The following is a 144,179-nucleotide window of genomic DNA, read 5'->3' as shown; positions in this document are numbered from 1 at the left end:
CTTTGATCATCCCAGGCAGAAGAAATAACATGTCCTAGAATACAAACAAGGAGTGAAAGTCATTGTGTGTTCAGTGAATAGCTTGGGGCTGTGTGTGTGTGTGTGTGTGTGTGTTCAGCATCAGAACACTTTTTCCCAACTAAATTTTCCTCTAAATCTGAATATTTAAAATAGACAGAAGTGATGAATCAATTAAATATTTTGGCAAAAATATGCATGGTTTGCAGAACTCTGGAACACCCTACCCTGTGGGTCTCTATGGAACCCAGTTAAAAACGGGCTGGAGCAGAACTTTATCTGCTCGAGTCTGAAGCACTGAGCTGGGCTAGAAGTGGACGGTCAGACCACTTAAAGAGACATTACATGAGTGCCTGAGACAGGTCGGGTGTTCCCTGAAGCTATGCTGTGTGCCATCTACTACCTAAAGCACTTCAAAGAGATTTATTTAACCCCTGTAGTTAAGGAGACTCTAGGAAACCAGGTAAATCAGTAACTTTATTTGTGGTTCTCATCCTCCCTTTCCTGTACTGAGTTCTTTTGTCCAAAGGGCCAATAATATTTCTGCAACCACCCCACTCTGTACCAGTCTTCTGCACTTGAGTCTAAATATAAGTAAATGATTCCGTTGTCTCAAGGACATGAGCAAGGCATGCATGTGAAGTTCTAGATTGAGTATATGAGTTTGGGGGAGCCCCTATTGCAATGACTCAACACTGACTCTTTTAAAAATCATATTATAGTGTCCTGATGGGGTCAGTAGGGATACTGTCTTCCTCCTTACTCCAGTCCTCTGCTCTTCACATTATTCTGTACTAGGGGTCAGTGTTGTTCCAACTGGATGCACATACTCTTAGGGTACATGAAGACTTTAAAGAGTTCTGTAGGCAGGTTTTGTTTGTGTGTCTGTTTGTAGCCAATTTCCAGAGTTTTAACTTCCATGTGTACTCTTCCCTGAACTTGATCTGTATGAGAACATACCTGACGGTCCTCCTTTCCCACCTTCCCTTCTCCTACTTTGCAAAAGAAAAAACATGTCTCTAACTCATGTCAAGGCTGACTTTGGTGCCTGGCCCCAAGGTATAGAAACCTCCTGGATACCAAAGAGATCATTGAAAATATTGGTGCTGATATTGATAAAATGGATTATTTCGATGATGAGATAACAAATACTTTTGTAAAGCAAGGACAGTTGGCTCTCCCTTTCCATGGACACAGAGCCTACAGGACATGGAGGGCTGACGGTCGTTTTTAATGCCTTGCTTTCAGCAAAATCAGAGGAGGGCCTAACCACACTGTCATTTGATAGGTCATTACATATAATTTTGATGATAGATCATTGTGTAACTTTTTGAGATATTATTCAGAAAGTGCTCAATTGAATGATATTGTTTTAACTAAACTCCATTCATTTCCAGCCACTTATTTATGTAAACCAGATTTGTCAACACTTAACTGTATTAAAAACACTGAACTTGGTCTCATTCTAACAATAAGTAACATTCATCCACGGAGAAAAGAACTACTTTTAAAAAAAAACCTCCTTCCATCAAATTAAGAGATATATTTCCAATAATACTCTATTTAATGTTTATTCATTATAAAGTTTTACAATATATTTGTGGATTTTAATCAATTGTGTACTAATGATTTATAATGAAAACAGCGCCAAAGGCTCAGAGCCTTACAGTCACAGGAAATAAGCATTTTTTTACAATGTAAGTTTGCATATGTTTCTATGGCACGGATTAAAATGTGATCATCAAAGACTTTCAAGAATAAAAACATACTCCATCAGGATACAATTCTGTGGAATGAGTAGAATGAAAATAAGAATTCAAGAGAAAAAAGGTGACTATTCAGAAAAAATTGCTGACTATTCAAAAGGAGTTTGTTCATGTATCTTTTAAAGGGACAATTGTGGATCTTAAACTGCTACGGAATTTGGTTCCACTTAAAAGGAGGAGGCCACAGTGTTCTTTTTAAATATCAATATTTGCAGTATGCCAGAAATCACTTCATTTGCAATATTTAAACTTTCATAAATCCCTGCATAAAAAGTTGTTAGGTGTCAGCTTTAAGGTCTGTTACGGGGCATATCATTTTTTCCAAAATTCTTGTAGAGGCTATGCAAGTAAAAGCGTTGGAAGCTGACTGTCATAGCTGAAGAATTAAATAGGGGCAGTTTAAACCCACTGCAGCGTGAGGTGGGGGGGGGATCTTTGTTCGCAAGAGCTGCCAAGAATGAAGCAAACTGGAGCCATTGTGTCACAAATCTATTTCCTTTACAAGGCAAAGACAGGGAGTCTTCCCAGGCGAGAGGCAGGACCATATTTCCCACTTACTTTTCCAGTGTCTTGACCTTGAACCTCCTGCCCTCTCCAGCCCAACTTGCACCTTCACTCCCATTTATCCCTTTATTAGCTACCCCAGCTTCCCTCTCCTACCTCAGACTTCCACCAGGGCCTCTCTCCTCCCATTGCCTGAATACAAATACTCCTATAATTGAGAGGATAAATTCAAAAGAGATACAAGTCAATTTGTACAGAAGTCAAAAGAGAGAGGTTTAAGGTTGCCATCGATGGAAACATTGACAAGCAGCTGCTATGGGTGTCAGCTGCTGAGGGCTCCCAGTTGCCCATCTTCTCTGGAGAATTGCCCTGGGCTGACAGGAGCTGCCCACCAAGAAGGTGACACCCTAGTCTGGAAGCGGCAGAGAGCCCGAGATTGATGGATTAGAGCTTCAAAAGGCTGGTCACCGGAGAGCATCACCACTGTGTGGTTTAGGCTCAAGAACCTTCTGCCATCAATCAATCAATGTGGGGCCATCCTTCCCAGCTCTAAAACCAAGCACACCCGTCTCCTTGTAGATCTGTTCTGTTAAGTATCTTTCCTGCAAACAGACCAGATCTGAATATACTGCAAATCTGTTGTAGTTAATACTGCCTCCCAATGCCAGCCCCTGTGATCTTACACAGTAGCTGGTATGTTAGAGAAGTCTGTAGCAACTGTTAACCTTTCACCACCTGATCTCACTTTCCTGTGTAGATTCAAATGGGCTTGAACTTGGGGAATGTAGAGCAGAGAGAAAAAGCTTGTGAAGCATTCATTCATCTCTTCATTCGCTGAAAGATATGTCTTGAGTACTTAGTATGTGTCAGAGACTGCTCTAGGCGCTCAGGATAGGTACATCAGTGAACAAAATAAAGGTCCTTGCCCTCGTGGAGCTTACATTCTAGCAGGGGTGAAACAGACAATAAACATAGTAAATAGGTAAATTACATAGTGGAAGGAAATAACCGCTGTAGACAAAGAAAAGCTAGAGCATGGTAAGAGAGTGGGGGGAGGAGGCTGCAGTAGTAAATTAAAAGGGTCATTGGATTAAATTAATGCAAAATAATGAAATCTTCATTCACAGTATTTTTACCGGGCTTAGCTATTGAGTTTTTGAACTTCTCCTGAATTAATATTACACTAATAGGCATAGGACAGTGATACTGGGCCCTCAGTCTCACATTCAAAAGCTTTCCATTTCCTCAATGGATTTCTATTGTCTTTCCCTGATTATAGTATAGTGGATTGCAAAGGCACAGAACTGTTTTATATGTCATCATTGGCTCTTGCTCATTCATAATTGTTTCTATCATAGAAGGAGTCATCCCATCAAATACTGACAGTTCCTCATCAATTTTCATTTTGTTTATTCTCTACTTTTATTTTTGTCAGGAATATACTGATCTCGTGACACAATACTTTCCGTACATTTATATGTCGACTGAAATAAATGCACAACCTAGAAGTTGAGAGTTATGTTTTATTCGGTGGACGTTTCTGAGGACTCGAACCCCTTCGACCCTGGGATGATGGCCTCCCAGATTGCTCTGAGGGACTGCTCTGAAGAGGTAGGGGAGGAGCCAGGATCTATAGGAGCTTTACAACAAAGACCAGGTAGTTGAAACATTAAAAGATTACTTGTTAACTAAAGAAAACCAGACATTTCAAGTTAAGTAATTTAGCGCTTTTCTATGTATGGGGAGAAGCAAACATTTGGGCTCACTGAATTCATTCCTTTGACAAGCACCTAGCCATCCAGGGCCAGTATCCTGTCCTTTCTTATTCGGGGTCCCCTCAGGGCGCACTGCTGTGAGTGGCTGCAGAGGCCGGGCTGCAGGCTTGTCTTCCCTGGGGGTTGGCGGCAGCCCCCGATGACTTGATGGTTTCAGCGTTGTTTACTGATATGGTTTGCAGTATTTTTCATTCACAGTACTCATGATGATGTAGGACTAGAGTTGCCAGCTTGACCGAATACATTTAAATGTAAGCGGAAATTTCAGAGAAACAATTTTTTCAATTTTTGTATAAGTATGTCCCATGCAATATTGGAGATACATGTATACTTTGTAGTCATATTTATATTACATATAAATATATATTTGTATATGTATATATATGAGAGAGAGAACAGTTGTAGTTATACTAAAAATGATCTATTGTTCATATGAAATTCAAAGTTAACCAAGCATCCTATATTTTATCTGGCAATCTTATGCAGAATTCAATTAAATTCATCAAGGTTGAGTGAATGTCTATTATGAGCTGTTATTCTATCTAAAGCACTGGTTCTCAAAGTCTGATCCTGAGACCAGCAGCATCAGCATTACCTGGGAACTTGTTATGAATGCAAATTCCTGGGTTCACCTCAGGCAAACGAAATGAATCAGAAACTCTGGGCTTGGGGCCCAGCAATCTGTTTGAACAAGCCCACCAGGTGATCCTGATAGATACTAAAATGTGAAAACAACTGATACAGACAGCTCCGTTAGTGTCCCGCCCAGATCTCACCCGTGCACCCACCGTGCAGCTGTTAGAGTCTCACAGTGGCCCCCCTTTTTCTGGGAAATTGCCCTCAGCTGTCAGTGCTGCCTCTCCCAGGCAGCTGTGCCCCAGGTTGGGGGTGGCCCACTACTTCTGAACCACTGATAGAGGTATGAAAGCTGACTTCTTCACAAAAATGGGAACAATGCTGCAGTGGGGTTTATGCTCCAGAGCCCTAATACCATGGATCAGACCGAGGCTATAGACTTTCATCCGAGACCACAGCTTTTCCTGGTTCTTTTCCCTTCCGTCCTGCTTCTTACAGGTGTTTCTTCAAGAGCAATCCCTCAACGCATTGTTTGTAAGAAAATTCCTGCTTCTGCAGAATCTGACACAAGATGGATGGGGCTGACAATGTGCATAAAATACGGCAATGTTCAGCCCAAACAGCAAATTCAGCAACTGGACTAAATAACAAGACTAAAATGATCACAGATAACTACTGATGCTCTTTGAAGACAAGGGAAAACTGTTGCAATTCTCTAAGCATCAGATTTTAGGAGCCAGGATTTAGTAAAAAGGACAAAAGAGGATGAATTTAACACACTTTAAAAAACAACATTGGCAATATTAAAATAATAGCAGCCAACATGTATTGTTTTCTATATGTCATCATGTAAATCAGGTAACAGTTCAACTCAGTTAAAAATCTGAAAATAGAATTCCTTGAGAGCTGACACCATATCCCCAGCATTTTGCAAAATACCTGGCTCATCATAGATGCTCAATAAACATCTGTTAATGGAGGAAAGGTGCATGTCCAAGGTGACACCAGCATTTCTAGGTTAGAAGCATAGATAAATACCATCAAGAGAAACAGAAAGCTGGGAAGATGATGAGTTTAGTTTTAAACAAAGGGTTGGAGGTGACTCAAATTGAGAATCCTAAATGAAGATAACTATAGATAGCTGAAAACATAAGTGTGGCCAAAAAGAAAAAGGTGAAAGGTCAGGGCCAAACATGTATATTAGAGAGTAGGTTTCTATGTCACAATGTCATTCATATAAGTTCAGTCTTCATAATTTAGCATGAAGCCTAGGCATCTGATCACAGTTTTAAAAATCTCAAAAGAAAATTGCTAAACACAAGTGTGTAGTTGCTCTTTCTTCTGAATGATCTTTCAGAAAATTTTTTTAAAAATTTTGAGGGGGAGGTAATTGGGTTTCTATTTATTTTTCAATGGAGGTACTGGGGATTGAACCCAGGACCTCGTTCATGCTAAGCATGTGCTCTACCACTGAGCCATAGCTACCCGCCTGTTAGAAATTTTATTTAAAGGAAACTTTTTGGTAAAGGACTTAACAATTTAACAAAAGATGCTTCTCTGTAACAAGCAATTATGGATAAAAAGTTATTTTCACCAGGCAGCAACTTTAGGAAGACTGGAACCATCAAGATAAGATGCTGTTGGCATTCAACTTTTCCCTTGGGAGAACTTTGTTTGTGCTTAAATTGGCTTATGGATTTTCACATATTTTTTGACAACTTACGTTCCCCCAGAGAGATTTGAATTGATACTTTATGAATCAGCCATTCCCGGATCTTTGCACTGAAAAATAAGATCTTCGATTCACTGCTTGAGATTTTTTTTTTAAATGCTGCATTTAAGGCTGAGTTAAAAACAGACATTTCCTATAAACGTCCCTCCTCTCCTCTCCAAGTTTTGATACGCATATCATGGTCCACAGCTCGGAGGCGTGTTTCTTTGATATTATGCACCAACTACATTATGTACTGAAGATGCGATGATTCATGCCTCCCAAGAACCATCTGTATTGTCTATGTAGCTCCATTTTAAGAAAAACAGTTTTACGTATGTTAAAGAAAATGCAGGCAATATAGCTGTTCACTCAAGAGAGAGAAAACACAAATGTGCAGACATCCTAGAATATAAGATAACTCTGAGTCAAGTGTAAACCACGCGACAACAAGAAGAGAAAGGACGGAAGTGACAAGAAGAACGACTAGAGAAAAAGTAAGATAGAGAAACTGTGTGATCAACTCAGGAATGTCTCATGTAACCTGACCTAGGTCAAGTGTCCAGGCTAAGGTTTTATTCAGGGGATTTGAAAGAGAGCAAATTTGCTATCAAGGCCATTGCTAGTTTATCATTATTCTCAATTCTTACGTTGATGCCTGAAGTCCAGTCACAAAGACCTATTTTTCTGTAGTCACCATGGGCTTAATAGTTGTCCTAGTTGGCTTAAAGGTGAAGGAGGTTGAAACTAAGAAGTTAAACTTAAGCTTAGCTCCAGACTTATCTAGGCAATTATCATTGTTTTCCTGGGTACGGTTTGGAACTTGAGGTTTTCACTTTGTGGCTATGCATGCATTCTTTACGGTTCTAAAGGTCAATTCTGAGGAGGGGTACTGACGTCCAAAAAGAAAATCTTCATCCTCTGAGGAGTGAGCATGAGAAATCGATGACAAAAATGTATAATATTATGTTATTTGAGTAGCCCTGGCATTTTTGGCCAAATAAAGTGTGTTAAAAGTCTCAAACACCCTCCTAGTGAACATCTCCAACACTCTGCTCTTTAAAGCTGTGAAGAGCTCACGTTTTATGAAAGGAATTGAAAAAGAATGATTAAAATAAATTTGTTCTTCAAAGAAGTTTCTTGAAGTAATCAAAAGTGCATCCTGAAGAAAGGGAAAAGAATTGCAAACCCTACATCATTTGGTATCAACTGATCCTTTTTTTTTCACATTTTTAGATACCATTTTTAATGATAGATTTTTATCATTTGTATTTCTTTTTTAAATGAGTCCTTTTACAGTTGTTTGGCATCATACCAGGCATTTGATTTCATGTATTAGGCTAACTTGCTATAAATAATGATGAGACTCAAAAATACAGTGGCTGAAACGAAATAGAAATTAGTGTTGTCCCACCTAACAGTCTGGAGATAGATGGGCTGTAAGGGGCTTTGCTCCACAAGGTCATCCAAGTCCTTGGGGGTTTTCCATCTTTGTTTTCCTTGTTCACCATGATTGACACTCATGAGAAAAGGAACAAGAAAGTGAAGGGCAAGAAGTTTCCTTTCAAGAATGTGACTTGCATTGGTTTTTCATGTATGGGTAATTCTCTGGGTGTATTATGGAGCAGCTGAGAAACTTACACATGCCTTTACACATTTTCTTTCATTTATCACAATGTGCTGGGAGGGGTAATTTTATGAACTTAAGAATAATTTTGTTACTTTTTATGAGTCTTTTAATTTTCAGCAAATTATGCCTCGTGGCTTTTTTAAAAAATTAGTTTTGGGGAGGGTGGCTATAGCTCAGTGGTACAGCACGTGCTTAGCATGCACAACGTCCTGGGTTCAATCCCCAGGACCTCCATTTAAAAAAATTAATTTTTATAATTTGTCTGTGATTCTATAGTCAGTTGGTCAAAAATAAATTTTCTAATCACAAAAACAAACAAGCAAACAAAGAATGTGACCTGGAATCTGCACTTGCCACTTATACATCATTGCCCAGATGGTCGCATGGCCAAACCTAGCTGCAAAGTAGATTGAGATCTATAGTCTTTGGCTGAGTCTAAACTCAGGCAGTTCTATTACTAAGACAAAGACGGGAAGAATGCATATTGAGGGACGAGCAGTAATCACAGATAGCCCTCATTTTAAGTATCCAGCATAAATGGACACAAACATATTGTTCCAGTTTGACTCTTCCCTTTTGATTTTTTTATGTAACTCGAGAAATCTTAGTAGTCTTTGAAAACACTCCAACTGGCCACCTATGCATCATCATTATCATCGTCATCACAAAAGTAATAGCTAACTCTTATTCATTGCTTACAGTGGGGTGGGCAATCGGTATAAGTGTGATGTTAAGGGCATTTAAGTATTCTGTGATTCCCCACCAAAGTATTGGGGGTTTATAGTCTTAGTTGACCCAAAATGTTAAAATTTTACTGCCTACTTTCTATGCAATCTCCTTTTCTGTTAAACAAACCACTTCATCCCAAAATGTGTCACCCTTCCTCCTTAGTGGATGTCTAAGATCTATACTAATTCTGAGTACTTGATCTACTGAACCTGGAGTTGGGTGAAGACTCAAGTTATAAGACATCTAGTAAGGAACTAAAGAGGGAAGACAAGTCATCCAAGATAAACGAATGTGAGGTAAACCAGAACTGACACAGTGGCAAGATGAAAGGAAAGGTTTTTAACTTTCTTGTACGAGCATTTTTCAGAATATCCACTTCGAAGCAAGAGTAGAGACATTCATTCTCTGTTCTCCACATAGCCTATCCATTCTGGCAACAAAATATCAATAAAGTGGCAGACTGGATGGCCGACCGCTCTGTCTTCATGTGTCCCCAAGTCTCTAAAGTGCCTTAGAGAGTCTTTGAAAGCTGGCATTGGTGACAGTGTATAACTTCTCACTAGAGTTCTATGCTGGGAATGTAATTATCAACTGATGCTTTTAAATGAGCCTCCAAGAGATAAGGAAGTACAGTTAATTACCATAAATAACCCAAAGAGACAAAAAAGACTGTATTACTATGGTCTGCAAAGAAATACTCATGGAGTATTCAGCTGAACATATGGATTTATCAGCTTATTTTTCGTGCTCAAATCCATATTCCAGAGGCTACCCACTTGTTACATATGCATGTTTTCAATTAGCAAAATTATTCAAAGGGGGAGGCAGTAGATACAGTAGTGATAATCATAAACTTTGAAGTCCAGGGTGCAAATTCCAGTTGTCACTTCCTGGTTGTGTTACCCTGGGCAAGTCTCTGAACATCTCTGAGCCTCCACCTTCACATAGCACACAGTGCATAGGGCTATAGTGAGAGGTGAATAAGGTCATGCATGTAAAGGGATTAATTGGCAGAGTGCTTGGTATCTAGTAAGTACCCTCAAATGACACGTGCTGTGATCCAGCTATTATTTCATTCTCGTGAAATCAATTGAAAAAAATATCATTTGTTAAAGTCCTGCAAAGAGCACCATGACTCCCAAGTACTCTGACACTTGAGCAAGTCTGAGAATTACTTCCCTAGGACAGCATCGCCTGTGCGTGAATCTAAGCTATTACTCCTTAGAAGAAAATTGGAGTTAAAGTGAACCTTTGGATGAACAAAAGACATAAAGAGGAGCCTTCAGGGAGGAAAACCACAAAAGGAAAGATACTGCTGGAGGGAAAACCCACATGCAAAGGTGGGAGCGTTATGAAATACAGGATCTTCAGGGAGAGTAAATATTACCACTTCGCACCTGGGTTTCCGTGATCATGCTAGTTTTGTGGGAAAGGAGAAAATCACAAGTCACTGTTTTTCTGGCTCCACTGCCAATGCCTCTCCAGGAACTTCACTCCCTATTCCATACTCATACATTCCCACACGTCTTCTCTCCCACCCTTCCCCACTGCCCCCGCGACCCCTGAAAAAGAAAAAAAATCTCTGGAAAACCAAGAAAATACCTCACAAGTTCTCTTGGATCTGGTACTCATGGCCACCACAGAGCTCCCATTTCTCTTCTTTTCTTCTAGGGCTTTCCCTGGATGTGTATATTGTCCTGGCCAGTGGCCATCAAAAGCAAAACCTCTACTGGTGCCTGCCAAGGGCAAGACTGGTGGCCAGCAGTACCCATGCCCAGGCTGACAGTTCCCAATAAGGAAGGTGCTGTCTTCCAGTGCCGCAATCTCCCAGGATGGTACCAAAGCTGCCGGCACTGCGGTGGCTGACATGTTACAATAAAGTTCTTTTCCGTTTCTTTTGTTCTTTCGTTAGAGATCCTTTGCTGTAAGATTCAGGCCCAGGTTCAAGAGGACTGGGCCAGATGATATCTGTGACAGACAGTGAGCTGGGCTCATAAACTAGCCAAGCCACTTACATGAGCCCAACTGTCCTGGAAGCAAGTTAATGGACACTCTTTTAACTTTGGATGACTTATTTCCCAGAAGACTTCTTTTTTTTTCTTTTCTTTTTATTTGAAGTATAGTTGATTTATAATGTTGTGTTAGTTTCTGGTGATGCAGCATAGTGATCCAGTTATACATATATATGTATATATATACATATTCTTTTTCATGTTCTTTTTCATTATAGGCTATTACAAGATATTGAATATAGTTCCCTGTGCTATACAGTAGGACCTTGTTGTTTATCTATTATATATATATAGTAGTTAGTATCTGCTAATCCCAAACTCCCAATTTACCCCTTCCCCCTACTTCCTCCTTTGGTAACCATAAGTTTGTTTTCTATGTCTGTGAGTCTGTTTTTGTTTTGTAAATAAGTTTATTTATGTCTTTCTTTTTAAGATTCCACATATGAGTGATATCATATGGTACTCCTGTATATTTTAAATCATCTCTAGATTATTTATAATACCTAATACAATGTCAATGCTCTGTACATACTTGTACACACAGTGTATATGCTATCTAATTAGTTGCCTATGCACAACAAGTTCAAGTTTTGCTTTTTGGAACTTTCTGGAATTTTTTTGAAATATTTTTTATTTGTGGTTGGTTGAATCCAAGGATGCAGAACCTATGGATACGGAGGGCCGACTATATCTGTAGCCTTATTCTCCCCACCCACCTTGCTTTCTGCAATCCTCTTCATCATTTGAGTTGCTTTTCTCTGCATTTTCTCCAACTCTGTTATTCCTGTCTTGTACACAGACCACAACTACAAAACAAACAAACAAAGAAAAACAGCCCAGCTGCAGACACCCAAGGAATTACGGAAAAGTGGGATGCCTGGTTACTGTTTTTTCTCCTATTTTTCTTAATGATATGCAACATTTTCCTGATTATTTTAGCCAAAGCAACATTTGAGCAGCTGTCTTCAGGGAACAGTCTATAAGGACTTTTGGCTCCCTTTCCCAGGATGTAACAGCTCAGAACTCATCATTCTAAAATATGCTTGAAGAGATGGAAAAGTTAGGAAATTGGAGAGGTGGAAATATAGATGTAATTTGAAAAAACAAGTTTGAATAGAGATAAGTTGTCGGGAACATTAATTAGGGTGGCTACTTGGCAATCACACTTCATATTTGCTTAGTGCTTTATGGTTTAAAAGAGTCATTCACATATATTTCCATTTAGCTCTCACAATAACTCTGCTGAGAAAGGTAAGTAGACTTTTCCAATACTACGCAGTAATTGTGCCAAGCAGCTGGTATAAGAATCAAAGTCTGGCTCCTTATTTCATGCTAGACTGCTTTGTTATTTGTTAGGATCTCCTGGACAATCCTGACATCACAAAACAAATGGTATATTTAGAAACATTTTTATTTGAAAAGAAATGTCTAAAAGCTTGTGTGGTAAATTTGTCAAGAATTTTACGAGATGGAAGGTAATTAATCATGTTTCAGGCTCTAAACCTTAGTGGTCAAAGATAACACAGGGAGAATTTTATCTAAAATTGTCAACTGTCTAAAGCAGCTACAGCTGGAGGACTTCTAAAATTCTACTTCATTCTTGGTGAAAGATAGTTTCATTTCATGCTGGGAGCTGTTCTTTCTCCATCACTCAGATTACTTTATGAGCCATTTGCTTTGTGAGTATTTTTTTTTCTTTTAATGGAATGAAATGGTACACAGTTAAGGCTCATTATCAAGTTGGAATGCAGAAACAACATTGGCTCATAGTTTAAATTTACCACTGTAGAAATTGTAAAGAAGAAAAAAATTTCTACTATATACAATGAAGTTTGTTACCCACTGAAAAACTCTGAAAAGACCTTGATATATTCAAATCACACAAAATATGCAAATGAAGCAAGATATTTCATATATTTTGAAATTTTAACTGTCCAAAAGGTTTTGAACTCTCAGAATAAAGATAGCAGAACACTCTCCCTATCTATAGATGACTATGAGTATGAAATCACTTAGCAAACTAAATAAATATAAAGAAAACTTTACTACTGGATATGAGTAGGTAAATGGAACCAATGAACTGATATGAGTGAAAGGGAAAAGAAGCTAGTTCTAAAGAAGGGGAAAAAGGACAATTGTGTAGCACAATGCCAATTCTAAGGTTCATATTCTATATAGAACAGTGCATTCTACATCACTTTTTGTTCTTTTGAAAAACTATAAAGGTATTCAAAGAAAAAGTAAGAGATTCATGATTTTAGACTATAACATCTGAATGTGCTAAAGAAAACACTGTAGGGAAATAAAAATAACATTGTTGGTAAGACATGTAAATTGATAACCTGACTATATACTTGGCTGAGTATAACGTTTTATGTGGCCTCCAAACAGGCCCAAATAGTTAGCTTAAGAATCAAACTGCTGGCACTTTCTTAAAAATGCTACTTTAACGCATTTGCAATTGTCTGTAGTCTGCCCTGTGAATGCCTTGAAAGTCTAAATCAGAACACCATGAAAAACTAGTTCTTTCTTTGCTTACTCCTAATCATCTGATTTGGGAAAGTACAAAATTCTGGGGATTGTATTTGATTTTTTTTAATATTACTAACACACCATGGATAGATCTATAATGTCAATTGATAAGGCAATTATCTGAAATGATCCAGACAAAAAGCTCACTCTCACCTGCATTTACAAAGCATTTCACTCTGCTCTTCATTGCTCAAGGTGCAGCTGTGAAGGCAATGTCTTAAATTTTTGATGATAATAAATTTGATGTTAAATTCACTATTTCTTAGATAATAAGTATTAGAAGCAGTGAAGGAGTAAGGATCTATCAACCACCTGATTTCACAAGAGGCGAACCCAAGTCCCTAGAGGTGAAATGACGTGCCCAATATCACAAAACTAAATGCTGGCGCAGTGGGACGACAAAGTCTCCAGTTTTCCAGTGTACTGTACTTCTATTTTTTTTAATTTTTTTCTGAGAGTTTTTTTTTTCAGTGTGGTGTACTCCTGACTTCAAGAGACTGTCTCCAGTTTTAATTGGTTACTGCCAAATGTACATAATGATTTCTGTTTTATAGAACGTTCTGATTTTAAAGTAATAACAATAGTAACAATTTACTGACTGCCTGGTAGGTACCCCCTCTTGGTGCTGGCTACCTTATGTTATTTGTAAGAATAGACACCATGGCAATATTGTGTCCCCTGACCTATGAACACTGTATCTCTCTCCATTTTTTGTTTTAGACAATATTTAACTTCTTTTGCCAGCTAAGTAAAATCAGTTCTCTCTGATAACACTGTTTTCTTGGCCTCAAATTATTCCAATTTTCAGAACAGTTGAGAGACCATTCTGCTCTCATTTTTAAGATGAAATGATAACCAGTAAGAATTAAGGGAAAGTACAATGTGTTCATTCAGGGGAGGCCTGTTATTTAGCTCTAAATTAATGTAGAAATTCCAGCAAGACAGTTTTATGACATTCACTATGAAAGCTTTTCAGGAAAAAATATGTTTATCTGATATTTAATTTTTAACATCTTTATTAGGATATTATTTGACAGTCCATAAACTGAATACATTTAAATTGTACAATGTGTTAAGTTCTGACATATGTGTATTCACATGAAATTATCACCACAATCAACACAGTAAACAAATCTACCAGCCCCAGAAAGTTCCCTTGGTGCCCCTTTGTAATCCTTTATTCCCACTCAATTCCCACCTCCCAATTTCCCAGGTGACCACTGATATGCTTTTAGGCACTACATACTTATTTGCATATTCTAATACTTCATATATACTTGGAATCATATCATCTGAGCTCTTTTTTTGGCCAGCTTATTTCACTCAGCACAATTATTTTGAGTTTCATTCAAGTTTTTGCATGTATCAAAAGTTCATTTCTTTTTGGTACTGAGTAGCATTCCATTGTATAAATATATCACTTTGTTTATCCCTTCACTTGTTAAAGGATATTTGGAAAGTTTCCTGTTTGGGGTATTTTACAAATAAAGATGCTATGAACATTTTGTGTAATAGAATTTGTATGGACATATGCTTTAATTTTTCTTGAATAATTGCTTAGGCATTGAATGGGCATATCATATGGTATGTGTATGTTTAACATTTTAGGAAGCTGCCAAACTGTTTTCCAAAATGATGGTGCCATTTTACATTCCCACAAGCAGTATACAAGCATTCCTCCACTTTCTTGTCAGCACTTGGTATAGTCAGCCATTTTCATTTTAGCGGTTCTAATACAGGCATACCTCAGAGATACTGTGGGTTCAGTTCCAGCCCACAGCAATAAAGTGAATATTATAATAAAGCAAGTCACATGAAGTTTTTGGTTTCCCAGTGCATATAAAAGTTATGTTTACACTATACTGTAGCTTACTAAGTATACAACAGCATTATGTCTAAAAAAATAATGCACAAAACTTAATTAAAATACTTTACTGTAAAAAAAAATTCTAACCATCATCTGAGCCTTCCGGGAGTCATAATATTTTTGCTGGGGGAGATTCTTGCCTCAGTGTTGATGGCTGCTGACTGAAGAGGATAGTAGTTGCTGAAGGTTGGGGTGGCTGTGGCAGTTTGTTTAAAAAAGATTACAGTGAAGTTTGCTAAATCAACTGACTTTCATTTGAACACTTAGAGACCACTGTAGAGTTATTAATTGGCCTAGTTTCAATATTGTTGTGTTTCAGGGAATAGGGAGCCTGAGGAGAGGGAGAGAAATGGGGGAATGGCCAGTCAGTGGAGCAGTCAGAACACACACAACATTTATTAAGTCCATCACCCAAAAATTAAAGTAGTAACATCAAAGATCACTGATCACAGATCATCATAGCAAATATAATAATAGTAAAGTTTGAAATATTTTGAGAATTACCAAAATAAAACACAGAGACATGAACTGACCATATGCTATTGGAAAAATGGTGCCAATAGAGTCGATAGATCCAGGGTTACCACAAACCTTCAATTTTTAACAAGACCACTATTTGTACAGTCAACTAATCTTTGACAAAGGAGGCAAGAGTATACAATGGAGAAAAGACAGTCTCTTCAGCAAGTGGTGTTGGGAAAGCTGGACAGCAGCATGTAAAGCAATGAAGTTAGAACACTCCCTCACACTATACACAAAAATTAATTCAAAATGGCTTAAAGACAAACATAAGACAAGATACCATAAACCTCCTAGAAAAAAACACGCAAAACATTCTCTGACATAAATCTCAGCAATGTTCTCCTGGGGCAGTCTACCCAAGCAATAGAAATAAAATCAAAAGTAAACAAATGGGACCTAATTAAACTTAGAAGCTTTTGCACAGCTAAGGAGACCATAAAACAAAAGGAGAGCCATTATGGAAAACAGTATGGAGATTCCTCAAAAAGCTGAAACTAGACTTACCATATGATCCAGCAATCCTACTCCTGGGCATGTATCTGGAGAAAACTACAATTTGAAAAGACACATGCACCCCAATATTCATAGCAGCACTATATACAATAGCCAAGACATGGAAGCAACCTAAATGTCCATCAACAGATGACTGGATAAAGAAGCTGTGGTATATTTATACAATGGAAAACTACTCAGCCATAAAAAAGAATAAAATAATGCCATTTGCAGCAACATGAATGGACCTGGAAATCATCATTTTAAGTGAAGTAAGCCAGAAAGAGAAAGAAAAATACCATATGATATCACTTGTATGTGGAATCTAAAATAAAAGACACAAATGAACTTATTTACAAAACAGAAACAGACTCACAGATATAGAAAACAAACTTATGGTTCCCAGGGGAGAAAGGGGCAGGAAGGGAGTTTGAAATTTGCAGATACTAACTACTATATATAAGATAGATAAATAAGTTCATACTGTATAGCATGGGGAACTATATTCAATATCTTTTAGTAGCTTATAATGGAAAATATGAAAAGGAATATATGTATGTATATGTATGACTGAAATATTATACTGTGCACCAGAAATTGACACATTGTAAACTGACTATACTTTAATTTAAAAAAAATACTATCTGCAAAGTGCAAAAAATGAAGCACAATAAAATGAGGTGTGCCCATAGATGTGTAGTGGTACTTTATTATGGTTTTAATTTTCATTTCTTTGATGACTAATGATGAATATATTTTCATGTGTCTATTTACCATTCATATTTTTTTTTGGTGAAGTGTCTATTCAAGTCTTTTTGCTTGTTATTCTGCATGCAAGTCTTTATCACCTACATACAAAATTTTCACCCAGTCAGTGGCTTGTCTTTACAGTCTTTTAACAGTGTCTTTCAAAGAGAAGAATTTTTTAATTTTGATGAAGTCTATTCTATCAGTTTTTTGCTTTTATGATTATACTTTTGGTGTTGTATCTAAGAAATCTTTACCTAATTCCAGGATGCAATATTTTTCTCCAGTATTTTCTTCTTGAAGTTTTATATATTTAGGTTTTACATTTAGGTCTATGATCCATTTGGGGTTAATTTTCACATATGACAAAGATGTGGACCTGAATTCATGTTTTTGCATATATATACATGTCTAATTGTTCCAGCACTATTTGTGGAAAAGACTATTCTTTCACCACTGAATTACATTTGATCTATTGTTGAAAATCAGCAGTCTATATATGTGTGGGCTTATTTCTGAACTCTCTGTTCTGTTCCATTGATCTACATGTTTATAAAGATAAACTAGTATAAAGACACTAGTACTGTAAGTTTTTGATAACTGTAGATTTATAATAAGTTTTGAAAACAGATAACCCTTACTCCTCCAACTTTGTACTTTTTTTCAAAATTATTTTAGCTAGTCTAGATCCTTTGTATTTCCAGATGAATTTGAATATATATGAGTCTATGCATCAATTTGTAAAAAATTGACAAAACAACCAAAATGAGTCTTCTGATAAATCAATATCATATATCTCTCTATTTATTTATAATTTCTTTAACTTCTCTCAGCAGTGTTTTATAATTTCTAGCATACTGGTCTTGAACTTCTTTTGTTAGATTTACACCTACTTATTACATTTTTTAATGCTCTTGTCAATGGTATTATTTTACTTAATACAATTTCCAATTGTTAGTTGCTAGTGTATAGAAAGAACATTGATGTTTTCTTCTGTTTTTATCTTGTATCCTGCAAACTTGTTAATTGATTTTTTCTATCTAGTAGCTTGTTGGTAAATTTAAGATCATCTATATAAATGATCTTGTCATGTGTGTGAAAAAGGACGATCTTACTGCTTTCCTTCCAATATAAATACCTTCCATTTCTTGCCTTATTACACTTACTAGAACATCCAGTACAATGCTGACTAGAAGTGGAAGGAACAAACCTCAACCTCTTGTTCCTAATCTTAAGAGTAGAGCATTCAGTTCTGTGATGTTATCTACAGAGTTTTCATAGATGAGAAAGTTTTCAAATTGAGAAAGTTTCTACTGCTAGTATTCTGAGAGTTTTACAAGAAATGAACCTTTTTGTTGTTGAGTTGTAAGACATCTTTAAAATTTCTGAATTTTGCAGCCTTATCAGAAATATGATTGCAATTATTTCCTCCCATTCTGTGGCTTGTCTTTTCACTCTCTTCATGGTGTCCTTTGATGCACAAAAGATTTTAGTTTTGAGGAAGTCCAATTTATATACTTTTTCTTTTGTTTCTTGTGATTTTGGTGTCATAGTTAAGAAGCCATCGCCAATCCAAGGCCATGAAGATTTGGCTTATTTGTTTTCTTCTAAAAGTTTTATAGTTTTATCTTTTATATATAGTTCTTTGGTCTATTTTGAGGTAATTTTTTTAATATGATATGAGGTAAGGGTCCAATTTCATTCTTTTATATGTGGATATCTAGTTGCCCCAGCACCATTTGTTCAAAAGCCTGTCTTTCCCCACTGAATGTTCTTGGCACCCTTATAGAAAAATCAGTTGACCATAAATGTGAGCATTTATTTCTAGACTCTATTCTATACCATTGATGTCTGTGTCTACCCTTATGTCAGTACCACACTCTTTTGATTAATGTAGTTTTGTAGTAAGTTTTAAAATCTGGAAATGTGAGTCCTTCAACATTGTTCTTTTTCAAGATTGTTTTGGTTATTTAGAACCCCTTGCAAATCCATATGAATTTGAAAACTGGTTTTTACATTTCTGCAAAAGAGGCCACTGAGATTTTGGTAGGGACTGCATGGAATCTATAGATCATTTTGAGGAGAATTGCTACCTTAACAATATTACTCTTCCAAACCATGAACATAGGCTATCTTTTCACTTATTTAGGGCTTCTTTAATTTCTTTCAGAAAGGTTTTGTAGTTTTCTATGTATAAGAAAACTACACCTCCTTGGTTAAATTTATTCCCAAGTATTTTACTCACTTTGATGCTATTATAAGTGGAATTGTTTTCTTAATTTCCTTTTTGGATTGTTCATTGCTAGTGCATAGAAATACAACTAATTTTGGCATGTTGATGTTGGATCCTGTAAATTGACTAAATTCATTTATTAACTGTAATATTTTTGTGGATTCTTTAAGATTTTCTACATACATGATCACTTCATGAGATATCTTAACTTCTTCCTTTATAATTTGGATACCTTTTATTATTTTTTGTTGTTGTTGTTGCCTGGTTGTTCTGGTTAGAACTTTATGTTAAAATATGAGCTTTTTATGTTTGAGGATATACATTAACTTTAAACAAGCTAATAAAATTTTCATTGCAAAGCTCTGTCAAGACATCCTTATTAAAATAATATTTTACAATTAGTATTTTAATATATATATATATATGAATTTGTGTGCACATACTTGAAAAGTTCTCAGAGTACATATATTAAGGATTGTGGACCTGATTTAATTTGCTTGGCAAATTTTTTTTAATGACAGTGGAACTATATACTTAGGGCTAACCTATTTATCATATATTTTATATTATTGGAATCTTAGTTACTGTGGCTTATAGTATCTACTTATTTAAATGCCAATATTATTGTCAAATATATATGTATGTTTCATGGTGTGGGAAATTTTTTAATTACCCTTAAAATATCTTTCTTTTTTCTTTTTTTACTGAAGTATAGTTGATTTACAACTACGTGTTAGTTTCAGGTGTACAGCAAAGTGATTCAATTATACATATACACATATATATTCTTTTTCAGATTCTCTTCCATTATAGGTTATTATGCGATATTGAACATAGTTTCCTGTGTTATACAGTAGGTCCTTGTTGTTTACCTATTTTATATATAGTAATGTGTTTATGTTCATCCGAAATTCCTAATTTATCCCTCTCTCCTACCCCTTTCCCCTTTGGTAACCATAAGTTTGTTTCCTGTATCTCTGAGTCTCTCTTTTGTAAATAAGTTCATTTGTATCCTTTTTTTAGATTCCACCTATAAGTGATATCATATAATATTTGTCTTTCTCTGCCTAACACTTCACTTAGTATGATAATCTCTAGGTCCATCCATGTTGCTGTAAATGGCATTCTTTCATTCTTTTTTATGGCTAAGTGATATTCCATCACACACCACAACGTCTTTATTCATTCATCTGTCAACGGACATTTAGATTGCTTTCATGTCTTGGCTATTGTATATAGTGCTGTTGTGAACATTGGGGTGCATGTATCTTTTCGAGTTTTAGTTTTATCCGGATGTATGCCCAGGAGTGGGATGCTGGATCATATGGTAAGTCTATTTTTAGTTTTTTAAGGAACCTCCATACTGTTCTCTGTAGTGACTGCACCAATTTACATTCCTACCAACAGTATAGAAGGGTTTAAAATATATTTTTATCTGCATGTAGGCATTTATTTCAATTTAGCTACTATAAGTGAAGCTTCCTTGGACCAAAGACATCCTGTATAATACATATGCTATAAAGTCACTTACGGAAAAATATCTTTTCAATCAACATTGAAGCTTGATCTGAAGTCGTGCTTTTGCTTATGTCAGCATCTTGAGGGCATGATCTTTTTGAGCCTTTGTAGTGTTTTGGGGGCTGAACAAAAGATTTAATAATCATGATAAACAGAAGCACACCCATATTTTTCCATTAAAAGATTTCTGAGAGGGCAATTAGTATGTGTGAATTTGCCTAGAGTTCTTACTAATTTCTAGAGGCAGTTCAGGTACTCATCGCTGTGTGTCCTTCTACAAATCACTTAACCTCTCTAAACCTTAATATTTTTCAGAAGTAAAAGTAGTATTACCTACAAAATTCAATAACTCATGAGGTTTCAACTAAGTACAGTATCCAAAAATATTGTGTTTAAAGTATGTTTTAACAAAACATATAAACAAGACAGGAATGTATAAATCATATTTTTAAATTAAAACTTTAAAGATTTATAAGAAATGTTTGAGAAGTAATTTAAAAAATTGAATATTATATTTCAGGTTATTTCATCATCAAAGTTATCTGCATAATAGAGTTAAAACTTTGATGAGCTGTCTCAAGATTTCATAAAAAGGTTTTCTTATGATACTATAAAGCAACAACTGAAAATTCGTAATATTTCTTTCTTACAAGTTTTTGTTTGCATAATTTGATGCCCCTTCCAAAATTGTTATAAATGTAAGGAATAGCCCATGTTATTGAAGTTTATTTGTACTATTTGTCATACTTAGAATCTGTCTTCAGAGACAGCCCGAGGTGGAGGGAACTAATCTTTTCTTGAGATAAGAAGTAAGTAAGTAATCCTGGAAGCTGATATCAAGCTATTCCAATGTGAAGAGAATATATTTTTCCTTATAAAACTGGTAAGAACTAAATGCAGAATCATCAACTTTTCAGATATTTTTGAAACTTCCGATGGAAGTGTGAATTGAATGTTCATTGAAATGATCAACACAGGTTAAAGCATCTGAGTTTTCATTGAGGAGGTGAGATTTTTAATTAAAGGAAAATTCTATTTGAGGTCTATATTTTGGCTCACTACATATTCATTTTGGGTGCACTCCAAATTCTCATTTAAAACATTTCTTCTTTTTTGACTTAGCATCTCCTCTCCCCTGCCCCACCCCCACCCCACCTCATTCTGGTTGAACCTTCATATCAAGAACAGTAGAGCTGAGACACTTATCTGGATGATTCAACCAAGATCAACAAGCGAAGAGCAACTAGGACAGCATAAAAAGGGGCTTTTTGTTCTGGGTTTTTTTTTTTTTTTTGCAGAGGAATGCAGGGCTTTAAAATAATCCACTTATGAAATGAACAGCCTTCTTCACAGAAGGTCTTTCCATCCATTCAAAGAAATCTTGTATGCTGAAGAGACACGCAGGAATGGGGAAAGATGAAAACCTGAGGACTGAAAGCAAACCAGCCTCCTTAAAATTAACTAGCCCAGTGGAATATTATATATTCAAGCAATGCTCTTTAAGGTTAGGGTTACCAGGTACTGTGTGGGTCATACTTATACTAAAAAACGATTTTGTTGTTTATCTCAAATTCACATTTAACTGGGCATCCTGTAATTTTACTTGCTAAGTCTGGCAGCCCTATTAAGGTGCTACTCCATCACATCTATGGCCTTTAAAATTCATAGTCAGGTTTTATGATTTAACATCCTGTAAAGAACAACCAAAATAGCAAATCACTATGTTGTCCACCTGAAACGAATATAATCGTATATGTCAATTATATCTTAATAAAACTATAGTCCAAAAAAGTTACTCCACTCCATGCTCAGCTATCCTTGAATTGATAATGATTATACAGAATATCAACTATTTATTCAGTGCCTTTGATAATTCTCTACATTTTCTTAGGGCATTGTAGTTTTGGAGAAGGTTGGTTTAATACTTCAGTCAATGGTATTCAATAAATATTTGCTAAATGACTGGAGAAAAAAAGAACAAAGAGTTCTTACACAGCTATGTGGATAAAAAAGAATAAATATTTTTTCCTTGACTGTAAAAAAAAATTGAAATCTAACTATCCCATTACTTTTCTAAATGTTTAAGATGGTAATAATTTTATCTACAGAATTTAGATTTTAAGTTCCTATGCAGCTCAACATCAATGTAAGAATAAGTTCTAGGTTAAGTTTTCTGGCCATCCATGGATTCTCCGCCTTCTCAGTCAGGGCCCTGTAGCTGTTAATACCACACTTTCTGTATCAGTGAGCTGGGGGGAAGGGGGCAAAATTCAGGAGCACTCCTTTGCTATTTGTCCTGGCTTAGTGTGTACAATGTGGGCTCTGTGTCTGCTTCATGCTTGCTGAGCCACAGAGGGTTAAAATCTTTTTCAATATCACCACTCAAATTGCTGTTTACCATCTAAAGTACAGGGTACAGAGTGAGGAGAAAGGCCACAAGGGTCATTATGCTTTGGTGGCAAAAGACCTATCATTATTTTCTTTCTATTCAGTGCCAACAAACCATTTATTAAAGGACAAAATTGGAAATTCTCCACTTTGCTCTTTTTGAGAACTGTTTGATTTTATTTTCACAACCTGACAGGCAGAGCACTGCAACTGTCAGGGTCTTCTGGTGCCCGCAGGCTGCCATCCCCTCCACTGACACTATGCTCATTGTTGAGAAAAATGAGTTTCACTTTTTCCTTATATTAAGTTGCAATATTTTAAAAGCTGGATACTGAAGCTGGTTTCACGAGACTGTCGTATCAGTGGGTCAGTCAGTGAGGGAAACTAGTCACATGAGGTTTTCAGCCTGGAGGAATCTCTCCCTTCTATGAAGATGCATTCTTTTTCATTTGTGGCCCTTGCATGGCATTTATCCCTTTCTTCTGTGTATTAGAGTTGTTTATGGCTTCTCTCCCCTAGTCAATGATAAACTCTGGGAGATCTCAGCAGGGTCCATGTTTACTCATGCAGAACTTTACATTCCATATTACAAGTTCCTGATGAATACTGAATGAATGAATGAATGCGAACTGTTTTTATTTTATACTAACTACAGTGTGGTCATACCCAGAAGTGTGGGACTTTCAAGCAAACATCTCAGAAAGGAGTTTCTTCTCTTTCGTTAATGCAAAAAAAAAAAAAAAAGACTTTGCCATTCTGTTAGCCACATCTGCTTCGATGCAGAGAGACAGAGGAGAAAGATTTTGGCATTTTCCTCCCTGACAAAGTCTAACATATAAAGAAAGCTCAGCAGTGAGATTTTTGGGCCTCTGTAGGTAAATAGAGAGGTTTAGCTGAGGTTAGGACTGACTGAGTGCTGTGTATTCTAGAGTCTTAAAACAGGCCTCTTATCCTACTCTTAAAGCCAAGTGGTGAAAATTCCAGGCTGGTTGAGATCTTACCCAGAATTAGTTGGATTTTAGGTCAGTGTGTTTTTGCAGATCTGTAGGAAGACTTGAATGTGGCCAGAAGAGAATGACAGACACTGAAGGGCTACAAAAGTTACTCTGGAATATGTGGAGGAGGAAGATTTTTTTAAAGTCTTTGAAAAAAATAATAAAAAGATTTATTTACTAAATAAGTAAATGAACAAAAATTTAAAGGATAGTTTAAATATTTTTAATAGTTTAAAAATAGTTTAAACAGCAGGAAAAATAACGCAAAATAAAATTTTAAAAAGGACCACGAAAAAAGTGGGAAGCTAATTTAGAGACTCCCCCGAATAGAAGACCATTGGAATATGTTTGACATTTAAGAGGCTAAGGACAGAATTTTTCATCTAGAGAGAAGTGGTCTTAGATTCCAGAACAAATGAACCTGAATCCTTAGAAATAAAGGTGGGAGGGAGGGAGAAAACATAAAAGAGAAAGAGAACGAAGAGATGGACCAAGCAAAAATAGCTAAAACTGGGGAGGAACAATCATGGATTCCACAGGATCAGGACTAAAGTAATGAGGTTAGGCACTCTATTAGAAAAGCAGATAAGAATTTTTTTTTTTTTTGAGCAGAGAAGGGTTTATTGCAGGGCCAAGCAAGGAGAACGGGTGGTTTGTGCTCAAAAAATGTGAACTCTCGATAAGAATTATTGAAATTTAATGAATCAATTTAAAAATTACCAGATACCAGATACTTACTGTGTACCAGTCATTGTGCCATGTTCTTTTACTATTACATCTGATTTAATCTTCAAATAACTATTCAGGTAGAAAATTTTATCTCCATTTTCCAACTTCAAAAAACAGTGGCTCGTATACAGTCATATTCCAGATCGCACAGAAGGTAAGAAATTGAGAGGGAATTCCAACTCAGGGGTAATTCAGGTGGTTCCTGACAGACTGAAGCCCATGCTCTTTTCACTAGACTTAATGAATAGTTTGCATCAGGCTGGTTTAAATAGCTGTATATCTATATGTCCTGCTGCATAGTCTGTTTGTTATCCCCCTAATATTTTATCATCATTGGAATATATTTAATTCTGCAATACATAAAGGTGACCGAAATCCTTCAGAGGAGAGAAATCAAAAGGGAAATTGGATCGTTCAGAAGGCATATTTCCCATTTCCTGAAGTTACAACAACAGGAAAAGTACATACTTGGAATCCTTCCACCTCCCCCCAACCCCCATAGCCTTCAATCCTCCAATTCAAGGAACCAATTTAACTTAGTCATCTCTTATAGGTGTGCCCTCTCTTCACACCCTGGCCCAATCCTGATTCTCAATGAGTAGTGTGGGGAGGCACTGTGAAGCCTGATGAAAGAACCAGGTAGCTATTATTCATGTCACTCAGTGAGACCAAGACCACTGAAAGAGCCTTCCAGCTTTGTTCCTTCTCTGATGTAGGTCTGCCAATAACTTGTGCTTCTTCTACTATAGTCCTTCAGATATCCTGCCTTCTCCCTCCCCCCACATCCCTGCCCACACTTCATGTCCTTTCAGGGACTGGATTTCTTTTTTTTTGTTTTTTATTGAAATATAGTAAGTTACAATGTGTCAATTTCTACTGCACAGCACAATGTCCCAGCCATACATTTATATACATACTTTCATTTTCATATTCTTTTTCATTAAAGGTTATTATAAAAAATTGAATATAGGTCCCTGTGCTATACAAGAGAAATTTGATCTTTATCTATTTTATATACACATATATAGTAGTTAATATTTGCAAATCTCTAACTCCCAAATTTATCCCTTCCCACCCTCTTCCCCCCAGCCCCAGTAACCGTAAGATTATTTACTGTGTCTGCAAGTCTGTTTCTGTTTTGTAGATGAGTTGATTAGTGTCTTCTTTTTTCTTTTTTTAGATTCCACATATGAGTGATATAATATGGTATTTTTCTTTCTCTTTCTGGCTTACTTCACTTAGAATAATGATCTCCAGGTCCCTCCATGTGGCTGGAAATGGCATTATTGTATTATTTTTTATGGCGGAGTAGTATTCCATTGTATAAATATACCACAACTTCTTGATCCAATCATCTGTCAATGGACATTTAGGTTGCTTCTATGTATTGACTACTGTATATAGTGCTGCTATGAATATTGGAGTGCATGTATCTTTTTGATTTAGAGTTCCCTCTGGATATATGCCCAGGAGTGAGATTACTAGATCATATGGTAAGTCTATTTTTAGTTCTGTGAGGAATCTCCATACTGTTTTCCATAATGGTTGCACCAAACTACATTCTCACCAACAGTGTAGGAGGGTTCCCATTCTTCTACACCCTCTCCAGCATTTATTGTTCATGGACTTTGTAATGATGGACATTCTGACTTGTGTGAGGTGATACCTCATTGTAGTTTTGACTTGCATTTCTCTGATAATTAGCGATATTGAGCATTTTTTTCATGTGCCTATTGGCCATTTTTATGTCTTCATTGGAGAATTGATTGTTTAGGACCTCTGCCCATTTTTGGATTGAGTTTTTGTTGTTGTTATTAAGTTGTATGAGTTGTTTGTATATTCTGGAAATTAAGCCTTTGTCAGTTGCATCATTTGTTAATATTTTCTCCCATTCCGTAGGTTGTCCTTTTGTTTTGCTTATGGTTTCCTTTGCTGTGCAAATGCTTCTAAGTTTAATTAGGTCCCCTTTGTTTATTTTTGCTTTTATTACTATTGCCTGAGTAGACTGCCTTAGGACAACATTGCTAGGATTTATGTCAGAATATTTTGCCTCTGTTTTTTTCTAGGAGTTTTATAGTGTCTTATCTTATATTTAAATCTTTAAGCCATTTTGAGTTCATTTTTGTGTATGGTGTGAGGGAGTGTTCTAACTTCATTGATTTACATGCTGCTGTCCAGTGGGACTGAATTTCTTGACCTTGAACCCTAATGCTTGTCAACACTGAGTCACTGGTACCTAGTGCCACATCTCCCAGATGCTGACCACCACCAGCACTCCCTTTGATTCTATTATTAACAATAAAACCTATGAACTTTACAAAGCATTGTTACATTTTTTATTTCACTCAATCCTTCCAATCCTGTATGCTTGGTACATGCATTTCTTATCCTCATTCTAAGGATAAGAAGCCTGAAGAGCTGTGACTTGCCCTAGGACACAAGGATATTAAACAGCAGAGCTCCTTTTCCTGATTTTCTGGGCAGTGCTCTTTTAACCTCTGCCCTGTTGCATTCTGACTATCCTTTCTGCCTATTGGCTGATATACTGGTTTCCGAAGTATCTCTGACTTCAAGTTCTCAAATGCTTGCTTTTTTGCTCTTTGCCTCAGTGAGTCCACTTCTTAAACTAATTTTCCTCTCTAGCCCAGAGATTCTCCAACTTTATAGTGCACCAGAATCACCTGGGATGCTTGTTAAACTATGGCTTCTCAACCCCAAGGGATGTGATTTAGTATGTTTGAAGGGAGGATGCAGGAATCTCCATTTTAACAATTACTTTAAGTGATTATGACGGAAGGGAGTCTAAAGACCACCCTTTGAGAAATGCGGTTTTAGCTGTTCTGAAGTAAGGCTACAATCAGATAATCCTCAAAGTGAAAACTGCTGGGGGATTCTTCAGTGTGAGTCTTGTGTTGCCTTGAGTTACAGAGCTCTTATACAATGTGAAGTGAATAATGTGGAACATTCAATCAACACAGTTGTTCACTGCAATAAAATGTCAACACTTCAAGTCTTTTTTTTCAAAAGACTTCTTAAGAATCACTCTCTCTACACACGGTCCTATTTAAAAGGAATTACAGCTGCTCCTACTCTTGTAACTAACACTTCCAAATCTGTCTATAAAATATTTTAAATGAACAGAGTGCAGCTATAGCTATATTTGCAATCATGTAGAACAAATCCATTGCCTTCAAAATTATAAGTCTAACTAATTAAAACTAACAGAAAACTCTACTGAATAAGAATGGAATTTTTCAGCATATTAGCAATGGAAGAAATTGCAAATGGAAAAATCAATATATTTGGACGACACAAAAATGGAAAAACTTGAAGCTCAAAGGCCGTTACTAAATAGCAAAACCTAAAAGACAAGCCACAAGCTGGGAACAATATTTGCAACAAACATTAAAAAAGGATGACTGATTTGAAATATTAAAAAACTCAACAAAAGTCAAAAAGGAAAATGGGTAAAGAATAAGAAAAGAGATAAACACACATAAGACAAGTTCAAGAAACTAATGGGTATATTTTTTAAGATGCTCAATATTAAAAAAAACAGTGATATATACCGTTTTCATCAATCAAATTAAGAAGTTTTAAATGATTATTTGAGGGGAAAGTTTAGTGAAATGGACATGCACACTCAAACACTGCTGGTGGCTGGGTAAATTGGAACAAACTTCCTTAAAACACTTTTTAAATTCTTATCATGTGTGTTTTTTGAAAAAAAAAATCACGCACTTATACCCAATAAGTTCCTTTGTAGGATTCTAGTCTAGTGAAACAATCAGAAATTCAGAGAAAGATTACAGAATTATTTTTAAGATGAAAGAATTGAAATCAAGCTAAATATCCAACAATAAAAGCATATTATTTTTAATAAACAACTCATGGTATACTCCTATGACAAATGTTATATAACAATTTCAGTCGATGTTTTCAAATACTCAATGGTACTTGAAAATGTTTCAGATATAAGGACACTTTGAAAAGCCAAGATATAGCGTTGTATATATAATATCATCCCAATTTTCTTTTAAAATATTTTATATGAACACTAAAAAGCTGTAAATAAATACATCAAAATGCTAACAGCTGTTATCTCCGGGTGTTGAGATTTTTATTCTCCTCTTAGTACTTTTCTGTACTATCAATTCTCTACAATGACCATATGTTACTTTTATAATCAGAAAATGCAACAAATGGTATTTCAAAAGTCCCTCTGGTGGCATAACATAAAGAAGGAAAAGTTGTCAGCTTAATTAATTTATAGTTTGCAAGTGACAGAGAACATTCACCACTTGTTTCTGTGGCAGGCACTGGAATCCATTTACGGAATGCCAGTGACCTTATATTCTCAAGACAACTGCTTATCTGTCTCCCTAATTGAAAGAGGGGGATATGGACTAAAGACAACAGTCTCCGGGAACAGATGCCTGAAGGAAGATAAAAACAATTATCAGGATAAAGCAAAAGGAAATTTTTACTAACAATCCTTGTCTAACTATATTTTAATTTAGGACTCTCAAACCAAAACATTTCTCCTTGTATAGTCCGGTACACCAATGGACCAACATAACACCATTAATATTTATGAATGGTTTTTCTTTTTAGCAGGAAAAAAAACTTTCCTGTAAGAATTTTAAATTGTAATCATAAGAGAAATGTCATATTGCTTCCTTGACAGTTGGATGGTGGGGTAGGAGTTAATGCTGGTAGTTAAAAGACTGAAAAGGAAGATGACACAGGCTGGGATACTTGACCCAAGCCATCAAAGACCAACTTTGCAGGAGAAAGCACTAAAGAATCTTAGGCATCCATATTAATTTTGTATATATCATGCTTGGTAGACTGATGGAACAGAGATATTTCTGGTACACTACTTGCTAGCTGAATACCCAGCTAGAGCTCAAACTTCTTCATATTAAAATCAGCATGGAAAATGGTCCATACTTGGTTGCTGGGCAAGTGAAAACAAAGTTGGGGTCACTTCAGGTAACCTGGAAGGGAGATAGAGCCGAGATTTTTCTCCCAGCTCCATAGGTGGTCACTACTTGAGCATTCCCAAAGTCAAAGCAGGGAATTAGACTTACTGAGTTTAATTCTCCATATTTAAAAGGATAAGTTCAAAACTGAGGGGTTTCAGAGGTTGATGCACTATAACTATCACACCTCTGCCCAGGGCTCAACATGCCAGTTAACACATGGTAGTCCCTGTATACAGTGTAATTTGAAAGGTATCTTAAGGATTGTGCACCCAAATCTTTCCTCCCCTGTCCCCTTGAAACAGGCTCTCCTGAGGCCTGATATACCACCACTCGCCAGGACATTTACACTATAGCTGGACTGAGTCACTGATTGGGAGGGATGGCGAGGAGTTAGCTAATAACACGTTAGCAGAGGTGAGTTTATCTAATTCAAACCTACCCTTTGGTACTTAGTCAAACAAAGCAGAGACTGAGAGCACACAAGGAAAGGCAGATATTGTAGGGATCCTATGAAGTGGGGCAAGAGAGTTACTCAAGTAATGGAAAGGAATGGGTGAAGGAGCCCTAAAGACATTTTCCCCACATCAATTGAACAGACATTTATTGAGCCAGGTACTGTGATGGTGTGGCAAATGCAAAGAAAGGTGCCTTCCCTTAGATGTCACAGTCTAGTGGGGAAGTGGGGACTACGTGAATTCAGTCTAATCTCACATTCTAGTAGACGCTCTGGCAGACAACTCATTCTCTTCATCTTTCATCATTTATTTGCTCTATTATGTTCCTAGGACTTAGAAACTCGGGACACAAAGCCCAGTAAGATAGAATCGCTGCCCTTAAGGAGCTCCCTTTATCTAATGGAGGAAATAGACAATCAACAATGACAACAAGATGCTCTAAGAGCTAAATATAAGATGTGATGAAAATGCAGAGATAGAACCATTAGCTCTACCTTGGAGGGAGGGGCTGGAGGAGTCATCTCCAAAGATATGTCATTTGATGTGGGACTTGAAGGATGGTTAGGGACTTGCTAGGTTAAAAAGAACATGAAAGCAGACCTTACAGAGGGATAGAGGGTAAATGATAGAAGTACTATTTACCGATTCTTTATATATATTACATTTGATCCTTCATTCAATAACAGTTAACTGAGCACATGCTATATACCTGGCACTATGCTGACATGCTAATTCTCTCAATTTTCATATAAGGATACCAAGGCATACAGAGACTAAATGACTTTCCCAAAGCCACAGAGATAGCAAGAGACAGATTCAAACCAAATTCTGACTCTTTCCTAAATACACATGTGTTCTACTCCACCGCCAAAACTGGATTATATAGGTACACAGGCATACTTTGGAACTGATGAAATAGCAGGTTTAGCTCCAATACTAGGGAATAGGTGGGTGGGGTGAGAAGTGGCAGCAGACGATCTGTGGAATGTTTCACTAATTTGCATGTTAAGGTTTACATATCCGATCATTTGCATTCAATTTTAGAAAAGGAGAAATAATTCCTTTTTGTGCCTTTTCAAGAAAATCCTGGAACAGGTACAATAACAACTTCTTAATGTTTTTAGAAACTTATGACCCCACAATGTTGAGGGGGAAAATAAACCAAGAAGGAATTAAAATTGATTCTCAATGCAGCCATTTTTTACTTTACTTTTACAATTACTTTAAAACACCATGAATATTTATCAACCAGTCTTCCAGACAATATGCCTGAACTCAACCAAAGATAAGGGAACAGCCGTCTGAAGCAAATCTGGAGAAGAGTACCAAATAAGAATGACAACCTTTATGTTGCATCATAACTATATTGTGTTTATGTAATTTCATGTTTTTATCTTCCAAAAAAACATTACCAAAATCTGCATACACCTTGAAAACTCATTTCTTATAAAATTAAAAATCATTAAAATGATCTATAAATGTATTAAGTAGTGTTACAAAAGAAAGTGTTTTGCAATAAAGATTGAGTTGTTGAGTGGGGTAAACCAACAGTTTCATGGGATTTCTATTAAGCCTTCAGGGCACTAACTGAAATGACCTATCTTAGTGATCATGGAAAAGAATCGTCCCCTGTACTGAGATTTAAGATGTTGGCTCTAAGTTTGTAGATGTTAACATTTAAGCAAATGTTTAGCTTCCATGAAGTACCAAAGCATTATACTTCATGTAATGGCTCTTAACAGGAATAACTGAAAATACAGAAATTAGCTCTGAGCATGACACTTTCATTTTATATAATTTTAATTGAAAAAACCTCCTAATGGTTATATATTTTGGGGGATTAGATAATACTTTATCCTTTCGTACACAACATACACATTTTAATAATTTATATATCAATTTCCCTTTTAGAAACTGAATTTGTTTTTCTAATTATTTATAAAACACTATGAGACATTTGGAAAAAATTACAGTACTACCGATAAGCATTCAATTAGCCCAATTTTCTGACTTGCACTTTGGAGGCTGAGCTGTTCCAAACCAGCAGAGGATTTTCTTTCCTGTACAAAAAAAATTGGGTTGATATAAATATTAATGGAAGTATTGATTCATTTTTGAAAGATTTATATTTAAGTCAAAATGGAAAATAAGATGGAGGAAAGACCTTAATGTTCTGAATCATTTCTGGTAAAAAGATGATATATATCACTATTTCAACTATTCCAAGATAAATTTTAAAGACGATAGACTCCTGGACAACTGGTTCTAGTCTGGCACATCCATCCGGTCTGTGCATCCAACACATAATTGTATGTCACTGGGAGGTAGGAGAGGCTGGTGTTCATATCTGGGTTCAAAGGAAGTACTGCCAACCCTTTGTAGTCTGTTACCTATTCCTCTCTCCTTGGTGGGTTTTCTGTTCTGTTAAAGTTGAAACTTACACTGATCCAGAATGATCATGTCACTTTGTTGAGCAGCACCTGCTTCAATCAAGGTAACAAACTGGAGAGGATAAATAAGGCTAGAATCTGTTTCTCAGATTTGTTGAAGAGAAAGGGCTTACCCTCCTTTAACATAAGAGAAGGACTTGTGGGGATGGTAAAGCTCAGTGGTAGAGTGGGTGCTTAGCATGTACGAGGTCCTGGGTCGCCTCCATTTAAATAAATAAACCTAATTACCTTCCCCCCCACCCAAAATTTAAAACTTAAAAAAAAAAAAGAAGAAGAGAAGGACTTTTGTATATTTAGCAATATAAGGTAAGGAAGAAATGAGAATTAAGGAGGCAAACTAGATGAAGTCTTTCCATTATGGGGCAGAATGACCTGCCAAGTGACCTCTCTGCAGACATTGAATTGTTCCTCATGTTGTGAATAATTTGCTCCAGCTTCCCCAGGAATAATGGAGAGACTTTCATGCCTCAGAATCAGAGTAATTAATTAGAGAGCAGACTTAAAAAGCAGTCCAAATAAGGGATCTTTGCATCGAGTGAACTGTGGGGGGCACTGTCTCAAAACTAGCAAACCATCTGGCCACTGAGCTGCTGCTCAGGTTTTCCTTGTCTTCCCTTGTCTCCTTGTCAAGCTTCATCTTGGATTAGGTCCTTAAAACTTGAATTTGGCATTTCTTTTGATTGACGGAGTTCCTGATCTTGGTCAGTCCCCGCCCTACTTTTGCTCTGTAAGTGCAAGGCTTTGGAGACCCACTTACACCCCACCTGCTATTTGACCTCAGCCAGCACCTTATTGTTGACTTTCCTTCTCCAGGAAACTGACAGCTGGAAGGGACTCCACCCTACTACATGGCCTGAGTTGAGACAGTGCCTCTGGAATGTATCATTATCTAGCATATTTGCAAATCCACACTTAAAACTGAATTACATAGAAAGATTATAATCCTCAAAGTGCCACTTGGAAAAGTAACTATAAAAGTACTTTGAAAAAGCCAAATGGTTTTGCCCCTTCGGGCCTCTGTTTTACTAATCAGTAAAGTGAGAGGGATAGTCTATAATGTTCCTTCTAATACAAAAATTCTATGATTTTCATGATCAAATTATTTTAGTTTTTAATTTGATGCTTTAGGAGACCCTATATTAAACAAATTAAAGAAAATGTCAGCCATATGCTATGGGTGTTTTGTTATCAACACATTTATTTTAAAATATATTTAATTTGCTTAAAACTACACACCCCCTGCAATGATTTACATGACCCATAATTCATCTGGTAGGACAAGTTGGGTTATATTAGTGTATTTTCTGGAAATTTTGATAAATTAGGCCTCTGTCTATGTCATGCCTAGAGGATAAATTGAAAATCTGTTGTATTGTATTTGTAACAAACAACTAACTAGTTTGACCAAACTTTTCACTGAAATTGTCCTATATTTTAATACCCTGTGGAATATAGCCTGAAAATAAAACACCCTTTGCTTCCAGGCTTCACAGTACTAAAATATCTATGTTATTAATCCTGGACATCACCTAAAATATTATAAAGAGGAAAATAGAATTATATTTTTCCTGCTGCCATTGGTATACATTTCTATTACAAGAATCCATTGACTTACTCTTCAAAGTTGATGGTGCTATTTGGTGGAAGGAAAACACCATGTGTAGAATTATGAAAATAAATACACAGCTAACATTCAATTAGGTATAAGTGTAACAAACATGCCTATTTATTAATGAGATTTACCACTAGTGGGCTAGCCAATTTTCCATGGAATTGATAAGAAAGTTGAAATCATCAGCTGTGTTCCCATGCTTTATTTCTTAGGATAAAGTATAGTGAACATTTCCTGTAAGATCCCATGGTTCCATTCACAGGCTGTTGGGTCAGATATGAGATAGAATATCTCCTCCCCGTGACTCCTGCACCCCCCAGCTTCTGCATTATAAGCCAAACAATCTTAGGCAAAAGTTACTGATTTCGTAAGTCTTAGTTTTCCCATTCGAAAATGGGGATAATACTGCTTCCATTCATGGATTAGTTGTTAGCCTTAAGTGAGATAATATATATAAAGTTCCTAGTACAAGTCCTGCCACCTAGAAGGAGGGCAATAAGGGGTAATTGTAGTTGTCATTTTTTTTCCCCGTCGGTGGAATTCTGCCATCATGATTACGTTCAAATTCGAAAGGTGAAAACGAAATGAGGGTAGAATACAGCCACCCATCAGTTGCTTGGTATTAAAGACTGTGAAGACTTAAGATTGTAATGAGAGAAGAGTGTTAATTTCTACCTTAATCTGTTTCATATCTTCAGTCATGAACCAACTCTTACGTAAATATGCTCCTTTAAAAACACAGCTCCATCCAGATACCAAGTCCATTTTGGGGCAAGCACAGGAACTGAGACACGGTCAGCAAACTAAGGGCACCAGGCCCAACCTGTTGCCTCTTATTCTTGTAAATAAAGTTTCATCAGCACATCACCAAGGCAATTTGTTGACTTACCGTCCATGGCTGCTTCTGTACTCTAACAGCTAAGTTGAATGGTTGCGACAGAGACTGGATGACCTGTATGCCCAAAATGTTTACTATCTGACTCTTTAAAAACAAAACTTTTGACTCAGAATATTCCTAGGAGTCTGATCTCATTTCATATGATGCCCTTTCCAAAGGTCTCCCAAATATTTGTAAAAATTGTAAAGCTTAGTTAAGCTTAGTTATAGGCCCACTCCATTCCATCCACTAGATGAGATGTATCTTATCGTAACAGTGCCAGTGTGTGAAAGGCAATCCTCTCTGAATGGACAGGTTTACATTGTATTTACACCCTAGTTCAGGTGACTTTACAGCATTGTTAAAGAAACAAACCAGAAGATGCATTCTTTGTTGTGAATTATCGAAGACATGTTTGTTGGTTCAAAATGAAACTTATTGTCCTCAACCCTTCTGTGACACTTTCTAGGAAACCTCTTGGTTACTGAGACCAAATATCCAATGATCTCTCTCAGTGCAGTTAGTTATGAAAACATTGGCATGATTTAATCCTTAAACCAATCTAGTCACACAATTACTTAAACCTTTCCAAAAGTGTCATAGAAAAAATATGTATCTTTTTTGTTTTTGTTTTTGTTTTGCTATCCGGGTTCTGTTTCTGCCTTATTTAATTCATCCAAAATGCTTTTGCAGCACTTAAATCTCTTTTGTGGTAGATTGAAGCACTTTGTCCTTCTTGCAGTGACAGTGGCAAACAAGGGATCCTGCTGAACAAGTGGTAGATGACTTCATTTTCCAAGGCCCTTTTGATTTCTGAGTTTAGTTTGTCTCTTGCAATATAGAACTTTTCTCTACATGTTTCCTGCCATCACATGTCATATCCTCACTAGTGTGGTTTTCCTGTGCTTAAGCAGCCTAATTGTGTCAATCTCTCTTTTTTTTAATAGTAGCTTTATCGAGATATAATTCACAATGCCATACAATTCACCTGCTTAAATGGTACAACTCAATGGTTTTTAGTGTATTTACACAGTTGTGCAACCATCAGTTCATTTTAGAACATTCTTATAGCCCCAAAAGTGAACCCTGTTAGCAGTTAACTCCCCACTTTCCTTCAGATCCGCCCATCCCCAGCCCCAGGCAACCACTAATCTACCTTCTGTCTCTATGGATTTCCCTTTTTGTACATTTCAGATAAATGGAATCGTAACAGTAAGTGGTCTTTTGTAACTGGCTTCTTTCACTTAGTATTCTGTTTTCAAAGCTCATCCATGTTGTAACACTGTCGATCTCTTTTTAAAGTCACATTTTGTATGTTTACTAGACATAGACTCAAGTATTTATAAGCATTTAAAAATCCTATTCTATTCTCTCTCTGCCTTTCACACACACACACATGCATGTGTGTGTTCTCACGCCCATAAACAAGACACTTCTAAATTCACCAAAATCTGGCCTAACATATTCAAGAATCAAACAATCAAAAATAATATGCTAGTTTCGTTAGGAGCCTGATTAGTTGTATGGGAAATTATAAATACTCCTTATCAATTTGGGGATTTACAATTTATTCTGAGCGGGCTCTAGTATATATTTACCAGGCCCCTCTAATAGGAAACCTCCAATATCTGAAATACATTCTGATGAAGGTTTAGGTTAAATATTTCATCCAAAAGAATGCTTTTATAGCCCAAACATACAAAATGGTGACATCAAGAAATGTATGTAAGCTAGTGCTCACCTACCTTGCCCTGTAATTTACAGGTATGTTCATTTTTCCTCTAAAAGCAAAATGTGATGTATGCCAATTCGTTATGTAAACCTCATGGGGGATTAGTATGGCTATATCTAAAGTAACTATCAGAATTGCTGTAACCAAAAGCAGGACCTTTTGTAATCTGCAGTTGAATAATTATGAAACAAGATTTGGAAGTTTGTTCAATCTCTAAAGTAAGTATACGAAATATTTTCTCCCTTAAATTGATTAAGTAGATAAGATCTCAAGCAACCTTCTTTCCGATGACGTTACCTCTGGACATTTAAGACAGGCAAATTAGAACCTCTTGTGTTGCAGATGAGGAAGTAGAAGCCTTGCAAGGAAGCCCAGTCCCAAAAGCTCACAGGAAGCTGTCTGTTCCTTTGCTTTCCCTCCGGGAATGGAATGCCTTTTGTTTCCACCCAGTTTTACCAAGTCTTAAGCATCTTTGAAAGATAAGCTCCCATTGCACAAAAGATGCCTTTTCTGACTGCTTCAGCCCAATCATTCTCATTCTTTTCAGAATTTCTCCAGCATCCCTTATATATTCTATCTTGAATTGTTTTCTCATTATTTCACATTTGTTGCTTTTGCTATTGAATTATTATTAGGCTATTAATCCCATGTGTGTTGAGACTACTTTTTCTGTGTTGTTTGTAATACTTAATGTCATGCTAAGACCATAATAGACACTTAAAAGAATATTATCAACTAATTATATATTTAACAGACAGCCAAATTGCAGGAGGGGGGCATTTTAACTTTCAGCATTTCCAGTGATGGTGGTGATCTTCATTGGATCTACATAATAGAAGGTTAATTTGATCAAATATGTCTTAATCATAGTAAAGACACTTCATTTGATTTTTTGTCTTTTTTTTAAAAAAAGTGAAAATCTGAAAATATCCTTGGATATGTCACAATGATTTCTTTCTGAAAATATTCTTATAAGATAATAGGCATGCTTTATCAGACATTCTGATTGATAGTAACCTCTGAGGCTTGAAAAGTATTTGAAAATGCCTAAGGAGTTAACATTCATGGTTATACATGTGTACACTTTGAGTGGGAAACATCAAAACACCTCTCACTTAGTAAACAATGGAAATAACTTCAAATTTTTATATTCTGGATCAAAAAACTTCAAAAATTTTCCAGGTCTACCAAAATTTCCTCCATGCCTGAATATTTTAAGGACAAAGAAAACTTTTTAAATTGCACTTAATTAAAAAATTCATGTCACTATTTGTTGTGGATATTAATCTGTAACTTTAACAAAATATAACATGTTGAATAAGAAGACGAATTGATCAATCCAAGAACCTAAAATATCATACCATGGAATAGAATTATCAATATAAACCATAAGATGAAAGAATAATAGATTGCTTTCTGGAAATGAAATGCTAAATTAAGAAGCAATTAATTAAGATAGATTGGTACCCAATTGTACATTTAGACATTGAGAAAACAATTAGGTGAATTAGAAGAAATTATTTAGTATTGAATTGATCAAGAGTCTTTATTTTTTATTTCTATTATATAATGGTTGTGTAGCAAAAGCACATTTTAATAAACCAGAAAAAGGATGTTTTAAAAAAAAATGGATACAAAGGAAAAAGATGATTTACCCTAGAAAATTTTCAGGAAAAGAAACCTCAGACTATGTGCACATAATAAATTGTTAACTGGATTGGGGAGAGTGTTGATTAGAGCTATAGGAAAAAGAGCAATGAAAGGGAGGATGTCTGGTGGATAGGAGGAAAAAATGGTAGGTTGGGCGGAGGTAAAACCTCAGGGGGAGATCAGAGCCTTCCATGACATCAAAGGAATACAGGAAGAAGAAACAGTTTTCAAAATTTTGTGATATTGATATTAAGGCATTACAAAGATGCATGGGATTGAAAATTGGAGAAGGAAGGAAAGGGCAAAAACTTTTAGGCTACTGATTCACAGGGTCTGTGAGCGACTTAGATATAGCCTTCTGTTTTTGTTTTTATATGAATAGAACCAGAAAATATCCATTAGTTCAACATTTACTAAACTCCTATGTGCCAGGTGCTATGCACGGTGCTGTTAAGATGAATTAGAACCCATACTATTTTCAGGAAGACAAGAAACAAGTGTTGGTGAAGATGTGGAGAAAAGGGAACTCTTGTGGTGAAAATGTAAACTGGTTTAGCCGCTATGGAAAACACTATGGAGGTGTCTCAAAAAAGTAAAAATAGAACTACCATACAATCCAGCAATTCCACCTCTGTGTAGTTATCCAAAGAAAACAAAAACACTAATTTGAAAATATATATGCACCCCTATGTTCATTGTAGCACTATTTAGAATAGCCAAGATATGGAAGCAACCCAAGTGCCCATTTAATAGATGAATGGATAAAGAAGATATGGTGTATATTCATACAATGGAATGTTACTCAGCCATAAAAAAGAATGAAATCTTGCCATTTGCGGCACCATGGAGGGACCTGGAGGGTATTATGCTAAGTGAAATAAACCAGATAGAGAAAAACAAATCCCATATGATTTCACTTATATGTGGAATCTAAAAAATGGAACAAATGAACGAACAAAATGAAACAGACTCAGAGATACAAACTGGTAGTTGCCAGAGTGGAGAGGGGTGGGGGGGATGAGTGAAATAGGTGAAGGGGAATAAGAGGTACAAACTTCCAGCTATAAAATAAGTCACGGTGGGGGAGGGTATAGGTCAGTGGTGGAGTGCATGCCTAGTATGCATAAGGTCCTGGGCTCAATCCCCAGTACCTCCATAAAAAATAAATAGATAAATAAATAAACAAACCTAATTACTTCCCCACCAACAAAAATAAATAAATAAAAATTTTGAAAAGTCACAGGGATGTAATGCACAGATAGACATTATAGTTAATAATATTACAACAACTTGAATGGTGATGAATGGTAACTGGACTTATTGTGGTGATCATTTTGTAATGTATAAAAACATTAAATCATGTTGTACACCTGAAACTAATATAATATTGTATGCTAACTATAACTCAATTTTTAAAAGATGAATTAGAGCCTATAACCTGCCTCTAAGCTCTGAAAGGGACCCTGAAGATCATCTGTGTCTTTCCTATATAGAAAGGAAAACTACCAACTTTGGGTTATTTTGTGAATGACCCTATATGAGTTAAATTGACAGTGTGAAAGATCAGAAAGAAACGCAGTTTGAATAAAGCTTTGAGTCTGAGTCTCCTTTCTTAGAGCAAAATGTTAACTTCTGAAAAGGCCCTTTAGATTTTGGGCAACACAAAAGTAGCTTAGTTACATCAAAATGGCTATCTTAACAGTATTCATTAAAATGGAATTCTACTTGGATTATATTGTTGAACTTGTTAAATAGGACTCTCAACCAGCATTCAGGTAGGTACTTCTGTGTTTAGGGCATGTTTTATCTGTTGGAAACTACTGAGGCAATGCACGACACTGCCTGGGCACCCTGTGGCTTTGAAAGTACGGACCACTGCACTTCCACTAAAATGACATTTCCTGACAACTAACTCTTGCTGAATTCTGACATCCTCCATGTTAGTAAGTAAAGTAAAGCTTATGTACAGCTTCCATGTAGCCTTTCTTGAATAAAAAACAAGAAAGCATCAATAGCATATGCATAGGATTCTTAAAATTGTGACTCATTCTAAAGCCTAACACTTGAAAAATAAACTAAAATAGAATACTAAGTAATTGCGACAAATACATCCATACTTGAAAATTCAGCTTGCGGAGTCCCTTTGTACAGACATACTAAGTCTGTAATTTTAAGTTTTAAAGCAGGTGGAAGCTCTGCAGTGGTGACTTACAGACACCATAAAATGTAGGAAACTGAAGTACTATATTGAGTGTATCTAGAAATTTTGTGTAAAGAATATCAGAAACCAGACCAAACCTTGGGCCAGTTACTGAAAGCCAGAAATCTCATTTTGAGCCCCTTGTAAATATGTGTGGCGGGGTACTGCCTGGTCCACCCAACACGAACATGCTGAAATCAGTATTTTTGTGCTGACCCAAACCTGACCCAGTACAAAATCTGTCACAACAAAAATTTAATGTTTCTGAAAGCATGATTGCCCTCTCATTTCTTTTTCACCTTTCTGTGCCTTTCATATGTCCTTCCAGTTGGTTAATCATTAATTAATATTTAACGAGGCTTTTTCCCAGTGCCAATTCCCTCTCTGCTAGTCTGGCTTTTTAGGCAGTATATGAACTCCCCTTTCCTGCCCATTTAAGAAGTTCTGGCACTCACTATAGGTTAATTTCTCTAAGGAAATTCGTAACAGCAGATGAAGTGAGGGTTCCTTGACAAGACCATTCAATTTTTCAGGCCACTCTTAATTTAGCATTTTTCCTAGTGCAAATAAAATGAGATGTACTTGAACCAACTTTAAATTCTTTAAAAAAATTTCCAAGCCCACATATCTTGAACAAAATGGTTGTGACTGAAGCAGGAAAGGGCCTCGCCTTCTCTTCTACAGCTGTCCCACAAGCCAGTCTCTTGACCTGACCCTGGAGAATCCGTCAGCATCTGGTCCTCAGGGCTGATTTTGGACCTGGAGCGAGCCAAAGGTTTGGAATGCAGATAAGGAGGGGAAACCTTGCCGATTCAGGAAAGAGGTCAGCTACAACATTGGAGGCCAAGAAGAAGAAAAGGTACTCTGGGAAGCAGGAGCATGTCTCCAAGTTTTCTGTGGTGAAAGGAGACAGATGAGAATTGACATCCATTTCCAGTCAAATGAGTGGAACCATGTTACTTCCACCGCCCCTTCCTACCTCCACCTCTCACTCCTTTTCCAAATGGACAAACGGACCAGACAGGTGATTTAGGTCAACTGTTTACTTGGCATGAAGTCAAATACATGAGAGCTCCGTCCTGTCCCTACATCTGCTTCCTAGACCCGGTAGAAAAGGGAAGATTGCTGAGGTTTTCCCTCTGTGTTGTTCCACACGTGGGCTGACTGGAGCAGAAGAAACTACATCACGTCCCTTCCTATGCCGAGCTTCTCTTCGCGACGCTGGGGAGAAATTGTACCCTCCATAGACTTAAATAGGGGCTTGCTGACGTTCAAACTCTCGCTCCGACATTCTCAACCCTCTCATTGATTCCACACATTTTTTTGGAACGTGGTCCCCCGAGCCAGGCTCCAAGGACTTCTAATTTCAGCCAGGGAGAGGGAGAGGGAGCCAGGGAGAGGGAGAAACAGGAGCAGAGGACGAATCTCTGATCCCTGCCGCAGAGTTACAGTCCCCATCCCTCCAGGGCGCCCATCCCGGTGCCTATTCTCCCAACTCCCCACCCAGTTGATGTGACAGGCTCGTGGCCCAATCCCCTTCCTGGTTCCCAGGCCGACTGCTAGCACCACCCGAGCCAATGGCGGCGGCCGAGGAGCGGAGGGGGTTGGCAGGAGGGGAGGGAGCGGTGGCTTTAGAACCACAGCCGCAAAGATTCCGAGAGGCAGAAGTTGTCTGAGTGCGTCGGTCGGAGGCTGTCGGGCCAGATCTGGTACTCTGCGACTTTCTGTAAGTGCTTTGCAGGCGCGGGAGGGCACGAGGGGAGCGGGGTCCCTGGGCGTGGGAGGGAGTGGGTCCAGGGGAGAGCATCTCCGGGAACCCCGGCAGGAACGTGCCTGGCATGGGGGGCTGGGGGCCCAGAGAGGGAGACTGGAGAAAAATATCAGTCGTAGCCCTTGGGCGCCAAAGCGATCGTTCGCATCAAGGATGGATGGGAGTGAGCGAATGTTCCCCACGACTACCACCCGCCGCAAACACCTTTTCTGCTCTTCACTGGTGAGATAGTGTTTTCTCACTAGTTGCTCTTAACTTCTTGCCAACCTTGGGCTGGAGTCCTTGACGCCAACCCTTGCCCTTCTCTTTTTCCGTGGCGGCGGGGCGGCCCCGAAGTGGAAACCGAACGCCTAACTTCCCTCTGTCGTCCTTCTCCAGCTACTGCCACCCTCCTCCCCCTCCTCCGCCTGCTCCGGACTCAGGAAATCCCGGAGCCGGCTGCCTGCGACGCCTCCAGCCCCCGCTCGCCCGCCTCGGGTGACCTCGCGGGCTCACCCCGGCCCCCGGGGCTCCGCGGGGTGCCGTGGCCCAGGGAAGGAAAGGCTCCCGTTGCCTGCCCTTCCGCCTGCTTCCCTTGCCATTAGCGAGCGGGAGCGTCGCGATCGCACCGCGTCTCCCTATGAGTAAGCACTTTTTTCCTTTCAGTAGCAGAACATCTCCGGGCCATTAGGGCAGTACCTTTACCGTTCTCCTCTCCCCCGACCCCGCGTCGCCTGTCTGCTCCCTTCTCAGCTCCTCTGGCTCAGCAGCCCCGAGCGCGCAGTCGACGCTGTGGCCGCCCGGGACCTCTCCGGGCTCCTTCGGAGGCAGAGCAGAAGGGGAGGTGGAAGGGGGGCAGTATCCCCCTCCCCCGACACAGCTGCACTTGCTGGTGTTTACTTTCCCCCCGTCGCAGCACTTAGGCGCTCTAATGAGAGGCTGGGGGACGCCGACCACCCCCGCCTTGGCCTCTCGCCAGTCCCAAAGTTGCCGCCGCCGCCGCCGCTGCTGCTGTTGCTACTACTTGCTCTAATGTGCTGGCGATCCCGACGGCTCGGCTCCAGGGCAGAAGATCCCAGCCCGGGTGGTGGAGTGGGCTTAATGCTTTCTGACACTTCCCGCCTGCATCGCTTCTTGTTCCGCACCTGATGTGCACAACATCCCGGGTGGTGCACAAGGTTGAGTTTAGAACTAACTGGGTTGGAGAGCCTTGCCATATAGGATCAGATAGACGGGATGCTGGGGGTGCCCGGCCTGTTAGGGGGGATGGGGGGTGGGGAATAGAGCCTGGCTGGCCGCACAGTTGGTAGAAAACCTAGATGAAATTAAAAACTTTGAGAGGTAAGTACATATTCTGCTTTACAGGATGTCATAGTGTATTTGGGAGCCTAAACTTGATCCCGAAGATGCAACTTACAGTGAATTCCAACGTAGTGGCCGAAGCCCCACACATGCCAGTTGGCATCACGTGCCCCAAGTCTCTGATGCCCCTAGGGTAATGGTCACATGACTTCTTTTGACTTAAAACTGGAATGTAATGGCTGAAGTCCATTTTCCCAAAACTGCCGCGACGAAAAAGGGGAGAGGGGTGTGAACTAGCCTGTACTCAAGGGAACTCTACTTAGATTTGGATGAGGGAAACAGGAAGGGAATTTGGCACTCAGATTTTATCCAAAATAAAAACAGGAGCTGTTTTTAAAATAAGGGCTTGAAATATGTTTGTGCTGGGATATATATCTCCCCTGTGGCTCTTCAATCTAGTTTGGCTTTTCTAAATTTTAAAAATATCTTACTAATTATTTCCTAGGCTAATCATCCTTTTATTCACGCCCTATTTCATTCCTAAATGATGGATTTGAAGCTATATCACATAAGTTAGTGTTAAAAAATTAGGCTTTGTCTGTATTCCTGGGTTTGGCCTATATTCCAATTGAACTGTTCTCTATATTAGGCATCTGCTTGAAGGTGGTGGATAATAATCTCTTGGCTAAAATTAACCATCAGTTATTGTGGTTTGGAATTAATTGGATCAGAAATCAGGCACAAAAACTGGACACTAAATTTAAGAAATCGAGCTGGTTGGATTTTGCCTGTCAATAGATTAGTAGAATAATAAGAGGAAATGGGAACAACTCCCATAATGACCAATACCTGCCCCTGTGGCCCAAGTTAAGATTGCTGGTGGAAAAATGTGGCAATTTTGCTTTTGCTATTTAGATTATATATTGCAGGGTATATTAAAGGGCAGAGGGACATATGAGGTTGGGGGTTTAAAAGATTTACTTATTTACAAAAATAGACCCAGTTGATCGGTATTCAGTCTTCAAAACAAGTAGGGCAGCTAAAAATGAAACTGGGAACATTTAAGAGATTTTGGCTTTGTATGCTTTAGCCAAAACCCGTTGTCTACTGCAGCAACCTCTGAATGACTTGAGCGCTCCATTTTCATGCTGTGCATGGGTTTGTAAGCCTAAAAACTAGAACAACATTAAAGCACATAGTTCTGACGGCAAAGCTAGCTTTGCAGCACAATTAGCTGAAAGTGGACTCGAGCTGCACCTGAGTTAATTGGAGTTAACTATACTGGTAGATACACCCCCCTAGTGGAAGTGAGGTGATAATATAATTTTAGACTGAACTCCTAATATTTAACCTTAAAAAAAGAGGAGTACAACTATCCAACTAGGTTAAAATGGTAGGGAGATAAGCTTTTCTTAAAATAGTATATAACTCGTGTCAAAACAGGATCCTCACTAGGCTCTCAGTCCACAGCCTTTCATTGTCTTGGGGCGTCTACTCAGTTACAACCACTGACTTCATTTTTTAGTGATATGATCTAATAAACACACGCTTTCATTAAAATTAGGGGATTGTGAGTCAAATTCTTAATTTCTACCGTTAGATCTAGCAAGTTACCCAACTTTCTTTACCTGGAGTGGGGAGCCAAATAAATTATGTTCTGCCTTGATTTAACACAGACAGTCAACACTGAAGACCAGGGTCTCCAGTCTGTTGCCATCATTTAGAGTCAATTGCTAAAAATGTCTACGCTTAATGCATTTTGGGTGGAAGGATTAATTATAACTAGTGAGCAATATTTGGGTTGAGATTAAGTCTCTTCTACAAATGGTTACAAGCACATTAGACTTGACCGTGACTGTTTATACTGGCAGAATGTCAGTATCCAGGGCACTATCAGGAACCACATGAAATTTTGCTTGTAGGCAAACAGCGTGACTGTTTCTGAAAAGAAGGGGGTAGTAGTTTGGCCAGGGGTAGTAGTTTGGCCAGCTTGGCCAGCTTGGCCTGAGCACGAAAGTGATTCTTTTTGGTGAAACTGATAAGGAAAAGGAGAAAAGTCCACTTCCCATTATTCCATAGCCTGTTTTAGGCATTTCTACTTGCCTTTCTAAGAAATTTACTGACATATTCTTAGCACACATGATAAATTCATGAATTTGCTATTGTGTTTGCTATAATCTGGGTGGAATGTGTATGCCAAATTGTTTTTGCTTTTTAGTACAGATTTCACAAGTAGCTGGTATAAAATTGAAAATGAGCATCTATCAATACATGACACTTTGAGTATCTTTTTGGAATCATTTTGTACTTGCTCGTATTACAACTTTTCTTCTGGTGAAAAGTGATGGGGGAGAGTTTGATCTGTGCAAATAATAAAACTCAGTTTAGAAGAAAATAGCTAGATCATGTTTTGAGTCTGTATAATTATTCTAGAGAGTGATACACCATACAATGTATGTTCAATGTGTTGGAGGTTTCAGAAGCTTTTTGGATACATCATACTGTTGGAAGATCTTTTAGATACCAGTGGTCACTAGCTGTTTTAAGTTTGGGGAGAGCTTTGGTTAAAATTATGGCCTGAAAACATAAAAAACCTATCTAATCATGAAATGTCAGTCTCAGGAGAAGATCTGATAATTCGTGGGCCATTTGTAGTTATGGAGGTGAGACAGCTTCCAAAAATTTAATGTATTTAATAACATAGAATTTGCCTTATTTTTAGCACTTGAAAGACAAATATGAGAGAGTATGAACTGTTACAAGGATGAAAAAGCATTGCTATTAAGTGAAAATTTCAATACTAAGAGGGGGAGGGTCATAGCTCAGTGGTACAGCACATGCTTAGCGTTACAGGAGGTCCTGGGTTCAATCCCCACTACCGCCATTTAAAAAAATTTTTTCCGATACTAAAGGGGAAGTATGTTGAACTTGCTTCAGAAGAACTAGATTCTAGACATGGCTTTGCCACTGACTCATAGTTTGATGTTGAGAAAATCACTTAAGATTATTATATTGATAACTGATGTTGAGTACATACACGTGCCAGATACCATGCATTTTCTCATTTATAAAATGAAGGCATGGCTCAAGGATTTTGGTTTGCAGGGATTTTTCTTCCCAAATAGATATAGTCTGGCTTATTTCAGTTATATTTATCAGTTGATTTTTTTTTCAAATTTTAATGCAACTATACTGAACCAAGCTAAATACCTTCCTAGTTGGCAAATCGGTGATTATCCAGGAAGATGATCACCAGTGGCTTATTCCATGACTCATGTTTAAAATACAGAGACACCATTTATATCATTCCTTATCAAGGAATTTTGGCACATTAAACCTACTGATTTTATATTATGAGATAGCTTAATTTTTTTAACAGTGTAGAAATTTGTTTGATGATAAGAAGGTAGTATTGCTTACTGGAAAAGGCATTGAGTGGAATCCAGGGTCTTTGAGTCCTCTACAATTTGGACAGATAGACCATCTTAAGTAAATCATGGAAGTTCCCGGTGTTCATATCTGGATTTTACTTTGTTTGTAAGCCATCTGTTTCCAATCTATGTATTTCACAGGCAAGCTGAAAGGATAAATGAGCTATGTAAGCCTTGGCTCTTCGGCAAACAGGTGCTCTATAAATTCAAAGTACTGTAGTAGTATATCATATAAACACTAAAGCTTTAACAGGAGTTTACAAAAATGGTAGAATTCTCATCACTTAAGTCTTGCCACATTTTTACTCGTCTGTAAGTGTTCTCCAGCCATCCACTTTTACAAGCAAAGGAGAAATAAAGCCAGACATAATATAATGAAAAATACGAGACATGGTTGATAACAAGAGAGTAAGAACCTATATGTGTAATACTTCCTTATATTTTTTCCCTCCAGTATTGTGCCAAATAGCCTATTAAAGCCATTAATGTGGTGGAATTTTTTTTTAACCCTTCCCAAGTAACTACTGAGCAGTATTTTGGTGTTCATTGGTAATCGTTACAAAATCCTTTGGCTTATTATACTTCATTCTTAGTTTTATGATTGCCTGTAATACGAGGTTTTGTGCAAAGCTGCTCAGGAAAAAATCAAGCGTTTCTCTGTATAATTGCACTCTAAATTGCATATGCAGGTATGGATAATAATGCACATAATCTGTATGTTTAAGTTGTATGCCATCATTAACACAGAAAAGATGTGAAGTTAATGGAGATCTTCATTTGAAAAACAAACATGTTTTGGGCTAGAAGACTTCTGAGGGGTCATGTTCTACCCCCGCCCTCAAAACAATTAACTTGGAATTGATTTTCAATGTCTGTTTTCACCTTGCCAATTACATGATGGTTCTTTGTCACTCTTTGCGTTATCATGCATTTTTATTTTGTAGGCTAAAATTGTTTGATAACATTTGTTTAAGTATCATTCATGTAGTGATAGTACTTAATGAGAATGAAATAAGCAGAAAACCCTGAGTTAAAGGACTTTTGAAATAACCTGGTATCATGACTAGTTCTGAAGAGGGTTCTTTTTGCTAGTAGAAGTCATTTTCTTTTGTAAATTCTGAGCTCTTATTTCTAACATCTCTGGTTTAAAAGATTAAATAGCAAATCATTTTTTTGTAATGTTGTAACCCATTGATTGAGAATACAACTGATTCTCTTAAGCGGTGTTTAACTTATATGTATATATAAAATTTGTTTATATATAAAGTGTATCTATAAAGTTTTTACTTTCTATAAAATAGAATTTGTGAGGGCAGTATAATAGCTGTGAATTTTCATATTATTGCATCCTACATTATATGCTCTAATTACAGTGTTGCACTCAGACTGACATTCTGCTGTTGACACTGAATAATATATTGTCTTTTGTAGACGAATGTAATTTTTAAGGTTTTTACCTGTATTTCTTAACTTGCTTATATATTACCACTTTTGCCATTTCTTACTCTTCTTTTTGATGTTTGGGAGTTGGTATTTCAGGTCAGGGAGAATTACCATTTAAGACTGTCAAGTGTTTTCTCAGAGGTGAAAATGGTAAATGATTCCTAGGGTATATCCTATTGCTATCAGTATATATGATTTAGTTAATCTGCTGGAAAATGTCTTAAGTGGTTGTGTACTTAAGATGGGCCATAGTAAAAATTTTAGAGGAAAACATAAAAGAGTTTATAAAGAAGAAAATAAAAATTACTCATAATTGTACCATTCGTTCATATTTTTTAATCTGTTTCTTGTGCAGAAAGTAAGATATTTTAAAATTGAGATCATACTGTATATACAGTGTGTATCCATTTTTTCATGTTTTTATGTTTACATGTTTTCATGTAATCAGATATTTTTGAAAATGTGTAAATTACTGCATGCTATTCTATATAATGGATATTTCATACTGTATTTCACGAATCCCAGATTGTTGAAAGTTGGCGTTCTCTCCCTATCTTATAGATAATGCTTCAGTGAACATCCTGAGGCAAAAACCATTTTGTGACTCTGATTATTTCTTTGGGATAAACATTTAGAAGAGAAATTGCAAAGATTTTTGTTTTTAAAGATGAATTCCTTTGACAGTCTCTGAGATTTAAACATTGGGTTAAAAAAAATAGCCGTTCTTTATATAGCGTTTCCTATGTGGCTAAACTGGAGCTGGTTTAGGTAAAGTATATGTCTTGGACATATTTTGGTTTCCTCTGATCTAGTTAGCAGGTGCAAGGCAGGATGAAGTAGAATCCGTGGGGTGTACAATCATAGGAAGTTCTATTTTTTGAAACGGAACTGTTAATGGGGGAAGGGAGACAGGTTTGTATTTAAGTAGCCTTTAGATTTCAGGTTGCTATAAAACTCAGTTCAAGTATACAAAGCTTATTTGTGACCACAAACCTTCAGTATCCTAAAGAAACTTTTAATCCTGAAGTTGGTTAGATGGCTGTGTTTGTTGATAGGCTTTTTAATCTCAGGCTATTGGTCTCTTGAAGTACAGCTACACCTCCGAGATATTTCAGTTGGGTTCTGGACCATGGCAATAAAGTGAATCATACCAATTTTTTGGTTTCCCAGTGCATATAAAAGTTATGTTTACACTAGACTGTAGTCTGTTAAGTATGCAATAGCATTATGTTTTAAAAAATGTAGATACCTTAATTTAAAATCCTTTACTGTTGAAAAATGCTTATCATCTGAGCCTTCAGTGAGTCCTGGTAACATCAAAGATCACTGATCACAGAGCACTCTAAGAAATATAATGATAATAAGAAAGTTTGAAATATGGTGAGAATTGCCAAAATATGACACAAGAGACTTGAAGTAAGCAAATGCTATTGGGAAAATGGTGCCAATAGACTCGCTTGACGCAGGGTGGCCACAGACCTCCCAGATGTAAAAAGTGCAATATCTGGAAAGCACAATAAAATGAGGTATGCCTGTTCTTCGACATTCCTCAATAAACTCAAAATTTTATATTTCATTCAGGTTGCTTAAATAATTAAACTCAGATCCATTAGTGGTAAAATTTCTGATGCCGCCAAGTTAGTTTGTGCCCAGTTTAAGTCTATGGTAGATTCCCAAATTACAACACTTGACTTAACAAATATTTTGTATATTTGAAAGGCTCATTGCACACTGCATCTGTCTCTCTAAACTTACCCGTGCTGCCTCACAGACCCTTTCCTGATGTTTGTCTCTTTCCCCCAGTTCACCAGTGGCACTAAGGACCATGTTGCTCTGGGCATCCCATGATGACCCAGAAGTGGTGTGGAAAGTTTTGTCTGACCGACAGCTCATTCTCACCACCTCCTTTTTCTGTTCTTCTCAGAGAGATCATGTACCTGCTAGGTGTCATAGTCAAGATGGATTTTAGCATAAAATATGAGTTCCAATGGTTTTGCTATTTTATATGTCTGTGACACTGGGGAAGTTTCTTAACTCCTCAAAACCTCAGTTTCACTATAAAATCGGGATAATGTCACTTGTTTCCTTAAAACCGAGAACATTTATAAAGAAATTAACGTATAGTAGGTCCTCTATCAATCTTCCCATTTACAGGGCAATTAATGTTGCCTTAGGTGATCTTTGTCAGGTATCTGTATCTACCTCTTCATTTGCCTCTAATTTAAACTTTTTTTCCTGAAGTATCACCATTCAAGATAAAGTAGTTTATTTTTTCTGTTTTATTTAATAGTATTGTGAAAATATGACTTTCTAATGCTTTTTATTACAAATGGGGAGGATTTTAACAATTTTCCAGGTTGAAGAAGCTTCCTGGCATAGCTAAGAAACCTTTTTTACCATTTAATTTATCCTTTTATGAGGATATGCCATCCAGCAGTCTAAATTCACCCTCAAAGGAAAATTGGAAACATGACTCTTTTAATATATATTACAGACACGATTATAAACTAATTGCCACTAACAAATATAGCTTAGATTAGGATGAAAGGTAATAGGTAATGTTGCTGCCTGATTTTTGAGGGAAGAAAAAAAAGCTTCAAGTTCTTCAATGTTTCTACAATGGCAGAAATAGTCTTAACATTAATGTTTAGAAGTTTACCTTTGAAAATATGGGAGAAAAGAGAATAAACTAGTGAAAACTAAAAATGCTGGGGAAGACAGAGAGTTATAAATTAAATCTGACATGTAGCCTTTAAACATGGGTGAATCCAAAACATATTAATCTTAAATTTACAATGCCCATTATTTCCTCTAGTGGAAGTTTTCAAAAGCAAAAACCAGGAAATGATGACGGACATTGACACATTCAGTAAATATTTTGAGCAGTTTGTGGGTCTCGAATTTAAAGCTACAGTTGAATCATTTTTGCAAGTGATTATAAATAATTAAAATTTTATATTTTGTCTTAGTGACAATTAAAAAAACAAATATAGCCAAGTAAGCATTAAGTATAGATAACCAAAAAGTAATATTGATAGATTTACGTGTTTAAAAATATAAGCCAACCCATACATTTGGTGTCTTATCCTAAATCAAAGTGTTCCAGCATTAGCTGGCCCCCTGAGGGAAAAAAAAAGCAAACTAGAATATATTTACAAATGCAAATAGAAGGTGGCACAGTTCCCTAACCAGAGAAGATTTGTGTAGAGATGAAGGGAAGTTTGTTATGTTAAGTCAAGTACCTTTAAATATGTAAGGATTATATAGAAGGCCTACAGGCCATATATAAATAGATGTAAAACTCAGGAAAACTTTAAAATGTGCCCAAATATATATTGAAATAGTACAAACTATAGATGGAGAAATAGTTAGCCAAAGATAATAACATGGACGATGCCTTAATTAGTCTGTTTGTGAAATGGCTTCATCATTCAACTAAAATTAGTTTTTTAATGAAGACTGTTAGGTGCTGACATTACAAAGATGGATAAGACACTCCTTCAGTCTAGTAGAAGAGAAAAGTAATATTGAATTTCATGAAACCTAAAAATATTCCTACATGTAGAAAAGGAACTTAAATACGGCCTTTTTTCTCAACATAAAATAATTTCTAAATTTAATCCTTGTGTGAACAAAGACATTCACGTATAACCCAATATAATCAAATCTAAACTGAGAACAAATCAAATTTAAACATTGTTATTTCTTTGCAATAATTATTGCATCCTAAAAAAAGTGCCCACCATGAGTTAATTTTACTTAAATAGAATATTGCTCAGCCTATAAATGAAGGTCAGCAGACACCAGTGTCTTGGAATAAAATAGCCCTTTGGCAAGAAAATGAGCCACACCCCATTTAGTTTTTACAAAAATAAAATTCTTTCCAGCTTTACTAAATTGTAGATGTGCACAGCATCTACTTCTGCAGTAGTTGGTTCTGCAGCTGGGGAAATGTCTGTGTATGCAGAAGCCCTGAAAAACATGGATTTGCCATTACTGGTACAGGCAGCTCTCATATTTTCTGTAGTAGAGCCTTCTGTTAAATTTTATCTGATGCAAAGGTAATAGCAAGTAACTCCAGGTATAGCTGACACCTTTATTTTCTGCCTTGAACTTCTTGATTATCACAGGCTTTAAAATGAGCAGAAAAACCCAGGATTCCAAATCTGATCATTGTTTCATTTGGTGGGAGAGGATCAGATGGATGGACTGTATCTGGGTGTACTCTGTCCGCTGTATATGGGTTTTTTCAAAGACAGTACTAAATTCCTGCCATGTACCATGGGAAGAACTGTACTTCTAGGGAGAAAGGAAAATAAACCCCTTCTCCTAGTTCTTTCACGGTGCACCTAGCACACAGTTGGTCTCCGAAAATACATCTGAAAGAGTATATAAATGGCCATGAATGGGCCTTGCTGATAAAGAAAGATTAAATTGTGAAAACCTAATGTGCAAGTTGGTAACTTATGAACCACTGAATAAAATACATAATGATATGACCCTATAAGAAGACTAAGCAAATGGCTTCCTTGGATTTCTTTCTCTTTTTTAAAAAAATTATTTGCATTTATTTATTTAGGAGGGGAGGTAATTGGGATTATTCATTTTAACGGAGGTACTGGGGATTGAACCCAGGATCTTGTGCATGCTAAGCACCCACTCTACCACTGAGCTTTACCCTCCCTCTTCTTCCTCTTTTGTTTTCAATGAGTGGTCAGGTGTGAATGTTAAGGATGGCACTTTCATTATGAGAACTGCTTAATTTCAGAATCAAAGAGGGAGGAAAAAAGAATCAAAGAGGAAATTGGAACATATAAATTTTTTCACTTTTTAAAACCATTTTATTAAGGTAGAATTCACATTCTGTACCACTCATGTAAAGCGTGCAGTTCAGTGGATTTTAGTATAGTCATAGATACACACAAACCATCACCAATTTTCCAATATTTTCATCACCTCAGAGGGAAATTCCATACTCTCAAGCTCTCTCTCTCCTCAGCCCCCCAACCTCCCCAACCCTAAGCAATCAGTAATCTACTTTCTGTCTATAGATTTCCCAATTCTGGACTTTAATATGAGTGGAACATACGGTCTTTTGTGACCGACTTCTTTCACTTTGCATGTTGTTTTCAAGGTTCATTCACATTGTAGCATGTATCCGTACTTCATTCCTGTTTATGGCTGAATAATAGTCCATTGCATGGCTATACCACATTTTGTTTATCCATTCTTCCATTGATAGACCTTGGGTTGTTTCCACTTTTGGCTATTATGAATAATGGGACATGTTAATGTTAAATGTCTAACCATGAGTCAGCTAATGAGTTAGAAGTGATACTGACAAAATCACACTTCATTTACCACTACTCTGCTGTTATGTAAATCCTTGCTTTACCTCTGAGCAATACTGATTTCTACATCTAAGTGTAGCTGTTTTTTTCTTGTTTCCTGATGCTTAGTAACTTATTATCATCAACTTGTTTCCAGTACTACCTCTTTCCTTAGTAATATTTTTCCTTAAATAATAGGAAGCCTGAAAAAGTTGTGTAATCAGCTTTTCTAAAACTTGCTGTATAAAAGATTTATACAAAATTCCTTGTTTAGACACATTTATTGAGCACCTACTATAAGGAACAAAGGTAAGCAGTATTAAGTATTGCAGAAGTAAATGATAAAAGCTTTGAAACACAAATGTTTTTCAGTCAATCTAAAGTGTTATCGAGCACATCTAATATATTTATTTTTTAAATTTACTTTTCAAGTATGAAATTATTCACAGAACAAAATTCAAAAGCTATAAAGGGACATAAAAGAAAAGAAAACTCTTGCCCCTGACTCCAGTCCCCCATTTCCCTTCCCAGGAGGTGACCATTAGTACTAGTTTCTTGTGTATCCATCCAGAAATAATATTGAGTACATATAACATGTGACATTTCCAGAAGTGCTTGGTGTTTTACATTTAGAAAGTGCAGCATTGAATTTGAGGGAGTCTTTCTTTACCTTTTGACTTTTTAGGGTTGAGCATGAGAAGGAGGGATTATCCAAGGATGATCACCTTCAGTTACAGATCAGAGTTTTTCTTTCAAGCACCTTTGGCCCCAGATTCACCTACATAGCTTCAGATCAAAAGACCTAATGACATCTAGAACCAATCTCTGCCATTATCTTCTGGATTCCACCAGCAGAGAAATTCCTGGACCCAGTTGCCTTTCTCTTCTGGGCAGCTAGCACCTGGCAGGCCCATTAGGAAGGGATCAGTCTCCCTGAGAGAGAAGGGCTGTAGTCCAGTCAAGAAAAGGTACAATTTCAGGGCGACCCATTTGGAACTTCCTATTTAATTACTTAATTCATTTAACAGGACTTTATTAAATTACCAACAGCATGCTAGGCACTGTTATCACTAAGATAAATAAAATAATGTGACATCGTTTGAAGTGCTCAGAGTCTAACCCAGCCACTGATTTTTACAGATGAGGCAACAGAGGTCTAACTGATTTTGACTTGCCCCAGCATGCAGTGGTCGAGGACACTGGTGGGGAATGGGGTCTCCTGATACCTAATCCATCAACTTATGTCTCGCCGTAAGTTTAAACACCACATCCAGAGTCCAGCTTTGTTTAATAGAAATACCTCTTCCTCCCTGAATCAGTTTATACTAACTGGAGTTTTCTTTCAGATGTTAACAAAGAGGCAGATGCCGTGACATTGAAGTTGGCATGAACTTTCTGAAACTCACTTCACCTATAACGTATGCAGTTTGGTTTAACTCAATCAGTTCTTCCAATCAGCTAATGGAAATTCATTAGCAATAGCTTTAAAGTGGTAAATTATTTTCTAGGTCATATTTTCAATCCAGCATACTCTTATGCTAAGAAAGCTGTAGTCTTAATCACTGATCTTGAAGAGTTTCCTATATTGTATTGCATCCAAAGGATTTTGAAAACTCTAATGCCAATATATTGGATTACATTGTAGGATTTATCACTCTTGATTTCTTCTAAACTGGATTTTAACACTCTCAGAGATGTAGCATTTTCTCCTTTGTACTACTCTTCACCAAGAAAAAAATTCCATTTCATTCATTTATTCATTCGCTTATTCAAATATTTACTGAGCACCTCTATAGATTAGGTATTTTCTAGGCACTAGGGATTATACCTGTGACTGAAACAAACAAACATTACCATCCTTATGAAGCTTACATCCTACTAGGGTAAGACAGAAAATGAACAACCATATATATAGTATATTCGATGGTAATGTATTATGGAGAAAATTAAAGCAGAATTGAGGGCATAGGGAGTGGGAAGAAGGGCATTGCCATTTCAAGTCACATGATCACAGAAGGCTTCACTGAAAGGAGGATATTTGAGGCAAGACATGAAGGAAATCAAGGACTAAGCCACGTGACTATCTGGAGAGAAGTGTTACTTAAGTAAATGTTTCTAATAACAGATATCAAAATTGTCTTGCATTGGTGGGGTTTTGCCCTGAAATTCTTTATATCAGCTTGTTATTTTGGTATTGAACAGAAAAAAATACCTTGTACCCCAGATCAAATGCTCCAGTGGAGACATGAATTGACTGTATATAAAGCTATTATGATGTCAGTAGTTATGTCTATAATGTTTTGGAAAGATTAGTGGGAATAGTGTTTAAAATAGGGTATGAAATTGTCACAAGTAGATATTCTTCCGTTTTCCCTATCAATTTAATTATACTATATTCTGTGTTTAGTTCTGAGTTAGATTTTTAAATTGAACTTTTAAAAAAATTTTTTAAGTTTTTTGGAGAGAGAAGGTAGTTAGATTTATTTATTTGTTGGTTTTTTTTTTTTCCTGCAGGGGGAGGTAATCAGGTTTATTTATTTATTTGTTTGATTTTTCAGTGGAGGTACTGGGGACTGAACCCAGGACCTCAGGCATGCTAGACATGCGTTCTACCACTTGGGCTATACCCTCCCCCTTTATTTGTTTATTTTTAGTGAAGGTACTGGGGATTGAACCCAGGACCTTGTGCATACTAAGCACACACTCTACCACTGAGCTGTACCCTCTGCCCTAGTTGAACTTCTTACTTTGTGGAATTGTAGATTTGTAAGAGATAAAACAGAGGTTCTGTTTTCCCCAGCAGTAACCCCTTGCAAGACCATAGTGAGCTATCAAAGCCAAGATGTTGGGGAAGGGTATAGCTCAGTGGTAAAGTTCATGCTTAGCATGCACAAAGTCCTGGGTTCAATCCCCAGTACCTCCATCGAAAAAATAAATAAATAAATAAACCTAATTACCTCCCCCCTGCCAAAACAAAAAAGTGTAAAAAAAGAAGCCAAGATGTTGATACTGATACAGTCAAGATGCAGAACAGTTCCACCACCACTAGAATCCTTTTCCTTACTCCTTTGTAATAGCCCACACTCCTTCCTCCCTCTCCTGCCCCCACCCACCTGCCCCATCTCTACCCCTGGAAACGACTAATATGTTCTCCATTTCTAATTTTTGTCATTTCAAAAATATATAAATGGAATCAGGGTATGCAACCTTTTGGCTTTTTTCATTCAGCATAATTCTTTGGAGATTCATCCAAGTTGTGTATAGCAATACCGTCTTCCTTTTTATTGCTGAGTAGCATTCCATGGTGTAGAAGTACCACAGTTTATTTAACCATTCACTCATTGAATGACGTCTGTGCTGTTTCTAGTTTTTCCTGTTACAAATACAACTGCTACAAACACTTGTGAATCGGTTTTTCCATGAATGTAAACTTTTATTTCTCTGGGATTAATGCCCAAAGAATTCAATCCCTGGGTCATATGAGAGTTGCATGTTTAATTCTATAAGAAACTGCCAAGATGTTTTTTCCACAGTAACTGTACCATTTAATCTCCCACCAGCAATGTATGAGTGGTCCAGTTTTTCTACATCCTTGTGAGCATTTGATATTGTCACTTTTTTATTTTAGCCATTCGGATAGATGTGTAGTGATACCTCATTTGGGTTTCATTTTGCATTTCTCAGCGGTTAATGATGTTGAGCATCTTTTTATGTGTTTATTTCCTGTCTGTGTATCCTCTTTGGTGAAATAACTGTTCATATCTTTTGCCTATTTTCTAATTGGATTGTTTTTTAATATTGAGTTTTGAGAAGTCTTTATATATTCTAGTTAACAATCCTTTGTCAGATATGTGGTATACAACTATTTTCTTGTGGTCTGTAGCTTGACTTCCCGTGTCTGAACAAGGTCTTTCACAGAACAAAAGTATTTATTTTGACAAGGCCAAATTTCGCAATATTTCCTTTTGGGGATTGTCTTTTTGGTGTCGTGTCTAAGGCCCCTCCACTACACATGGTTCCTGATGAATTTTTCAGATTTTAAAAAAAGTTTCATGGTGATATGTTTCACATTTAAGTCTATGGCCCATTTTGAGTTCATTTTGGTGTAAATCTTTACATAAAACTTACACAAAATGAGGTTTAGGTCCAAGTTTTTTTTTTTTTTTTGATATGGTTGTCCAAATGTTCCAACACCCATCATTCCGCCACTGTTTGCTTTTGCACCCTTGTCAAAAATCAGTTGAACGTATCTGTATGGGTCTGAGTTCTCTGGTCTGCTCCATTGTTCTGCATCTGTTGCTCTGTGACCACACTTCCTTGATTGCTATAGCTACAAGGTATGACTTAAAACCAGGCACAGTGAGTGCACCTACTTTATTTTTCAATATATTTTACCTGTTCTAAGATCTGTTTCTTTCCACATGAAATTTTAGAATAAGCTGGTCTGTGACTACCAAAAAACTATGTTGTCGATGGGAATTGCATGAACAAATTAGAATTTTGAGATTGCACATGTAATGTTAACTGAGTTAAAAATGATAATTCCATAAGGAAGACAATTTAATTTCTTTGATAGTCTCACGCTAGATCTTATTTTTTTTAAGTCTGCCTATTTCATGATTTTTTAAAAATTTTGTGATTTTTATATCATTGAGTATTAATTGGTCATTTCTTTTCAGGAAATAACTTGGATGTCTTTTTTTTTTTTCCATTGCCAAAACTGAAACTTTTTTCAAAGGAATGACACATTCTTGATTTAAGTATACAACTTTCAAGTTCTAAATCATTGTTATGTTTTTGATTTTTAAAATTTTTTGAAGAGTTACTTCTAGAATTTTTTTTATTGAGGTATAGTCAGTTTACAATGTTGTGTCAATTAGAATTTTTAAAGACATCCCCCATTAGATTGCTATTTATAAGACTCCTAAACCTATTGTTCTTCCGTAATGGAAGTATGGTTTACTTCTTCAGTTGTTTCAAACAAATACATTTCCCCAAATAGCAAAATGGAATATGCCACTAAATCATTGGGATTTAGGGTACTGGAGTTTGGGATGCATTTGTTATTTATGAATAGTAAATCAGAAGTTTTTAAATGAAAACTTTTGAGCATTCTCATGCTTTGATCTTTGATTCTGAAAAATAAAATCTTAAAAATTGCAAGAAGAATCTGGTAAACCTCTTAATTCAAAAAGAGCACTTGGAAATGTACAATTAAGGGTAAAAAAAAGATGAGGACTGTTAAACTGATTAGGGCCGAAGAAGAAAGGAAGAGAAAATGTCACCTTGTTGCTTTTGGGTGAAGGAAAAGCGAATGAGATCATGCTTTCGTTTCTCTCTTGCTTTCTCAAGATAAAGCTTTTCCACCCTTCTTTCTGCTTCATGATTCAGGGTGGAAGCACCAAGAAAAAAAAAAAAACCTTTTGGCTCTCTTTCCCATCCTGTTTATATTCTAAATTGGCTTTTATTGTTTTAATAAATGTATCACTGGCAGCCTGTAACATTATGAATATGGTATTAAGTGGTTACATGCTTATAAAGCAGGAATTTTTGAAAATCACAGTCCAGTTATACTACTTTAAACACAATTAACAATTACTTCTCAATAAGGAAACCTTACCTAAGTTATAGCATATGGCTCATAGTTTTAGTATAATTATTACAGTGAAATTTACTACCACCAATGTCAGTGATTTGTTTCTTCCCCACCTACTCCTAACTTTGTTTAGGTAATAGTCACAGCTACAGCAAAACCAATACTACTATGGGGGAAAAAAAGTGTAATTTAAGGAAGAATGCAATATAATGGTATTCATCCTAAACAGATATTCCAACTTCTTTCTTCACATAGAGCTTATCTGCATTTTTTGTGTTTGGTCTAATGAGAGACTTTTAAAAGCTCATTCTCTAAAGCAGGGAATTCTCAGAGCCAGTGAACCTACCATAGTCTACCCCATCAAAAGAACCCTGCTAATGGCTTTAGCCAATTTCTTAGGTAATAGTACCAGGGAGAGGGTAAACTGGGAGACAGAAGAAGTTACTCCTGTGTGGATGACTTTTTGCTAGCAATATGATTTTCAGCAAGTGAAGACCGCAAAAGCCATTTGATTTGTGGCAGAATCAATTATAATGAGAGTATTTAGCTGTACCAGGTTAATAGATTGCCAAATAAAATACTGAGCAAGCAAGACTGGTCAGTTACAATTCAGTTTCTAGAAATCTGAGCCAGCATAGTGTCATGTTTATGGATATAACTCCATCCTCAAAGAAATACAATCAGTGTATCTCAGCAAAAAAAAATAAAAGTGATGGGGTATCTCCCAGACATTTGAATAGTAAGGGCACATAACGCTGTGTGAGACCAGGGTATTTTTGCAGCCAATCTTAAGGATAAATCTACATTGTATTCAGGATGCTGTGTTGAGCCAAACTTAACAATGACCATTATGTGTAGAAAATAGCAACCATTGTTGTTGCATTAAACTCTCTGGAGATTAAAAAAACATTTTAAATTAACCTAATAAAACCTTAATGACAACATAACCAAAGAAATGAACATAACCAGAGAAGAATGGGTAGAAGCACATAACAGTGCAATTGTGGAGTTATACCTGGCAAAGGAACCCTAATATGTGAAGCTGGTGACTGTTTACTTGTCTGAAAAAAGCAATTCCACATTTGCAGCAAATGGATGGACCTAGACATTATCATACTAAGTGAACTAAGCCAGATAAAGACAAATATCATATGATATCACTTATATGTGGAATCCCCCCCCAAAAAATGACACAAATGAATTTATTTACAAAACAGAAACAGACTCACAGGCATAGAAAACAAAATTATGGTTACCAAAGGGGAAAGGGGGGAAGGGATCAATTAGGAGTTTAGGATTTGCAGATAATACTATATACAAAACAGATAAACAACAAGGACCTACTGTATAGCACAGGGAACTATATTCAATATCTTATAATGACCTATAATGAAAAGAATATGGAAAAGAATATATATATATGTATAACTGAATCACTATGTATACACCAGAAACATTCTAAATCGACTATACTTCAATTTTTTAAAAAAGTAAAACAATTCCAAAAGTAAGTACACACACACACACACACACACACACACACACACACACACACACGACGTTTGGATTTTTCAGCTAGGTCTTTAAGCGGGCTATTTCACAATAAGCTCCCAAAGAAATGGAATTAATTTGTGTTGTGTTTTGAAAGTGTATATATATATGTGCTTGAAAGAATTACATGGAAGAATTAGACGGACAGAGTACTTGGTGGTTCTTGAAGTGAATAATGGCAATCTTAAAGGCATTTTGTTAAGACAACGAGGCAGCAGTTTTTCTCTGGGAACACACAGTCTAGCAGAAGACAGAAAATACTCCACACGCAAATATATCTGAACCTCTTCACTGAATGCATTTAACACTTTGAAGTGATGGCAACATCTGGTAATGAGTAGAAACCAGCGTCTTATAAACTATGGCTTCATGTTACCACTTCATCTGAATTAGTCATTTAAGGGGGTTTTATACGTCTTCCTAAGGACTGACAAGGTTAATCTTGTACTGGGCGGGCAGGCAGGAAATGCTGAAGAGGCTTTCTTCTGAAGGTTTCTTGATTTTTTGGTGAGGTCAAAAAGTAGTCGCTTTAAAGTTTAGAAAGCTAGAGCAGTGAGATCTTGACAGATAAATGAGATATTTCTGTCTTTCTGTGTGTGTGTGTGTGTGCGCGCGTGTATGTGTGGCATGTTTAAGGGAAAACTTCATAAAATTCAGAGTTCTTTGTACTTTCCATTCTACTTCTTTTCTCTGAAATTCCATTATTTTCGAAAAGTGGAGAATTTTGAAAAGTGGAGAGTTAAAAACTCACTTCCACTGCCAAATATGATCATGGACTCGGTGCCACTAAAAAGAGGTAACCTACCATTTACTTGCAGATAGTTGTCAGGAGTCATCCTATTTTGTGGAGTTACCCAGTGGGACTAGAGTAGATGCCTTTCGTGTTTATTTACATGATTTGCATTAAAAGTGCTAAAAGTTTGCTCTCAGTTATATAATAAATCACTATAGCAAATGCTGGTGAGTTTAATTCCTTTAGAATGCAGTGTTACTATCATATATTCATGTAATAGATACTTTATAAAATTTGAAAGTAAATATTTATTCCTTAATTTTTTTCTTCCATTTTATTGAGACAGAATTGACATACAGCAGTGTTTAAGTCTAAAGTGTACAGTATAATGATTTGGTCTGCATACATCATGAAATGATTATCACAGGAAGTTTAGTGAACATCCATTATCTTATAGGTACAAAATTAAAGAAATAGAAAAAAATTTTTGTGATGAGGACTCTTAGGATTTGCTCTCTTAACAACTTTCATTTATAACATACAGCAGCATTAATTATATTTCTCATATTGTACATTACATCCCTCATATTTATTTATCTTATAACCAGAAGGTTGTACCTTTTGACTGCCTTCATCCAGTTCCCCCACCCTCCTTAACAGATACTTATTGAGTGTGTGCCAGGCACTGTTTTAGATGCTTGAGATAGATAGGTGAACAAAGACATATCACTGCCCTTCTAGAGCTTAATAAATATTAAAGATTAAAACAGTATAGCAATTTAAAATCTCTTAACTGCTGTCACTTAGCTTTAAAAGACCTACATTGAATGAATTTTGAGAACTGTTTGTTACACATTTTACCTAAAGTTCAAATAGGGAAAAGTTGACAAGTTGTTTTGAATATTATGGCAATAAGCTGGAAGCTGATAATTAAATATTTGATTTTTTGATTCTCACTTTGATTTTTTGTTTATCAGTGTTATAATTAGACCCCTTGAGTAACTAAGGAATGTTATTGGTTTAACTTGTGGGTTTATTCTTTAGAAAGGGCTTAATTTATATGGGAGCGGGGCAGTGAGAATGGACATAGTTGCATTGGAAAGTAAAGTATGGCATTTGTAAATGTTGTTTTCTGCCATTGGAAGAATTATAGAATACTTAATACATTGAATGTTCACCATGGAAAATGAATGTATTGCTCAGTTATTTTTGCATATGTGAGTAGTACAAGAGCTGACTCAAAGGAGATGACATGATGGTTCCCGTCCCAAAGTGAAATAAGATGATGGGGTTGTGGTGGAAAAATAATGTGGTCATGCCCATATTTGCTCACATCTCTTGTTCATTTCCTTTTATAGAGGAAAACCAAAGAGAGTCTCATTTCTTATTTTTTCAGTTTCCTTTTGTATTTTCTCTTCATGCCATTTTCCTTTTTTTTCCCCCTTAAAATTGCATTATCATGATTTGCAATTCAATTGGCTCAAGTTGTGCTTTGTGAAAGCACAGGTACCCCTTAGAATGGTCATAGTGGAGGCATTATACCCATTTTAGGGAATTAATTACATATATGGACACAGACACTCTGAGCTCCTTGGGTGTAAAAAGGCATGTTTCATAAATCTATTTCCTGATGCCATCTAGTACAGTGCCTTTGACAGAGTGGATTTTCATTCACTGTTTGTCTAATTGATGAACATGAGCCAGGAATTTTATTTCTGCTTTCCAAAATACCAAATACTTTCTTAAAAGCTCACGGAATTTTTAAAAACTTATTTTTATGGAAAATTTCAAACCTACAAAGTAAAATAGCATAAGGAACCCCCCAGTTTCAATAGTTACCAATATCTGATGTTCTTATATTTCATCTTTTCTTTCCCCTTCTTTTTTATTTGTTGTTTGGAATTTTGCTTTAAAATAACCCACATTATTTTACACATAAATACTACAGTGCACTTAGTTTTTCATATTTTAAAATAGTAATATTTTCTACATTTCATACAGAGTTTAACTTTCAAACTCCTGTTCTATCTAGTTTAGGTGTCAAAGAAGGAAATTCTTGCTGATTATCAGAAGAAAAATCTGATTTGCTACATATTCTCTGGATAGTTTAAAGTAGTTTTGTAACGAATACATTGCCTTTCTTAATCTTTTAAAAAAGTGTATTAAAAGTTTCTAAAAGCTACACTATCAATGGTAAGTTCTCACCTTGTGGACATGAACCTGATTCTGCAAAGTGTCCTTTGGGGGGGTTAAGCTATAGATTGGTCCCTACAGAATTGATATTAATGAATTAATTTTTCTTTTCACAATTCAACAGCACGGAACTCACATTAAAACCTATTCTGGTAAATTGTATTCTCAGTTTTGAGATTTCTTGTTAAAAACCTATGGACCTTATCTCTCTAAAATTGGGTGACTCCTTCATAAATATTACTAAATAAAGCACCAGTTCTCAAAAAAAAGTATGCCATATAGTCCCTGGGAGATCAGAATTACTTGCATAATAACACTAAGATATTCTTTCCCTTTTCACTGTGTTGACAAAAGCAATGGTGGGTAAAACTGCGGGTGCCTTAGAATGCAAGGCAGCAGCCCCACACTGTATTTATTAGTAGTCTTTGTATTCAACACCATACCCTTCCTGTTAGAAAAAGACCTATAACATGCATTTCATTAATGAATGTCCCTGATGAAGCAGGAAAAATTAATTTTATTACATCTCAACTCTTGGGGATACATCTTTTCAATATTCTGTGTGATGAAATGGGAAGTGCATAAAAAGCATTTCTGCTGCATAGGGATGTATAGGGGTTGTCTTGGGGAAAAGCACTTGTGCAATTGTTTGAGCTGCAAGCTAAACTAGCCGCGTTTTTTAAAAAACAGAAAACCATTTTTACTTGAAAGATCAAATGATGCATTAACTGATTCTTCAGAAGTGAATATTTGGATGCCACACTGATGAGGGATGTTGAAGGTAGGGGAGTATATATGTGTGGATGGGGAGGGCTCTGTGTGAACTCTGTATTCTCTGCTCAATTCTGCTGTGAACCTGAAGCTGCTCTAAAAAATTAAAGTCTATTAGTAAAAAAAAGTGAATATTTGGCAGATATTTTATGAAAAATGAACCAAGTGTGCTTGTCACTGCAAGGACAACAACTGAGAGTATTTGTTGCCAATGATAGTGATTTCAAGCAAAAATTCAGTTCTTGAAAACTTGCATCAGCCACCAAGCCTCGGTACTTTTCTAATGATATTGGTGGTGTTTTTAATGAAAGCAATTTGTTAGATGTTGTAAAATGAAGTTGACAACATTCGGAAGACTTGTATCAAACAATATTGTTCCAAAAGACCAGCACATGATATTACAAAATCAAGCATGGGTAGAAGGTCCACTTAAAGTGCAAGGTAGACCAATGGATTTTAGCGTAACAAGAGTACGAAAAAGTCATTGATCTAGTATCAGATTCCAAAATGCAACAAAAGTTTAAGAAACTACCACTTCTTGTAAACTCGCTATACTTCAATTAAAAAAAAAAAGAAACTACCACTTCTTGAGTTTTCACATAGTATTATAAAGAAGAATATACATAATTATCTGAAAAGGCTCTTAAAATACTTCCTTTTTCAACGTTTCTGTGGGAGGCCATGTTTTCTTCATATACTTGATCTGAAACAACATATTGCAACAGGCTGCATGCAGAAGCAGATATGAAAATTTTACTGAGTTAAACAAAAATGTAAACAATATACTCTTCTCACTTTTTTTCCCTGCAAAAAGCTTTGTTTCCATTTGGTCCAAGGCTTGGGTGAGGGCTCCAGGGTGGTTAAAAAGCTGCCTAGTGGCTGCAGAGAGGCTTCAGGGAGAAGCCCTGACTCCAGAGGGGCTCCTCAAAGGCTGCTGGGTTCCAGAGGCTCCTAGTCTTGCCAGCGAGTGAGCCTTTTCGGGAGCTACTCGCCCAGCACCGCCCGGGGAACCAGCCAGCCCGCCGGCCGAGGTTAGCTGCGTGGTCGCCGTCTTCTGCATGAGTTTCACCTGCTCGTTCCGGAAGCGGCGTTCCCGGAAGTCAGAGATGTGGGCCTGCGCGGTAGAACCCAGGGCACACGGGTGCCAAAGGGCCTGGCTTTGTTATTCTCCATGAGAACAGCAGTTTCCATAGCTTCCAGGGTTTTGCCCCACTCATCACCGGATGGCTTCTGCACATCCTGGAAGAGAGGGCCTGGCCACTCCGCTGGTTTTGCGTTTTCGAAAGAGGCTGGATGCCCTTGTGCTTCGCCTCAGCAGGCTCACGGAAGACGTGACCCACACGCTCCAGAGCCATATCATCACAGGAGAAATAGAAACCCAGAGAGAGGTAGGTGTCGGAGGACCTCAGGTGCCAGTTCACCGGGTGGTTGATGGCGGCTTCCACCTAGATGGAATAATTCTGACAAATCTGGGAGCTCATAGTTGATCAGCAATAAGGAGCTAAGCTCAAAAAATAGTGTTGGTTGGTCTCAGGAGCTGCACATGTTTGAGTGGTTGATTCCCAAGGTTGCGACTGGAAAAGAGGTTGGAGGGTGATCAGAGGCTGGAAGAAGGGGTGCCCCTGGGTCTGTGGGACTGCTGTGCGAACTGCTTCTTCCCACTAGATTTTTTGAAAATATAGTTATTTTTATTTAAGAATGTTATTTATATTAATATACAGTGGGTTTATTGTTATTTTAAAATAAATATCTTTAAAATTTCATAGTTGTAATTTTTTTTTTTAGATTCCACATATGGAGTGATCTCATATGGTATTTTTCTTTCTCTTTCTGGTTTACTTCACTTAGAATGACATTCTCCAGGAATATCCATGTTGCTGCAAATGGCATTATGTTACTGTTTTTATGGCTGAGTAGTATTCCATTGTATAAATATACCACAACTTTATCCAGTCCTCTGTCAGTGGACATGTAGGTTGTTTCCATGTCTTGGCTACTGTAAATAGTGCTGCTGTGAACATTGGGATGCAGGTGTCTTTTTTTTCCTTCTGGATATACGCCCAGGAGTAGGACTGCTGGCCTAGTCGAAATTTCTGATAGTCATTGACAGATCTAACCCACACATCAAAAAGCGCTTTGGGGTCTTTAGGTCCTGAGGCCAGAAAGTTTAGGAACTGCCGAGTTAGTTGGGTTTTTTATTGTTTCCTGTGCTTTCCTATTTCCTTTCCTAGCCTTCTTTTTTGGAATGTCTCAGGACAGAAAGGTGTAGAGCACACGAGTTATTTCTTTGAATTATTTTATTAGCCTGTGAACAGAACACAGATGTCTTTCCCCTGTTTCATTGAGATATAATTGACATACAACATTGTTTTAGTTTAAGATCTACAACATGATTTAATGTATGTATATATTGTGAAGTAATTATTACAAGTCTAGTTAACATCCACCACCCCAGTTACACTTTTTTTTTCTTGCGATGATAACTTTTAAGGTAACTTCTACTCTCTTAGCAATTTTGAAATACGTAATTCAGTATTGTTAACTATATATAGTCACCACAGATGTCTTTTAAATCAGTTACTTACCACATGTGTAGTTCAGTTGATAATTTTTGGAGGACCCACATTTAAATCCTTCAATTTTATTTCAACCTTTTGTGTTAGTGTGCATTAAGGTAACGTATATGATTTAATGTATAATAAGACATCTTATTTTAAAATGTTGATTACTTTGTTATGCAAATATAGAGCTAATATTTATTATTGGGGAGACATCCCATGGAATATTGAAATTAAGATGTTTTTGTGGCCTGTTTTTCCCCCATATCATCACATAAACTGAGTCTACTCGATTCTTAAAAGTGAGACATTCATTCAACAGGAAGTTTGTGTACCTACTACTGTTTCTAGTATAAATTTCCTAAACTTTCCACAATAGCCCAAAATTACAGTAGCAATATCCTGTGTGTTAATTTGGTACTTGTTTTATGTTAGCTCCCCTTTGCTTCGATGCCTCGCTCAGTGTGGGTGTTGTTTGTTTATAAGTCATGAAGATACGTGAAATCCTATTTCATTAAAGGACAATAGATTAGTGTTATTGAGGTGTGGCATGAAGCAGTGTGAGAGGCCGCCATTGTATGTGTCACACCTGGAAAGAATATACCCGGTACTGGGTGTGGTGGGGAGAGCATGACGTTTGAATGAAAGTTGGAGGAGACTTTAAATATAGGACGTCTTGGTCTTGTGTCCTAACTGCATGTCACAGTGATACGTCTATGAAACTCTCATGCAACTTCGGGTGTGCCTCTTTCCTTCCTGTCCACCCTGAGGGATGCGTGTGTCCACAGGTGCTTGTGTGTGAACTTTCAACTTTATGGATTTGTTTGTAACACCTGAGAGTGAGCGAGAAGGAGCTTTTGAACTTTATGGGTACAGATTGGTTACCATTGGCTTTCGTCTGTGTTCATCATGATGAATTTGGAATGCAGTGTAAAAGCTATTTTCATTCTGCAGCCTGCTTATAAAAATGTGAAATGTATTACCCAACCCTTGCCATCATCTTGTATTCCCAAGCCAGTTTTCATTACCCGTAGTAAAAGCAGAGATGCTACTCACACACAGTCACATACACACGTACACAAACACCAACACCCTCCAGCCCCACACACCTGCACCTACTTCACATGATGAGACATTTAGATGATTACAGGATGGGCCACAGACTAAAACTGGTTGAACTACTGACGTGATACAGCAGTCTTTTACGAAATGTCCTGGTATTCACTAAGTAGAAGCTGTCCATTTTTAAAGGGAATATTCATTCCTAGAACTTTCACCACAATATTTTGCAATTGAAATAAATTCCATTCTGTTATGGTGAATAGACTTCAGAATCAACGACTTGGTGTTGACAGATTTCACTGTGATCAAAAATTAGCCTTGGAGTTCAGAAAGCATGAAGGCACATACATTCCAGATGACCAAGAAAGGGAAAGTCAAGGAAGCCGTTTCAAGGTAGCATGGTCACTGAAGAAGTTCAGAACACTTGGGACAGACCCATCTAAGTGTGTTGAAGTGACAAGTGTGGCTGAAGAAAAAGTGAGGCTGGGAAAACCCAACATTTCTGGTCTAACACTGATACTGTCTTCTCACCCGAGGCAATTGCCTGTGCCCCAGTTTTCTCTGGAAATGTGTGATAATACATACATGCATACCCTTTCTTCCAGTTCGCTCAGAGCGCTTGAGCGCTACTTAGCACGTCACACGTCCCTGCCGGGGCACAGGCACGTAGCCCTGCGCTTGTTTCACAAACGGCGAAACCGAGACTCAGGAGAGTTGAAGAGGTTTCACATAGTGAGTCAGCAATGAAGACAGATGGAGAAACACATCCTTTGGCTCCTGCCAGTCTATTCCTTCTGTACCGGATTGTGCTGCCTTTTGATATTTCATGCAATTTTTGCCACTGATGAAATAAATAGAGGTGCTTCCATTAAGGAGACAGAATGTAATCCGGTGTCTGCTAAGGGTGGTTGGTGATGGGGACAGGAGAACACTCTGCCCCCTGACATGGGCTCTCCCGATCCTTCTTACAAGTCACTGCAGTGTGAGTCGCCTCCTTATTCTGGGAATTCAGTATGTTATCATAAAACGCTTCCCTTTATATTATTTATAGAGCACTGGAGGATCTATTATCTCACTTTCATTCTTATTAGGTAGATGGAGCAGATGCTCTTCTGCATGTTACATCCCAGACAGATTATGACCTTGCTGGAGCCAGACCCTCTTATGAACGTATCTCATTTAATCATCATGGCAACCCTGTGAAGTATGTGGAATTAGCTCCACTTTTATAGATATGAACCTAGGACTCAGAGAAGCTAAGTGATTGGTTCAAACTCACACAGTCTGTCAGACTCCTAAGGCCCTGATGCCCTGACTGCGCTCCGTTTCCTTTCAAATGATTGACTTCCCCTCTGTCGGTCTGTATTTGAAGTGGTCTCTTGAGCCTCACATGGTATATTCATAGGAATTTTCTGTTCTCTCCCATAAAGGGTACTCACAACTAACCAGTTGCTTAATTTAGCAATTAACTAATTAGAATTGCTAGGCCAGTTAAAAAACAAGTCTTAAGAATACAGCAATTACCACATAGCTAATGCTTACCACATGCCGGGCTATGATCTAAAATTTGAACACTAAATCTAAATTTAAATCATTTAAGCATCACAACAATGTGCAAAATAGTTATTATTATATGAAGTAGTTATTATTATTCCTGGATGAGATAACAGAGGCACAAGAATTAAGCAGTTTGCCCAGGGACAAGCTAGAAAATTAGGGAGACAGGATTTGAACCCAGTCTGGCTTCAGAGCACTGAACTACTCAGCAGTTTTGCCTCTCAGTAGAAAATTCAGTTCAGCAAGTAGTGGCTTAGTTCCTATGTGCTAAGCTGCTAGCAAATGTATTTCCTACACTTAATAGTTTACATTTTTAACAGAAAACAAGATGTAGATATTCGCAGTAAATGCTCCAGCACCTAGTATTTGGGGTGTAAGTGTCATACAGACATGAAGAAGTATAGATTGGAATGAATAATAGAACTTAAGTGGTCTGAGACGTTAATTTGCCTTTCTGAGTAATGTACTTTCCTCGGGACGAGTGACTTGGCCTCTGGAGAGAATCTGGTTCCATGTGTTCTAAAATAAGCAGGTTACTTGGCTAATGTTCAAATTTTAAATAGGTATGTGGGTTGTAGCAATTTGACTTGAACCAACTTTAAATTCCCTTGTGTTCTTGCATGATTTCGGTGGAGCCGGAATGAAAAAATTCACTTTTCTCTAAATATTGTGAAGTTAGAATTTATTAATACTTGGCAAAATACTGTGAGGCAGACAGGAAGGGGATTCGTAAGCACTGTATCACTCTTCTGTCAGGCTGTTCTTTCTCTAGCAGGAAGTGTTATGACTTGCTCTCCTAAGTTGAAATCGTAAGAAGAATGTTGGGTTTCCAGATTGGCGTTCTGGGCGTGGGAGGTTCCTTCTTTTAGTGCTGGGAGAAAGGAACAGGTTTGCTCTCGTCCCAGAAGGGTAGTGATTTTAATGTTATTTTGTTAGGTTCTAACTTTTAGATTACGGAATATTCAAGCAGAAATTTACTTTAAAACTCTCGAAATCCTTTTTGTGTGTTTGGGTAGTTAAACATTTGGAGACAGTCTAAATCTTACGTGTTCAAGACAAATTTTTGAAGTTTAGAATCTAACCTGTTCTCTCTATACTCTGCTTTTATTTTGGGAATATTTTAGAGACTTTGTACTTTTTGAAAATGGGTTTTGAAATCCTCATTTTATAGCTGTATCCAATTAGATGCTCAAAGGTTTAAATGACAGAAACTAGTACTTTATATTTGGGGTGGGGTGGGATTTCAAATGCCTTTGATCCCTATTAAATGATTTTTCCAAATTCTGGGAAATAGAAGTTGAAGGTAGCTCTCATGACAGAATATGACAAACAGATTGATATTCTACTCTTACAAAATAATGTATGACAAACAGTTGTCCTAGTGTTCATTTCTTTTTTCCAAAATACATGAAAATCATTCATGATGAGCTTTTGGGGATGTTAGTATAGCATGGTAGTGATAGTGATTTCCCATGCTCACAAACTCACCAGGGTTTTCCATCACATGGTGATCATTACCAGTTTTATTTCTTCTTATTTCCATATAGCTAGTTTTTATAAATCTCGACTCTGAGTCAAGGGTAACCTCAAAATTACTTGTTCTTACTACACCCATACAAAGTAAAAAGTGAAGTATGAAACCAAAGAATCTAGTTTTCTCAATTAACGAGTACTGTATTTGGGAATATATAAGCAGGGTATGTAACACTGCAGGAGGCAATTTCAGTAACTCATAGAAAAGCTTTTGGCTTAGCTCAGCTTCTAAGCTGAAATTTTATCTCCAGTGATTTCTGACTTGTACATCATAATATTTTGAGTTAACTAGTCTGATCTTGCCTTGTGAGATTTTACATATATAAGGTTGCCCTTGGCTTCAGTGTTGATTTTCATAGGAAGGAAAATGGAAATACTCCTCAGGTGTGAAAGTTAATTTCATTAGAAGCAGATATATTTTGTCATAAGTTATTCAGATATTTTTGGAAAGTGGATTAGACCCTTTAAAAGAAGACTGCTGTTTCAGTCCAAGGAGTTAAGACACCTTAGCTTTGTAAAGATGGGGAAGGGTTGTCACTGTTGTTTTTTTGGGTTTGATAGGGGGTTCTTCATAACAGGAAAAGGGGCTTTGAGAATATGATGAAGATGTATGTTAAATATCTACTAAACTCTCATCTGGTAAGAATTTAAAGAATATCTTCAATCTGACTTAATCGAATTGAATGTTTCTATTACTGGAAAAATTATTAACTTATTTTTAAATAGCCATTGCTTAAAGATCTTATCTTTTTGTATTAAGAGGAAAAGAAGAAAGGAAACTTTTACTTAAAATGGAAGTATTGGATATTCCTCCAGGAAATGACACAGGATTGGGCACCCTTGGGAGTTTAAGTGACTCATAGATATTGGTACTTGAAAAATAGATTAAATAGAGGTATTACCAGAAAATGAACTTGTTTCTTAATAGCTCCGTAGGGTGAAATCATGAGATGTCTAGGGTTTGCTTTAAAATAATTCGAGAGAGAGAGAGAGGAAGGGAGGGGAGGGAGTGGGGGAAAAGGAGAGAGAACAGGAAGAGAGAATCAATGAAGCAGTTGTGGGGAAATCTTGATAAATGTAGAATCTGGATAACAGGTTTATCAGTGTTTGTTGTGTTATTTTCTTACCTTTGTATCCATTGAAAATTTTCATAATAAATTTAAATATAGCTAAAGTTTGAGATGATTTCATTTATTTCTAAATGATACTTTTATCTGTAAATTGCAGGTTTGTCAAAACATGATTTGTGCATGATGTGTATTATCAATAAAGGTGAAATGTGCACACTCGATCAGTAAAATTGTTGCAAGTAAAAACTGTTTCTGAGAAAGAAAATAAAAACCAAACCTTTCTGTTTGACTTTCAGCTAAATTCAAAGGACAGGTTGCAAACATCTTGAGGAGTTTTGTAGTATCCTGAAGTATTAAACAAGAGTAGATGGTTAAAGCATGCTAACAGGCCAAGTGCCTGTGAAGAATGTGGGAATATTATTGTGTCTTGACTATTTTGTTCCCAACTTTTTCTAGAGTATGCATGTTTAAAACCACACGAGACAACTATTTAGCCTGCATTATGTTTAAGTCTGTTCATTTTCTCTACTCGCCAACATCAGAGCTTATTTATTCAACAAATATTTACAAGGGGCTTATTGTGAGCCAAGATACAAAGCCAAATAAGATATCAGCCCTGGTTTCTAGAAGCTTGCAGACTAGCGGAGGAGATAGAGAAGTAGATGGTCATCGCTCACTGCGAGGGGCTGCTGGAGTTGGGGCAAGGGAGTTACTAGTTAGGAACCAGGACTTTGCAGCTCCTTTAAAACAATACAGGCAGAACATTTGAGGTGGTTTAGTTGGTGGCGGGTATTAGAGAGGTAGGAAGAGGGCTCAGATAGCTTAGTTTAACTCTGTGTGCCACCCCCCACCCCCCCTCCCCCGTCCCCCCCATGCATTACTTTGCAAATAACAGCTGTCTCTGCTCCCTGCCCTTCAGAAGACCTTCCTACCTCTCTCATGCATCCGCAGGCATTGCTGGAGCAGCAAACTTGCAGGAGATAGCCGTCCCTTCTTCACATTAAATCATAAGCTAATGTTTAAGTCCCCCTAACGTTTTTGGATACATCCAAGACAAAATTGCAGTTATAGGTAGGCGGCTACTTGGGGTTGGATAAAAGGGAGAGGTAGCCTTCAGTCACAGATAGAACCTTCCAAAGTTCATTGCTCAATAGATTTGGAATTTGAAACATATTTTGTCTTGGAAATAGTAGGTAAGTTTTTTGGGGTTACTTCACAAATATCCCTAAAATGGTAATGCTCTGTTACTCTAAATGCTATGTTTTAGTGTTCATAATATTTTAATCTAAACGAATTGTTGAAGCAGAGTTGCTAAATGTATCCAGATGTGCGTACTTCATTCTCTAGTCTGAAACCCGGTACAGCCTAACAGCATATATAACAGTGCCTCATGGGGAAATGCTGTCAGTTCTATTTGGGGTTATCTAGCGGTGTCCTCTGTTCAGTTTTACCAATTTGTGGCTGAAATGTCACGTAGAATTACCAGAAGATCTAGGCCTGAAAAACAACCTCGCTGAGTAAAGCATGCTGGACGTGTTGAGTATTGCTTTCATCGTAGGAGTTTGTTCTCCACATTGACCATGATGAACAATTTTTAATAACACTGACGTGCTAGAATAATAAACAGTAAAATCCTTCATCACTTCTCTCTGCTTTTACCTTTCCTCAACTTGCAGGGCTAGGAACCTGTGACACAGGTGAGGGCGTTTAGAGTTTGACTCACTTGCTTTGACTTTGAGAGCAACAAATCATTACATTGAGAAAGAGGCATATAACTTCTTCAGTTACTGCAGTTACTCGGGCCCACTAAAGAGTCCATTAAAGTTTTCGGAAAGGAAGCAAACAAAGCTCCAAGCCTCTTGAGAAAAATCAGCTCTAAGGTTAAAAATTAATCACTAAAAAACCTATGGTTACCGCAGTGATGGCTTATGTATGAACAAAAAATTCTAGTGTTTGGTTATAGTTATACTATGTTATTAGGACTAATAGAGTGGAAATGGTTGTTTACAGTACTTAGCATGAAAGAGGCTGAAATTAAGCGATATTGAATACAGGGGAGCAGGAGGGTGTCTCATAGGAATGAATGTGCCACAAGGGAAGCATTCGTGTCCTTGTTTTTTAAAAGCATGGCCTGTTTTATTGGCAGTAGCCATTTAACACCAATGTTTTGGAGAAACAACTTTTAGAACTCATATATACAGTCTTTACTGAACCTGTTTATTGCCAATGGTCTGTACATTTTGCACAGTTACCGTTTTGGTGATTTCAGTTCAAGGATAAAGTGAATCTCTTCTCCTTTGAGTAATGAAAACGAGTTAACATTAGCTAGAAGGGTGACTATATTTTCTGGCATTCGTTCATATTTCTCAACATCATGGTCATGTTTGTTAGGAGTTTTTAAATTCTCTTCCACAAAGTAGTGTGTAGCCGCTTTGTTTTTATTTTTATGGTAGGAGTGGTAAATTACCTTCTCTCTCACATACTCTTTTCTTAAAAATGTTTACATTTGCTGCACAGCTCTGTGTCTTGGGCAGTCACTTAACTACCCTAGGCTCTTGTTTCTTTCCTAATAAATAATAGTGATCACTGGATATTGGGCATGCTGGGAATTTTCATTGTACTCGAAACGTTGCAGTCAGTTGGAATTTTCTGAGCCATATCTCTGTACCTAGCATCCAGCATTGGATTATTATTGTGGGAGTATCCGAGAGGAAGATGAAGTGTAGACTCTGTTCTTGAGAAGCAAACAATTTTGAAAAATAATTAGACAAGTATTTGTGTGCCGTTGATGAAAGAATGGTTCTCTTTGATTGGGGAAGATTATTCTCTTTGACCAAGTTTGAGGATCCGTGTGGAGGAGGCAGATGAACTGAATCAAGTAGGATGATGGGTGTCCCAGGCAGACTGTCCTGACAACCAGTTGTATAACTATAGGAGGAAGTGTATAATTAAATTGCTAAATTTTGCAGCAAGGTTCTAAATCCCGTGGGAGTTGAAAAGAAAGAGCAGCAGGGGTGTGGAGTCATTGGGAAACATGGTTTGGGAGAGGGTGAGGCTTCTGTTGAACCTTGAATGGTGAGCAGAATTTGGATAAGGAGAGAAGAAGGAAGAGGAGGAAGGCATTATAAGTGTGAGGTAGATACAGAGAGAAGGAGTTCTTTTCAGGAGGGTGGGATCTAAGAGGAAGTGGGGGCAGGATAAAACAAAAGGTACAGATGTCGGAGTTAATAGGACATGTTCTAGAGGATGGTCATGATCAAAAAGCTAATTTTCAGTGTTGTTGAAAGATTGAATTGGTTAGATGTGACTAGTAGAACACTCTAGAGGACCAGGAATATCAAACAAAAATTAGACTAGCTGTTTAAATGTAAGAAATCATAGCTTCCCTGAAATGGGATGGATGTGATCAAAAGGGTGGGTTCTAGATGTGGACCATTTTGGATTCACGATATTTATTGAGAAGGCACTGTGTCCCTGCATTATACTAAGTGCTATGGGGAGTACAGAGATGAGTAAGCCCTGCTTCTACTTTAATAAGTTTATAGTCTTGTTGGGGAAATAAGTTCATTCAATAAGCCGTGGTTGAGGAAGCTATGTAATATAGCGTAATATTTGAGAATACTGACTTTGGTGTCAGGCAGAGTTGGGTTTGAGACCCTGCTCTACCTCTTTCTAGGTGTGTGACTGACAAGTTAGTGAACTTCTCTAAGCCTGCTTGCTTTTCTGTAAAATGGAAATAACAATGTTACATGATTCAGAGAGTTTTTCCGAGAAGTAACTTACATAATGTATATATAAAGCATTTAGCACAGTCCACATAAATAAAAAGTCCTCCATAAATGTTAGCTGCTATAATATAAACTTACAATGATATGTTATTATATTATCCTAATTATTATTATTACCTAATCTGTAGGTACTGTGATAGGGGTTGGGAATATAAGGATGAATGGGATATGGTCCCTTCCATCAAAGAGCTTTTATATAATAGTATTAAACGCTCTCCTTGTGATGACTGTATTTTCCCATTAAAAAATTAGTACATATGGTCTTACAGTAAAACAAGATATTTAAAATTGGAGCTGTCTGAAAGGATCAGACAAAAAGCTTCAATTACTGGCCGTAATAGAAGAAAACACACAGTTCTGTGAGAGTATTGGGAAGAGAGCATTTTTATCTCGTGTGAGGACACTCTGAAGAGACTTTCTCAAAGATCTTTTTGAAATGTGGATAGGAGATGGGTGAAGGGCATTCCACTGAGAGAGCCACAGAGGAGAAGGAATGGAGATAGGCAGACACATGGCCTGTTGGGGAGTAGGGTATCTCTACAGAGTGTGATTCCAGGCTGTGCAGTGCATGTAATGGGAGGTAACATTGGAAAGACAGGCAGGTAGCAATACAGAAGTGTATAGGACTTTGGATGTTGTGCTTAAAAGTTGGGACCTGCCTTTGTAGGGAATATATCTTAGCTCTGCTCTTCAAGAAGTTAGCAGTGTAAAGATTACACTGGGAGAGACAGGACTGTAGCTAGATTAGCTAAAAGGCCTTTGGAAAAGGCCAGACATGAGATGATAAATGGATATGATGGAAGAACCCAGAGGGCATAGTGATTTACTTCCATCTCCTTTGGTTTCCTGTGGCCAAAGTTCAGTCTCAAATTTGTAAACCTGGAGACTGAGGAAAGTAAAGAAGTTGAAAAGGAGACCCAACTTGACAGCAGAGATACTTGAAAAGGGGAGAAATAATATGGCAATAAGTTCAAATGTAGACACTTATACTTTGGTGACTGAAATTTTCCTCACTGACCTTCCTTTTCCCTTGGCCGGAGAGTCAAGTCCAGATTTTGAGTGTAGCCCTTCTAAATTCAGCCCTGACCTTCTGCTCCACTTGTGTCTGTCACAAACCCTAGGCACCGGTGCTCCAACCACATTGTCATTCTCCAGCTCCAGAATATCATCTTCTCTTTATGTCTCTGTGCCTAGAATGCATTTACCAGTGAAATCTGTCTGAGGAATTCTACTTATGTTTTAAGGTAAAGTTCAAAAGTCACCTTCTCTGGAAAACCTTTCCTCGAAGCCCACCACTGTCACCCCACCCCTCAGTGAACATGACTATAGTAGCGTGATGGCAAAAATTTTTCCATTTTCCCCCCACTGGACAGTAAGCTCATTAAGAGGAGACTTTGAGTCCTAATTCTCTGTTATCTGCAGCACACAACACCGTGCCTGGTACATAGTAACCCTTCAATTAAGGCTTGAGTATAAATGAATAAGTGGGTGAATATGATAGACATTCAAGTTGAAATCTTCTAAAGTCGTTTGGAAACACAGCACTGGAGCTTGAGTAATCAGAGTTGAGGGTAGGTGAGCTTTAGCACAGAGGGTTGCGCACCCATCTGACCTGGAGATGTGTGCTTACCTACTGGGGAGGAGCTCTGTTGGTACTGGTAGGTATGTGAAGTGTGGGTGTTAAGAAGCACTGCCTGTTCTGGACAGAAGAAAGTGACAAAGCCACAAACACAAATAATGTATTTGTCCATGTTTTGTCCACCCTCTCTTCTCCATGATACAAATTTACCAGCTTAAGTGTGTGTAGCCAGATCTCCAATTTAAGTCACCAGCCTTGCTTTCCCAGTTCTATTTACCTGGCTTACTAGTAGCTGGATAAAGTCTATGGTGAATATCCCTTGCTTTTATCTTTTAGCTGCCTTTCAATTTCAAGGAAAAAAAAACACAAAGTTCATAATCAACTCTGGATTATCCATGGTTGAGTCTCCCATTGTGCATGCCCTGCCTCCTGACCCACGTGGTTCTGTGTGACACAGATGAGTAAATAGATTAGTCAGCTGCATTCCTAACGTGAATCACCTTAGGGGATGAAAACAGGCATGCCCCCCCCCAATCTCCATCAAATACCTTTCAGAATTTGAGTAATAGTTTCAGGTAGTTAGTTGTAGGTACACCTTTCTCAGCAAAGATTTGTGTTCAGGGTTTAAGTATAGTTAAACGAGCCAGTGGAGTGGTTTCATAATTGCCGTATTGTTAGTCAAACTCTGTAATTAGGGATGACTTCATAGGCATAAGATTCCTCTCTGGGTGACGCCCTGAATTCAGACCCAGTTGTACACCATATCCTTTTATGACAAAACAAACAAACAAGGTTTTGTTTGCTTTTGTTTCATTCCCTTATTTGAAAATCTGTTTTCCTGTGTCTCAGATGTTTAGGGAGAGAGAGGGTTTGCTTTCTTCCTGCTGCTTTCCCTTTATAGAGAAGGCATGGGCGCTAGGAAACTGCATAGGAAACAGAGTTTGGGACAGATCAAAGTGCTGGCAAATGAGAGAATTCAGAAAAAGGCAGAGATCCTGGAAGCTTTTATTAGTATTTCATTTGGCTAAATTTAAATGGAGAGGGAAAGTATCTTTTTTTTTTCTTCCTTTTTTTTTTGGTATCAGCACCTTCTCTTTCTCTTTATGTAAATAACGTTCACTTTTGTGGGAAGACAGGCTGGGGAAAGGACACATTTCAACACATTTCAAAAGTCAGACTTTCTGCCTAGCAATCACATACTGTGAAATTGAGGTTAAACTTGTATTCAGCATGGAGTATTTAGTTTTTACCTCTTCACCTTTTATCTTTCATTGCTCGTGAAAAATAAATGTGCAAAGTAGAAGGAATGTGCCGATATTGAAAGCTGTTAGCTATTTTTTTTAAGGTGGCCCTGATATAAAATTAAAAAAAAATTTTTTTTAAATAGCTCATGGCCACTTTTCAAGTTGTGTTCAGAAACTGGCCTTATGCAGGAACCAAATTGAGTCATGGGTAAAAAGTAGCTGACAGATTTTCGCTAGTCCCATCCTTCTTAAATTACTTTGACTTAAAGGCTCACACTTTTTTATATATGAAGGAGCTCTGTTATATTCTGTAGTCAATAATTATAGGGCAAATGACGTCTAAGTTTTCATATAGTCCATTTAAAAGGTTCTTAGTAGAATTTAGGCCTTATATTTATATAACATTGATTTATTTCCTATTTTCTTCCAGTAAGGATTTGAAGCTGCTGTATAATACTTTATAGTTGAGGGCGTGCCTTCACATGCCATCTTTAATCTTCATGAGGACCCTAGGGAAGTAGGTATTATGGCTATTTTCAGATGAGGAAACTGAGACTTAGAGAGATTAAGTAAACTCGCTCATAGACGCACTGCTAGGAAGTAGCAGAGCCGGGGCTCTAATTGATGTCTTCTGATTCAACGTCTGTCTTCCCATCAGAACATACATCCTTGGGTGGGGAACCACAGTTTGCCGCAGGCAGTAACCGCAGGGCCATGATGAAGTCAAAAGCCCCAGTCTGGGATGTTTTACTTGCTTTGAGAGAAAATGGCCCTAAAGTACAATGAATGCCGCATGAAGAGGGATAGAGCTTTCGTAATTTTAGTTTGTAAGGTTTCTAGAAATCTGCTGTTGCTACCTACCTGGCGGTATTCCCTAAATTATTTAAATGAGATATTTTCTCCCAGGATAGTACTTAATTACTTGATTTTCTTAAAGTTACCATCAAGTACCTTTGAGTAGTCTTAAGGACAAACCTTTCTGTATTCATAATGGGGGAAAAAATCTACATTAAATAGCTAATTTACATATTGTGATTTTTATCAACTGAAGTGTTACATTTGACTTTGTATTTCTTTGTTTTAACTCGGGTACTTCAAGGTTGCATTTATTTATTTACTTTCAAATAATTACCAATTAATGAAATATATTTTATTTAAGTAAGAGACTCCTAAATTAAACTATTTTGTTATCGTGGACCAAACAAATGTTTGGGGAATATACACGTGTTCTAATTCTTTTTATTATTCAATTGTGCCTCTTCATGTCTCCTGTAGATAGAAAAAATCTGAGTTACAGGTGTAAAAGGGGTCACTTTAGGCTTTTATTATGATAATTAGAAATAAGAAATTAGCAAACTTGAGAGTCTTTTGGTTTTTTTTAATGATGCATTGTATTAATATATATTTTTAAGTAAGCAAGTGCCTTGAAATCATATCTATGAGATAAAAGTATTTTCTAATTTTGTAGGAAGAACAGAAGTACTGCTCTCCTGGCCCGCCTGAGAAGGAATTAATCCTTCAAATCTCCAGAGTCTTTCCCCTTCTATACTTTCTATTACAGCCACTAATTCAGTTTGTGTCCAATTATAATCATCTACATCTTTGTCTTCCCCAGGTTGTAAATTCCTTGAGGGCAGGAACTAGGCATATAACACATGCCTAAAATATAGGTAAAATTGTGGGAGGATAAAGGTATATTGTGTTGGGAGAGGGGCATAAAGAAGAAGGAAAGATTTCTACCCTGTTCAGCCCTGCTGCCTGCAAAGGGGAGAAATGAGAGAAGAAGGATTGATTCAGAACCCACTGGTCGCAGGGATTAAAGGGGAGGCGGGGTGGGGCAGGGCTATGTCTAAAGCCATCTTGGTCTAATTTTCTCTTGTAGGAGAATAAAATCGTCTTTTTTTTTAACTCACATCCTTTAGATTATTATTAACTCACAAATTGCCTAAACTGGAAAGGACCTTTAGAAATAAAGTAGAGGCCACATGGTTTGGATTTTCTGAGACAGTCTCACTTTCAAACTTTCTGTGCCGTTGTTCTGCATGGTATAATTCGTGGAGATGGGCAATAATTCGTACTGAAAGCGTGGTTACTTAAAATGTACGTGAAGAACAATTGGAGTAAAGCCTTTATAGTATTTTTGTAATCAGAAGTGTTGGACATCATATTAGTAACATATACAGTACTTTTTAAAAGTACTATCACTAGTTGAAGCTTAATTTATGAAAAGTCACTTTTTACTCTTAATCTTTAAAATGACTGCTTCGTATCTAACTGAAGATCTTTCTTTACCTTATACATCCTGAGACTGTTCTTAAAGGTATTTTTACCCAACTTACCTACTGAGAAGTTGTCTGTCTTTAGTGACATTTTAACATCATAGGTGAGAAAAGTTTATGAACAGACAAGTTCTGCTTTATGTGTTTAAAATGTCTGTGTTTATTTGAGTTTTAAAAATATGAGTCATTATAAATGTGTGTCGCATTATGATGGAAACTTAGCTAATAGTATCATATGATCATTTTAAAATCCCAGGGATTTGAGAAAGCTAAGTTTGAATTCCAGGTCTGTGGTCCTCTGAGCCTATATTATCTAATAAGAAAAAAGAGGATAAGCATCTTTACCATATAAGGCTGTTACGAGGGTTCGGGCAAGTAATAGGAATACAAATTTATATAATGTAGGCTTGGCACACAGCTAAATGGATGAATTTATGAAAGTCCTGTTTTATTGAGTGCCTTACTATGTGCCTGGCACTGTGATAAGCTCTCAGGTGACAACTCTGTGTGTGCGAAAGACAGATGTGGCCCAGCTCTCTTGAGCTTCTCTGGACTGAGTATTAGTTGTAATGGCAAAAAGATGAGTTGGCAAGTAGTCTCTTAACTTTTAAAAAAATGTCTTAGAGGGATAAATATAAGATCTCAAATTTGTGTATTGTATAGTTGGTGAAGTTTAACACATAGAATACTTATTTGGAAAGGCAACAGATTTAGGGCAGTGAAACTATTCTGTATGATACTATCACGGTGGCTATGTGCTATTATATATACTTGGTAAAAAAGGAATAGAGTGTCCAACACCAAGAGTGAGCCTAATGTCAACTATGGACTTTAGGTGACAATGATAAGTTCATCGACTGTGACAAATGCACTGCTCTGGTGGGGATGTTGATATTGGGGGAGACTGCAAGTGTGAGGGCAGGGGGTGCATGGGAACCGAATTCTCTGTACTTTCTGCTCAATTTTGCTGTGAACTGTCTTAAAAAGTAAAGTCCTTAAAAAGATTAAAAGAGAGAGAAAAAAACAAAGCCAAAAATAGAAAGATTTAAAGAGAGAAAAAAAGCCAAAAAAAAACCCAAACCCAACACATAATCGTTTTCATTCCTTCTGTCCAAAAATTGCTAATAGGTTTGTATGCGGGGATTTTCCATTGTGGTGCAGACCTCCCTTCTTGATTGCAGGGCTCAGTCAAGTTTTTCTGTAAAGGTCCAGATCATAACTATTGTGCACCAAGAGGCAGAATCAAGAATATTATATTAATAGCAAAGATTTAAATATTATTTCCACAATTTTTACTGAAAAAATTCAAACTATAATAATAATTAGGTATCTTTGTTGGTAATACAAGTCCACTGATTAGAGGAATGAAGTTCGTTTTTTTTCTGGGGTATTTCACTTAATTGGGATTCAAACATTTGACTGCAAATGTTTATCTGCAAAAACCATACTTAGCTTGGGGGCCATACAGAAGTGAGTAGTGGGCCCAATTTGGCCTACAGGCCGTAGTTTACCAACCCCTGTCTATTGGTTAAATAGGTAAAATAGGGCCAAATCAGAAAGGTTATAAACTCACATCATATTAATAAGTTATATGCACAAAGATGTGTTGATTAGCACACCCTTCTGTGTGTTTCTTTATCAAAGCCAAATGTAATTTGTTTTAGTTGACTACTCCTTTAATGTGAATGATCGATAGGTATTAGTATGCTATTTAAAAATCAGTTTTTCAAAGTGAATGATTTTTCAATGGCTTAATGGGGGAAAAAATGGTAACTGCGTGAGGTGATGGCTGTGTTAACTTACCTTATTGTGGTAATCATTTCACTATGTATGTATATCAAATCATCACAGTGTACACCTGAAACTCACAAAATACTATATGCCACTTACATCTCAATAAATGGAGAAAATGGTAATAGCCAGTAAGATAGATAGATAAATGATAAATGGAAAACTCTTATTTTACATGAATCTTTAGTCACTTACTTTGACTTAGTTTTGACACATATAACCAAGAATTTCTATCATCGCTGGATACCTTGCCCCTTCCTTATACGTTTTGAATGTAATGTAAGATTTTATCCTTGAAAGGAAGATTCGGGAATATCTTTTTCTGAATAACTTTTGGTAAATGATGACTTCTCATTTGTTTGTTTTCTTTATTAGGGCTAGAAATGTGGGAACCTATTCAGATGGTTTTAGTAGTTTGCAATTCTATCCAAATTATCCCTAAAATGAGAGTTCTCAGGAGTGCTAATATATTCATCACACACAAAAAAATTTGTCTTTAAAATTTTTTTATTACAATTTTATTGAGATATAGTTGATAGACAGCACTGTATAAGTTTAAAGTGAATGGCATAATGATTTGATTTACATACATCATGAAGTGATTATCGTAAGTTTAATAAACATCCATCCTCTCATATAGATAGAAAATAAAAGAAATAGAAAAAAAATTTTTCCTTGTGTTGAGAACTCTTAGGATTAACTCTCTTAACTTTCAAATATAACATACGGCAGTGTTAATTATATTTATCATGTTGTACATTACATCCCTAGTACTTACTTATCCTATAACTGGAAGTTTGTACCTTTTGACCGCCTTCATGCAGTCCCCCCACCCCTACCTCTGGTAACCACAAATCTCATCTCTTTTTCTGTGAATTTGTTTGCTTATTTGTTTTTGAAGTATATTGACCTACCACACTATGTTAATTCCTTGCTACTCAACATAGTGATTTGACATTTCTGTACATTTCCGAATTGATCACCATGGTAAGTATAGTTACAATATGTCACACCATACAAAGATGTTACATAGTTATGGACTATATTCCCCATACTGTACATTTCACACCTGTGACTCACTTATTTTGCAACTGGAAGTTTGTACCTCAATCTCCCTCACTATTTCTCCCCCCAACCCCAACCCCTCCCCTCTGGCAGCCACCTGTTTGTTCTCTGTATCTATGACTCTGTTTCTGTTTAAAGTCTTAGACCTTTTTGATTTCTCTTTAGATCGTCTTTAAATGGATGAGATGGCTACCACTCAGATTTCCAAAGATGAGCTTGATGAACTCAAAGAGGCCTTTGCAAAAGTTGGTAAGTATTTTTGGTAGAGTAACTCTAGTAAAGAAATCTTTCTTGGTCCCAATCGAAGTTATTTCTCTAGAGAATTATATGAATGGTTAATCGTGAACCTTAGGGCAAGACAGTTAAAATCAATGGGATAAAGTTTTAGAAGCTACACTTTAAACTGTGTTATTCCTAATTGCATCTAGTATCTAATATGGTCAAAGGTTTTTAGTCCAAGGTCCCAGTCTTTAACTGGGGGCTGCCGTGGCTCCTGAAATTTTTAGACAAATTCTGTGTTATTACCATATTTTATGTATCGTATTTTTCTGAGGAGAGGATTTAGAGCTTTCACCATATTCTCAAAGGGATGCGTGACCCCTGAAAATGTTAAGAACCATTACATGATGTTTCACCTCTGCCTGTTTAACTTGGCTTTGTTGCCTTTTTCATGCATTTTCTGTGCCTTTGGATAATGAAGACTGTTCTACTTTCTCAAATTAAGTTAGCATCAGTATAGGATGGGAAGACATAGCATGCCATTTGATTTATCCTTTAACATCATATAACATGTCTTAGAATTTAGCAACTATGGAAGCAGTTTACAGCATCTACATTCCAAGTTTCAGTGCTCAGGTCAAGTCAGTAGAAGATCATGAGAAAACAGGGTTAAGACCCGATTATTGGTGTGTCAGCATGAGTCAACATGTGCTTAGAGAGGTATCTATTTGGTATCTCCTTGATTAAAGGGTATAAAGTTTAATTATAATGATTTGTTATTTAAATCAGAATCTACCCTTTGACCTACGTTGGAAACCTCATTGGTGAAAAGTGTGGAAGTGTACATCTCTATTCCCATATATTTATAAGCAACATTTTCTGTGAAGGCATTTTGTAGTTACAGCATGCCTTGGGAAAAATAATGACCCCCCAGCCAGAGTGACTATTCAGAATACCATCAGAATTCTAACAAGGAAAAAAAAATCAAAGAGTTCTGAATCTAACACAATTTTGTGTGTGTGTATACAAAGAAAAGGCAGTCAGTTAACTTGCCATAGGTACCACTTACTCTAAGAGCAGTACTCAGTCTAATATTAGATTGGTTATGAAAAAACAGCAGGTGAATTCTTGGCTGCAAGATTTTTAAATCGCATTATTCTGCAGAAGTTTTTATCATAATTGTTTCAGGATTGCATTTCCGTTGAAGCTTCTGTTTTACTTACATTCATCTTTGAGTGTTGGGGACAGCCTAACTTTTTTATGAGTAGAATTTGCGGGTAGGGACCTTATTATTGCTACTGCTCAATGTTCAAGACCTCACCTCCTCAAATAAATGTTTATTGTTGAATACAGGCCTTGGTCTCATGTGCAGCATCTTGGAAATATTTGTATGCTATATTTTTAAAAAACCGAAGTTAATTCAAATATTGTTTACCTGATGAAACATGAATACTTTTATTAGTAAAGGAGCTTAATTGCTCCTTTAAAGCTTAATGATATAAAGAGGGTTGACCAGTCATCTCCAAGGAGGAAACAGGGCTAAATTGCTCTAAGTGAGGGACCTATTAGAACTTGGACTGCAAGAAAGGGTCATTGTGAAACTACTGTCTTACTTTAAATCCTACACCTCGGAGGGTTTAAGGTAGGCAAACACCTTCCCAGCGGCAGGGGATTGGACCATGTGTCTTATTGAAGTCCCTACCAAGCACATGTTCCTATGATATGCAGACTAATTATTCTATATGCTGTAAATAGGAATTCTGGAGTCCAAAATTTCTGCCTGTTCCACATATTATTCTTTTGTATTCCCCCTCAATATCTAGCTCAGTGTTGCACACATGTTAGATTCTCAATAAATAAATAGTTAATTGATTGAATCCCAAGGAATTATACGTAGTCTTTTCGTGTCCTGGGACTTTGTCAACTGTGAACTCAAAGAGTCTTTGTTACAAAGATTTTCATCATGGTGGAATTTATTGCTAAAGGCCTTGGCCATTACAGTGTAACACATAAAATTTATATTTCTCAGCATATTAAAGGACTTGTATGTAGTCTGTCTTTTAGAAAAGTGTTTCAAGACCTAGCTAGATCTTTTGATTTTCCTTTAAAATCTTTGTAGTTTTTAGTTGTTCTTAGTTATGGAGCCCTCAGGCAACTGTCAAAGGTGTTATGGAATCCTTTTCTTTTTCATTCAAAGAAACTTGATTTTTAAAATCAAGCTCTATAACTTATTTTCCTGACAAGGACAGTTCTTTCTTGTGGGAGGGAGGACTACTTTGTCTCAGTTCAATTGTGACAAAATATGGAAATCATTATTCGGTTTTTCCCATCTATTAACATTAATAGCCTTGATTATCTCTTTAGAAATTCTGCAGAATCATAGTGTGTGGAGATAATCTCTGTAATTACCACTAATCATAGGTTTTGTTCAATTAATTAATAGTGCTTGAAACTCTCTTTACTAGCAATAAATTGAGTATTAAGATTTAAAGTTCTCCTTTCACTCACTTTCTGCACCTGCTTAGCGTTAAATTCCAAGCAGTATATTTTCACTTCATTATTTTCATTTTCTAAACATTTGTTTCCAGTATTTCCCACTAGGATAGCAGAAGCCTTGGCTCTCATTTTTCCTGCTTCATAATGTTTGTTTCAATTTAAATGCATTTTTCCTGCTTCATAATGTTTCTGTTTCAATTTAAATGCTGCAGTGCTGCAAAAGTTCCTTCTAAAGAAGAAATAAAACGTTTTAGAACACTTAGGAAGGAAATATTTTACCAAGTAGAAAGTGTCTTTTACATTTTGAGAATTTAATCTTGTTATGGAAGCTAGAGGTCATTTGAATGATTACTTCTCATGAAGATAAATCCATGTAATGTAAATCTTTTCAGATTGTCTGTAGTCCTACAAACACATCTGACTTTTCTCTCTCCTAAGCAATAGATAGCCACTCAGCTTTTTTTCTTTAAATGCAAATTCAACACCTTTAAAACAAAAAAATAATGGAGTTTTATAAATGATTAGTAATACTGCGGGTATATTCTTTTGAGGCTGTGCACCAAACTATGCCAAAAAATTTTGGTTCTGGTGATTGTAGCTGTACCAGATCTTCTCATCTCAGGAAGTTGAGTTGTTTCCGATTACTTGATATTCTCTAGTATGCAACCACATCAGGATGATGCCGCAAAAGCCTGGTGGTTTTATTTAATTTACTTTTAGTATTCAGTAAAACAACACCAGTGCATATTTATTTAATTATGGCTTAAAAAATAAAAACTACAGCCTAACCAAAAAATTAAACAAACCACTACTCTTTCGGTGTGCCATCTGGTTAATTATCGATGGGCTAGTAAAAAGGAAGGTCTCAGGATAGTCTGAAAGCCATGTTTTGATGGTTTGGAAGATGGAAGGAGTACGAATCTGTGGGTGTGTGGGGTAAGAGCAAGAGCACACGTGTGTGAGAATGTGCTCGTGTGAACGTGTGTGTGGGCGTGTATGTGTTTTTAAAGTGGGGAAGTGGCAGCAGGTGGAAAATGATGGCCAAACTGCTGGAAGTTTTGAGTTGGAAACAACATTGTTGGTTGCCTGGTCTCAGCCCTCTAACCTTGTCCAGCCTTCAGCTGTATTTGACCTCCACCCTTGGGGATCCACTATTAGGATGAACTCTGTAAGTAATGACCTCTATTCTACCCTTAACTGGGACTGATTAAACGGCCTCTTATATGTATTTGCTGGAATGAGCTACCTCAAAAGGTATAAGCTGTGAAAGGCAAAACCTGTATTTAGCTAAGCATCTGGAGGTGTTTAGCAGCTGCCTTTTCTAAAGTTTTAATGCCTAATGAAAGCTCGACTTTATTGCTTAGATCTTAGGATGGAATATAATCTAAATTCCTATACACAAGTCTTTTGGCTGAGTCTCTTAAATTAATATTTCATGTACTTTCATAGGAAATCAAGGTTTTGTGTGTGTAAATCCATTATTGTTAGAAATATAGATTCCTTTTGTCATTTTTTAGTGCAAAAATTTGTGCAGTATATTGGTTAAACTAAATGGAATTTTTAAACCCAGCTTCTCTGAAAGGATGTACATCTGCACTTGATTGGTTTTCTTCTTAAAGTCCTAATGAGCACTGTCCGTAGTGGGTTAGTAAAGAGGTTGCATATGTGTTGCAGATGAGGACATGCATATGCGACCTCTTTATAAAGAAAGACACTAGATTGGACAGATTCAAGGATGGATAAGGCAACACACACCACACACAGACACCCTGGGGGTCAAAGGAAATCTCAGTCTTTCTCACTGTCAGATTTATAAGACAAAGTAGCACCCCAAAAGATGCTTTTGAAGTGACAGATTGCACTGCATACCACCTGGACATGGGCAGTGTAAAACAGCAGCCAAAATCAAAACCACTTGAATTCTGGCTCAGCTTTCTCCAGACAAGTACTTAAAATAGCTTAAATAACAGGATGCAAGGGGAGGGAAAACATTTCCTTTTAAGGATATGCATTCTTGGTGTGATTCAAACTTCTGCAGGAACATGGCTGTATAATAAGTTTATTTACTTTAAGGTTACTTGGGGGGAGGGTTTGAGGAGACTTAACTGGCATCTAAAATAAAACTTGGTAAAAGAGCATAATGAGGTTTCTTTTAAAACAGAATGCAGATGTGAACTTACATGTGTCATCACAGAGACAGACAGGGAGAATCTGTTGTTTAAAACATTTGGTTCTTCATTTTCTGATGAATTTAGCAGCCAGTATGAAATGCGGGCCTCTCTGGTACAGCATAGGGAGCGTCTTAGCATCTTTTTTTTTAATTTAAAAAAAATTTTTTTTTACATTTGCTGAACCCTGCTCTCTCTCTCTCTCTCTCTTTTTGGAGGGGGAGGTAATTAGATTTGTTTATTTAGTTATTATTTTTTAATGGAGGTACTAGGGATTGAACCTAGGACCTTCTGCATGCTAAGCATGTGCTCTACCACTTGAGCTATACCCTCCTCCCCTTTTTTTTTAAGTATAGTGATTTTTCTTTAAAAATAGAAGACTTAATAATATCTTGAAATTTCACTCTTGTCTTTGTGCAGGGACTTTGTTCATAGGTAGGTGGAGTTTCTTTTCTCCTGCAGCCCATCAGTGTCCATACTGACCAGATTTTCTGAACCAAGAAGTTGAGACCCATGTTTGGAGAAACATTGAGAATGCTCTAGATAAGACAGGCTTTATGATAACATCTACTTTATAGGTAGTCGAAAATATGTTGCTGGAACAGAAGAGTCTTCGAAATGCAGAACCTGTTCCACCCGACGCCAATGTGTAATGAAGAAAGGGCAAATGAGCCAGAAAGGGCCTCCAGAAAATTGGCAGCTTTAATGAGAAAAGAAAAGACTGCCATTAGGCCAGGAGGTTGTGATTTCCAGTTGTTAAGACTGTTTTCAATCTAGGTCTGTGCTTTTTTGGGTCAGTTTATTATTAAATTCTCATGTTTATGTCAAAACTCAGAATAGGAAAAGTTCATCAAATATAGTCTTGAGCTCCTGGTTAATAATGTCACTGACAAGGTAGAAGCTTTCTAAAATGCCTTTCTGCTATCATATTCTGGCCTTCTGAAGCACAGCACACTAGATCTCTAATCTTGCTTAAGTGTGTGTGTGTGTGTGTGCGTGCGTGTGTGCGTGTGCACTTGCGCGTGCGTGCATGTGTGTTTTGGCTGAGGATTGGAAATAAAATTAGCATAAAACTCTTTAAAAATAATTGTACCCTATTTTGTCTTTCAAGTCGTTTAGCAGCTGGGAGATTTTCTAAAATTAATTGCAAGCTGCCTTTTTAGGCTCCCTCTGCCTTCTTATTGAAATTTAAATTGTTTTCTTCAAAAGATATGATTTAGGAACTCGAAGAAAGCCTGGCTGTAATTGGCTGGTACTCACACTGAAATGCCTTTGATCTCAGGAGGTAGTACAAGCTGGATCTGCTGTTAAAATACCGAGAAATAGCAGAGGAGGTAAAACTTTATAAATACGTAAAAGTAGATGACACATGGTCAGTGGTTCTCTTCCCATATCAGGAAAGATGTAGGAAAGATATTCAAAGTGACTCCAAATTTTTATAAGGATTTTGAAGCCATAGTTTCAAGTAAGACCCAGGAGTTCCGTCTGATCAATTTCTGTGTCTTTGGTGTCTAGCGCAATGCCTGCTACAGAGTGGGTACTCAGTTTGCTCCGGAAGTTGACTCATGGTAAACAAGTGCACAGATATTTCTTAATAAAGTCAAAGCAGATTTCTATGCTTAGAATGAGGGAGAGGCCCTGACCCGTCGGCCATCCCTGGTAGTCTACTTGGATACTGCTTGGTGGGTGTGTTCACTTAGAAAACCAAATTACAGATCTGAAGGCTGCTGGGTGGGGACAGGATTAGAACAAAGGGAATGAGATTGAATGTTATTTAAGGGATATTTCTGTCTTTAGGGTTTCCTGATGAATTGCCATTCAGTCTTTCCATGCTATTTCTGCATTTTTTGGTCACTGCTGTTTGCTTAGTTCTGTATTTAAAATGCTCATTAGATTAGAGCATTCTTTTCCTGCTTTAATACGTAGGAATCAATGATTCTACAAAAATAATTTTTCCCACTGATTATTCTGTGCAAGGTACTGTGCTGCATATTGGGGCTAGTGATAAAAAAATTTAGAAGAATCTTTATCAAGAGATTTACAATCTCATAAGATTGGCAGGTAATGACAAATTCTCATTCCTCCAACCCCTCTTTAAAATGTTCCTGTCCATTACTAAAAGCATCAGTTATTACTACTTTTACTTCAGAATAGTGTTTCCGCATGTGGTTATTTTATGTTAGTTATATTTTAGGGTGGCTAGTTCCTGGCATCTTTTAATCACATCAGTGAGCATCTAATTAATGCTCAAGGGAGGTTATTTCAGAAAGAGGGTGCACACAAGTGGTAGTTCCCCCATTGCCTGCTCCTTTCTTCTATCTAAAGGGAAGAAACTGCCAGATATACTAGACTCTCAGGGCCTTTCTCGGTTTCATGTAGCTTTGACTTTATTATAGTTCTCCAGTATTTACTTTTAAACATCTCTACCTTCCAAGTCTATTGTATTACCGAGAATACAAAAAGAACAACATGCTGGGTCTAAACTAGAGTAAAGAATACAATTAAATTCTGCTCAGATATGTCATTTCAGAAGTCAGGGTAAAGTAAAATACATTTTCAAATATCCTTCTATCAGAAATTGCTGGAGTGGACAGACAATTTGCAAGGAATAAGCTATCTCCTTCTCTAAAGATACCGTAAAATGAACAAACATAGCATTTAGATAATAACGTATAGTAGTCATTAGAATGTTGTTACTCTGTATTTGTTTTTAATGTGTATGATGGTTTTATTTCCAGTTTTTAGAGCCAACAATGGACCTTACAGGTCATTTGATCTACAGCCCTCCTTTTACAGATGAGGAAACTAAGATCTGGAGAAATGACTTGGTCAAATGAGTAGCCAAGATGAAATTAGACCCTGTGTCACATTATTCCCACGTGTTGTGTCCCTTCAGCTATGTTGTATATCTTTCACTCCATCACACTTACTCCCTAGTACTGAGCTCTCTTTTAACTTTTTAAAGAAAATGGGAGGAACAGATTGGTATATACATGGAAGAAGGTATATTCAAACTCAAGAATTTCATTCATTAAAAGTTCCTAAAATCCTGCCACAGTGCCATGTGGATTACTTTGTTCTTTTTAGCAACTGCAGATGTTGTTGCTGGATTGATTTCTGTGTGTAAACACTTTACTAATAAAGTGTTTGATGTATGGCCTTTCATAAGTTCAAAGCAAAGAGTGAAGATGTGCCCTAGGGGGATTAAATGCTTTACCTTGAAGGAAGTATTAGTGATTTTCAAAAGTTGAGTAGTTGGGGGTTGATGCTTTAAAAGTATAGATATTTTAATTGATAGATTTAATATATAGTCATCTATGTTTAAAAATATTTGACTCTAGAATTATATGCTTCATTAAAAGTAAAGATACAGTTTCATCAACCTTCAACATCTTGGGGAAATGGTTTCATACAGGGGATTTAATATTTTAATAATTGACCCAAATTGGCTACTATGAATTATGCTTAGATCACACTTAGAATAAAATCCTAAGTGTGTCCCGTGGCCTCTAAGAGCTTTTATGATAACTCCCTGACCTCATCTCTCGTTTTCTTCTTTGCTCACTCTGCTCAAGTCATGCTGGGTCTCTGCTGTCCCCAAAACACACCAGAACACTCTTCCACATCACAGACTTTGCATTTGCTCTTTCCTCTCCCTAAAATCTCTTCCCCCAGATAGCCACATGATTTGCTTCCTTACCTCACATATATCTTCATTCAAATATAACCTCATCAGAGTGGCCATCTATCTAAATAGCATAGATATAGATAGAGATAGATCTATCTAAATAATTAATAATTAATTAAATAAAACATCTATCTAAATAATATTCTATCTAAATAGCAACCCCACCATTACCCACATCCTTACCTGCACTATTACCCAGGGTTATTCAGTTTCAACACTATTGACATTTTGAGCTGCACAATTCTGTGTTGCAGAGAGCGGGTGAGGGGAGTCACATGCATTGTAGGATTTTTAGCGGCATCCCTGGCTTCTATACACTGGATGCCAGGAGCATCTCCCCCACCCCTGGTTGTATGTGGCAATCAAAAATGTCCCCAGATATTTCTGAATGTTCCCTGGGGAACAAAATAACCCCCAGTCCAATCCCTTACCCCTCTTTTTTTTTATACCACCTAGTATATTATATTTTATAATCACATCTCATGTTATATGTTATTTGTTTATTAGTATGGATGTGAACTTTTGTACAGCAAGATTTTCTTTGATTGGATGCGGTATCCCCAATCCCAGGATCAGTATCTGGTGCAATTTTTAAGTAATGTATCAAGTGAATCGGCCCCAAATCAAGGCCAGCCACTTGCTGAAGCTGTTGGTTTTAAGCAGAAGCCTAAAGAAAAGTCTTTTTATGGTCTGTTGGCCATTTCAGAACTGTGGAAATGTAATGGTCAATTCATTAGAAAGAAACATCTGTCATTGGTGATAGATGTGGGCTAATGTTTATTTGTAGCTGATTAATACTGGGATTCCAAAATTTAGAGATCCCTGATTTAACTTGTTCATTAGAATTATAATACTGTTCATAATAATAATACATATAAGGATCCAATTACTACCCCCAAAAATTGCTGTGGGTTTTCCACAAAAACAGTAGGATGATTCTTTTTGAGTTGTTTATTGGATTGTAAAAGTGCATCTATATTGTGGACATTGATTGAGAAAGTTACTTTCATAGTAAAGCACTTGTTAAATAATTTTTGGAAAACAGTAATGTATCAAATGAATTAACTTCACTGTATATTTTCTTGAATGGTGCTGTCATCACCTTGAGTCATTTTTCTATTCAGATTGTTTCCTTTTATTACAATAATTAAATTTATATATGAAAACCAGTGGAGGATCTAAGGAATAAAAAGCATTTTTGAACAATAAGTATTTGAACTTGCTGGTGAAAGTCCAACTTTCTTTACTAAAAAAATATACCCAAGTGATTATAACCTTCAGGACATTAGCCTTCTTTCGCAAATAAATTAACTTTTGGTCACTGATCAATTTTTTCCCCCATTTTTAGCAGTTTCAGAATAAGCAGCATCAGCACTTAGGTATATACTGTTAAAATGATGGCAGCACAAAAATTATTTATAGACTCCATTTAAACATTTGTATTACTCATGACTGCATTTATTTTTATGAGCTCTATATTTGCTTTGGATTAAAGTTTATTTACATTAACTTTTGAAAAAAGTTGGCACTGAAGATGGTAGCTTAATTTCAGGTATGCTTTGTAATATATCGGCACTAAATCGTACTGTTCTATTAGACTAAGGGAAAAATAAGGGGCACAGTGTTTTACTGGTGTATAATCTATTAATTCTTTTTTTTAAGTCCTGTTAGCTTGATGATTTAATAATAATTTTATGAAACAACTATACTTTCTTAATATTGGGGATGCTATTTTTAAGTAAAGCTATTTATACACTGTTTAAAATAGAAATATGATGTAAAACCATGCCCTTTCAGTTAAAATTTGCATTTCCATTTCAAACATCCTTAGGTACCAAACAGTAAGAAAGGAAAACATTGTATCTAGGCGAGCTTATGAACTGAGCCTCAAAAGAAAAATACTCTAATAGGTTAACTTATTTCCTAAAACTTCCTTTCCTTTTTTGTTTGCTCTCCCATTTTACAAAGATCTCAACAGCAATGGATTCATTTGTGACTATGAACTTCATGAGCTTTTCAAGGAAGCTAATATGCCGTTGCCAGGATATAAAGTGAGAGAAATTATTCAAAAACTCATGCTGGATGGTGACAGAAATAAAGATGGGAAGATAAGTTTTGATGAATTTGTTTATGTAAGTATGTGAAAATCTACCTAAGTTATTAGAAGTCATGATTGTTCCTTTGTCTTATGGGTTCTTTTAGTAATAAGTCCTGTTATATTAAGTTCCTAAATACATAACATTAGTACTATTATAACTAATAAAATTTCTCTCATTTCCACCTACTATACTTGCTTCATTCTTTTAGCCATTAGAATATCTTAACAAAATAATTGTGAAAAAGAATGCTGACAGAATCAAAGATAAAACACTCAGTCTCCTTTGGGGGCATCATTAAAGGTCATTTTTCAAGGTGCAAAATGACATCCTCAAAGTGTCCTTTCTGTTTCCCTCAGTCAACAGTGTGCTCCCGAATCTTAATGATACACCCCGACTCACAGTCTTGGAAGCTTCCTGAGTTGAACTTTCTGATTAAAAAGATGTTTGCTACTCTTGTGGTAGTAGTATTTAACTGTACCATGTTCTCTAGGATGGTAATTTTGATAATTGAACTTTAGGAGCATATCCTTTCAGTCCACTGGAAGAGACATTTGAAATTCTTGTTTTCTTCTCTAGTATCATCAAATACTCTTCAAAGTTAGAGGCTGATGTTTTAAGTCTTCTACCCCCAAGCACGTAATGTTCCATCCTCAGTGCTTAGGGACTGTATGGCCGTCACTATTGAAGCCTAATCGTTTTCGCTGCCAGTGAATGGGGTCAAGATTTTTCTAGACATATGCCATTTTCCATCCATATTCATTGACAAAATATTTGAGATATATATTGCAGAATAGCTGTTGCCTCTTCCCTCAATTAAGGACACTCTTAAGATTTTGTTTTTGTTTTTTATTAAAGGCTCTTTGACTAGATCTAATTAGGCATTGCTTACATATATTGCAATAGGTAATTAGTGCCTAATACTTACCACAAAGTTCCTGACACTCCTATCCTCCTTTTCCATGGTTTGTTTTTGCCCCAGGACACCTGAAAGGAGAACATATACTCCCATCAGTAACCATGGCTCGCTATAGCAAGTGAAATTCTGATATGTTTTCTCTGATTACAATTAATCCCTTTAGAACACCTTGAGAGTTCCAGAAGCAAATTGACTAAGTAATGATGTCTATTCAGCTGATAGAATTTGCGGGGACAGGGCAGAGTGGGAGGAATGTCACTGTTAAAAAATGTAGACATGTGTCATAATTATAATGCTGTAGTTCTTGCCATCTTCTTTTGAAATACTGATTTCTTCTCCACCATTTTCATCTCCAGTTATTGCCAAAGCCTTTTGTTTTGAATCCTATGTTCAATAGTAAGTTGCAGTTGACTTGGAATATGAGCACTTGCATGTCCTCTGATGTGTAACTTGCCCACCTTGTAACTGCATGTTTAATTGTGAATTTCAAGCAGCTTAGAGCAGTAGTTGATGACAATCACTTATTTTTGATATAATTTTCTGTTCAGAATTGTTTAATCTACTAGAAAGAACAGACATAAATCATTAAGATTTGCAGTGTGCCAGTATTTTTAAGAACACGGTTATGAAAGTGTCTTTGAGAAAAATCATGTTAGGGAAATATTTAATTTTGTGTATTTGAAATGTTGCTGATTCTACACAGCTCTTGGTGGCTTTTAAGTGAGGCAGTGTGATTACCCCAGTATTTTTCTTAAAAAATGAATAACAGGCATAATAATATTTGGCATCACCAGGGATTCTTTTTTAAAAATGAAATACTAATGAGGACATTTTAGGTTAAAATGTATATTTTAGAATTGGAAGGAATCAATTTGTTTATACTCCTTTATTTTTCAAATTGAAAAAAAAAAAAAGCCTGGGTTCCTGAGAAAGGAAACTACTTGCCCAACATTCCACAAGAGACTAGTGGCTTTTTCCAGTTACCTCCCTTCTATTCAAGAAATTTGAAATGTGAAGGACAATAAAAAACCTACCTGAAGTTTCAGAATGATACCACCATGACTGTACTGAAAGAAAGATGGGTGTGTAACCGTCTGTCCACTCCCATCTGCCTTGTCATCAATGAAACATCTTACAAATTGTCAAACAAAATATGGGTTGATCTTAGTTATCTGGAAAAGAGGAAGCACATTATTCATGTCAGGGATTACCATAAGGAAATAAACAAGTTCTTGCATGTTAGACTTCTGCTTTTTATTTAAATTGCTGCTTAGGAGGTGTCAGTCGCAAACCAGGCTACAAACAAAATCAGTTTATATTAATTTTGGAGACAAATATATATGTGTAGAAAAGAGTCCTCAAATTATATGGAAACTTCACATTTTAAAATAAATATATTAAGTGATACTGTTTCTTCTAGATATTTCAAAACTAAATTACTGTATGAAAACGAATATATGTATATTCACGTGTGACTGAAGCATTATGCTGTACACCAGAAATCGACACAACATTGTAAACTGACTGTACTTCAATTGAAAAAGAGAAAAAAAAACTAAATTACTGGATTTTTACCCTTACAAGATAATAGTGGGGTTTTTTTCCCCTGCATCTGTAAAAAGAATGGTATGGCAGTAAGTTCTTTCAGCGGAGATGTCTGCATTGAACTCTTATTTTCACAGTGAGAACCTTGCTCTAACATATTGGAAATAAGTTGTTGACCTGTTTTAGGACTTTTACTAATAGTACCCACATCATAGGATTAAGTAACTTTATGTAAAGTGCTTAGAACCGTACCAGCCATATAACAAATGCTACATAGCTGTTACTGGTAGTTATTTTTTATTAAAAGGGCAACAGATTCTCCAAAAAGTAAAAATTCAGACCTGCTACTTTGGAAACAAGCCTCAAACACTGGAAGCCAGTCTTTTTTTTTTTTTTTTTTTGCAGTTCTGTCTGAGATCTTTCCTTCTTAATTCCTATACCTCTGTATCGCTCTGGTTGGGCCACTACTCCTGTGCTGAGCTAGGAAGGTGATGAAACTTCTAAAAGGAAAAAGAAACATGAATGTTCCATGAAAGAGACTGGAAAAGATGTCTAGAACCAGAGTGAGCAGTGTACACCAGGAGTTTGTTCACACATGATAAAGCAAGTCCTTCCTCATGGAGGGAAAACAGCATGAAACAGTGAGCTCATTAGTATCACAACGGGCAGCTTTGAAAAGATTCATTGACAACTCTCCAGCACAGTAGTTGGCCTGGTGTTATCTCTGATTTCAGAGATTCTTGTTAAGCCAAGGCTTATACTCAAACAGCTTTATCATCCACTGAAGCAACTTCTCTACTTGAGTAGAAAATAAAATTCTTACGTAGTAAATCACTTTAACAGATACATAAGTCTTCGATTATCACTTATCTTTTAATTTTTTAAAATCTAAAGAACAGAGGGGAATACTATGAAACTGAAAATTTGAACTTGGCTGGAATAATTTATTTTAAAGTATTTTTAAAAGGAAGGAAGGTCTTGTAACTTTTGTAAGATAATGGAAAGTTAACTAATTTAATTGCAACATGGCATGCCATTCCCAAGCATTAGGAGTTTAACTGGAGCTGCCTAGGTAATTGCATTAGTAAATTTTACAGCAGACACTCTTTTTTAAAAATTCTTATTTGTATTATTCCTCTTTTCCATGATGTATACAAATTTGGATTTATTTTTCAGCTGAAATTGTGATCATGGAAACAACCTAATTTTTAGAAGCTAATGATCCTTGAGGCAAAAATAGTCATAATAAGAAAAATAACATTTCATACGTCATTCTGAGGCAGTGACTCCGAGGCAGTCAAATTTTGGATATTTTTTGTCATTCCAGTGATTTATGATATCTCAGTCTTGAGGAAAAACACACATCTCAGATCCTAATTTACCAGACAACGTTTTACTAAATGAAGTAAGAGTTTAGAGTGAGAATAGTGAATATTGTTTTTTCACTGAGGACATATAGAGTTATCAGAGAGGCAGCTGTGGGAACGAAATGCATCGCACTTTAAGATTGCTACATTCTCGGGTAACCATTTTGTTGTGTAATCTTGGCTTCGAAAGGAAGGTAAATTAGATGAAATTACAGTTGGACTAAAAAAGAGTGCGAGTAAAAATAATTTTAACGGTTTGAAAATTACCCAGAGTACATGAGTCAGCTCTGCACTATTAAACTTAACAGGAGCAAGTATAATAGCCAGAGAGGAGGAAGAGTGATTTCCTGGGTTGGGTGTAATATTTAGAGTGGTCAGTGTGTATAGATGTGTGTCTGTATGCATGTACACACGTAGACACGTGTGCACACACACCCGTTCTGAAAGTCTGACTCGGAAATTATAGGTATAGCATGCAATCACAGCTATGGAAGTTGAGTGAGCTTAATCTTGTAAAACTTACTGCTTACTAACTATTTTCCTAAATAAAATTGGATTTGCAAGTCCAAGGAAAACCAAGATTTAAGAAAGGTAGCAGGAAAAGATGACTTTGGGACAGGGCTGCAGCAACTTTCCTGCCAGTTCCAAAAAGCCACTCTCTTTTGATTGATTAATTACAAAACGGTGCCCTCTTGGAAAGACTAAATGTAAAAAGGCACTGCTGTGTTGGCCTGACACAGTCCTGTGCAAGACACCAGGCCTGCTTAGGGGAGCGTGGACTGGATTTCAGCTTCTGCTTGTGGCTGCTGTCACAGATACAGCCAGAACTGCTAGATCCCGTGACCCTGTTCTACGAACTCAGACATAGGCCAGCCCTCCTGAGTTGTGTGTGTGAGTATGTACCTGTCAGTAATGCTAAAAGCCTTTAATTATCATCTTTCTGTTCAGTGACTTTTCCATTAGGGCCATACGTGTCTTTTGATAAGCCCTTTTAAAGAAGTTTTTATGAAAATGCTACGTCTTGCTCTTTTACAGGCGGTGGCTAATTTAGCCATGCCCACTGGTAGATCAGGAACAAACTGGAGGTTAGGTCAGTTCCAGTATCTCAGACACATATAGGCAGACCGTTGGAATGTCCACTCATTCAGTCAGGCAGTTAGAGCAGGATATGAAATTTGCTTTCTTACCACCTGCTCTTGTACAGGTGGGATGTACAGGTTAATTTCATAAGCCATGGGCCTTACTGTGAAGACAAGCTGGACTTCATACATGCTCCAACAAGACAATCACTGAGAAGCCTCTTTTTCTGAGTTTATTCTCAGTAGTCATCTATTGCTGCCAACTGAACACTTTTTAAGACACTTTCCCCCTCATTATTGTATACATTTAGGTTGAACAAACTTTTACTGAGCTACCCCATTATAAAAAATAGTCTTTTTGGCTGAGCAATAAAATTTTCATCTTTCTTTGCTCTATGAGTCGTGCTTAAGGAAGGGGGAATCCTTCAGCCTCTTCTCTCCAGGAAAAGAACAAAGCCTTCCTTGTTCTAGAAAATTAACAGATTTACCTGTGCCTTTGAACTACACCAGTTTTTGGCTTAAAGCGGCTTCAATGCATGTGGCACTTAATGTTTTTGACAAGTGTGTACAGCTGACTTTCTGGCAATTTGTTTTCAGTAGCTGTATCATAGTACTTGCTTAGCATTTTAAAAACTCAAGCCCAGTTTGCCTTATCTTTTAATACTCATCACCTGTGGAGTGAAATGTAGCTTCTCAGAGTATAAAAGAAGATAAGTAATATGCTAATGGTTGTGCCTGATTGAAAATTGTGAACCAACAACGTATTTTCATTAATAGATTTTCCAAGAGGTAAAAAGCAGTGATATTGCGAAAACCTTCCGCAAAGCCATCAACAGGAAAGAAGGGATTTGTGCTCTGGGAGGAACTTCGGAGCTGTCCAGTGAAGGAACGCAGCATTCTTACTCAGGTAATAGTTTTACCCGCATAAGGTTAACACAACGAACTAAGTGGGGTACCTGCTGTAACGTCAAGGAGGCTCTCTAGAAAAACATTGCCTCCTAATTAAGAAGACAGTTGAAGTCGTTCTGACCTGTATTTGGACTTGGGGCTAATTCTTGCTGTAAAAGCATTAGAGGTATTTATTTTATGGCTTTGTTAGCTTGCTGGAGAGATGATAGCCTGTGTGCACTGATAGACTTTATTAGATTAGAGCTCTACACAGCAGTATAATTTTTAAAGAATTTTGTAACTAGCTTCTTCTAGGCTCAGTTAACCCTGTTCTATTCATTTTGTTAGTTTTGTAATTCCTAATAGCCACTGTGTTGCATTCAGTGGTTTCCAAAGAGGGTAACCACACTGTAACATTCAGTCCTCCTGAACAACTATTTCAGGCTTTGGAGTCAAGTATTTAACCTAGAGTGTGAACTAATGTCTTGTTATTCGACATAATTATAGAGGAAGAAAAATACGCTTTTGTTAACTGGATAAACAAAGCTCTGGAAAATGATCCTGATTGCAGACACGTCATACCAATGAATCCAAATACCGATGACCTGTTCAAAGCTGTTGGTGATGGAATTGTGCTTTGGTAAGATGTTGGCTTATTTTATATCCAGATTTCCAAAAATCAGCTTCCATGTAATTGATGAATATTCGTTTCTGGATACTTGACAGCTTCATCTCAGGAAATAATTAGAATTGAAAACTTTTTATGTCAGTATCTCTTTAGTTTCAAGTACCATAGCCTCCAAAGGAAAAAAGAGGCCACTCTTAACACGTTTTACTCTCCAGTTACTTTTTTCTGAAAAATGCATTTGCCATTGCTGCTGCCTCAGAGCCAACGGTGTATTGGCAGAAGTGATATACATTATCAACACTTTGTTAGTGGATGCTCCTGTTTTGAGGCAGTGGCGCATAGTGGTTAAGAACATGCTCATAAGCAGTCTGCCTGGTCCCTGTTCAGGCTCTGGCAATCAGTAGCTGTGTAACCATGATCAAGGTATTCAGCCCCTTTGCATTTCAGATTCCATCCATTATAATCCCAATATTGTACTTAACCTTACAGGGTGATTGTGAGCATTGAGTGACTACATACAGAGTGCTTAGAACAGTACAATGGGTATATTTCAGATGACAGTGTACTATATGTAAAATTCCTTTTTCTTTCAATAAGGTCATTTTAGTTGTTTGAAAAGCTAATTTTCAGAATGTGAAATATCCCTTTTCTTGCCATTTATATGCTGTAAAGAAATAATTCCCCTTATGTTTTAATAGAAAGAATCATATGGTACCATTTATTTAGTATTTTGCATGGGAAGAAACATGGTTTTTCCTATGCAGAATAACGTGTTTTAGGGCAGTATTGTAAGTATCTAAAGTGTTAAGAGTCTAACTCCAAATTTTAACCTAATAAATCAGATTCTAGCCTAATTAATATAACCTTTGTTTCATCATTATCACTGTATTTCCAGCACCAAATATAGTACCTGGCACATCATTTAGGCACTCAATAAGTATGTGATGAATGAAAAACTCTCATGCTCAACTAATTTTACCTCTTTGTAGATAAATAGTAATTTTAATTCTGAATTATATAGTCTAGAAAAGAGACTCAATTTCAGTGTGGGATATTATCTGTTTTAACATTTATCCAAGTAATTCATTCTTCTAAAAGAATGTGGAAAATACAAAAAAATTAAAATAAGACAATATGCTGCAATCCCCAACTCAGAAATACTCAACTACTGTAAACATTTTGGTCTTTTTTTTAACTTGCATTTTTATATGTATAGCTTTTTGTGATCAACATGATAGAAGTCACATACTGCATTTTTTCAGATTACATGAGAGATCTGTTATAATAAGCCTGAAAATATTTGTGAGAATTTACAGACTCTTTAAAAATCAACACATTTTTACATTCTTGTTTCAGTAAAATGATCAACCTTTCAGTTCCCGACACAATTGATGAGAGAGCAATCAACAAGAAGAAACTTACACCCTTCATCATTCAGGTATGCACTGTTCTCACCGCCTTCTTCCAAGAAACTACTATTTGCGGACCTGTTCTACAGACCATAGGCTCTGCACTTTACATCTTCTCATTTAATTCTCATAACAACTCTGAGTTTAGGTTTATTTTCCAGATTTCACAGAGAAGAAAAGCTGAGACTCAGAAAGGTTTCTGAGCTTGCCCGAGGTTCACGTTGGAACTAAAGTTCAAATCTAGGTCTAACTGCAAAGCCTTGTGTTCATTACATTTGGTATTCAAACATACAAAAATAAGCAAAAATATTTAAGCTCTTAATTAATTAGCATGCTTAAAGAATGGAGGAGTTTTCTTCTCCATAAAGTGAGTATTGGACTATTGGATAGCAAAATCCCATTAGGCAAGAGCACTTCCTGGGATGTGGAGATGGAAAACTTCTAGAACTCTCAGGTGTAATAGATCTCGAATTTAGGCATTTTTAGAAATACGACATTTAAGCCACCCAGATATACTTAACTTTAATCACTCAGCCTTTTTCTTTAGTGTCAGTGTACTTCAGAAGGGTCCAAATAAAAATACCAAGTTAACTTCCCCTGGAAATCTGGAAAAGACAGTAGCAATATCCTTTTAACACCAAAGTCTGGATATTGTTTCCTATAGATCATATATGTGTGAAGTTAATTAACTTCCTCACTGTGTGTTATTTTCTGTGAAGGGAGAAATAGACCACAAAAAAACAGAAAGGTCAAGAAGCAAGTGTTGTAAATTGGCTGTCTTGCAGGAAAACTTGAACTTGGCACTGAACTCTGCTTCTGCCATTGGGTGTCATGTTGTGAACATTGGTGCAGAGGATTTGCGGGCCGGGAAACCTCATCTGGTTTTGGGACTGCTTTGGCAGATCATTAAGATCGGTTTGTTCGCTGACATTGAATTAAGCAGGAATGAAGGTAATGGAACACAGTCATTATTTCAAAAGTTGTTTATTGGTCATGGTTTTCCTAGTCATCCAGACTGTCATGCTTTCACTTAATTGAGGTGATTAGATGATAACTAGAATTCACATAAGGTAATGCTGTAGTGTTATTCAGGAAGACAGCCTAATTATAACTTCCTTCTTTAGTAGAAATTAACATTTATCTAGCACTACAGAATTTATTTCACAGTAAAGACACAAAAGCACAGAGAGTTTAAGGAACTTGCCCAGAGTCCCCAAATTTGAGGTCTCTTCTTTTCTGCTCTGCCTACACAGTCCCCACCCCATCACCACCCTCAGCTCCAGCACTGCATACCATCTCCTATTTTTAATACCTTTTCTAGTCTATCATACATTTAGACGTCTTCAAAAATATTCTGACCTACCCTCGATGGTCTACTATTTCCTGAATCAGCAGAAGCATCATCCTGCTTACAGCATAGGTTTTTATACCACATTGTAAACTTATAGTTTATATAAGCATATGCCATACAACTGTCATGGGGTCCTAGGGAGTACTACATTATCCTCTCCTTATAAATTTAAAATATTAAGCATCACTTCAAATATTCACATTTTACTCTGGAAATCACCATATCAATCCTCAGTTACTTTGGGGGACAAGTATATTGGGGGTTCTCAGTTTTTCAAGGTTTCATAATGCCTGTCAACAGTCTTCCACATTTATTCAAGACTTTATTACACTTATACTTTCGATCCACTCAGAGGTGCCCATATTGAACAAATTAAATTATTCTAATTGCTGGCCTCTTCACAGCAGTGTTTGTCTTGTTAAACGAATTGAAGTCCATTGAAAAGGAAAAGGAAGACAACAGAATTAAATTACATTGACTCATGTAATGAATCAAATGATTTATCTTTGACACAGTGTCAGGTGCATATGTCAAGCATTTTAATCCTTTCTACCTTTGACTTGGAGATGGGAGCACAAGGATGTTTCTGTACAAATGACAGTGTTGCCCCTGCCGTTGCTTAAATTACTTAGTGCCAGGGTGGCGTGGTGTGAAGAGGAGTCCATGAAAGACGAAACTTGCCTGATAGAGATATTACTTAGACCATTTTCAGAAAGCAGGCAGTCTCAGTCTTCTTCAATACAAATCTCCTTTTATCTTACGAGAGGTAATTATTGCATGAGGACTACACAACTTCTTCATAAAACAGTGCTTAAGTCTAGACAGTTCTCTGTGCAGACACTCAAGCTTCTACCCCTTCCATGCATTCAAGTCAACGACAAAGCATTGTTGAACAGCCACGACTTGTTAGTTGCCATAGAAAATGTAAAGTTGAATTATATTCTTTTAAAAATAGATTTAACCCTTCAAGTTAATTAAGTATACTTAAATATAGATAACATAGTGTTTCTATACTCCTTTAATCAAAAGGTTAAATAAAAGTCTCCAAAATTTTAAACATGCTCTCCCAAGTCTCTGGTTTTAATATTACTTAAGAGCAATTTATGTAAATGTATGACATAACTTGAAAATATTCAACTTAAAAGCTGTAGCTTATTTGGTATTCACAATGTGAAGAAGAATAAAGAATAAACTATAATATATATTTGCTGTATATTCTCATAATACAGTATCTCTATCTGTATCATATTATAATTTATCTACCTATGTATTTATCTTTTTATTAGAATAAGGGTACCTGAAAACCAGGAACTAGGTCATGGTAGTTTTTACACCTCTATTAAATTACTTACCAGAGTGTCAGAAGACTCAATAAACTTGTAATGACCATAATATATTGGTTGTGGGTTTTTTCCCTATAGCTTTGGCTGCCTTACTTCGAGATGGCGAGACTTTGGAGGAGCTTATGAAGTTGTCTCCAGAAGAGCTTCTGCTGAGATGGGCAAACTTTCATTTGGAAAACTCGGGCTGGCAAAAAATCAACAACTTCAGTGCTGACATCAAGGTAACTGTGCAGTTATTAACACTTTGAGGGGATATAATGACTTGGGAGATTTCATGTCAGCTTCACAGAGGGGAAATCCTATCACCAAGCCTTGTCGCCTCTTGGCCCTGACTGTAGGTTTCAGGAGAGAGGTGGAGCCAAGTTAGGAGCACTAGCACCAAGTCTAGTCTTCATTTTTTGGAAAAGGGTAAGAGTATTATAGTCCTAACATTTTTATATTCTGCCTACTGTTAAGCATGGAGTATGAAAGGATAGCCAGCCATGACTCTTCTGTTCCTGGTGTACCTGTTGGTAAAGACCTAGAAGAGAGAGAAAGGGCCTCAGGATTCCCTTTCCCCTTTCTTACTCAGCTCCTCTCCTGTCATGCACTCCCTCTTTCAGATGTTGAGTTCTTAACGGTAGCTATGGAGCACCGCCCCAGTGCCCTCCTACTAAAGCCCACCTCTAACACAACACTTGGCACATAAAAGACTCACAAACATTTCTTGCATTTGGCCCACCAGGAGAAAACTCGCAAGGGCGGACCCGTTGGTAGCATTCATTTACCACCTGCTGCCTTTGGCTTCTCGGGGAGAGAGGGGTCAAAGTGACCACAGCAAATACAGGGAGTTCTCGTTAACTGACTCGACTCTTTCCAAAATCCAGATGTTGGGACACAGGGAACAAACTCCAGCATCTTTACCAGATGTCACTGACCAACAGGGCTATGAATATAGTCTGTGACTGTATCAGTTTATCCAGTGGTGAGAGGAAGTAATGGGGTATTTGTGCTACTGATTTCATCAGTGGAAATTAAGGATGGCTCTGAAATTTTAAAAGCAACTGACCCCATCCCTTTTAACTTATACAACATGTTTAGCCAGTTATAATTTGCTTTACACACTAGATATGTTCCCAAAAGCCATTTATAGATGGATTTTTTTAATGATCTGCAATGTAATTTAAATGTACAAAAGGAAACCTTATTTAAAAATGAAGCCTGCTTTGAATATTTTTGAAAAGCAGAGGATTGTTGGGTAATTTAAAAAGGGACTTCCAATTTATCTCTGTTTTAAGTTCACATTTTCACCCATAAAGCCCCTTTTCAAGGTAGTAAGTGTAGACTCTGCAGGGTCTGCTCTTCACCTTGTCTTTCTCAAGTGCATAGGGTTAGATTATGAACTGTTTCTGCACCTTTAGTGGTAATTGTAAGCGAAAGCACTTCCACAGCAGTAATGCACTAGTCCTTAGAAGGAGATAAATCATATGCCCATTAATGGTAGGATCTGGGTTTGCATTCCTTGAATTGCTCTGAAGCGACTTTCACTCACCTGATTCTCCGTTCTTAGAATCATTTCTGGTGGGTGTGTCAAATTTACTTGGGTGGCTCTTTTAAGAGGCAGCTTTCTGGGCAACTCCCGGAGATCCATATTTGATATGTCTGGGGTTGGATCCAGCAATCTGCATATTGAACAACTTCCCCAGGGGTTTAGGATGCACACAATCCATAGATTTACCATGAGAAACATTCCTTTATAGCCTGTCCGGACTGTCAAGGCCCAGTAATAGAAAATATCATAGCTGGGGAGGTGATCTTCAGATGTAGCAGAATTAAGGAATCTTCACTCAAGTGCCTATCTTCTGGTACTCCAGAGAAGCAGAATTGTACCTGACATGTGTATTGAAGACCCTTATTAAATGTTTGCACTGGTACAGTGGTTTTCAGTTGTGTTCTGTGTAGTGTCCACACAGCCTGAATCCACCCAGCCCACCCCCTTACGAGCAATACCATTTGTTTTAGGTATTGGGATTCCAAGTAAAAGTGTTCAAGTGATGAAAGAGTTCAGGGGCTTAAAACAAAGAGAAACTTGTTTGGTTAAGTATATTCAGATGATCAAGGTTTAATGTTACTTCATCAACTCAAGTTTTACTCATTTAAAATTTTTAATCATTTAAGTTTACAATTAAATACATCTTTAACACAGCTAATCTCTTCTCCATAGGTTATGGTGTATATGTATTGTGCTTTGTAATGATGTAACCTGTTTATTTTCTCTCTCCCTATGCTTCCCGGATTTCTGCTGTCCTACTATTTTCTTGCTTGTTTTATCTACCAAGCTTATTGACTTCAGTAACTCAGTGAAGGTACAGAAAGAGTATGTGTTTACTAGCTTTTCTGTATTGATGACTTCAGTAAATTGTAAGGTCATAGCAAAATCCAGTTCATCCATATTCAAGGCAGACATAAGACCAGATAGGTGGACTTTTCTGAGGGGAAAAGAGCTGTTAAATTAGAAGAGATTTGTGTCATACATTCTCACAAAATCCAATGCAAATATCCTTCTAAACATGGGACAATAGGATACATTCATTCTTTGTAAATGTGATCTCAGTGACATTTTCAATTCATTTGTAGGATTCCAAAGCCTATTTCCATCTTCTCAATCAAATTGCACCAAAAGGACAAAAGGAAGGTGAACCACGGATAGATATTAACATGTCAGGTTTCAATGTAAGTATGGGTGTTCTTTTGAATTTTTCAGACTTACAAAATTGTTGTCAATTTCTTATAAATAACAAGAACTTTTATAACTGCATGTATTGGTTTGGCAATTTTAAGTATTATTTTAAAATTTATTGCTGTAGATAATTCAGAGGCAGAAAGACTAGCTTTGATTATGCTGATAGTTTATCATAAGTCCTATAATTATGCTGGTATTGGTTTATATGGATAGTGTAAAACAGTCAAAGAAAGTGTGAGGAAATAAGCAGTAGAGACTAACTTTTTCCAAGTATTTGGATTATAATCGCAGTGATAGATTTAATGACTGCATATTCATATATGTATCTAATATTCCTGTGTTGAGAGTGATGTGAATATGTTTAAAAACTCCTGATTCCTGAAATCCAGTCTGGGGATTTAGTGTCATGGACCATGTTCCCTGGTTACATCACTTATTTGTTCAATGGCCTTGGACAAGTTCCTTCCCAAAATTGGATCTCACTTGTCTCATTCATGAAATAGAGTTGGACTAATGACTATAACTCAATAAAAAAAGTTTAAAAAAAAAGAGTTGGACTAGACTATTTACTCTCATTAGATATGGAACACATTCCACTGATTTTAAAAATCCACATTTCTAGCATATTATGCAGTAAGATTGAGTGGATACACTGGCTGAACCATTTATACTGCCCTTACCGGAACTGAAATTGTAACTGACTTGTGCGCTTCTATTTCTGTCTGTATTTAAATGTGCAGCTCTTCAGTTCAGATCACTCTTGGCATGGATGAAGGGCCCTCCTGTGCACAAGGGAGCTATCTGGGATGGCTAGCCAGGTGATCTTATGCCTGGGTAGATGGCACTTAGAACACTGATTCTGATACAGCTCTTCTCCAGTCACTCCTCCCTGATTGATGTTAAAACACTCCCTTCTTTGTCTCTTCCCTCCTCAGAATCCTTCAGGGATTCCCCATTGACGCTAGAGTTCAGTCTGAAATCTCCTGAGGAGCATCTAAGGGCCCTACTACACCATCTTGCTCTGTGTCTCCCAGCCAGTGCTATCTCCCACTTCGCTGTACCCCCCCACACTCATTTTACCACTGAGCCTTTCCTCATGCTTTTCCCTTGTTTTCCAGAGTCCTTCACCTTTTTAGCCTTACACCTTCTTTAGGAAGGAAGATAATAGATAGATAGATAGATAGATAGATAGATAGATAGATAGATAGATAGATATCCATTACCATATCAAGTTTCCCCATGACCCTTTGTAGTTCCTCCTTGCCCCCATACTCCTCCATCCCAGGTAACCACTGATTTGCTTTCTTTCACTTGAGTTTGAATTTCTGAGACTTTTATATAAATAGAATCATACAATATGTACTCTTTGTCTAGCTTCTTTCACTCAGCATAATTATTTTGAGATTCATTCATGTTGTTGTATGTATCAGATTCATTCCTTGTTTTATTGCTAAATAATATTCCAGTAAATGAATATACTACAATTTGCTTATTCATTCACCTGTCGATGAACATTTATTTTGTTTCCAGTTTGGGGCTATTAGAAATACAGCTACTCTGAACATTCCTGTACTAGTCTTTGTATGCATATGTGCATTCATTTCTCTTTGGTAAATAACGTCGAAGTGGAATGGTCTAGGTAATATGATATGTGTGTGTTTAACTTTTTTAAGCAGCTGCCAAGTTGTTTTCCAAAGTGGTTGTACCATTGTGCATTGCCACCAGCAATGTGTGAAAGTTCCAGTTCATCCAGATACTCACTGACACTTTAGTATGGTTAGGGTTAGTCTTTTTAGTTTGGTCTTTTTTTTATTATGGAAGTACAGTCTTTTTAATGTTAATCATTCTAACAGGTGCCAAATGATATCCCATTGTGATTTTAATATGCGTTTCCCTAATGACAAATGATACTGAATATCTTTTCATGTGGTTATTTGCTACCCATATATCTTTATTCAGATACTTTACCCATTTTAATTGCATTGTTTTCTTATTAATTTTTTAATGTTTTTATATATTTTAGATACAAGTCCTTCATTGGACATGTGATTTGCAAATATTTTCTCCCGTTGTTTTTCAAAGAACAGATGTTCTTAATTTTGACAGTCAGATTTTGCCATTTTTTCTTTTACAAATCATGCTTTTGATGTATCTAAGAAATTTTAGCTTTACACAAGGTCACAAGCATTTCATCCTATGTTTTCTTCCCGAGGTTTAATAGTTTGGGGTTTTACATTTAGGAATATATATATCTGCTTGGGGTTAACTTTGAATATGGTGTGAGGAATGGTCTGAAGTTCTTTTTTGTGTATGTGTATTTTTTTTCACTAGTCTATATTTGACTATTTAAAACCTTTTTTGACTATTTTAAAGCTTCTTTCTATTCCAGTATTACCAGTGCTTTTTCTCTAGGAATACCAAGATGATCAGTAAAGAAGGGATTTTAAAATGAAGATGGTAAATAGCATAAAGCAGACAATATTAAAGTTTAACAACTGACAGGGTTTAAGAAGTAGAGTACACTCTATGAGAGAAACTCACTCTGCTCCAAGGGAATCCTGAAGAAAGGCTGAGTCCCACTCAGTTGCCCATCTGCGGGTGCTCACTGATTGCTCTGCAGGTGGTAACGATGAAGGGTAACACAATAAACTCGCTTTGTTCAGGGGTCCTAGACAATGAAGGCACCTCACTGGAGATTAAAAACTAAAGATAGCATCACCCATTAAAGACAGAGTTAAGACTGTCAAATTCTACATTCTGAATACTGTTGGTTTATAAATAACTTTCCTCAAGTTTCATTTTTATATCTTCCCTCCCTCTCCTTCCCCGTTATAAAATCCCTTTTCACATGACACTGTTTTCCAGAAGTGCTTTTGCCCTGGGGCAGACTAGGGTGGAGATGTCTGTGGTAACTGCCAAGAGCAGTCTGGGGTAGGTCACTAGAAAGGGAAAATCCAAAAGCAACTGTTCCTCCTGTAGCTCTAGTTTTTTTACTTTTATCATTGGGAGGTGGGAGTGGTGGGCACCTGGAAAACTATTTTTACATTGATCTGAAATCATCAGATCTATAACTTAAATTCTTCATCAGACCCTGTGTTAATCAAGAGATCAGCATGCATCTTTACAAAAAAAAAAAAAAAAGAATGGGGGGAAAAACATTAACAAGTTAGGAGTCCTAGGAATTAGTTGAAAGTATTTTTTTTTACAGAAATGGACAACTTTGCTTCCTTAGTGGAAAAGTCAAGTAAAACAAAACAAAAAAATAGTTTAAGAGAAAAACTACAATTTGAAATATGCGATTTAAACCTGAAATAAAATTATTGGAACCTGGTATGCTTGATTATTATTTTTAAAGTATTTTCTCATAATGCCTTCATATTTTTCAGCCTCACGCCTTCTTTAGGGGCTTAATTTAAAAGTCTGACCAGTTTTCACCTTTTTCTTGATGAATTTTGGTATGAGAGATGTAATCATGTAATCCCTATTGAGTTAAATCTATTCTTTCCCTAGATATATGATCTGGTGCCATCTAGAGTATTTTCAAGTTACTGCATATGCAGCACAACCAACTTTTTTTTTTTCCCCCGTTCAAAACAGTTTTGTAAGTACCGTATTTTGGCCAAGAGAAAATAGAATTGTATACCCAGACTATCATTGTAGGGAGAGATTTCTATATTTTTAGTATGGCCTTTTTAAAAATGTCTTCTTCTTTTACTTCAACAGGAAACAGATGATTTGAAGAGAGCTGAGAGTATGCTTCAACAAGCAGACAAATTAGGTTGCCGACAGTTTGTTACCCCTGCTGATGTTGTCAGTGGAAACCCCAAACTGAACTTAGCCTTTGTGGCTAACTTGTTTAATAAATACCCGGCACTAACTAAACCAGAGAACCAGGATATTGACTGGACTCTATTAGAAGGTAACTAAAGGTTTCTCAAATTCTGTGTGGAACCACAGAGTAGAAGTACGTAGGCCATAGCGATTTCATAATCTTCACTTTAATGTTTCCTTTTCCACTTCCCATTAGCAAATATCTGCTAGAAGTACAGCCAGGGGCTGATATAGAAAGGGATGATACAAGGGAACTTTTTAAAGTAAGGTAACCTAGGGTCACTTAATTTAAGGCCACTTAGTAAGCCAATGTTTTATTTTAATATTGTAGAATTAGGTCACTTTTTAAACCTCTCACCAGAAAAATACACATATGCATAAGATTTGACCTATAAATTTACAATATTTACGTTTCATTCTTCCATAGTCACGCTAACTGGAACTGGCCCCAGTTCCTTTCACACTTAACCTACTCGGAAAGAGAATAATAATGCATGGTAATTATTTAAGTTTGGGAAAGGCAAGAGTTTTCCTTTGCCAGATTGTATGTGCATAAAGTATGGCATTTAAAAATTAACAAATGAGGGGGAAAGGTATAGCTCAGTGGTAGACCGCATGCCTAGGATGCACAAGGTCCTGGATTCAATCTCCAGTACCTCCATTTGTCACTAAATAAATAGATAAACCTAATTATCTCCCCCAAATTAAATAAATAAATAAATAAAACAATTATTAAAAATTTGACAAATATAAATAGTTCATTGCATATCTGCTAGCATTACTATAAAATCATTAAATTTTATGCTTCGGAAGTTTCAAATATTTTGTTGTACTGTAGGCAGGTGAAAGGAGTACTCATATGTAGCTTAGTATTTTTAACTGGGTAGAGGGAAGGTGTAAATTAACATGAGCATAGGTGTTTATATGACCATAGCAGAATTTTAAAATATAAACTAAACTGATAACATCAATTACTTTTGAGGTTTGGGGATTTGAGGAGATACTGGAAAAGGATTAGAAGGAGGAGGAGATTATAAATGTTCATAAACCTCTAAATTGCTTAACTGGTTATAATAAGGCTATATTCTTTAATTTTAAAATAAATTCAACCAGTTAAAACAACAAGCATGTATCTAGAGAGAATGCTTGGAGATTCATATCAGAGAAGATCTGTAGATCTGTACAGAGGAAATAAAATAGTCTTAAATGTGGGTTGACACTATATGCACATATATAAGGTGTTTAATGAATATGTAAATTTTGTGAATGTTTTTAATAGGAGAAACTCGTGAAGAAAGAACCTTCCGTAACTGGATGAACTCTCTTGGTGTTAATCCCCATGTAAACCATCTATATGCGTAAGCCTTCCTCCTGCTATTGTAAACAGTTATGAACAGTTATGAGTGGGAGCTGCATAAATGATTACAGCTTTTAACATTTTCTAAATGTTAGTTTGTAGCAGTTATTTATGTTCAGAGATGTTGAGCACTGACTTCCATTATTCATTTTCCAAATACACAAAAGCCCAGATTATGCCTTTACATGATCATTATCATTAAGTAAAAGCATGTCTAAATGTCTTTTTGACACCCTAGGGAACAGATACTTGATATTTTGAAACAGAGACCAGGGAACACCTTAAGTTGACCATTCTTGATGCCTCGGGGCCTTTCTGCTCGCTGTTCTCTCAACCCAGGATGTTCTTTTCCACATCTAATGCCTTATTCCCTTGCTGTATTCGAGCCACTGATTCAGATCCCGACCACCACCTACTACTCCTTAACCCCTAACCCAGGTCTTTTTTTCCTTCTGCAAATCATATTATCCATCTATCCATATCTTTGTGTATTGTCTCTCTCTCTGACTCTAATGTAAGACCAGAGATTTTTGTCATATGTGCCCAGCTTCTAGGACAGTACCTTGCAGACAGTAAGCTCTCAATTATTTGTTTAAGTGAATTGGATGGTCTTAGCTCTGTTTTTAGCACAGATTGATAAAAATTGTCAGTCTTGGGTATTATCTATGGTTTTCTACACTGTGTTTGACAATGTAGTGTTGCTGTCTTTAAGGAAACATAGGCCCAGCTGTCTGAAAACACTGATAAAATTATTTTTAAATCACTAGTGACCTGCAAGATGCCCTGGTAATCTTACAGTTATACGAACGAATTAAAGTTCCTGTTGACTGGAGTAAGGTTAATAAACCTCCATACCCGAAACTTGGAGCCAACATGAAAAAGGTAGGTAATTAAGTTGCTGCATTTGTTGTAGACTGTTTTTATTCTCAGTCTGTTTTCTTTTATTTGGAAAACTCTTTGACTCTGAGCTTCTTGAGGACAGGAACTAGCTTTGTACACTAAGCCTGTAGGTCACGTGCATGTGCCCACACACGTGTACAGATTAAACAAATGAAGATCTGTATTTGCTTTTGTGTGTTTGCAGCTAGAAAACTGCAACTATGCTGTTGAACTAGGGAAGCATCCTGCCAAATTCTCCCTGGTTGGCATTGGAGGGCAAGACCTGAATGATGGGAACCAAACCCTGACTTTAGCTTTAGTCTGGCAGCTGATGAGAAGGTACGGTACACAGTTGTAGCTGTTTACACTTCACTCTAATACAGGTCTGTGATCTCATCCTTATTATTTTTAAGCAAACATATCAATGACCACACCTTTGAAATTTTTGAGTTTAGAGTCTGAAGTGAGCTTAAGTAATGAATATATGTTGGATGTTCAATGGGAGGTGCCTTCTTGAAAGTTAGGCAGCAGAACTGTGAAAATTCCCCCTTTTTTTCATAGGAAACCTGACACGTAGATTTGAACCTCATTTAGCATCAGTGAGTGAAAAAATAGCAAAAATTTATGAATATCCCATGTATCCATTTGAGAAAGAGGATCTCTTCACTAGAATGCTGAAAAGCATTCATTATAACTGGGTACCAGCCAAAGCACAGTTTATTTTAAGTCCTTACCATGGCTGGACTAGTACAAAGCGTGCCTACAGTAGACTGTCGGGCTTACTCATTAAAGCACTGAAAATCTCCCAACTAGTAGAAAAGGCAGCTCAATGGCGAGTCCCTACTACTTGAAATGTTCGGGGGTTTTTTTTTTTCCATATAATATGAGCCTCTTTCTGTGGTTTGCATCGTTTCTCATAAGGTAGATCAAGACCGTTTCTTCTGCTGCTTCTTTTAGATATACCCTCAATGTTCTGGAAGACCTTGGAGACGGTCAGAAAGCTAATGACGACATCATCGTCAGCTGGGTGAACAGAACATTGAGTGAAGCTGGAAAATCAACTTCCATTCAGAGTTTTAAGGTAAGAATTCCATGTTTGACTATTAAACATTACTTTTGCTGTAGAAAGTATCTATAATTGGGAAAGACAGCCTTTGGTTTCTTTGTGGGTGAGACTCCTTGTTGGGCTAATGGCACGATGCTTTTCTAATTCACTGGACTTTGTTTTTGGCTTTATCTAAGTAATCACATGATAATTTGTACACATTGACAGTCTCGGCGGTATTGTCCTTTTACACTAGGACAAGACGATCAGCTCCAGTTTGGCAGTTGTGGATTTAATTGACGCCATCCAGCCGGGCTGCATAAACTATGACCTTGTTAAGAGCGGCAATCTCACAGAGGACGACAAGCACAATAATGCCAAGTAAGGGGCGCTGCAGAATGTCCTGGCAAGAGCCCAGGCTTTGCAGCCAGACAGATGTGTGTTCTCCTTCACATTCTGCCACTTAAGAATGGTGTTACCCCAGGGGAAACCTCTTCTAGCCTCAGATTCCTCATCAGTAAAATGAGAGCAATAATACCTTGGAGATTTTGAAATGAATAAAATATATAAGAGCATGTAGGTAGGTGCTCAATCACTTGTTGCTTTAGCAGATTACAGAAATAACGTACTGTGTGTTTTAGTGCAACTTAGCTACAAGCTTTCAAGGGAAAAATGAGCTAGGAATATTCATGCCTTAGATAAGAGTATTCTTCTGTCACACTTTTTTTTTTAAACGCCTTTCCACCGATGTCTCGCTCACTGTGTGTAGATCACTCTTCCTATGTATGCTGAGTTGATTATCTTGGTCCCTAAATGGGCAGGATGCTTAAGCCTCAGCTGAAACTGTGTCTTGAAAGTTTACTACATTTCAGCAGTAATTGAGATGGTCTTTTTCCACCTTTCTCTTTCCTTCTTCTCCAAAAATCTAGACTGTGATCTGGTTTCACAGGCAACCCGTGAAAGCTTTACTAGTATACACTGAAAATCAGCCCACAGCAGGGCTTCACAGGATAGCTAAGACACATTACTGCAAATCTTTGGAGTTAGGCACATCATTTCTTGAAAAATATTTAGTGTATATGATAAAGATTTAATGTCCATAATATATTGAGAGCTCTTGAAACTTCTTTTTCCAGAAACTTGATCATCTTTAAAGACTCCCATTACAGAACACCTAGCAATGCCTCGTGTATTCATTGAGGGGTGCTCCCGCAGATTTCCCCAGCTGGGCACATCAGTTCTTTTCTCCCTTCCTTTGGCTACCCTTGCCATTCCTTGTTTCAGCCACTCTGTCCATGTGCCATGTAAACTCTCTCCCTGCCCTTGAATATTTGGAAGTATTTACTGCATCTACCAAAGCAACTTGCATTTTGCATCTGCCATAATTTTCCACCCCATATCTCTGGGATCACATGAGAGTGTCTGTAGTTGCTCAATGAAATATCAACAGTCTGGGTCATTAGATATATCTATAAAAAAATTTTTTTTTCATATCAAATCAGTGCTCCAAAATTAACTCATTTCATATTGAAGAGAAGGAGCGAATAAATAATAGCAACGCCAAATAGTAGAGCTTAAAAATCTGATGTCACTTAGGAGTGATGTCACAAACAAAAAAGAAAACAAAATAGCAAAAGATAAAATCATTCTGATTTGAACTTTGGCCGTGGCAGTTTTGCGTCTCAGCCAGATGATGATTTAAGAGGAAATAGATGTCTCGTATTGTGCCCATGACTGACAAGAATGTCACTTTAATTTGTGTTTCCTCCAACATTAGGTACGCAGTGTCAATGGCTAGAAGGATTGGAGCCAGGGTGTACGCCCTCCCTGAAGACCTTGTGGAAGTAAAGCCCAAGATGGTCATGACCGTGTTCGCATGCTTGATGGGCAGGGGAATGAAGAGAGTGTAAAATAGCCAATTGGAATACAGCCTTGCTCCCAGGTGCATGATTAGCAGATCGGCAATTTCCAGGTGAAGTGCTCATGGCTTAAGGAGCTGTTGGTTATTTAAAGGACTTTTAGTTGTAACAAGACTAAGCGCATCATGAGAGCCCTCAGGGGAAAGAGTTTTAGTAAAAACTACTCCTCTTTCCTGTAGTCAAGGTGGACTTGTCAGGCATACCTGAAACGTGCTCATAGCCGAATCATTTACACGCTCCTCCTAGGTCGCTGCCCTGATGTTTCTCATTGCTGTCCATATTTCTAAGTATCTTCTTCCTTCTTAGAATGCCCACCTCTTAAGACTTGCTTAGATGATTGGATATGAATATTATTAGACAATAATTTTGCTTTCCATCCAGTATGCTAGTTCTTATTCGAGAACTGTGGTCAGAGGGTATTTGGATATGAGTTGTCCTTTGCTTATCTTTATTGTACTGGAAATTTACAGAAGTAACGGGCTGTGCAGAATGTAATAGAAGCTTTTCATATTCTTTTATTCTTAAAATCAGTATCTTTTTACAGTATTCTTTCTACATGATCCTTTTTTGTACATTTAAGAATATTTTGATTACATTAAACAAGACTGCTGATTTTGCTACTTTTTTTAAGGGGTCTTCAAGTAAGTAAAAAAACATACATTATAGGTAGAGGAAAATGTACCTTGAATTTCCATCTTCCCTCTCATACCCAAGCTGTAAACAGTTGACATATTTTGTCTTAAAAACACTTGGTTCAATATATGCTTATTCATTTTAAAACCTGTATCATCCAACTCTCTCTTTAGATTTCAAATGCTGTTGAGTATGACATCTTTGAGGAGAGAGTGTGCGCAGAACTTAGACAGGATACGGTAGGCCAAGTATGCTAAGTGTACAGTAAATTTTCTAATTTTACACCTAAGACAAGGAGATGTGGTCACTAAAAAATAAACATATATATTAGGACTTAATGTACTCTTGCTTTGTCAAGCTGTTTGCTATAGTTTTCAAGACCATAATGTTACTCTAACTCTGAAAAATGATGTAATCTGGTAGCAGTGTATTAGTTCAAATAAAGGCATTTACATAATAATTAGTCTCTTCATGCTTCTGTCTCTTAGTAGTGTGCCGGTAATGTTTGCCAGGTTCTTTTCCTCCAATATTCTAACTCTCTTTCCGGTGTACTATATAAAATGATGTTTGTTAAATTTTACTTTTGGAGCTGAATTGCAGGGACTGAGTTAAGGATACTATCAATGGGGTAAGATGGTTTTCTCCACCCTACCAAAATTTCCTTATCCAATTTCTCCCTTTTTCTTCCTTTTCCATCTCACTCAGCCTTTTCAGTGTTCTATGATATACAGAAAATCGAAACAGTGGGGGTCTGAACAACCAGGCAAGAGAGATGGTTTATGGACATTTGGGGCTGGATAATTCTTTATTGAAGGTGGGGAGGGAGCCGTCCTTTGCACTGCAGGGGGTTAGTGGTATCCTTGGTCTGTACCCAGTAGATTTCAGTAACATCCCCTCCCTGGGGTGTAGACCAAATATGTCTCCAGACATGGCCAAATGTTCCATGGAGCACCAAAATCATCCCTAGTTGACATTCTGTTGTTTATGGTACCATTTCAAGGTTTTGTGTGACTGAGAAATATGAATGCAGTCCTTTGAGGTACTGCATGGTGATATTATAAAATATTTTGTACTTACAATCTAAAAGTAAGAAAGATCTTTCTTAGTATGATACAAACCCCAGAGACATAAAATAGAATGATAAATTTGACAGTTCTGCTTTTATAAAAGATATATATATATATAAATATAATAAAGTCAAAATATAGACAACCAAGAAAAAAGTTTAGTCTCATTGTCTTAGTCCATTCGTGCTGCTATAACAAAACATCATAGAGTGGGTGGCTTGTAAACAACAGAACTTTATTTCTCACAGTTGTGAAGTCTAGGAAGTCCAAGATCAAGGCTCTGGCAGGGTCTGGTGAGGGCCCACTTCCTGGTTCATAGGTGGTGGTCATTTACCTTAACCTCACGTGGTGGCAGGGGCAAGGGTCTCTTTAATAAGGGCAACTAATCCCATTCATGAGGGCTCCACCCTCATGACCTCAGGCCCCACCTCCTAGTACCATCACACTGGGAGATTAGGTTTCAACATAAGAATTTGGGGGGGACCCAAATATTTGGTCTACAGTGTCCATATGTTGAGATTAATTTTCTTAATATAAAGACAGCTTTAATGAATAAGTAAAAGATAAGTCTTTTGCAAACATATACTCATTACTGATGAGATAAAGACAATCCCATCTTATTCCTGTCTTCAGCCTTGTATTTTCTATGCTTACCTACATTCCTCTCCCTCTAAGTACAAAGATTCTTCTCTGTAATTATGTCTGTAATGCCTTGAAATGCCTTTGAAACAAGATAAAAGGTTTATTCCATCTTGCCCTTTTTTCAAGAAAGGAGCCGGTCTCTTGGGTGGTTCCCTGTACAAGGCCCACAGTCTGTAGGAATGCACCTTTGAATAGATACATGTTCATATAAAGTGGTGAGCCTGAGTACGCCATTTCTTCCTTCCTCCAAATAATGGGCTAAAATCACTAATATATTAAACGGCCTAACAAATCTATAAAAGAAAAAGTTGCTTTTTAAAAATGGGCAAAGGAGATGAATATCCATTTCAAAAACTATCATTAACCAATGAACATAAAGGTGGAATGCTAATTCTCAAAAGTAATGAAGGTTATGTAGTTAAAACCAACCAAGAACTGCCTTTTTTTAAGTAGGCTTTATTTTTACAGCAGTTTTAAGTTCACAGCAAAATTGAAAGGTACAAAGGTACACCCCCTGCCCCGACACTTGCATCACCTCCCTCACTAACAACATCCCCCAACAAAAGGGTACATTGGTTACAATTGATGAAGCTGCCTGGACACATGCTTAACGCTCAAAGTCCATGCTTTACCTTAGGGCTCACTCTGGGTGTTGTACGTTCTGTGGGTTTTGACAAATATATAATGACATGTATCCACCCAGTATAGTATCAGACAGAGTACTGTCACTGCCCTAAGACTCTTCTGTGCTCTTCTAGTCATCCCTCCCTCTTCCCTAACCCCTGGAAACCACTGATCTCTTTACTGTCTCCAGAGTTTTGCCTTTTCCTAGAATGTTAGGAAGTTAGAATCATACAGTATGTAGCCTTTTCAGATTGGCTTCTTTCGCTTAATAATACACATTTAAGAGAACTGCCTTTTGTATGAACTGCCTTTCATTGATTAAAAAAAAAGAAGTGATTGATAAATTACCTGATGTTGATGACGGTATGAGTATACAGGCACTCTCTGATACCGCAGATGGAAGAGTCATCAGTTTATAATTTGTTGAAGGCAATTTGGTAATTGCAGTCAAACTAAAAAGTGGCATATCCTTGAACTCTGCAGCCAGCAAGTAGAGCAGTGTGCCATGGTACGTCTTGTGTTGTAATAAAGGACTGGGGAAACAGTGTGGTCTGTCTGTACAAGGAAAGAGGTCCTGTATTATCCCATTTAAAAAAAAATGGTAGTATATGCATAGATAAAAGTCTTGAGGAAACTACATATTTGTGTAGTTACACTTTGAGATGTGGAGTGGAATAACAAGTTTTTTACTTTTTATGTTACATATTTCTATAATGTCAGGAGAGTTAAAATACACTGTTACTGTTGTCAGGCAAATAACAGAAAAATTTTACCCTATAGAAAATTTAAAAGAGTATCACAGTGAATGCCTATATATTCTTTACCTACATTTCCCAATTGTTAACATTTTGACATATTTGTTTTATTCTCTGTTTTTTTGCCGAAGCATCTGAAGGTAAGTTGTCAACATCGCAGCATCAGCCTCCTGAGAATAAGAACATTCTCCCACATAACTATGATAACATTGTCATATCTCCAAAATGTAACATAGATATCATCTCTAATGCACAGTCTAAATTCAAATTTTCCAAATTATTCCCAAAGTATCTTTAAAATTTTTCTCTTTAATCCAAGATACAATAAAAATTTACACATTGCCTTTCACTATCAGGTCCCTGTTCTGTCCTTTAAGATTTAAGATACTGAAATAATCTGCTTTTTTTTTCATCTTTTGTGCCACTGACATTTGTTAAGAGTTCAGGCTAGTGTTGTAGAATGACCCACATCTGGATTTGTCTGATTGTGAAAAGAAGGAAAAAACATTCTTTGCAATTTAGGAAAAATAATATTTACAAACCTGGTATAAATGAGTTCGTGGTATGAGTTTGTAGGGTTTATTTTAAGTGGGTACCATTGGAAAGGTGACATGACTTTTGGGGGAAAATGTGAATCATTTTACATTTTCTTGTTTGGTTTTTGGGTTTTGGGGGGGTAATTATGTTTATTTATCTGTTTATTTTAATGGCAGTACTGGGAATTGAGCCCAGGACATCATGCATACTAACCATGCACTCTACTACCAAGCTGTACCCAATCCCCCTTACATTTTTATTTTGAAATGGTTGTAAGCTGACAGGAAGTGTCAAAAAGTGAACAAGTGGTCCCATGCCCCCTCCATCCAGTTTCACCCAGTCACAACACCCTATGTAGCTATGAAGCCATACCTCAGAGATCGTGGATTCTGTTCCAGACCACAGCAATAAAACGAATCTTGAAATAGTGAGTCACATGAACTTTTTAGTTTCCTAGTGCATATAAAAGTTATGTTTACACGATACTGTAGTCTTTTAAGTGTGCAACAGCATTATGTCTTTAAAAATGTGCATACCTAAATTTAAACATACATTATTGGGGAGAATATAGCTCAAGTGGTGGAGTGCATGCCTAGCATGCACGAGGTCCTGTGTTCAGTCCTCAGTACCTCCTCTAAAAATAAATAAACCTAATTACCCCACCCCCCCAAGAAAACAAAAAATTTTATTAATTAAAAAATAAGATATATTATTGCTAAAAAATGCTATGTGAGCCTTCAGCAAGTTGTAATAACATCAGAGATCACTGGTCACAGATCACCATAACAAATACAACAATAATGAAAAAGTTTGAAAGATTGCTAGAATTACCAAAATGAGACACAGAAACATTAAGTGAGCAATTGCTGTTGGAAAATCGATGATAAGCTTGCTCGATGCAGGGTTGCCACAAACTTTCAATGTGTAAAAATCACAGTACCTGCGAAGTGCAATACTGCACTTTGAGGTGTGAAACAAGGTATACCTGAAGTACAATATAAAAACCCAGGTGGGTGAAATGGGTGAAGGGGGCAGGGCAAAAGGTACAAACTTCCAGTTATAAATAAGTCCTGGGGATGTGATGTGTAGCATGGTGACTATAGTTAACTACTGTATTGTATATTTGAAGGTTGCTAAGAGTAGATCTTAAAAGTTCTCATCACAAGAAAAAAAATGTGTAACTACGTGTGGTGATGGATGTTAACTCAACTTTTTGTGGTGATTATTTGGCAGTGTATACAAGTAATGAATCATGCTGTACACCTGAAACAAATACAATGTTATATGTCAGCTTTACCTCAAGTGAAAAAAGAAAAGGGACTAGAAAAGAGTTTAACAGTGAAAAATGTAAGGGACAAAACCCCCAGGAAATTTACAATGGTACAATCTATAGAGCTTAGTCGTATTTCACCAGTTTTACATGTGCTCGTTTGTGTGTGTGTGTATTTTTCTTTTTCAAAATTGCTTTAGATATCCTAGGTCCTTTGTTTTTCCATACACATTTTAGAATAAGTTATTCTATGTCTGAAAAAACTTTTTGCTGGTATTTTGATAGGAATTGTATGAAATCTACAGATCAATTTGAGGGAGAATTGACATCTTTACTATGTCAATTCTTCCAATCCATGAGTATGGTCTATCTCTTCATTTATTTAGGTCTTCTTTGATTTCTTTAATCAGGATTTAAAATTTTTCAGTGTACAGAGTCTACACATTTTCAATTTATACCTAAATATTTTATTTGGAGTTTTGGGTAAGTTCCTCGGGATTTTCTACATAGACATTCATATCATCTGCAAAAATTTGTTAAGACGGTAGATCTCATGTTAAATGTTCTTACCACAATAAAATAATGGTTTTAAAAGACAAAAACAAATCATTGCTAATTTAATGGGAAGTGGTCTTCTCTCCTTTATATATCTTCCCAGGAACACTGTATGGGAAGGTATATTTAAAGGATCAGCGAGATGGAGATGACAGCCACTTACTGGGAAACAAATAGCATTGGTGAAAGATTTTAAAATAAACCATTAAACACCAGGTATACAAACTTGCAGTCACTCACAAGGAATTTATCAGATCTTGTCCACTTTGTGAAATGCTCCTCAGTGAAGAATTCAGGTCTTTCTTTTTCATCACTTTTTATTCAACATACTTCCTGTGACTGGAGAAGTTTTCAACATTACATATTCTGTTGAGTCTTCTGTTAAAATACTTTCCATTAATAATCAAGTAAATAACATTGAGTACCTGCTTTGTCTCAGGCTTTTGTCCAAGGCCTGAAGCCTGAAATTCAAGTGAGACACGCTCTTTTCCTTGAGCTCTATACTTGGGTATCTGGGACACAAACACTTATCATAAAGTAAAGTGTAACAGTGGACGTTTGTATCAGGTAGGAGTACAAAGTCAGGGAAATTCGGACGGCAGTGAACAGAACGTGTGTGGATCAGGGCGTGGGTGGCGTGGCGGTCAGCACAATCCCCAGTGCGAAGTGATGCTTTCGCTACTGATTCCTTTCTTTGAAGTTTGACTGGAGATAAAAGGGCCTAGACAGGTGTTTTTTGTTTTTGTTTTTTTAATCCAGCAGACTCCTCCTTGCGGTCCAGATTTGACCCATAGTTATTCCCTGGATTAAAAATCCTCTTTCAAAACTGCTACACTCATTAGATTTCATGGAAGGGACTCCTTGAAAAGCTTGAGAGCTGAGACTCACGGTCCAGTGTCACTGATGAGAAAAATAGCCCCTAATATATGAGAGCTGGCGTGGCCCTCACAGCTTGGCCGTGTTCTGTGAGCATAGAGAAATTCACACAACACCAGCATCCAACAAGTCCCCTCTGCGGTGGTGATTCAGTGAGACAAAAACAAGACTACTGCGTAATCATGTCTGAACACAGACAAAACATGAATGTTGTCCAAGTCTCAGAAATAAACAAACATCCTCCACTCCTGGCTGATATGAGGCACTGCTGCTGCTTTTTTCCCCCAATAAATCTTTAGCCTTGGTATAATCTAGTATGATTTTACAACGTTGATTGTAAATATTTCTTGTCTTTAGATAACGTATTCCTTACCCCTTGTCTCCTCTGACAAACAGTTGTGATAAAATTTTCTACCTTTTAATTAAGTAAAAACTGTTATGAGAACTTTTATCTGCCAAATGTATTTATAATGATGATGATAAATTTGACAAACTCAGAGTTTAACTTCCTACATTAGTTATGCATAGATAAAAGATGGTAGTTATATCTTCCAATGATTGAATACATTTCAAGTTTAAAAGAAACATACATTTAAGCATAAAGACTGATGCAATAACTCTCTGCCAAACATTTTTCCAGGATTCTTGATTCACAAACTATTTTTGTATTTTGTTCAAAATATTTGTGGATAGGCATTTGGAGTACTGACTTAGTTATGTAGGACTCATGAGGGTCCTATTGCTTAAATCCAGTAACCAAGACATAACCACTTTGTGAGCCTTAACAGCAACAGCAAAATATGTAAAAACTTCAGGAAGCTTAGTTCTAAGGTCTTCACTAAACATGATGCTTCTCATGCTGTATAAACTCTTTGATGGAAGCAAAGCACTCACCACTTTTCAGCTAGTCACCTAGCCACCTAAGAAATATTATTGTAATGCTCCAAACCTGGCCACTCTTCCTCCCTTTACCTGAAATAGAAAATCCCCCCATGGTTGCTTATCTCTTCCAGGAGGTTATCTCTGCCCTGGCCAAACCTTCTAGAGACTCTCTTAAATAACCATGATTTAGTTGTATTTGTTAATGGTTCAAAAAGAAAAAGTAAAAGTAAACATTGCTAAACAGGATATGCTATTACAGACTTAAATGTCTCCTTGAAATACAAGCTTCTCATAGAAATTAAATCAGTTCAGATAGCTAAATGAATTGTCCTTGCCCAGGCTAACCATCGGACAAAATATAAAACAGGATACTTTATACTGAGAGTAAATATGTGATTTTAGGTTGGTTCCATGATGTCAACACGGTTTAGAAACAAGGAGATTTCCTGACCTCTCCAGGAACCCTTATAAAATAAATGGTGACTTAAAAGACCTTGAGATGCTTTGCCATTATCTGAGAAGATAACCATGATAAAAACAGATTTTAGCAAAAATGCCTTGTGTTATCACCTCCATAGCAAACATAGTTTGGCCGCAACACTGAACCAACAATAGCAGGGAGATGGCCAGAGGTACTGATGAGTGGCTGGCAGTGCGTGTTCTGCGTGCACTCCCGCCATCCTGAAAGGCTGTGGAGGTAGGACATGGCCTGGAACCAAAGCCCCGAGTCCCACTTACACATCTCCAAATGGGCGATGAGTATTTTCTGATTATTGCTGTCTATTCTTAGGGTGGGTTGAGGCCTCTCCTTGCTGGAGAGCTGAGTGAAACGATTTCTCTCTCCTGATATGGGAACTCCCTGGGGAGAGGGTGTAGCTCAAGTGGTAGAGTGCATTCTTAGCATGCACGAGGTCCTGGGTTCAATCCCCAGTATCTCCTCTAAAAATAAATAAATAAACCTAATTATCTCCCTCCCCACCTAAAAATAAATAAATTTTTAAAAATGATATGGGAAATCCCAAGGTATCTGTCTAGTGATAGGGACACACGTTTTGCTGGGATCATCATTTCAAAATCCTTTCAAGTATTACATTATACTTAGAAATTTCTCTGTACATACCATATTCGAATTTAGAAAAAATTAACAGAATTCAAAAGTTATAATTATGAATGCTCTCAAAAACCCCAGAATTCCCAGGCCCCAAATGCTGCCATTGGCCTGATGATGACAAACCACTCAAAGATCCACAAGTTTTCTCTTTGTATGTTAATAAAAGACTGCCTTGTGCATTTGGGAATTTCACTTCCAATCCCAGATTCTACTCTATTTTACAAGTTAACGGGATTGAATATTCTGGAACACTTATAAAATATCCCCAACTTTATGACCAATAGATACAAGGTACATTTTCAAAACAGTCACCTAAACATCCTCTGTATGACCTGCCACCTGGAGATTTGGTCTTCTGAAACAGGCAATGGAAATAAAACTTCCTTTGAGCCTCTGTGAAAAATATCTTGGTACCGTCAACTGGTATATCGGTAAAACTACAAGGTATTGATACTTAGATTTAAGTATTTACATTTTTAACTTAAAAGATACACATCACTTTCTCCCAGACTACTGGACATCCATTTCATCAGAAGACTGAGGAACTGGATTCTTAGGAATCCTCCAGAAGCCACTGACAGCAGAAGTGGACAGTTTTTGCTCGAGACAACAAAGCTGCTGTCCTCAGAAGCCGATGGGTTCCACCCGAGATGACAGAATGAGATTTTTTCTCATTTTTCAACCCTTTTTCTGTCCCTTTGCCCTTCTAATATTACCTCTTCTTACACGTTTATACCCTCCAGGACACTAATATGATCTCCCTTCTCTTCATCCTATTATTTTTGAACCACTATTGCCCTCTTCCGTCTCTTCAGAGAAAACAAAACTCTCCTATATGTTTTTCCCAGGCCATAGCTACTGCTTTGAATTTAACTAACTGCTGGATCTGATATCCTCCACCAGCCCCTGCTGACACTAATTCAGCATCTATCCCTTTAAACATCTCAGAAGGCAGATTCCCTTTCACAGACCCCTTCTGGTACTTCAGCTTCCCTCATACCGTTAATCCCAACTCTCAGCCTTGTAAAAATGGACCTTGACCTCACATTCTCAGAAAGCTCTGCTAAGGTGATTAGAATACCATCAGCAAGACCTAGCTGGTGAGGTGTAGACAATAATATTAAGGCTTTCCTGACCCCTGCAGTCAGTTCATTCCCTTTAGATAACATCCTGCTTTGCTGAACTAGTTAGCGCCACTCAAAAAATTTTTCTACCTCGAAGGACATCAAACTGACTTACCCCTGTTGTGATAAATGACACTTTATACTCGCAGTACAGTTTACCCCCAACTAGGGTATTTCATTTATACGGGTAGGCTTACACAACGTGGCCACACACAGGATTCAGGATAATTGTGAGACACTTTTAAGTATTTAAAAGCACCATCCCGCCTGTGGATCATGTTTCTCTGGAAAAAATACTACCCAAAAACCTTCAAAATGCAGTACCCCCAAGCTTATTAAAACCAAAACTCCCAGAAGGTACAACTGACTCTGTTTTAATGTGTACTATCCAAGTTGCAATTCCGCCACTAGGGATAGTATCACTGACAAACGTGGCCCAAAACTTGCCTCGGACCCTAACCAAAATCATAAGTAGCACAACTTCAACTTTAAAAGACAAATTAGTCTAAACCCATTAGTTAGGATTGTTGTGGACAATCACGTGACCTTTGATGACCTCTTAACCAGTTTGAGGGGGAATTTACGCCATGGCAAACACTACTTGCTGTACCTATTGATGAAGGTGATTCATGTACCAGGACCCACAAAGTGGAGGGCCCCCTAGTGGCCAAGCCCACATCACAAATCCAAACCTAAAAGTCAGGCTGCACTTAATAGGAAACACTTGTCAAGGAGTCCTAATTTACGCCAATCACTATCCTCCAGCCCAACTTTAGCCATTTACCTTAGAAAATAGGGTTTGTTAGCCCTACAAGGAAATCCCCGACCTCCTAGCCAATCATGCCCTTCTCCACGTTGCGTCCTCTGACTCCGTAAAACTCGCTCTTCCCAAAATCCCTCGGGAATAGCATTTCACTGCTTGTGAGGCATGTACTCTCCCAACCCATGGATGGCTTTTCCCTTAAATAAAGGACAAATTTGTTTTAGTTTTGTCAATTGACATTTTGGCAATGGGTTGGGACCTGAAGACAGCTGCTCAAGATTCCGTGAACGGCTCCAAGACACAGGTGAGGATACCCACAGAGCCCTTCGGTTTTGCTGCCTCTTCCGCCTTCTGGGACCTCCGGGTAAGCTGCTCTTGGATAAGCTCTGCCTATTTTGTGCTCTAACTTCTTTGAGTTTCTTTGTCCTAATATTTCTGAGTGGACAATTGGGGTGTGAGAGACTGCAGATTGTTCTGGGTGAGACTTACTGGGCCACAACACTTGGGTTTATTGCAAATTTCATCTACAAGGTAAGCCACCTTCGAGAGGTCCTGATAGGGCTCAGGAACGGTGCACAGGCAGCCAGAAACAGTAAGTCTCATGGAATTAAGGAAGATTATTTCAACAAGGGAAATTAATGGATACTCCTTCAGTCTAAGAAAGCAAAATGGCAACTATTAGGGGATTCAGAAAGCCTCAAAGTTAAGTCCACAGCAAAAAACCACTGGGGGACGTGGGGAGATAAACTAAGATAAGAAATGTGGACTCTTTTTACCAATAACACATCAAAATCTAAGTAGGCACAAGTTAAACTACTAAAAACCATTAGAATGTCTGCCACTGTGAGGAAATCGTCTCATGAAAGGAATAAGAGTTCTATTGCTAATGAGAATCTTGGAAGCCGCCGCCACAAAATTGGTGGGTACAGGTCAACCACTTAAAAGCCGTTAGGTGCTTATCACCTAACTTTAACCTCACTCGCCAACCTTAAGAAAATTTCCATGCAGTGAGTTATACTGTAGAACTCTATAAAATCTCCAACCCAGTGGCACATGCCTCTTAGATATTAATTTGGCTCCAAGAGACCCAAGACTTGGCTAAAGAAATGAGCTCCTCAAGTTTCAAAGAATGAAACACACCAACTTCTGGCATGCCTGCTAATTCTATGTCTAAGAGCTGTGGTCCCAGAAGCTGCTGATAGCTACAAAAATGGCAAATTCTTACCAAGACCACCTAGAATTACAGTGGTCATCACAGGGAACATTCCAATTAGACAAGATCATTCATTTAAGAACTGTACGTGAAAGTAAGAGTTCCCAAATCAAACAAACAGAATGGGATAGCTATTTAATTGGCATGTAGAAGCCTCCAAAAGGCTTCAAGACTCCAAAATACCTTCATTGAATGATTCATTGCAGAAGGCTAATGAAAAATTAAAGACACAAGCGGTACCTAAAATAAGACTGTAGGACTGATGTGACTCCTGCTACTCTCCTCTAGTCTCCATTACCTGAGTATTCAGTCCAGTAATCCTCTATCTATATTGCCTTTCAACTCTGACGGGATTAAAGTCTGCTGAGTTAGTTGCCTTAAAGGTACCCTCCTTGAAGGAGAGCCTCTCCCAGTGTTGACAGGACTCTGAGAGACTATCCAGTAAACTGCTACCAGTCATTCCCTTAAATTGCCAAGGGGAAACAAAAATTAAAATTAATGGAAAACCTTGTCAAATTCTGGAAGACATTGGAACTACACTCTAATCCCTATTAGCTCTGGAGCCTGCAGATGGGATCTTGGGAAAACTGGCAGAAGCCAGCAAAGGATGAGAATTCCTACAGCAGGCCCAGATCTCTGTCTGTAGTGCCCCATCCAGAGATGAAGGTAAAATTTCACATTGTCCCTTCCTTTCCAAATCCAGACCCAATGGTTATTGATTCTTTCTCTCACAGGGACACCTGTTGCCTTCTTGTTTGTCTTGTGTCCTAAGAAACTGGCTTGGAAGCCATCAATTTGGGGGCCCCCAAAACATGGCCAGACAGAAATGTGGGTCACTCCATTTGCAGCAAGGATCCTACAGACTGTTACCAGCTCTCAGGAGAACTTTCTAAGTCTGTCTTTCTTTTGGCTATCTTTGGGAGTGGCGCTGGAATCTCGAGAGGGTAGTATCTTTTGCACTCTCTTTGGAGATGCTTCTTGGGTCCGTGGGGTTGTTCAATACTGCCAGGAATATTTACTGTTTGTCCTGGCTGAATCCTGGCAAGATATTTGAAAGGATTTTTTTTTTAAGTAACTCTATGGTCAGAGTTGGTCAAATTGGAAGCTGATATACAGAATTTGATAAGAGCTTTTTTTTTAAGCCTTCTCCCCTAAGCTAAATGAAACTATGTGCCCAGAGGGAAAGAAAAACATTCCAAAGACAAACAGTTCTAAATCTAGACCATAGGAATCTTTTGATTTTCATCTTAGTTGGAGATCTTTGCCATGATCTAAAAAAGCGGATTGAAGATGATGTAGTTGGATGTGTGGGTCAGCCCTTTGGTGTCATTCAAGTTGCAACCCAATTCTGTGAGAAATTAAAAACAACTGTCCTTGTCTTGTAAATTTATGAGTCTTTACAAGAACAGAAGTGCATAATTCAAAGCTCACTTATCCTTTTTACCATTCTCACACCCTCTACTCTTCATCTCAAAAGGCTTGTAGATATTGTAAAAATTCTGGACTTAGGAGACTAAAGTCCTTCTTGGTAGAACTTGTATTCTTCTTCTGTGCCTTTGGGATGTAAATGTTCTACCTGGTTTTCTCTAGGAACTAATGGCCATTTCTTTGAAATATAAACTTCAGGGAGGTAATTCCTATCAGAATGTACCCCCCCCAAAAAAAAATAGAAGAGGGAGAGGAAGAAGAATAGGAAGATGAAGAAGCAGAAGAGGAAGAAAAAGGAGGAGGAGGAGGGACTATTTCAAAACTAGGTCTAAGAAAAATGTTAGAAGTTTTCTTTACAAATATTAGTAAAAGGCTTTAGCCATCTGAGCAGGTAACCATAACTTATTCCACCTGCCAGAAACACAGTTTGGATCAAACTGTTCTTCTATGAACTAGTGAGTTTCACATTATCATATCTTGCTCATGGCTAAAATTTTTTAAACAAAAGCTGTGAGATCTCTGCTTGCATCTGGCTGTCTATTTGTGTACGTCTGTGTGTTGTAAAGCGAAGAATGTTTTTTGCCATTCAATTCTATGAGGATCAAGTCATTAGCCACTGACATTCAGTACACCCTGAAAAGAATTCAGGATGAAAAACAGGATGAAAAATATGTGTTTTGGATTTATGGGCCCCTAAATAGTTAAGATGCATATCTAAAGAGGAATTTCAATGACCCCAGATTCTTGCATCTTCCCACACGTAGATGAGCACTAAAATCATTAACTTGAGAGATCTGCTTTTGTGATTAGTGGTAATCTTTTACCAAGATATATGCTTGACTATGTGTATTCCCCAACCAACAAAATTCATAGATATTCTGGCTCCTTTCTGACCTCTTCGTAGCTATTCCTGAGAGCCATATGAGAGGCTGTCTCCTGGGCTATAGTCCTCAGTAAGGTCCCCAAATAAAACTGAAAATCACAGCTCTCATGTTGTGTGTTTATTTCAGGCGACAGTTTTGGCAACCACAAAAGGACCCAGAGCAGACTTTGCTTCTTCACCTTGTTGATTGAATTAAATGCACAACCTAAAAGTTGAGAGTTACGTTTTATTCGGCAGACATTTCTGAGGACTTGAACCCCTTTGAGCCTGGGATGACATCCTCCCAGATCGCTCTGAGGGACTGCTCCGAAGACGTAAGGGAGGAGCCAGGATATATAGGAGTTTTTACAACAAATACCAGGTAGTTGGAACATCAAAAGATTACTGTTAATTAAAGAAAACCAGATATCTCAAGTTAAAGAATTTAGTGCTTTTCTATGTATGGGAAGGTGCAAAGATCTGGGCTCATTGAAATATTCCTTTGATGTACACCTAGCTATGTAGGGCCAATGTCCTGTTCTTCCACATCCTGAGTTCCCTCAGTGTGCACAGCTGGGGGTGCCTGCAGAAGCCCACGGGCTGCCTGCTTATTTGCTTCCTGAGTTACCCCCACTTACTGTTGGCAGTAGTGGCTGAAGACTTGATGGCCAGAGCATTCTTTGCTTACTGATATGGCTGACAATATTTTTCATTCACAGCCTGAACTCTACAAGGATCTGGAGCCTTGATACCAGTAAGAGCACCTTGTGCCCATCCACATGCCTAGCAAGTCCAGACAAATTTGGGTGAGTCTTTCTTGGTCCCAGATTGCCCATCTTGGTTGATGATCCTTACTTTTATTTGATGGTGCATTAAAAAGTTACCTGTCTTCTCAGTTGAAAGATACTGAAAGTTTGCTTGGTTTAAAAGACATTGGGATCCCCAGTTGAAAGACACTAGGAAGACTTTGCTCAATTGGAAGACACTGAGGAGTTTTGGACTGAATGAATAGGTAAGCAGCTTGTTGGTGTGTTTCCTTGAATTGGTTATAAAAGAGTTTGTTGGAATAAGAGTGAGGATACCATACGAGCGCTTTTAGCTCCAAAAATAAGGGACGCAGCTCCTCCTGGCTGGTTATGGCAACTGAGAAATTTATGGGAGTGGTGTAGGTGAGTCCTCACACTGTGCCATAGAGAAAAATCACTGATTAATTAAAACCTCAGTCATCTGGAGGTGCACCATAAGGTCTGGCCATCCAGTGCTCCAAGCACCCATGGCAGTTTTAGGCTGCTGCTGGGAGAAACCTAGACCCATGAAAAAGCTGAGATGACTCCAGGGTGACACCTAGAGAAGTTAAGTTCACCAACAGCCCACTTGCCCGCCACACAGTTTTCAATAATGATTTTATCCTGACAAAAACCCAAATTTAAATTGAGGAATAGAGTCTCCCAAACAGAAGGAAAGGGGACACCAGATAACCTGTGACTAGCGCCCCAGCTGGGTTTATGTACGCCTGAAATTTATACTTGTAAATACTTCCTTAGTTGGGAACTAAGGAAATTCTGCCGTGAAATGGCCAAGATGAGGCTTTTCTTTTGACATTCCAAAACTGGTTTTTGCTTATGCAATTAGAGAAAGCCAGCTTGATAAAATATCTTTTCAAAATTCCGACCCTAAGGGAACAAAGTCCTTGTAGGAGGAGCTTGCATTTTTCTTCTGTGCCTTTGAGATGTAAATGTTCTATTAGGACTCTCAGGGACTTTTATCTTACTCTTATCTAAACCATCTCATATTCCTGAGACAGGGGGGGGGGGCACGGACGGACGGACACTTTTTAAAACTCAAGCAAGTAAACTTATTCCAACTGTTATTAATACAATAGTGAGTTTCATATTATAATATCTGATTTATGACTCAAGTTTTTAAGTGAAACTATGAAATCTCTAGCTGTGTCTATGTCTTGTCATGGGGCACAGTGGAGTGGCCGGTTGGTGAGCCAGTGACGTGTGGTTGGTAAAACAATTTACCAGAGATGAAGTATAAGAATAGAAAGGAGTTTATTCGGTACACCGTCATAGACAACAGTGGGCCACACAGGCGAGAGGTGTCTGTGTGAGCACAGGGATGAAGTACAGGGTCTTTTACTGGGGGGAGGAGTTGGTGGTCACAATAGGTTGGGGGCTGTGTGATTAGCTCGTGCACAAGTTCTGATTGGTTATGGGTGAGGTAAGAAGTTTAAGGTCTGGGAAGGGTTTGTGGGGTTTATCACTCTGATAAGGTGGGCTGAAAGGAACCACCTTGATCTATTATGAGATTAAGCATTACCTAGGGCTATCAGTTTGTTAGGGCAAACACGCCCAGCAAGAATGTACTTTATCTTTTGAGGAATTGTTGCAGCGAAGTGTGTTACAGCTCAGTTGTGACAGCAACCTGGATCCTGACGAGAGACCAAGCAGCACTCGGAGGGTTGGAGAACTCAGGTTTATTAAGCTGGCGGGCCGAGAGGAGTTAACACTCCAAGCTCTGGACCCCATCTATAGGTTTACACAGGCTTTTATAGGCTGCCAGTCTAGACTTTGCAACATCATATGCAAATAAGGTGTAACAAAGTTGACTAATCAGGAATGAGCTTTTTAGAAATGGACCAATCAGGAGTGACAGAAATGGACCAATCAGGAGTGAGCTTTATGCAAATGAGGTGTTACAAATGGACCAATCAGGAATTAGCTCAGGGAACCAATACAATCTTAGGGGTAAGTTCCACTTTCCTAGAAGCAAGCCATTTTATAGAGGCAAAAAGCAAGATAATGCTGCCCAGCCAGGGAACTGGATGGGGCTGGAGGAAAGTCTTTTTCATGGGGCTTCCCACCTCAGAATCACCAGCAGATATCTGAAAGCCCAGGAATGGGGGTCGTTGGACTTTGAAGGACATCAGTTGGTCCCACATGTCTGTGTGTACATTATAGATATGCTATGCCTCTACCTCCAAGTGGTATTGCAAAAATTAATTAAGTGAGCTTGATTTAATTGGCTTAAAGGAAATCAAGTGCTTATGTAAATTCTCAGAGATATAAAAGAAACCCAAATGAATTTCAGGTTCACATGATCTGGGAAGTACTCAGTATTAAATTAATATTTGGTATTAAAGTTAGTTTACATTTATTGGTTTAATTAATGCAATTCAATTCCATTCTGACACTAATTACCCAGAGTTAGCAAAGACCCCACAGGTTAAGGGTTCAGTCCCACAAGCCTGCCCCTAATTCGTATACCAATCACAAGTTTTGGGCTGCCACTTATACCTTTGACTAGTTAGTGATAAATCAGGGGTTCCCATGACCCTCTCCTCATGTTTGATAATTTACTAGCACAGCTCATAGAACTCGGGGAAACAGTTACACTTACCAGTTTATTTTAAAGGTTACAACTCAGGAATAGCAAAATGGAAGATGTGCATGTTGGGGAGGGAGGTGCAGAGCTTCCATGCCCTCTCCAGGCACGCCACCCTCCCAGCACCTTGATGTATTCACCAACCCACAAGCTCTCTGAACCCCATTGTTTAGGGATTTTTTAAATGAAGATTTTATTATGTAGACATGATTGATTAAACCATTGGCCATTGGTGATTGCGTTAGAATTCTCCAGAGAAATAGAACAAATGGGAGATGAGATATATATCTGTGTATATATATGTATATGTGTGTGTGTATATATATACATATAAGTATGTATAATTTTTTTTTAATAGGAACTGGCTCATATAGTTATGGAGACTAAGCAGTCCCTCTAATTACTAGCTGAAAGCTAGAGCCCCAGGAGAGCTAGTGGTATAATTCAGTCCAAGTCTGAAGGCCTGAGAACTAGGGGAGCCAATGATGTAACTCCAAGTCCAAAGGCCTAAGAACCCGGGACAGGGGTGGAAGGTGGTTTACTCATCTAAACCCTGGAATCCAAAGACCCAAGAAATAGGAACTCTGATGTCTGAGGTCAGGATTAGGTGGGTGTCTCAACTCAAGAAGAGAGAGAGAGAGAATTCATCATTCCTCTACCTTTTTGTTCAGCTTGGGCCCTCAACAGATTGGATGATGCCAGCTCACATTGGTGTGGGTGATTGAAATCATTCTCCAGTCCCCTTCCCCTCCCTGAAGGTCACAGGTAGGGCTGAAAGTTTCAACTCTCTAATCAGGCCTTGGTCTTTTGGGGATCAGCCCCCATCCTCAAGCTATCCAGAGGCCCTGGGGCACCAGTCATCTCATTTGCATACCAAAGACACTCTCATCACCCAGGAGATTCCAAAGGTTTTAGGAGCTATATGCCAGCAACAAGGGACAAAGACCAAACACTTATTTCTTATTACATCCCAGCATCCAATACAGAGCAAAGCTCTAATTCTTTAAGCCCTCTCTAAAACCATCTAATACAAATTCAAATCCTCTATGAAGTCTTTTCTACACACTTTTATGGAGATAATCCATGGTTCCTTCAATAAGAAATAAATCCCACTTGTTTCACGGCAAGGATGGACGGTCCTCGTGTTCTTTAACACTGGAAACAACAGCCTCCATCTTCAGGTTGTCTGGTAGGAGAGAGGAGAAAATGCATTCAAGCTTTGTTGCCAGTGGATGTAACCCATGTTACAGTTCTTGTCCCTTCCCAGAAAGAATTCAGACACAAGACACAGTGGTTAAAAAAGTAAAGTGAGAATTTATTAAAGCATGGATAGTACACTGGCAAAGGGAGAGCGGGCAGGCCCAGGTGATAGGCTGCCCTGAGTTTCTTTGGCAAGTTGGTTAATATGGTGTAAAAATGAATGGGCAGAATATTCATTGGGGAGGGAAGAGTTTGGGGTTGTATTCCCTGATTTTCATCCCAGCTCCACCTTCCCAAAGGGAGGAGGGATTTTTGCCCTTATTTAGTCTGGATGGGAAGTGTCATGGCGTTGGTGCATGATGGGTACTTCTAACCTGCGAGGCTCATTTTATTGTAATGAGGGTAATAAGCAAAAGGTTCGTTGGGACACTGGAGATTCCTGCCTCTTCTCACCTTTCTTTGATGGCCTCCGGGGCACTTATCACCGCCAAAGTTGTGACCAGTTATCAGCCCAGAGGTTCCTGCTTTTCTTTCTCTGCCCAGGGACCCCTGGTGTTTACATGATGTATGGTTTTCTGCATTTGGTCTGTGGCCCTCCTTTCTGCCCAATTTCTGCCATTTGGTCTGTGTCTCACTTTCTCTGCTCATATCTAGCTATCTGCCTGCTCTAACACTTTCACCCCTATGTGCATGCCCAGAACTGGTCTCCTTGTCTCTAGTTTTCCTTCAGCCCACTCCTTTGTCTCCTCTGGATTTATTTTCTAAAGAGAGGAAAATAATTTTGCAACACACCCTTTCACCCTTGGAAAGAGTTCAAAGTACTTAGCATGAAAACAAATTTTAAAAATCTAACTGAATAATTGCTCTGAATGAAATTTGGACCAGTTTTCCTCTGTGTTTGAATAGATCCATGTTCAGTGAGCTTCCTGAAGATTCCTAGAGACTTCTTGAAATACATTTTTAACAAAAGTGGAACCTCTGTGTTTGCTGGGTATTTCCATTAAAAAATTTCAGATTTTCTTTCCTGATTAAAGTGGTTTTCCTTAGAAGAATTCTTAAATGCAGAGAGAGGATGTAAAAAGGACAGACTTATCAGTGTGGAAACAAACTAGATGATCAAAACTGCACTTGCTGACATCATTATCAAGATAAGGATACTCTTAGGAAGAATCCTTTCACCAAAACTTGGTAAATTCCTCCAGCTTTGTCTGGGGCTCACCAGTGTGACCACCTGGAGAATCACAGTTTACTGTGATTCTCACATTGAGGAGGTCCTGCCATCTAGTGGCCATATTGCATAATGCTACTTGCTTATTTTAAATGTAACTGAAGGCTTATGTGGAGTGTGTCCCTCTCCCTCCTGGAGCCCACCGTGCTCTCTCCTGGTGCTTGGATGAAATTATAACAGTTATTTCCAGATGCAGGAAATGTTTTAAACTTTTGAGAAATGGTCTGACTTTGGTAGGAAAATAAAAGTCTTCATCTGGGAAGGGTTTTGACTTGATCTTGAAGCTGAGTTTCCCTTTGATCCTAACCACATATGACCATGCATGTGGGTATTTGTCTTGAAATCATGATGGGATACACTCAGGCAGCAGGGTTCTGAGAGCACCACAGGTGAGCATGTAGATTTTAGGAACAGTCTTTGCCGGCCCAGGCCTCTCCTTCCTCCTACAAGGGGGCAGCCAAGCCTGAAGGGGCCAGGATTTGTGTCCCAGAAGGCCAGAGAGAATTGTGGAGTGCCAGGGAGGAAGTGGCCAGGGGAGTGAGTTTGATGCACTGAGTATTGAGCTTTTAAATCAAAATCTGTCCACAGGCAGGAATGGGGACTCTGAGGAGAGGGGAGTCCTCAAGAGCATGAGCAGAGGCAAACCTAGAGAGAAGAGGAGCAAGTTAGAAACCAGGTCAAAATGGTTCTGTGGCTGAGAAAGGAATTAGAATATACTGAGCTGGCCTTTATTGGTGTTGAAACTGGGCAGGCCCAGAGAAGCGGAGCGGGAGCTGGAGCTGAGGCAGGGTGTCTAGAAGCAGCAAGTGTTGGGAGGTTTGCAGGTCAAGTTGGTCTCCACCCTGTAAGGGAGCAAAATTTGTCACCCCAAAATATGTCTCTTTGGCAAGAGGATTAATTTAGGCTCATTATTTTTAAAGTCCAAAAGGCTCAGGAAGAACCTTTGACCTTCCCCCTAGCTGCCTAAAGAATGTAGACAGAGGACCTGTTCCAGGAAGGGGGCTATCACCGTAGATACTAGAATAAGAACTAGGTATGTAGACACGGAAGAACCCAACACAGTCCACTTGTTAAAATTCCTCTGTAGGTCCCACTGTCTCTGCCTGGCCCAGCAAACATTTGTTTACCAAACATCTGCTTTTCCATCTCCATGTCAGTTGCCTTCCTCCCCTTTGAAGCCCTAAACCACTACCCCCAACATCTTTCTTTGTCTTTAGCTGAAGATGGTACTTAAGGTGAGGGCTTCAGCTATTCTGGTGAGTTACTCAGTCTTCCTGGGTCTCTTCTGTATATATATGTTACTAAACTTTTGTGTGATTTTCTCCTGTTAATCTGTCTCATGTCAACTTAATTCTTAGACTAGCCAGAAGAACCCTGAAAGACAGAGGGAAATTTCTTCCTCCTCGAAAACCTAAGATGAAATCAGAAAGTCCATTTACAACAAAGAGAGAACAATGAATTCTCAGCATGAGAGCCCCACCACCACCGTGTGTGAACTAATCCTGGTTCACATTGGCAAACCACTTATTGAATCTGCGTCTGTCCAGGGAACGGAGACAGCAAAAAGGCTCTGACTGGGATCTCTGCGTGGGCAAACAGCCACTACTCCCTAGAGTGAAGGAAAAGAAACACACAGAGGAATCCAGAGGGGCAGCTGAGATCAGAGCCCAGGCACGGGTCAGGTAATTCCACCTGGGGAGGAGGCGGCCGATCTCCTCACTTTCCGCCCTCAACAAGGTGGGCACGTTGTGGCGGGGCAGTAACCCTCCCCTCACCCACTAGGAGCTGGTGGCAGCTGGGCGCTGTGAAGGTTCCTGTGTTGACCTGAAATGCAAAAAGGCAGCTGCCTGGCCAGGACAAAGCAGCTCAGGGCCCTCATTGTCCTCCCGCTTCCCGCCCTGAAAATTCCCACGACCTCTGCCCCAACAGCAGGGAAAGCAGGAGAAAGGGGGATGTGAGTCAGAGCCTGAGCCGAGAGCGAAGGCTGGGAGTAGCGGGGCTGCAGGTGGTCTTGGGGGGCCTGGGCCTGCGCAGGTCCTCTGTGGGGGAGCAGAACAGAGGCAGGGAATTCTGAGGAGTTAGGGGCGTCAGCATGCCAGGAGTTAGGTGCTGCCCTGGGGTTGGTGCCGAGCCCATGGATTTCTAATTATGTTTCTTTTAAAGGTGATGTGAGATAATAGGAAATATATATATTGGTCTCTGCCCCCAGTTCCTGGCACAGGGCTCCTGAAAGCCTTGTAAATTCTTTTTTTTAAATTTTTTATTGATTTATAGTCATTTTACAATGTTGTGTCAAATTCCAGTGTAGAGCACAATTTTTCAGTCATACATGAACATATATATATTCATTGTCACAGTTTTTTCTCTGTGAGCTACCGTAAGATCTTGTGTATATTTCCCTGTGCTATACAGTATAATCTTGTTTATCTCTTCTACAATAGTTAGGTGCTGCCCTGGGGTTGGTGCCGAGCCCATGGATTTCTAAGTGTGTTTCTTTTAAAGGTGGTGTGAGATAATAGGAAATATATATATTGGTCTCTGCCCCCAGTTCCTGGCACAGGGCTCCTGAAACCGTTGTAAATTCTTAAGTGATAAGAGCACTAGGAGCATCTTTTGTTCTAATGAAGCAAGTCTAGATGGGCTCCTAGATGGGGTCTGGTCACCAGAAAGACCAAACTATGATTAGAAGCTTGGAATTTTCAGCCACACCTCCTCCCCATCCACCAGAGAGGGAAGAGGGGCTAGAAATAGAGTGAATAACTGATCATGCCTAGGTGAGGAAGGCTCCATAAGATCCCAATAGTAGGGGGTTCTTAGAGCTTCCAGATTGGTGAACACACCCACACCGGGAGGGTGACACATCACAACTCCACAGGGGCAGAAGCTCCTGCATTTGGGACCCTCTCAGACCTTGCCCTAGGTATCTCTTCATCTGGCTGTTCATCTGTGTCTTTTATCATTTCCTTTAATAAACTGGTAAACTTACGTGTTTCCCCTAAGTTGTGTAAGCCACTCCAGCAAATGAGTCAAACCTGAGGTGGGTGTTATGGAACATCCAATTCGTAGCCAAATCAGACAGAAATTGTTGGTAACCTGGAGATCTACTACGTGTGATTGGGCATTTGAAGTGAGGTAGGACCAGTCTTGCAGGACTGAGCCCTTCACCTGTGGGATCTGATACTACCTCCAGGTAGCAAGGGTCAGAACTGACTTGACTTGTAGAACACCCAGCTGTCATTGGTTGCAGAGAATTGCTTTTTGTGGGGAAAAACCTCTAGACAATTGGTAACCAGTAGTGAAGTGTTCTGTGTGAGTGTAAAGGAGAAACAGGAAGGACTGGGTTTTCCATACACAGGAGGTAGACTGAACTGAGTTTTCCTACTACAGGTGGGTACACTGGGGAGCAGATCTGGCCAGGAGTGACTTCAGCTCTCACTCGAAACACTTTGGTATTTGTGAAGATGGTGTTTTTCTTTAAAAATAAGCAAGGAACATACTTGTCAGTGGAAATGAAAAGAGTCAAAAAATATCTTGACTAATTTTTAGTAACCATATAGCCTGCAGTTTATCCATGTGTCTAGGGAGCTCCTTAGACAATCGGTTTTAAAGATCTTTATTCCTCTACCCACCTCTCCTCGGCTTTCAGGGAACAAGGTACTGGAAGGATACAAGCCCCGATTTAACATCCCTCATCTCAGAGTTGCAGTTTCACCTGTTAGCTTCCTTTTCCTCTCTATGCTACATGTATCTCCATAGGGTGAACATTATTTTGCATCATGTTCTTTTTTTTTCTTCAAAATGAAGGAAGATGTAAATTAGGCAGTGGTCAAGCAGGAGAACCTGCAGGTCACTGTGATTCCTTCTGACCCAATACATCCCCACCTACCCCGGCTGTGTGAATTTCACCTGCAATTAATACCCACTCTCCACAAACACTTATAAACTATAGAAGAGGTTACACTTTCCAACTCATTCTGTGAGGCTGGTATTACCCTGACACCGAAACCAGATAAAAAACATTACAAAAAAAGAAAACTACAAACCAATATCCCTTAGGAATATAGATGTAGAAATCCTTAACAAAATATTAGCAAACCAAATCCAGCAACATTAAAAAAAATTGTACACCATGACCAAGTGTAAATTACCCCAGGAATACAAGATTGATTTAACATTCAACAATCAAATTACATAATAAACCGTATCAATAAAATTAAGAACAAAAGCTGCATGATCACCTCAACAGTTACAGAAAAAATATTTGATAAATCCTAACAATCACCCAACAAAGTATGAAAAGATGCCCAAACTATCATCATCCATATTTCACAAATGAGGAAACTGAGGCACAGGGAGCTTAAGTGATTTCCCAAATTTCCCACAGGTAGTAAGTGGCAGGCTGGATTTCGACTCCCAAAATGTGGCCTTCTAATCATTTTGTGTATTGCCTCTCAATTCCTGGTCTAAGTATTTCTGAGCACCCTGGTGGTACTGTGTTAAGGTAGAGGAAGTCTAGAGAAAATCATTAAATCTCAGTGGTATTTGACAGTGAACATCTTTTTTGCTCATGCATCTGTGGCTTGCCTGGTGGTTGGTTACATGATTTGAGCTAGGCTTAGCCGAGTGGCTAGCCTATCAGCTGCACATTGGATCTGGGTGTGCTCAGCGTGTCTCTCATCCCCTTAGAGCCAGCAGACTGTGGGAAGGTGATGGCAGAGGAACAAAGAGAGCAAGTGGAAAAACTATGGTGCCTCCTAAGTCCAAGGGCTGAGAACTGGCATGTTGTCCCTTCTCCCCAGATCCCATTGGCAAATGCCAGTCATATGTCTGAATCTAACAATAGGAGGTGGGGAAATGTAATCCAACTCCCCTAAGAGAAAGTGTAAAGCCACATGACAAAGAGTGTGGATGTAGCAAGGGAGCAAAGAATTGGGACCAATGATTCTACCATAGACACCATCATGGCTGTTTTAATTTCTGACTTTAATTGCCTGTTTTCCCTATGGCATGACATCATATTAGAAGTTGTGATCCTGTCATTTGTTACTTGTCCCACACTTGCTATATCCCCTTTCACACCTTCTACTGCTGCCCCTTTTATCAAGGAAGTCTTTCATGCAGGTCAACTACTTGTTCATTACTATGTCTCAGTTTGTTTCTACTATCAATGGGCCCCATTCATTGCCTCCTCTCCTCTCTGTTTCAACATGTGCACTGACCACCATGTACAGGCCAATGGCTACATGAAGTTCCAGAGGAATACTTTTCTTTGTGCTGTTTTGGGGTTCCTATATTTGAGCATTTCCTTATCACCAAGCCTATATCTTTTGGTAGGTGTTCAGAATGAAGGCAGCTGCCTTTTGGTGGTACGTTTGATCTTGGATACGGTCCTTCCACTGTCTGTTTGCAACCTTATTGACCATTAAGTGATTTCTCTGTCTCTGGTTTCATATCCAAATATTTACTTGTGGTCTGGTTTCATGTTACTGATTTTTAGTTTAGAAGGTCCATGTGGCTGTTTGATTAATCCTATCCTCAAGAAGTTGACTCCCAGGTTGGTTTGTTAGTGTGATGGTTCAGAGGGAAATGATATCCAGTCCTCATATAGCACCTAGTCCTGGGCTTGAATATTTGAATATGAATATTTCACTGACGTGAAATAAGCCGAACGAAAAGGACAAATATTATCAAATATTATATAATTTGACTTATATGAGATACTTAGAATATGCAAATTCACAGAGACAGAAAGTAGAATGGTAGTTACCATGGGCTGGAGGGGAGGAGTGAATGGCAAGTTACTGTTTAATGGGTCAAGAGTTTCTGTTCAGGATGATGAACAAGTTCAAGAAATGGATAGTGGTGATTATTGCACAACATTGTGAAAGTATTCCATGCCATTGAATTGTGCACTTAAAAAGTGGTTAAAATGGTAAATTTTGTTGTATTATTTGATGATGATGAAGTAAAATAATATCCAGGAGAAAGATAGTTTCAAATACCATATCTAAAAGCAATTAGGTTTTTGTCGCCACGGAATGTTGCCACCTACACCAGACTATCTGAAAGTTTAGAAATAAACAGAAACATTCTCTAAGTACAAAAACAACTAAGATACTAAAGCTCAATAACAACAAAAAAAGTATGTTTATGTTTAAGAACGTTATAGTACTTGAAGTTAAAGATGGTAAAAAGAAACAAAACTGCTCTTAATTTGAGAATGTATTTCCGGTTTTATTGAAGTGGGATGAATGGTGGCCTCCAAAAGAATATGTTCTTGTCTTAATCCATAGAACCTGTGAATATTACCTTATATGGCAAAAGATGTGATTAATTTAAGGATCTTGAGAGGAGGGATTTATCCTGGATTATCTGTGTGGGTTCTAAATGTAGTCACATGTATCCTTATAAAAGAGAAGAAGTGGGAGTGTACAGACACACAGAGGCGATAGCCATGTGACTATGGAGCAGAGAGAGATGTGGCCAAAGCCACAGAATGCCAATAGCCATCAGAAGCTGGAAGAGGCAAGGAACAGAGCCTCGAGAGGGAGCATAGCCCTGCCAACACCTTGATTTTGGATGACTGGCCTTCAGAATTGACAGAAGTTTGTTTTTTGAAGTCATTTAGTTTGTAGGAATTTATTATGGCAGCCTTAGGAGACTAAACATCAATTTGCAAAGATAATTTTGCCTCCTAGATGAATTTCACATTCTCTATGAAGTTTTCAATTATTGA

The 144,179-nt window shown here is 37.6% G+C and overlaps 1 protein-coding gene, 2 non-coding genes and 1 pseudogene across 3 annotated transcripts; 2 read left to right on the top strand and 2 right to left on the bottom strand.

Moving 5' to 3' along the window:
- Positions 1 to 42,276: 42,276 nt before the first annotated feature.
- Positions 42,277 to 118,376, top strand: PLS3 (plastin 3). Its single transcript, XM_015250485.3, has 16 exons — positions 42,277 to 42,434; positions 84,500 to 84,583; positions 94,874 to 95,037; positions 100,689 to 100,818; positions 101,307 to 101,439; positions 102,784 to 102,865; positions 103,622 to 103,787; positions 105,609 to 105,751; positions 108,147 to 108,242; positions 111,976 to 112,171; positions 113,363 to 113,441; positions 114,208 to 114,322; positions 114,525 to 114,658; positions 115,277 to 115,400; positions 115,621 to 115,745; positions 117,142 to 118,376. The coding sequence occupies exons 2-16, from the start codon at positions 84,511 to 84,513 to the stop codon at positions 117,272 to 117,274; spliced, it is 1,893 nt and encodes a 630-aa protein (XP_015105971.1). The 5' UTR covers positions 42,277 to 42,434; positions 84,500 to 84,510; the 3' UTR covers positions 117,275 to 118,376.
- On the bottom strand, positions 56,619 to 56,690 carry TRNAT-AGU (transfer RNA threonine (anticodon AGU)). The gene has a single exon. It is a non-coding gene; the product is annotated as a tRNA-Thr (tRNA).
- LOC140691758 (ferritin light chain pseudogene) lies at positions 65,760 to 66,289 on the bottom strand (annotated as a pseudogene).
- Positions 93,518 to 93,654, top strand: LOC116279270 (small nucleolar RNA SNORA2/SNORA34 family). The gene has a single exon (XR_004188635.1). It is a non-coding gene; the product is annotated as a small nucleolar RNA SNORA2/SNORA34 family (small nucleolar RNA).
- Positions 118,377 to 144,179: the final 25,803 nt, after the last annotated feature.

The sequence above is a fragment of the Vicugna pacos genome, chromosome X (assembly GCF_048564905.1).
Source record: "Vicugna pacos chromosome X, VicPac4, whole genome shotgun sequence".
NCBI classification, from domain to species: domain Eukaryota; kingdom Metazoa; phylum Chordata; class Mammalia; order Artiodactyla; family Camelidae; genus Vicugna; species Vicugna pacos.
Note: the sequence above shows the minus strand (reverse complement) of the source record. Positions and strands in the feature narration are given on the sequence as shown.

Bases quoted from the DNA above. Each gene is read 5' to 3' on its own strand.
- PLS3 (XM_015250485.3), top strand. From the start codon at position 84,511: ATGGATGAGATGGCTACCACTCAGATTTCCAAAGATGAGCTTGATGAA. The intron at 113,442-114,207 runs GTAAGCCTTCCT...TTAAATCACTAG, and splicing joins CATGTAAACCATCTATATGC to TGACCTGCAAGATGCCCTGG. The intron at 115,746-117,141 runs GTAAGGGGCGCT...CTCCAACATTAG, and splicing joins GACAAGCACAATAATGCCAA to GTACGCAGTGTCAATGGCTA.